This window comes from Hemiscyllium ocellatum, chromosome 21 (assembly GCF_020745735.1).
Source record: "Hemiscyllium ocellatum isolate sHemOce1 chromosome 21, sHemOce1.pat.X.cur, whole genome shotgun sequence".
Classification (NCBI taxonomy): Eukaryota; Metazoa; Chordata; class Chondrichthyes; order Orectolobiformes; family Hemiscylliidae; genus Hemiscyllium; species Hemiscyllium ocellatum.
The window spans coordinates 58,422,909-58,556,391 of NC_083421.1; the positions used below are offsets into that span (position 1 = coordinate 58,422,909).

At 42.9% G+C, this 133,483-nt stretch overlaps 1 protein-coding gene across 1 annotated transcript; it reads left to right on the top strand.

The window, feature by feature from the left end:
- The first annotated feature begins 1,633 nt into the window (after nucleotides 1–1,633).
- LOC132825766 (xenotropic and polytropic retrovirus receptor 1 homolog) lies at nucleotides 1,634–114,851 on the top strand. Its single transcript, XM_060841229.1, has 15 exons — nucleotides 1,634–1,702; nucleotides 11,876–11,927; nucleotides 38,898–38,999; nucleotides 45,295–45,512; nucleotides 47,315–47,464; nucleotides 48,953–49,036; nucleotides 98,176–98,257; nucleotides 99,596–99,783; nucleotides 101,188–101,367; nucleotides 102,584–102,752; nucleotides 104,690–104,922; nucleotides 106,227–106,370; nucleotides 109,403–109,539; nucleotides 110,834–111,043; nucleotides 114,788–114,851. Exons 1-15 carry the CDS (start codon nucleotides 1,634–1,636, stop codon nucleotides 114,849–114,851), a joined length of 2,082 nt encoding a protein of 693 aa, XP_060697212.1.
- The last annotated feature ends 18,632 nt before the right edge of the window (nucleotides 114,852–133,483 follow it).

A 133,483-nucleotide genomic window follows, 5' to 3' on the forward strand; every position in this document is an offset into this window, starting at 1 on the left:
CCACTTACTTGGATCCAATATATTTTGCGAACTAGTCTTTCCATACATCTTGCTACCTTGGGAGATCCACGTGCATTAAAACTCTCCTCTGACTCCAGTATCCTAGGCTTCCCTGCTCCTGTAAACTCTTTGAACTCTTCTCTATTGACCTCTCTGTCAAAATGCATCACCTGATACTTCTCTATACTGTACTAAATTCCATCTGGTATGCTTGCCTATCGATGGGTATTAACACACAGTCAGCCACATCTCTAAGTTGATGTGGCGGTTTTGGACTGAGGTGGACAAAGTTAAAAATCACACAACACCAGATTATAGTCCAATAGGTTTATTTGGAAGCACTAGCTTTCAGAGCGTTATTCCTACCTGATGAAGGAGCAGCACTCCAAAAGCTAGTACTTCCAAATAAACCTATTGGGCTGTAACCTGGTGTTGTGTGATTTCTAAGTCTCTCTACGTTTGATATTGTTGGCAAACTTTGAAGTCTTACACTTAAAATGAAACAGGGAACCATTGTTGTGGGGTGGTATGGTGGCTGAGTGGTTAGCATTGCTACGTCACAGAGCCAGGGACTGGGGTTTGATTCCATCCTCGGTGACTGTGAGGATTTTGCACATTCACCCTGTGTCTGTGTGGGTTTCCTCCCACGGTCCAAAAATGTACAGGTTAGGTGGATTAACCGTGCTCAATTGCCCATAGTGTCCAGGGATGTGCAAGTGGATTAGCCATGGGAAATGCAGGGTCACAGGGTTAGGGTGGGTCTGGATGGGATGTTCTTTGGAGGACCAATGTGCACTCAATGGGCTGAATGACCTGCTTTCACACTGTAGAGATCATCTATGCTGAGAATCTGAAACAAAAACAAATTTCTGGATCTGCTGAGTTTCTCCAGCAATTTCTGTTTTTGAAGTTTTACTCCAGTTTATAAATACTTGCAGAAAAGAGAGGAAATGACTTTCTCACATCTCCCCTTGTCCAGTTTGATATCTGAATCTCATCACATCCCTCGACCCCCTAGAGTTAAAGGAACATGAGCCCAATTAACGAAAGAAAAACAGAAATTGCCGGAGAAACTCAGCGTATCTGAAGAAAGAAAGCAGATTCAACATTCCAGCCCAGTGGCCCTTCCTCAGAATTTATCCAAATCTATGGTGCCTGGTTTTATCATTTCCCTCTATAAGGCCGGACCTACATTGCAATCACTTAATAATCTTCCAAAGGCCCTCTATGGATGCTACTATCATAATGGTAAGTTGCTAACATACTCTGTGAAGCCACGTTGAAAGTAACAGTGAAAGGGGTTGGGTAATAAAGTCGGGTTTTTGTTGCATCTTTGATTCCTGTCCGCTCTGTCCCTCCCTCCCTCCTGCCAGAGGTGCACTCAATTATTTATCGATGGGCGATGATCCTGTTGCGGTTGCCTAGAGGCCAGAGAAAGGTGTCAGTGATCCGCTCGAACTTCTCCCAACAATTAATCCTTGTGGAGAAAATGTAGATATATTCGCTTTTATCCCAGAATCCGTCGATGGATTAAACGCGGAGAGGCTTCAAGGGTTTGACTCTCCCCACTCCCATTCTTGCATCCTGATATGTTTCCTTGGAAAATCTGCAATTCTCGGCGCTTTTCATAACAATGAAATTTGCACAACATTTGTCGGCGCATCTAACGCCGGAATGGAGGAAGCAGTACATCGAATACGAGGTGGGGGGAGTTTTGGTGACTTTTTTATAAACAAAAAAAAGTCTCATGCTTGTTTTGTTGTATCTGGGTATCTCGCCGACCCAATCTATTCCCTTCTCTCTATACTCTCTGGAAACTTACTTTGAGACACTGACTGGGTGGCGGGGAAGATCTTAAAGTTGCGTTGTAACATGTGGAGGGTGTGTGTGTATGTGTGAAAATCAGATCATGCCCTCTTGTCCCGTCTGAATAATCATGTCTAAAACTTTGGTCTGTTTTAATTGTAAGAGTTTCTTACTCTGTGGTTGAGGCAAGATCTGGTATCTTTAACCGTATAGTTCTAAAGAACTAGTATGAGAGATTTTTTTCGTCTTTGTTTTCGTGTGTGGGGCTATTGAATATGATGTACTCACTGAGACTGTCAATCATTCAGGAGAAGTGTTTAAAAAAAAGACAATGAATGCATAAAGATGTCTTGCTGAGATATTAAGCATGTGGAGTCCAAAGATGTGCAGGTTAGTGAATTGGCTTTGCTAAATTGCCCATAGTGTTCAGAGATGTGTAGGTTAGGTGCATGAGGCAGGTGTAAATATAGAGTAGGGGAATGGGTTTGGGTGGGTTACTCTTGGAGGGTCGGTGTGGACTTGTTGGGCCAAAGGGCCTGTTTCCACACTGTAGAGATTCTATGATCTATTCTATGGAGTGTATGTATGTAGATCAGATAGGCTGCAGCTGTTAAAGAGGACAGCTCCAACCGCCTTGGGTGACAAATACCGGGCCCATGTCCTATGAATGAATAAAAGACAGCAGACACTTTGGATCAGAATGCAAGCACGTATTCTCAAGGTAATGCTTGAGTACGGACAGATACTGCCTTCCATGAGATGCTGTGTTTCAGAGATGCTAAATCAAGTTCCCCCTGCCAGGCAGCTTTTAAAGATCCCAAGGGTGTGAAGCAAAAAAGGTCGTGGTGCCCTGGCCAACATTACGACCAAACACCCCTGCCCTCCCCCCCGCCCCCAAGTGACAGCCTCTGAAAACCACTCAGCTAGCCATTCATCTCAAATTTAATCATAAGGATCTCAAGATGTGCAAAATGGCTGCTGTGGTTACCAGCATAACAGCAACTGTGTGGAGGGGGAAGGGAAGGACCAATGGATGCCTGGCAGAGCAAAGGTGCACTGTGCCCATCCACTGAGGTGGAGGTGCCAATTTCTCCCACCTTGGCAGAGGACGAGTGTAGCCAGAGGCTCTGGGACAACAGAGCAGACAGTGCAATTGAGTCCATGAAAACCTGACTCATGCTACCAATGGAAACATCTTTGGGAGGACCCCAACCATATACAAGTCACAGTTTCAGTAGTTCCATCCCTATTATCCCAGGCAGCTAGCTATATATTGAGGAAATGACCTGAGTATTTGCCAGGGACATTAATTCGAAAGGCAACATTTGGACTGTGATAATAAGACCAGCAACTTCAGGCAGTTTAAGCAGCTGCTCGAGAGTTATCTCACTGATCTTCAACCTGCTACACTGCTTTAATGTCCCTGATTTTACTTACTCCATCACGGATAGCATTGCCAAAATGGTCTCTCGGTCTCCTGGCCTCTCTATCTTTCTCGCCTTGTAAAGAAACAGTCTTTAAAACCTACCACTTCGACCAAGCATTTGATCACTGCTTTTAATATCGCCTCATGTGGATCCGTATCAAATTTTGCTGATAATGCTGGTTAGGACAGGGTAATGATTAAACAAGCATTAAACCTGGCTAATGTAGTAATGCTGTACATAATACAAGCAGTAGTTACTTACTTGAATCAATTCTTTGTTCAAGTTGATTTCTGAAATACATTGTCAAATCCAGCGCTGGCAGTTCAGGAATTGATGATCAGACAATATCATTGCACTCTAACTGCTGCTATAACAGAAATTATAGATAGGTATGATAAGACAGAATTTCACATTATGTTAGCAAGTGAGATAGGTCATTCTGAAGCAAGGGTGTTAAATTTGAATAAGGAAAATTATGAAAGCTTGAAGTACAAATTGGGTAAATACTTTGAAAGGAATGACTGTATATAGGCAATTGTTAGTCTTTAAAGAACTACTGCCTGCTTGACAGCAACTATATATTCTTCAAATAAGGTCAGTCAACTGCAGTCAATAAGGAAAGTTTAGGATTGCATAAGATTAAAAGTAAAGTCCTATGAAGTTGCCAGAAATAGTAATTCTGAGGTTTGGGAGGGTTTTAGAATAGAACAGCAGAAGAGCTGGATAGTAAATGTACAGACTTGATTATATGAAAAATAAATTTCGATGTCTGGGTGTAAAGCAATGTAATGTGTGCACAAGAATGGCATGACCAATTGTATAGAGATCCAAATAATTTTATGAATAAAGTATATTTTTGAAATTAAAAAAAATTAGAATAGAACAAAGGTGGATCAGAAAGAAACTGGCAATGAAAGGGAGAATAGAATATGAATGCAATCTAGCAAAAACATAAAAATGGACTGTAAAAGCTTCTGTGCGTACGTAAAAAAGAAACAATTGACTAAAAGTAAGAGTTGCTCCCTCACAGGTAGCATCAGGAGAATTTAAATTGGGGATTGGAGAAATGACAGAGCAGCTAAAGGTTACTTTGCACTTGTTTTCACTGAGGAGGATACTAGAAATATCCCAGAATTAGAGATCCAGACGGAGAATGAGGATTTGAACGAAATTAACATGAGTTTAAAAAACCATACTAGAGGAATTAATGAGGCTGAAAGTTAATAATGAACCTGATGGTCTACTTCCTAAAGTGTCGAAGAATAGTTGATGCATTGGTGATTATCTTCCTAAATCTATAGGTCTTAGAATAAATCCTGCAAACCGGAAGGAGCAAATGTTACCCCAATTTTTCAGAAGGGAATAAAAGAACACAGGGAAGTACAGACCTGTTAGCCTGATATCAGTAGTAGGTAAAATTATAGAATCTATTATAAGGGATATGATAAAACAGACAACTAGTTGTTAATGATTTGATTTGGAATGGTCACCATGGATTTGCAATGGGAATTTGTGTTTAATGAACTTGTTAGAGTCGTGTGAAGATATTGCTAACAAAATTGATAAAGGAGGGTTGATGGATACTTGGATTTTCAGAAGGCTTTTGATGAAGCTCCCCCAGTGGAACTGCATAGAAAGTTTCAAGCATATGTCATGGATTAATAGACAGACACAGAGAGTAGAAATAGCTAGTGGGCTGTGAGGTACTGCAAGGATCAGTACTTGGGTTCATGCTATTCATAATATATGTCAATGATTGTGGGTGGGGATGGAATATAATATTTCCAGATTTGCAAATGATACAAAGCTAAGTGGAAATGTGCTCTGTGAGGAAGCTGTAAAGTGGTTTCAGGAGAATTTGGACAGGCTTAGTGAATGAGAAATAACAAAATTTTTCATTTTTTTATGGAAAATATGAAATCATCCAATTTGTAGGAGAAATGGATGTGCAGAGTATTTCTTAAATGGTAAGGGGTTGTAAAGTGTAGGTGTACAGAGAACATAGGTGTCCTTGTGGATAAGTCATTGTAGGTTAACATGCAGGTGCAGCAACCTATTGGAAGGCCTGTGACATGTTTGGCTTTATTAGAAGAGTATTTGAAAATAGGAATCATCAAGTCTCACATCAATTGTTTGAGAGCTTGGTTAGACTGCACTTGAAGTGCAGTTTGGTCTCCTTACTTCAGGAAAGATATTATTATCATAGAGGAAGCACAACAAATGATCACCAGACTTGTTCCTGGGATGACAGGATTGTCCTGTGAAGTGATATTGGGCAAACTGAACCTATATTCTCTAGAGCTTCGAAGAATGAGAGATGATCTCATTAAAAATTACAAAATATGCATGGGGTAAGAAGGGTAGATGCAGGTCAGGTGCTTTCCTTGCTTATGAAGGAGTCACAATTTAAAAATAGGTTTAAGATGAAGAGAGATTTCTTTCACACAAAGGATTTCAAACCTTTGGAATTCTCTGCCACAGAGAGCTGTGGAGGCTCAGTCTTTCCGTGGGTTTAAGGTAGAGATGGATAGATTCGGATTCCTAGTGGTTTACAATGTTAAAGTGTTCTATCAGCCATGATTGTACTGAATGGGTTGAATGGCCCACTCCTGTTCCCATGTTTCAAAATTAATGATCATTATGACAAAGAAACAGATGCAAACTTAACAAATTGCCAATCCATTTTATTACCTTCATCCATTGCATTTTTATTACATAAAAATGGGTAAAATGTAGAGCACAGAAACAGCCATTTGCCCAATAATCTGTGGCAGTGTTAACGTTTGGCACAAGTCTGCATCCATCCTATTTCATTGAATCCTCCCAACATAATTTTCTATTCCTTTCTGCCTTTTGTCCCTATATCTTCTCTTGTAACAACCATTTATTGCCTGAAAACTGCCTTCACCATTTCCTGACCTGCCGGAACTGAGTTTGATATAAACTTAGGAAAATTCCCATTAATTAATCGAATACCTCAACTACATCATATGCTAGCAGTCTGTCTATTGTCTGAGTAAAGATGTCTCTTCTGAAATTTCTTAAGAGATTTATTAGTGACTACCTAATATTTCAGATCTCTAGTTTCTGATTCCACCATAAGTGGAAAATTTGATTTTAGCCCAGTCTGTTAGACTCCTTTGTAACTCAAAAGACTTTCACTCCATTATTCTCTTTACTCAAGAAGAGGTCCAGTTTCCTGGACACTTATGAGAGCTCTGTTTTGGTAACATTCTTGTGAATCTTTTTCTTGTCCTTTCTCTGGTACCTCTGTATAATGTTTTTATAGTTATGGAGACCAAACTGTGCAGAGGCCGAGGGCAATAAGTTTCACTGCTATCCAACTCTATTAAATTCACTAGCATTTTCTTTGTGATTTCAGTGGGATGAGGAGGCAGCAGGAACTCAACCTGTTTTGGCCAGGGCTGTTCCCTCTTAGAAGATGTTATTGTCGGCTCTTGTGAATGAACTATTCATTGAGTACTTTACGCAACTTTCACTCACATGAATGTGCCTACATTGGCGATTGGAATTGTAGCACATTAAAGAGAGCATGATGGCATAAGAAATAGTCAATGTAGCCCAATTAACAGTGAACACTAAGATGCCTACCAACCATATCTCCAGTTCTGAGACACTTCCGAGTTGGTGATTGTCTTCACTGGAAGAGTAGGTGAAAGTGAGGACTGCAGATGCTGGAGATTAGAGTCAAGAGTGTGGTGCTGGAAAAACACAGCAAGTCAGGCAGTATCCAAGGAGCAGGAGAATCGACATTTTGGGCAAAAGCCCTTCATCAGGAATGAGGCTGGAGACATAAATGGGAGGGGCGAGGGACTGGTGGGAAAGTAGCTGAGAGTGCCATAGGTAGATGGAGGTGGGGTTAATGGTGATAGGTCGGAGAGGAAGGTGGAGTGGATAGGTGGAAAGGAAGATTGACAGATCATGAAGGCGGTGCCGAGTTGGAAGGTTGGAACTGGGATAAGGTGAGGGGAGGGGAAATGAGGAAACTGATGAAATCCACATTGATGCTGTGGGGTTGGAGGCAAAAAATGTCAAAGTAATGTCATACGTGCTCAAAGTAACACTCAGACTGAAAGATCTTTAAAGTGATAATCTCTATATCTTTCTCATCTCAAGATAATTGAAGATCACTTCCTACTCAATTGTTACATTGATACATGGAATTAGATAGAACATAAAAACATAAAGTCTAGCTAGTCCATGCATTGCTTTTGCATAGTGCAGGTTTTCTCCCAGCCCTCTTTGTCTAAGCCAATCAGAACAACCTTTGGTTCCTCTATCTTGCATGCATCTATTTAGTTTTCCTTAAAATAATATGCAATTCACTTCGGTCACTCATGAATTCCATACCATTCATTCAAATATCCACATAAGTTTCTTCTGAATCCTGAGTTGTACTGTTGCCTCCTAGTATCTTAAAGAAGTAGCTACAGAGATAATGCTCATGTTGATTTGTGATTTTTTTCCAAAGCATACTGGGTTCTGGAGAAGTACCAGAAGATTGGAAAGCTGCTCATGTCACACCCCTATTCAAAAAGAGAGAGAGGCAAAACGTGGGTAATTATCAGCTGATTAGCTGAACACATTTTAGATTAGATTCCCTATGGCATGGAAAATTACTGGAATCAATTATTAAGGAAGTAATAGCAGAACACTTGGGAAATATTAGCCTAATCAAGCAGAATCAGCATGGCTTCATGAAAGAGCAATCATGTCTGACTAACATGGAGTCATAGAGATGTAGAGCACAGAAACAGACCCTTCAGTCCAACTCATCCATGCCCACCAGATCTCCCAACTCATCTAGTCCTATCTGCCAGCAGTCGGCCCATGTCCCCCCAAACCCTTCCTATTCATATATCCATCCAAAAGCCTTTTAAATGTTGTAATTGTACTAGCTTCCACCACATCCTCTGACAGCTCATTCCATACAAGTACCACCCTCTGTGTTGCCCCTTGAGGTCTTTTTTATCACCCTAAACCTATGCTCTCTAGTTCTGGACTCCCCCACATCAGGGAAAAGACTTTGTCCATTTATCCTGTCGATGCCCCTCATGATTTTATGAACCTCTATAAGATCACCCCTCAGCCACCAATGCTCCAGGGTAAACAGCCCCAGCCTATTCAACCTCTCCCTACAGCACAAATCCTCCAACCCAGGCAACATCCTTGCAAATCTTTTCTGAACCCTTTCAAGTTTCACAACATCCTTCCAATAGGAAGGACACCAGATTTGCATGCAATATTCCAAAAGTGGCCGAATCAATGTCTTGTACAGCCTCAACATGACCTCTCAACTCCTGTACTCAATACAGGAATTGGGAGATCATGTTGCAGCTGTACAAGACACATATTAGCATTTTTTGGAGAGTTCACAACTCAGAATGGAGAGAGGTGAAGCAGTAGATGAGTTGCATTTGGGTTTACAGAAGGCATTTGACAAGGGTACTTCAAAAAAGGTTAAGTTATAAGATAAAAGCCACAGTGTTGGAGGTGGTATATTGGCGTGGATAGAGAATTGGCTAATAGACAGGAAACAGTGAGTGGGGATAATGGGTTCTTCTTCAGCTTGATGATCCGTGATCAGTGAGGCTCCACAGGGATTGGTGCTGGCATCGCAATTGTTTACAATAGATATTAATGACTTGGAGGAAGGAAGCAAATGTACTGTGGTCAAGGCAGGTTCTGAGTGGATACACACAGTTTACAGAGAGATACTGATAGTTTAAGTAAATGGGCACATGGTGTGGAAAAATGTGAAGTTGTTCGTTTTGCAAGGGAGAACAAAATAACAGGATATTATTTAAAAGGAGAGGAACTGCAGAAAGCTGCAACACCAAAGGGACTTGAGCACAAAACACAGTAAATGAGCAACCAGGTACAGCAACTAAACAGGAAGGCTAATTGAATTTTTGGCCCTTATCTCAAGTGGGTTGGGGTATAACAGCATGGAAGTCTTACTGCAACTGTACAAGGTGCTGATGAGACCACATCTGGAGTCCCATGAGCTGTGAGTTTTTGTTTCCCTTATTTAAGATATCATTTCATTAAGGCGGGTTCAGAGACAGTTCACTCAGATGATCCCTGATATGGAGAGGTTGTCTAATGAGTAAAGGTCAAACAGCTTGGTATTCCAATCAGAATGAGAATGAGAAGAATGAGAAATGATTTCATTGAAGGATATAGGATTCTTAAGGAGCTTGACACGGTAAATGCTGAGGGGATGCTCCCCCTTATGGGACAGTCTTGGACCAAAGGACATCATTTCAGAATAAAGGGGTGCCAATTTAAGATTGAGATGAGGAGGAATTTCTTCTCTCAGAGAGTTGTAAGTCTTCGGAACTCCTTGTGTGTGTACTTATGGCTGAGGTGGATAGATTCTTGGTCAGTCAGGGAATCAAGAGTTACGGAGAAATGGCAGGAAAGTAGGTGTGAGTAAAGTTGGAACAGCCATGACCTTATTGAATGGCAGAGAAGACTTGAGGGGCCAAATAGCCTCCTCCTGTTGCTATGTCTTATGGCCCTATGATCTTATTCATGGCTGTACTGTATTCATGATCACTTGTTCTTTTCTGCTGCACAAGTGGAAGCATCTTCTCTGCATCAACCCTAACAAACCTTTTCATCACTCTTCAGGTTACCCCTCAGCCTTCTCTTTCCTAGAGAATAGAGTCCCAGTGTGTTACTTAGAGATACTTTAATGCCACATGGACATCAATCCCTCACAAATTTATACTTTCACCATTGTTATGAATCTTTGGCAGCAGACTGTGGATTACAAGGATGTAACATATCATTTGAAAGATGTCTCGGTGGCAGCTACATGTATAAAACATGAACAGCATTTCTGCATTGTGTTATCATTGGTCATAATGACCATGTCAGTAAAGACTTATGTTGGATAGTCTGCACATGCTGCGTCCCTAGATACAGTTTTACATGGTCGAGTTGGACCAAAGGGTCTGCTTCTGTGATGGACAACGCTATGACTATAACTCTATGGTAATGAAATGATAAAGGTAGCTTTGCAAGAAAGTAGCTGCAAAGATTACTGCTGATCTAGCTCATAATTTTTCTGGGATTGGACCAACTTGGATGACAAAAATCACAGACTGATTTATTTTGGAGATTCCACAAGATCATCTTCTTTGGATTGGTCTTCTAACCTCGTCCTTTTTGAATACCATAGGCTCCCTGAATGTTCATGTGGACCAGCAAACAGGGTTTCAGTTAATTCTTTCATTCACAGGGAAGTTCCTGAGACACTGCAGGATGTGCCAGCCAACGTCATGCACTGAGATTGAGAGACAATACTGGTTAAACATTGGTTAGATAGAATCCATGCATGTACTTTTCCAGTCAGAGTTTTATTCCAACTCACATCACAACTATTCCTGTTCCACAGTTCCATGTGACCCCAATCATCACTACCAGATCCTACCAATGAGTTTGATCCCTCAGTCCCAATATTACTCTTTCCACACAGACCAAATATGTTCCCTTTTCAAATTTACATCCAATTCTCTTTTGAAAATTACGATTGAATCTGCTTCCTTCACATCTGCTGTGCATTCTTGACTATAACAACGAGCCACTTGAAATACCTTTCTGCCACCTCTTCCCTTCTAGTTCTTTTGTCAATCATCTTAGAATCTGTGATTTAGAGTTATTGATCTCCCTGCCAATGAGAAAATAGTATCCGCTTATTTATTATTATCAGCACCCTTTACAATCTTGAACATCGTGACTAAATCTGCCTTTAACCTTTCCTGATGGAAATTAAACAATCCCAGTATCTCAACATAAATCAATTCCCTCAAAACTTCTTTCACTCCCTCCTAGTTTAATTGGACAGTGCTGTTCTGTTTTCACTCTTATCTTAAATTAATTGGGAAATGAAATTCTGGAATTTCCTTCCAGGCAAGCCCTTCCTGCCCTTTATCTACCCCACAAAGACAGTAGCGGTTCAAGAGTGTGGGTCACCTCCACCTTCTCAAGGGCCATTAGGGATGGGCAACAGTAACACATAAAGCTAAGTTTACGAACTCCAGTGTGTTCTGGTTGTAACATCGGACATTGGCAATGGTGTGGAGTCACAAGTAGATAGTTTTAACCAATGCATTATAACACACCTCTGGAGCAGATGGGATTTGAATTTATGCCTTCTGTCTCAGAGATAGGGACAATACCACTGCACCAGAAAATCCCCATTGGAGCAACACATACCATAATGCACATCATGCTGCTAATTTAGCATTATTAGCTTTCAGCATTTTTCACCCAGAGGTTGGAGGGAACTTGGAACACACTGCCTGTAAGGGTGGAAGAGGCAGAAATCCTCATCATACCAAGAAGTATTTAGATGTGCGCTGGTGATGCCAAAACAGACAAAGATACGGGCCAAGTGCTAAAAAATGGAATTAAAATAGTTAGGTGGTTGCTTATGGGATGCAATGGGCTGAAGGGCCTCTTGCTGTGCTGTGTATTCCCATGATTTTATGAGTTTCTTCCATTAGGAGACATGAAGAACCACATCACTCTTAAGGTGGAAACACACACACACACAGAATCACGGAATTCACTCTTAACTCTTAATCTGTATTTTTCTTTCTTTTTAACAGGGTCTGAAAAAGATGCTGTACATGGCCCAGAATCAAGCCCCATTGCCAGGAGGTAAGACGGGATTGGCCTTGCTATGTTTGGAACCACAGCTGCCTCTATCACAGATACAGCTTCCCTTAACCTGAAAAGAATATCCTGACTCGCATCTGACATTATGCCAGCTCCTCATCACACTCAGTAACCAGGGCATTAATATTTAATGCTGAAATATGATTTAATTTATATATAATGAAAGAGGTTTTAGCTTCAAAAACAAAACAGATGTTAGACTTCAGTATGAATCAGAAGTTCTTTTCCTTCATATAGTTTTGGCATAGAAATGCATACAATTCTCTGAGATGTCTAGGTCCCAAACTCTCACTGAATCCCTCACCTCTCTCCTCTTTGAAAGACACTCCTTAAAACCTAGCTTTTAGACAAAAATGTTGATTACCTATCCTAATTCTTTCACTTGCTGTCAAACATTTGCCTGAATATGAGCCCGTGGACTTTTCTTTGCTCCCATTAATGGTGCTAAATAAATGCCACTTGCTTTGTTCATTTTACTTTGACTTTTAATCGTGGTGATAAAATACAGGTCAGTGATGAATAATTAATCTTCTGAATGTGTCCCCATCAGGCAATGGCGATGCTCGAGGATTTAATTAATAATCACCTTCTACGCTGGTTGAAATATGAAATCATTCTTTCGCATCAATAATTTAACAAGGCAAAATGTTGTTCCACCGTTTGCAATTACAATTTCAGACATCCTGGCACAACTGCAGAAAGGATATTTAAAAGCCGACTGTGCCTTGCTAGATCTGCACTTCTGTAATAGAGTTTGTATTGTAAGGAACATTAATTAAAAGAGTGCTGAAACATTAAAGTTCCGTACAAGACATGAACTTTCAATATGTAAAGAAATTCTAGGAGGAAATACTTCAGAAAAAGAATGAAACTGGGGTTCTGATGCATTGTGACTTTATTCTGTAAAATCTGCTAAATATCTACAAGGGGGGAGATCTTATATATATGACATCGCATTATTTTTCATTCATGTATTTGCAATGAAACTGCAGCATTCGTTAGTATCTGAGACATCTTGTCAAAAGCAAGCCTTTAGATGGCAGCATTAAGCAACCTGAGATGTAATACCAACAGATATCAACACCAGATTGTGTTTTTTCAATAGCCATCTGTTGACTTCACCGCATGTACAGCACTAAAATCACAACCCAAATCGTATGTATCAATCAGTCTTGAAGTAAGTGTGCCATGTAGGGTCCCATACAATCAGCATTCTAAGGGTTGCCATCATAGTGAAAGCATCTCTAGGGAGCAGTGATCATAATATGATTAAATTTCACATACAGTTTCGGGAAGAGAGATTTGGTATAAATTTAAATAAGGCCATGAAAGCAGAGCTAGAATAAGGGAACTGTTAATTTATGTTGAGGGATAGGCAAATAGAAACACAATGGTGGACACATAAGAGAATAACACAGAGAATAGATTCAAGCGAGAAAGAAAATATCCAAAGATTTACTATCTGTGGTTAATTATAAAAATTAAACATAGTATTCAACTTAAAGAACAAATATATAATTACATAATGTGGAAGCAGGCCATCCAGCCCATCAAGTTCACACTGATCCTCTGGGGAACATCCCACACAGACCCACCCCACCCCTATACTTCCCTTGGCTCATCCACCTAGCCTGCCCCCTAAGGGCAATTTAGCATGGCCAATCCATTTAATCTGTACATCTTTGGAAGCCTACAGAGACACAGGGTGAACATGCAAACTCCACACAGAGAGTCACCCAAGGATGGAATTGAACACAAGTCTTCGACACTGTGAGGCAGCAATGCTAACCACTGAGTAACCATGCAACCTATGGAAAGATGGGTGGCAATTCAGAAGTTTGGCCAGAATATAAATAACGGTAAAGAATGACTAAAAGATTAATAAGGATGAAAAAAAATTAAAGTACAAGTGCAAGCTAGCTACAATTATAATTCCAGATATTAAGACTTTCTATAAATACTTTAAAAAGAAGAGTTAACAAGCATTGATCTAATAGGAAATTAGTCTAGGGAATTAATAATGGAAAATAACAAGATGGCAGATGAATTGAACCAATATTTTGTGCTGGACTTCCCTAAAGAGGATTCAAGTAACTACCCAGAAACAGCTGTCAATCAGGAATTGAAAGAAATGAACTCCGGGGAAGTATTAGCACAAGGGAAGAAGTACTTTGCAAATTGTTAGAACTGCTGGTCAATAAATCCCTGTATGCAGATAGCTTTCTCACTCGGATTTTAAAATAAGTGGCTAGTGAAGTTATTGATACATTAGTTTTAATTGTTCAAAATTGCCTAGATTCAGCGAAGGTTCCTTTATGCAATTCCTTTATGTAAGAAGGGAAGGAGACTGAAACAGGAAACTATAGATCAGTTGGTTTAACATCTGTCATCGAGAAAATATTAGATGCTATTATTAAGAATGTCATAACAGGGCACTGTTAATTAATTCAATGCAAGCAGACAGTCAATATAGCTTTGTGAAAGGGAAATCATGTTTAGCCAATTTATTGGAGTTATTTGAAGAAGTAACCTGCACTATGAATAAAGGAAAACCCATGGATGTAATGTAATTAATGTTTTCAGAAGCATTTGATAAGATGACACCTCAAATATTGTTGCAGAAAGTAAAAGCGCTTTATGTAATGGATAACATATTGGCACAGATAGTTGATTGGCTAGCTAACAGCAAACATAAGTTGACATAAATGGTTTATTTTTCAGGTTGGCATGATATAATGAATGGCGTGCCAGACAGCTCAGTGCTGAGACCTCAAGTTTGAAAGTTGAAATGGTGTGGATCAAGGAATGGAAGGCTAAATGTGTTGTTCACACAAAAATAGGCAGGAAAGTTATGAAAAGGCCCATAAGGAGGTATCAGGTTAACTGAGTGGGCAAGATATGGCAACGTGGGAAAATGTGAAATGTTCCAATTTGCGTCGGTGAATAAAGACAAAGCAAATTATCACAGTAGTGAGAGCTTGCAGAGCTCTGAGATATAGCAGGACCAGGGACCAAGTGCATGAAGTGCAACAGGTTAAGACATACATACAGCAATAATTAATGTTTTCATTTTGTGCAAGGGGAATTGAATACAAAAGTAAGGAGGTTATGCTTTTGTTATAGAGTGCATTGATAAGATCTAGAATCTGGAGCACTGTGTACAATGTTGGCCTTTCTGATTAAAGAGGGAGGTAAATACATTGAACATAGTTTCAAAGAAGGTTTACTGGACTAATACCTGGAATGGGTGGGTTGCCACATGAGAACAAGGTAGATTTGTAGCCCATTGAGTTTAGCAGAGTAGTATAGTTCACTTGATTACAACATACAAAATTCTGAACAGACTTGACAGTTTGGATGTTTCCTCAGCTGAGAGAATCTAGAACTGGAGGTGACTTTAAAAATTAGGGGCTGCGATTTTAGACAATATTTTTCTCAGAAGTTTGAGTCTTTGGAATTCTCATCCCCACAAGGCAGTGTTGAGAAAATCTTTGAAAATTCTTAAAGCAAACCTGAATAGATTAATGAGAAGCAAAGGGTTAAACAGTTATCAGGGGCGGCTAGTATTTGAGGTTGAGGTTAAAATCAGATTAGACATGATCTTATTGTTTGTTATATACAGTCACCTTGAGTATTAGCTCAGGAAATCAATTCTCATGATTTCAGTGCTTTTAAAACCACAGTATGAAAGCATCCCATGTGTTCAATATCAAAGAGCACAATGCGAGGGTTGCTGATGAGAAATACTGATGTGTCATGTACTCACCACCAATCATGATGTAATATTGGTAGAGTTTAATCCAGTCTGAGAAAGACTGTAGAAGCAGAAAGTCAAATCACAGTACTGACCGAGAATGAAGCTGGCTAGTAACACAAGGAGTGGCACGGTGGCTCAGTGGTTAACGCTGCTACTTCACAGTGCCAGGGACCCAGGTTCGATTCCAGCCTCAGGTGACTGTCTGTGTGGAGTCTGTACATTCTCCCTGTGTCAGTGTGGGTTTACTCCCATAGTCCAAAGGTGTGTGGGTAAGGTGGATTGCCCATGTACATTGTCCAGGGATGCGCAGGCTAGGTGGATTAGCTCCAAATAATACAGAGTTACTGGGATATGATAGGGAGTTGATGCTCAGTCGTGGTGGGATGCTGGAGAGTTAGTGTGGGCTGGATGGCCTGCTTCCACAATGTAGAGATTCTATGGAAAGGCTGGAGATTGGAACTGGAACCTTTCAAGGTGGATTTCAAATCTCAGATGAAAATTGTGAGGGCAATTCTCCAAATTCTTCTGACTTTGTTTTGTCCTTGTCCAGTTAGCAGTGGTGTAATGAGGCAATTTGTAGGAATAAGTACATAAGGGAGACAGCAAAATAGAATGATATGTAAAATGAAAGGGCATGAGGAGTTTTGTGTAAACATAAACATTAACACACACTAATCGTGTTCCATATGTATTACTTCCTATGTAATTCCACGTAACTATTTCCTGTGGATTCATAAACTTGATCCTAGATTATGAGAATTAAGATTTAATGCTGCAATCAAATGTAGATGAACTTTACTACATAGATTCTTCTGAAATGTCTAAGCTATTATTCTTTAATTTAAAGTATTGAGCCAATTTCTAAATACAGAAACATTGTATTGGTGAAGGCACAAGTCATTTCCTAATCCCTAACCTTGCTGCTTTCAGTGATAGTAGCACCAACACAATGTGTAACTCAGTACAGTGAAAAGGATTCTGAACCTTAAAGAACCAGCTTTGCCTGGTTATGTTAACACGCTCGTTAATTTTCACTTTGTAACACAAGCTTGACATTACTTCCCTGGCAGTGAACCAATTAAAGCCTCACAACATCTTACACTTTGCTCTTGTGTTACTTGATTCTTCGACATCTCATTCTCACAGGTTCAAGACAGTTCCTTCCTACTGCCAGCCATCCAAATAATCCAGCTGTTTGCTGTGTGGAAATGTGCCCTTAACCTCGTACACTTCCTTCTCCCTAAACTGATGAAACTGCATTGGGGCTGTGCTAACTCATTAACACTTGACAGATTACAAAGACTTGAATTTATGTAGCTTTAAGTTTTCAGGATCACATCAAAATGCTTCCCAGCTAAAGAAATATTTTTGAATTGTTCCCATTGTTGTCATATAGGAAGCATAATACTCTCCTCTTGCCCGGATGAGTGCAACTCCAACAACACTCAAGAAACTTGACACCATCCGGGACAAAGCAGCTGCTTGATTGGCGCCACACCCACAAACATCCACTCCCTCTCCCATGACGCTCAGTAGCAACAGTGTGTACTATCTACAAGGTACACTGCAGAAATTCACTAAAGGTCCTCAGCCAGCCCCTTCCAAACCCACGGCCCCTTCCATCTAGAACAATAGGGCAGCAGATAAGTGGGAACACCTTCAAGTTCCCCTCCTAGCCACATATCACCCTGATTTAGAAATATATCGTAGAAAAGCTCTGGACTCAGCCCTGCCACTCTGCCACCATCTTGGAGTTGGCGTTGCGAATTGATTCCTGACTGGTTACGTTTGCTGGCTCACCCCCCGGCTATTTATTTGTCTACACACCTTCACATCCATTTTTAACCTAACTTTCATTCTTGTTATCAATTTGTCATCATCATCCACGATCATTTCGCAGGCTAATTTTAGGTCCAGTCACTTGACTGGTTCTTTTGCTTCTATCTCATAAACCTAGTCCCTTCTTCTGTTTAATTAACACAGATGATAGCACATTAGCCTTGGAGGAATCCTACTGTCCAACAAACTATTGGTATCATCTCTGTCAATCAATTCTTGGACAATCTGCTCCAACATATTATCAATACTTTTACTTTAGGTAAAGATAAAGTCAGTGTTGTCCCACTCTCTTATTAGAGACAGAGAGAGACAAACAGTGGTAACTTTAACCTGAGGGTCACCACATCTCAGGCAAGTAGTGAGGTTGAGAAGGTGGTAACCTCAGTTGATACAGGAGGTGAAGCTATGCTATCAGTATCAGTCTGCATTGCAAACCTACCATCCATTCAACTGAACCACCCAACCAGGAGAAAGTGAGGACTGCAGATGTTAGAGATCAGAGTTGAAAAGTGTGGTGCTGGAAAAGCACAGCAGGTCAGGCAGCATCGAGGAGCAGGAAAATCGACATTTCAGGCATAAATCTGATGAAGCACCAAATTTTTCGACTCTAAATCAACCAACCCCCAACTTGAGGTGTTAAATCCTGCTTGTGGTCCTTTTAGATATTTCAATTGACTACAGCTTAGAGTAAACAGTGACAGTGACTTTAACACATAATATTCTAAGGGGTTTTGACAGGTTAGATATGGAGAGGATATTTCCTTTTCTGGAAGAATTTAGAATAAGGGGTTACTGATTAAACATCAGGGGTCACCCATTTATAACATACATGAGACAAATCTTGTTCTCTAAGAAAATTATGAGTCTTTAAAACTCTCTTCCTTTAAAGGCTCATAGAATTCCTGCAGTGTGGAAACAGGCCATTTGGCCCAACAAATTCATACTGACCCTCCGAAGAGTATCTCACCCAGACCCATTCCCCTACCCTATTGCTCTATATTTCCCCTGACTAATGCACCTAACCTACACATCTCTGAACACTATGGGCAATTTAGAATGGCCAATTCACCTAGCCTGCACATCTCTGGAAGGTGATGAAAGCAGAATATTTTAAAATAATTTTAAGGCTGAGTTGGGTAGATTCTTGTTAAGCAAGGGGGTGAAAGGTTATCAGGGGTTAGACAGGGATGTGAATTTGAAGTTACAATCACATCAGCCATAATCTCTTTAAATGTCAAAGTTAAAAATCACACAACACCAGGATAGAGTCTAACAGGTTTAATTGGAAGCACTAGCTTTTGGAGCACTGCTCCTTGATCAGGTGGTTGATGATCAGATCACCTAATGAAGGAGAAGCGCTCTGAAAGCTAGTGCTTCCAATTAAATCTGTTGGACTATAACATGGTTTTGAGTGATTTTTAACTTTGTACACCCCAGTCCAGCACTAGCATCTCCAAATCATGTTTAAATGTCAAGGAAGCCTCAAGGGTTTAAATGACCTACTCCCTATTCCTTGTTCATACGTTTAATCAGTTCTTCATTTTCTTAATGTAAAACTTTGAAAAGACACTGAATAGATTAAAACTGGGCTTTCTCGAAGTTAAATTTTACTTGTCCTTTTTATTGCCTTGGGATATTTTAAACTCTGCTGTCTGCTGTAAGCTAGAAAATCATTTCTGTACAACATAACTGAAGAACCTCAACTAGAATTCTGAAAATAAAAAAAAATTAAATGATGTCTTCACATTCAACATCACCAAGTTTAGCAACATTTTAATAAATAAATAGTCAAGTAGGCATGAAAATATGATGTTGAATTATTCAAGAATTAATGGTGTAGAGGATTAATCATTTGTTGTTTGATAAACTTTGGAAAGATGGAGGCACTTCCCACAACAGCAGTTTCAGTCTTGCCAAAGAAGCAGTGATTTGGAAGAATGTGATTTGATATAAAATCAAACTTTACTGTGTAATTGAAATTCTGTAAGTCTTCAAATTCCTTTCTCTTAAAAAAAGAACATATTAAATTTAACATGACATAATGATGTGGCTGATACATACTGGTAGAATTAAAATCACAGATATGATTGCCGAGTTGAATACTTGGATTCTGTCAAATATATTTCACCCTAAACTCATGGATTTCCAATTTTCACAAAGTAATTTTCAAAATTTCTCTAATTTTTTACAAATGGAGACTTTCGCTGTTTAGCGATAAAGAACTGGCATCCTTAGCAAATTCAAATCTGATTAAACAAACCCATATTCGTTGGAATAAGAGGGCATTGCTTTGAAATGTACAAAATTCTTCAAGGGCTTGATGGGGTGGATGATGTGAGACTGCCTCCCTTGACTGAAGAGTGTTTTTTAAGGAAGCAAACAAATAAATTGACAAAATAGGACTACCATAAATCGCCAAACTTAAACTGGACTTCACCAGTGTTTTGTGTCAAACTGAGCTTTCTTACATGTTAACTCTATTAACCAGTATTTAACAGCAAATCTCCAGTTACCTTAATTATACTCAATGCTAGCTTCCGACAAAGCTCAAATTATTGATTTCCTGTCATGTGCAATGAAATCAGAAGCATCAAATGAGAGAGGTGCACAAAGTTATCTGCATAACCAGTTTTCTAAATTGACTGTAGTAGATGGTTAGAAAAGAAAATAAAACCTACATTTTTGAGTTATAATTTTCCTAATCTGAAGATGTCTCAAAGCATTTTAATGGCAATATGTACAGACACTGTTGTAATGTAGTTATTGATTAAGTAAACAGAAATACTTGCATTGATATTGTGTCTTTTGTGAGTACAGGCTCTGTCAAACTGCCATCTAGTCAATTAAATATTTCTGGAGAGCAGTCTGTATGCAGGAAGCACAGCAACCAATTTGCGCCCAGCATACTCCCAGAAAAAGCAACATGATAATGAGTTAATAATCCGTTTTTGTGATGATGAATGAAGGAGAAATCCTGGATAAGAACTTTGGAAAATCTCCCTTGCTCTTCTCTGCATATTGTGATGAAATCTTTTGCATTCCCCCACATAGAGTAGATGGAGCCTTAGTACAGCGTCTCATCCAAAAGGTGAAAATATGTTTGCTGGTGGCATCATTCAGGATGTGACAGGAATAGTGGAAGGTGATTCATTGGATGTAGAGGCTACAAAGGCAGAAGATAAGGACAAGGGTTTCTGGGAGGTGGGGAAAGGAATGAGCGTACAATTGTAGGAATCTTCTTTATTATTCACTTCTGGGATGTGAGTGCCAATGGCTAGGCCAGCATTTATTATTTATCCCTAATTACCCATGAGAAGGAGATGATGAACTGTCTTGTTGAACCATTGCAGACCTTAGAATACAGAAACACCCACAATGTTATTAGGGAGGAAATTTCCAAGATTTTGACCCAATGACACTGAAAGAATGGTGATATATTTCCTAGACATGTGGTGCCCCCATATACCTGCTGCCCTTGGCCTTCTCGAGGGCAGAGGTTGCTGGTTTAGGAAGTGCTCTTGATGAAGAAAATGAACTGATAAGGTTCAGGGTCGATGGCTGGGGGTCTCCTAAGTTAGGGAAAAACAAAGATGTATTGGAAGCACTTGTAGGGATGTTGCATCATCCAAATAAAGGCCACACCTGCAGAGAAACTGGAAGAATGGCGTAGAATCCTCACAGGATGCAGGAGTGTGAGGAAGTTTAGTAATGCTAGGTGGGCCTTGACAGTGAGTTTGTGGAATTTTAGTGTGTATCTTTCATTTCTCCTCTGGATAAAGAGTTAAAAATATCCATGTGGAACACTGGTAATGTGCAGCTGTACTATTGATAATGTGTGATGAATGTTGTCATGTAAGACTGTTACCCATCCACTGTTCTATTGATAATATGATAAACATCAGTGTTTTACACTTGTACCCATCAGCTCTCCAATTTATAACATGTTACAAATGTCAGTTGATAGCAGAGGAGCACAGAAACTCTCGTGTTTAATCATTTGAATGAATCTCAGTGTGTATCACATCAAGACTCCTTCTTCTAAAGTGCGATAAATGTCAATGTGTAATACTAGCACTGATTACCTGTCTTAAAAATAGACAGTGATGAATGTTGGGATGTAATAGTTGAAGCCCTGACAATGCGATAAACGTTGATATGTAACAGTGGTACAAATCATCTCTCTTATTTCCAGAATGTCATAAATGTTGTAGTACACAACTAGCATCCATCACCAGTACTATTTATACAGTGTGGGAATACTAATGCATTAATCTGGGACCTTTCAACAATCCGTTTAATATTATGCAAAACTTAAGTATCTAATATTGGTATCTGGAAACTCTCCTAAGTGACTTGTAATCAACAGCAGTACCTCTGCAACACACCAGTTCTACTTTTTATACTTCGGTGAATATCAGTGTGTGACTTTGATACAAAGCCATTTCCTGATTTATATTGTGAATAATGAGAGTGCTTAAAGTTGTACCCATCAAAACATCATAGAATCACTGAGTTGTAAACAGTAAAAAGATAATTCAGCTTGCCCTCCTGACTCTTTGGGGAATCTTTCTCATCAGTCCCACTTCCCTGATTTTTCCTTGTATCCTTTTAGGTATTTCTTTCCTTTTAATATTTAGCCAAGTCACTTTATGAAGCTTCCAAAGCCCTTTCAGGCAGTACATTCCAGATCGGAAATCAGAACCAGACATGTTTTTTATGTCACCTCTGGTCCTGTTGCCAACCATCATAAATCTGCATCTTGTGGTTAGCAAATCTATGCTATTGTTTCTACTTGCCTATTCAATCAAAAACATTTTTAAACACCTCTATCAACTCTCCTCTTCACCATTTCTGCTCTAATGTACAACACCAGCTTCTCTGGTTCCTCCAGGTGTCTGTTACCCCTCCTTCCTGACACCCCTCCAGTTAATCCCCTTCTCTAAGGCCAAACTAAAGCCTAGTATCCAGAATTAAACGCAACATTCCAGCTGAAGATGAAGCAGTTTTATAAAGATTTTGTATAACTTCCTTCCTCTTCCAATCCTTTCATCCATTTAGAAAACCAAGGATTTTGTTTTTATTCTAAACAGCTGCCAACTGGGTTTTGTGTACCCTACTCTCCCAAGTCTTTCTGTGCTTGCACCCCCTTTAGAATTGCACTATTTTGTTCATATTGCCTCCCCATGCTTCCTACCTAAATGTTTCTTTTTCTTTTGTTTAATTTCATTCATGGGATTTATACATTTCTGGCAAGGCACATATTCACAATTTATCTGTCATGTGTCTACTCATCTCACAAGCCTGTAAGTCTAAGTCCTCCTCAAATCCTTTGCTATCTAATGTCACAGTTTACAATATTTCCAAGTTTGGCACCACCTGCAATTTTGAAAGGATAACCCAAGGCCAATATATCAAAACAATCATTTGTCCTAATGTTGATCCCTGAGGAACATGACAGTATACAGCACCTCTGTTTGAAAAACAACTGCTCACCACAATCCTTTACATTCTTCCCTGAACTCATTTCTATTTCTGCTGCCAATATCCTCTTAATTCCATTAATTCTTGTCTGAGATAGATGTCAGTGTGTACTGATCTCCATCAGCTTTCCAGTTTATGTAGTATGATAAAGATATGTGAGAATTTATTTAATTTTACAATACATCCTCATCAAGATTTCTTTTTAGATTAGATTCCCTACCATGTGGAAACAGGCCCTTCGGCCCAACAAGTCCATACCAACCCTCTGAAGACCAACCCACCTAGACCCACCTCCCTCTGACTATTGCACCTAACACTATGGGCAATTTAACATAGCCAATTCGCCTGGCCTGCACATCTTTGGTCTGTGGGAGGAAACTCACACAGACACGGGGAGAATGTGTAAACTCCACATAAACAGTTGCCCAAGGCTGGAATCCTTGTGCTGTGAGACAGCAGTGCTAATCACTGAGCCACCATGCCACCCCAAATTTGATCAATGTAACTACCCTATCAGCTACCTATAATCAAGGAAACGTTTCAATCATCAGTTGTTAATTTTAAATTTGGGATAGATAAGTGCTTGTTGAGCAAAGACATTAAGGGATGTGGGCCAAAGGCAGCTATATGGAGTTAGGCCACGGATCTGTCATGATCTTATTGAATGGTAGTATAGGTTCAAGGGACTGAATGGCCCAATGTTATACAATCATAGAGTCATTCAGCATGGAAACAGATACTATGGTCCAACCAGTCCATGCCAAATACAATCTCAAACTAAATAGTCCAACCTGGCCCACATCCCTCCAACCTTTCCTATTCATGTACTTATTAAGTAACTGTGCGCAGGTCCATCACTTCCTCAAGGAGTTCATTTCACACACAAATCATCCTCTGTGAAAAAAAAATTGCCCTCATGTCTTTTTTAAATCTCTCTCCTCTCACCTTAAAAGTATGCCTGTAGTCTTGACATACTTCACCCAAGGGAAAAGACACCTGCTATTAACTCCATCCAAACCCCTCATGGTTTTATACACGTCCGTAAGATCATCTCTCAATCTCCCATGTTAAAAATCCCAGCCTATCCAGCTTTTCCTTCCAATGTTTCAGAACCATTCCATACTTGTGAAAAGGAGGATATATCCACAAACTTTTTCCACGGAACTTGCTACCAACTGATCAATGTTCTCTTAAAGGTACACATCCATTCATACTGGAAGGTATCTGAATTTGGTTTACTGAATGAACTAAACTGACCAATGCTTTAACTTTTAGTTTTCAGCAGATTAGTGGTCACTGATTTGCAACCAAATCACTTTATACTTTGTTACGTAACAGACCAAACTTAAAGGTTACCATTGGTATAAGATAAAGAGGAATCAATAACAGTGAAATAATGCCAGCCTGAAGGGAAGTCTGATTAACCATATCTTCAAATCCCTCTTTGTATCTTTTAAAGAATTAAAAGCCAACAGTCAAAAAATTCAACAGTATCTTTAATTTAACTGCATCGATTCAGTTGCAAAGGTCCCTATTTCTTGGTGTTAGATAACATCTCTCAAATATATTATGACTTGGTAGAACAGGACTTATTGATGAAAAATTCATATTTTGTTACTGCATTTTTTTGCACTCATCAGGACAATTCATAAGAATACTTTTGTAAAATAGAAACAATGCTCTTAAACAGTGTAAAATGTTATTTCTCCTTTACTTTGGCATTCTGACAAATCTCCTGATGAATGCAAGATAAAAAGTTCCAACAAAATATCATTTTTCAGCAATACTCTATAATGACTATCCTTAGACATTGAATAGTGAATAAAGTTCAAAACTAATTTTAGATTTATAGTCATAGAGTCATACAACATGGAAACAAACAACTAACCTACACTGACCATGTTCCCAAACTAAATTAATCCCACTTACAAGCATTTGGCCCAATTTTACACCATTGACTGTGCGCAGGTTAGATTTTTGCTGCTGAGGTGGGTAGCTCAAGTTGGGAAATGTCCAGATTCAGCCGACCTGCCTCAGATTAAAGGGCTCTATTACACTCAAAATTACTTTGTGGGAGCTGGGCTAGGATAGAACAAAGAACAATACAGCACAGAGACAGGCCCTTCCGTCCTTCAAGCCTGCACCTGCACATTTTGCCCTTCTATACTTACAGGATTTGTATACCGCCATTCCCTTCCTATTCATGCATTTGTCCAAGTGCTTCTTGAACACTGCTATTGTGTCTGCTTCCACCAACTCCTCTGATCGTGCGTTCTAGGCACTCCCCACCCTTTGTGTGAAAAACCGGGCTTGCATATCTTTTTTAAACCCCCCGCATATTGAACCTTTGCCCTGTAGTAATTGACCCCACCAGCCTGGTAAAAGCCTCATATTTTCCACTCTAACCATGCCATTCACAATCTTATAAATTTCTATCAGGTCGCCCTTCAATCTCCAGTCGCTTGGTTGAACAGGACGTTGCAGTTCCAGTGAAAACAAACCCAGTCTATCCAACCTTTCTTCATAGCTAAAATCCCACATACCCAGCAACATCCTGGTAAACCTTTTCTGTACCCTCTCCAAAGCATCCATATCCTTCTGATAGTGTGGTGACCAGAACTATACACAACATGCCGAGTGTGAGCTAACTAAAGTTCTATAAACTTGCAGCATAACCTGCCTATCTTTATACTCAATGCTCCTTTCAATGAAGGCAAGCATGCCATAAGCCTTTTTTCACTGTCTTATTAACCTGCATTGCCACCTTCAGTGATCTGTGGACCTGCACACCCAGATTCCTCTGCATATCAAATAGAGTGAGGTCCACTGTAGGCAGCCATAGTGGAAGACAAGTCATAGAGTCATAGAGATCCACAGCACAGAAAATGGCCCATTGTGTCAGTGTTGGTCTAGTACTTGGCCCACAGTGTAGTGTTGAACTCAGCTGAGCTGGCTAGAAGGTCCATTCTAAATCTCTGGGCCTTCAGTCCAGTTGCATAAAAGGCTGTTATGCACGAGACAAATAATTTTGGAGCTTTTGCAACTCAGCAAAGCATTCCTAATCAGAGCTTTTATAACAATAATCTTCAGGAAATGCCAGCAAAGAATTACATTGAAAAAAAAGTGAAAGAACTGCGGATGCTGTAAATCAGAAACAAGAACAGAAATTGCTGGAAAAGCTCATCTTAGGAGGAGAATCAGAGTTAACATTTCGGATCGAGTGACCCTTCATCAGAACTCGATTAAGGTGGCAGACCAAGACTGTAATAGTTTTTATAATGCACGCCTATCACTTTATAGTTCACAATGCTGCTACTAAGCATCAGTGATGGAGAGAATGAATGTTGAACATGGTGGATGGGGTACCAGTCAAGTAAATTGCTTTGACCTGGATGGTATCATGCCTTTTGAGTGTTGGAGCTGCACACATCCAAGCAAGTGAGGAGTATTCCAGCACACTCCTGACCTGTGCCTTATAGATGGTGGACAGGCTTTGAGAAAGTCCAGAGGTGAGTTATTTACCACTGAATTCAGAGCTTCTAACCTATCATTATTGCACAGTATAATATGACTAGTCCAATTCAGTTTCTGGTCACTGGAAACCTGAAGGATATTGATAGTGGGAGATTCTGTGATGGTAATGCCGTTGAATGTCAAATGGAAATGGTTAGATTCTCGCTTGTTGGAGGTAGTCACTGCCTGGAATTTGTGTTCTGTTACTTGCCACTTATCAACCCAGTCCTGGATATTGTCCAGGTCTTGCTACATATGGACATATACTGCTTTAGTGTCAGAGGAATTGAAAATTGCACACTCATCGGTGAACATCCACACATCTGACCTTATGATGGAGAGAGGGCCATTGATAAAGGAGCTGAAAATGGTTGGACCCAGGACACTACCCTGAAGAGTACCTGGAACTGAAATATCTGACCTCCAACAGCCACACCATCGTCCCTTGTGTCGGGTATGACTCCAAGCAGATGAGAATATTTCCTGATTCCCATTGACTGCAATTTTGCTAAGGCTGAAAAACAAAATTGTTGAAGCTTTTCATTTTACACTCATCAAGACATTTGAAGGGCTTATACCTGAAACGTCAAATCCCCTGTCCCTTGGATGCTGCCTGACCTGCTGCGCTTTCCCAGCAACACATTTTCAGCATTTCACAAGAATACTCATGTAAATGGGAACATTTTACACTGTATGAGCAGAGAGTGCTGATTGGCTAGGAATCACTCTGAATGTTGCCACAGAGATTGCACTGATGGCTGACAGTTAAATTTCAATAAAAAATTGTCTTTAATAAGCAAGTTCTGATAGTCTGCAGTTATTAAGGTGACCTGCACCTGCACAACATCTGGAATGGGAAACATCAGAGTTTGGGGTTAGGGGACACAAATGGAAACCAGCTACATGAGCAGCAATTGAGTTTCCAGCTTGGATCAAGCAATTCTAAATGTAAAGGTATATAAACAGTCCTTGAAGAAGCTATAGTTACCTGGTATACAGATACTGCAATTTGATTTCGTAATCTTTTGATTATACGGATTGGCTCTGGAACATAATATAAAATAGAACTCAATATAAACAAATGATTTTTGGAGAAGATGGTTGCTTCATTAAATCTTGGTATTGATCTCTGACATTTCTTCTATTGGTACAGACTTATAGAAGACATTGTGAAACCTATTAGCTGTCCCCTATACAGAGGTGGCAGCTGGCTGAGAGACTTAGCACTCACATCCCCGAGTAGGAACAATATGGGTTCAGTCCTACTCTAGAGATTTGAGCACCCTGGGCATTTCAGTGCAGCACATGTAGAATAGTGGACTGTCAGAAGTGCTATCTACAATGTCTCCTCGGTGTGTCTCATGCTGCAGGTTTGAAGAGCAAGAAGCCTCACTCTGGTGTCCCAGAGTCAATATCACTAAAACCAAAACAGATTAACTAGTCATTACAGCATTGTTCTTTGTGGTTCCTTGCAGTGTGCAAGATGGCTGCTGCATTACCAACATTCTGTATTACTATTCAGGGCCAGGGAATATCCTTCAGCATCCCCTAAAGGAGCAATGTGTACTGTTCAAGGACCAAGGCTTTTCCTTCTAGCAGTTTGTATAATGTGCTCCTCTCATTTGTCTCTCTACCCTTCAGACACTCTGCCTGTATTCCTGATGAAGGGCTTTTTGCCCGAAACGTCGATTTTCCTGCTCCTCGGATGCTGTCTGAACTGCTGTGCTTTTCCAGCACCACTCTACTCCAGAATCTGGTTTCCAGCATCTGCAGTCATCATTGTTTTACCTAGAAAGGAATAAATGTCCAGTCCAATTTGATCCCCATTTACTTTATGTCAACTGTAATGTGCATCCTGGAAAAATCAATATTTACTCTTTCATTAGGAAATATGGAACAGCTTTCATTTCAGTGCTTAACAGACGCCCATATATCTGAACTTTTCCCCAGCCAAGTGAGGTGTGCAGTTTCTTGCTCCCAGATCCTCTTTTTGCCCAGCAATGACCAGGAACCAAAGTAGTCAAGCAATGCACGAACCTACCTTTCAGTTAGCCCTGTCACCATGATTCCTAGTCACTCGTCCTAATTGTTTGTTCCCCCTCCCCACCACCCCTCTTGTTACTCTGGGCAGTCACCTGCCCTCAAGCTCTTTTGTCACTTTTCCCGATTTCATGAGGATTGCTATGGCGTCTGGCATCTTCCATCCGAGTCAGAGGTTCCTTCTTCAAGTCTTGAACATAAAACTGAAGGGTGACGCCCTAGAGCAGGCAGAGATTAGGGAGCTCTGCATCGTTAGGATGCCATCATTTCGATGAAGTTTTAAATCGAGGCCCCCACACAGAGACATAAAAGAAGAGCTTTCCCTCCAATGACTTAACCCATATTTACTGACCAATAGTAACATTGCTGCTTGTGGGAACTTGCTATGTACAAATTGGCTGCAACATTTCTTACATTACAGGTGGATTATACTGCAAGAAAATGTAATTGGCTGTAAGGACATCTGGGGGCCATGCAAGGTCCTATATATAACTTTTTTGTTACTGGTCCTTTCACTTCCACAAGCCCCTAATGCATTCCTCCCTCCCATTTCCTCTACTGCATAACAGTCTAAACTGATTCTACCATTACCCACCTCATTCCAGTTGTGAAATTATCCCTGCAAGTCTCAGTGTTATAGATAGTTTACTCTCTGATATTCCTATTCCTTATGATGAGATGTTTTTCTATATAGGTGTAGGTGACCCTGTTAATCCTTAACCAACACATCATTCTTCATGTCTGAGCGAATGTTATCCAAACAGTAAGAGATCACACCTGACCCCCAGAGCATGCCTGACCGGCTTTACTGTCAGCTCACTTTCTGGTGGAGTCTGCCTACTGGATGAGGAACCCAGGCTAGTTTTGTTCCTCCCAATGTCACTGACTGTCTCGGGAGGGGACACTGATGGGTGAAATCGCTTCACAGAGGCCGATATCCTGTCACTAAGTCACCCTTTATTTACTCGCACATATTCCTTGACACTGGTCTGGCTTCCTCATGGCCAGCTCTCAAAATGAACAGAGAGTCTGACATTCCTGTTTATTTTTTTTTCTCTTTTCTTATAATTCAACAGAGGCTGTTACCCCATCACCAATTCACCCTTTATTTCCACATGGAAAACCCTGGACACTGATCCAGCTCCCTCAGAGCCAGCTCTCAGAGTGAACAGAATCTCCGACACTCCTGTTTTTTGTTCTTCTTTTTTCTTAATTAACCCCCACACTACCGCCTAACTGCGGTAGTGCTTATTTTCCCCAGCACCCATGGTGCGTGTGTGCAGGTGTGAGACACAATGAGAGACACAAGGTGCACAAATCTCTATTCAATTTCCACCACCAGGAAGATAGGAAAACACCCGAGTGGCCAGTGACAAGCAGTGCCCTTCACATCAAAGGGCAATGCTCACTCCTGCTTATATTTGTCAGCCAGGGCTCCCTGATTGGGCTAGGTTAGCAGCCCCAATTAGGAAACTCATATTCTGTGAGGTCCACTTGGCTGACCTCATTACAATCACTACAAGGATCAAGCAAACCACAAACATTGTCACAGCCAGGTGCACAATGAGAGAACAGATTGGATCCATGATTGAGACTAATGTCATGACATATTTTCCGATTTTGCCCGAATCCTGCCATACGCTCAGACCTCTACAAGATTCTACCCTAAGCCTTCTCTAACATCTACACGAAATCTTCGCTATCCATGGTGGGGATGGATAGGGGCCCGGACTCCCTGGTAACACACAACTCAGCTGCTGCTTCTGGCTACTGGGAGGGACGAGTCAATAAGAGAAACAAAAGATGGAGTCTGGGGCTGAAGCATGGGCAATGAATCAGTGCATAATAAGGAGTGAGTGTATGTTAAATGAATACATCAATGGCTTCCTTATAAAGCTGCACTCTTGTTATGACGAATGACGCTACACACAAAGGAGCCAGTCTGCTCATATGGTGTCATGACAGTAGTCTCAATCATGGATCCAATCTGTTCTGTCAATGTACGCAGTGCTTTTGACAAGCGGGGAGGTGAGTTTCTCACTAGGCAGCGGTGAGTTGTTGATTAAGGTGGATCCTTCCTTACTTAACAACTTAACAACAGCTCGTCTCATTCCTTGTCAGTTGCTCTCCCACAAAATGCTTCAAACAAGAGAAACTTTGACATGGAAACAGAAATTGCTGGAGAAACTCAGTAGGTCTGGCAGCCTCTGTGGAGAGAGAAACAGAGTTACCATTCCGAGTTCAGTGACCTTTCCTCAGAACTGGAACCGAATCATCAGCTCTGTTTCTCTCTCAACAGTTGCTGCCAGACCGTCTGAGTTTCTCCAGCAATGCCTGTGTTTGTTCCAGATCTTCTGTCTCAGCAATGCTTTGTTTCATAAAGATAAACCTTGAGGAATCTTGACTTGGAAATCAGAGTGGATACCTGGCAATGTTTACTCCAAAGGAACTGTGTGTAGCACAGGAATAAACATCATGAAAAGAGCACCATCCACGTGCACCAAGTGTGCACACCCCTTGTCTGTAGATATTGTCACCTAGTATTTGCCTTCCCTGCATGACCATTACGGAACTCCTCTGATACACAATGGCAGCGGTCCCAATCTGTTCCTGCAAGACCCAGGTTTCTCTTCTTCTTGGGGCTGACCACCCTAATATTGGGCACTGTCCACCGGTATGGGCATTCTCTGCCCTAGGAAGAATGGTGACACAGTGGCTCACTGCTGCCTCACAGTGCCAGGGACCCGGGTTCGATCCCAGCCTCGGGTGACTGTCTGTGTAGAGTTTGCATGTTCTCCCTGTGTCTGCATGGGTTTCCTCCGGGTGCTCTGGTTCTCTCCCACAGACCAAAGGGGTGCAGGTCAGGTGAATTGGCCATGCTAAATTGCCCATAGTGTGTAGAAATATACAAGCTAGGTGGATAGGATGGGATGCTCTTCGGAATGTCAGTGCAGACTTGATGGGCTGAGTGGCTTCTTTCTGCACTGTGGGGATTCTATGATGCTAATGTGGAGGTTGCCCTCTCCTCTAATGACAGGGAGGGAGGGAGGAATTGATTGAGATGACACAGCTGTTAGGGCTGGTGCAGCTGGGCAAAGGGTGGTGAGGCGTCCCGCAGTGAGTGACTGGGCAGGGGGTTGCTGGGGTGGGGAGGTTTGGGCTGTGTGAAGATATTGCAGGCAACTGAAAGAGTGGCAGAGTATAAGCCAAAGTGGGCGCAGCAGCAGAGATGCAGTGAGTGTGCAGTAGCAGAGTGAAAGGTGTGGCACTTACCCTGCTGCAGAGGAAATGCTCATTGAGCTTCTTACAGCACCGCTTTCTGGTCCTTTACGCCATGGAGATGGTACCAGTGACCTTGGATCAGGATCTGTTGGAGTGGCCTCCTCCAGAAAGAGGGCTTCTCTCCCTGGACCAGGACCTCCAGCCTCCAATGGAGAATTGTGGTGCTATCTCACCTCTCTCCAACATCTTCCGCAAACCTCTTTGATCGACCTTCGGAATGCCAGTGCTTGTCTGGATGCAGGGTGACCTTTTTTAGATTACTTAGATTAGATTAGATTACTTACAGTGTGGAAACAGGCCCTTCGGCCCAACAAGTCCACACCGACCCGCCGAAGCGCAACCCACCCATACCCCTACATATACCCCCCACCTAACACTACGGGCAATTTAGCATGACCAATTCACCTGACCCGCACATCTTTAAAGATGGCACTGATGAAAGGGATGCTATGCTTTTGGCTGATATCCATTCAGCAAAGAGTTGTTCAGGGAGTAGTGAGGGCTAGGATGGGGCTGAGACCACGTACAATGGGGATAGAGGGGTAGGTTAGGTAGTTAGTGAGGGAAGTTTGGTGAGATATGGCGAGAAAACTAATTAAGTATCATGGTGAAAAACCCTCCAAATAAACTCAAAGCAACTTGCACCCATCCAAAAAAAACTCAGGGTTCAGCTCTTAGTTTGTGAGTAGAGTGTTGTGATAATTATATCACGCATATAAAGTTTCAACAAAGTATGAACGTAGAAAAAGAATTGGCGTCACAAGTAAACTGTGTGCCCCATGCTCCACCATTCAATACAATTACAGCTGATTATTGGCCTCGTTTAACTTCGCTGCTGTTTCTCCAGTTCCCACAATTCCTTGAGGGGCCAAGTCTCTATCTAATCCTTAAATACATCCACAAGACTCTGTGGTGGAGAATTCCAAAGGCTCACCGTGCTCTGAATGAAGACATTTCTCCTCATGTCAGTCATGAATGATCCTGAGACAGTGCCCCTTCTGCTTTCGTAAGCCTCTGAGTATCTACCCTGTCAAGCCCCTTCAGAGTATAAAAACGGCTACACTTCTCTTTCAGGCATTAACTATTAACTTATCGTATTTAATAAAAACAAGAATGCAGACAAATTTATTGTGTTTAGGAGCAAAAATGCAGCAAAATATAGATAGCCTCCATCAATTCTCATTAATTCTCTACTGATAAGTAAAAACACGTGGGACAGGATAATTAGGTTGTCCTTGGGTCCCTTAATCATGACAATCACTTTGTTTCCCAATATCAATACTTTTATCAAACTGTAGATGGCGATGTAATGGTGTAACAGTCCATCTCTTCTCTTCCGTCCCCAGGGTTCCTAACAACACCCATTATGGGCTTGAACAGGTTTTGGTGACCCCCTTTTTATTCTTCACTTCTGTTCTGTTCAGCCAGCTCCATGTAAATCCAACAGCCAGCAGCTGCTACTGGACATGGGTGTTAGCACAGAGTGGCAGCAAGAGTGGAAAATCCTCAGCTGTTTAACTGTCCTGTTCCCCAGTCTATTTACCTTATTACAATGGCAATGCACGCAGTAATCACCGGCAATTGGAGATTTGTTTGCGGGGTTATTCAATAAAGACTTGCCTACATTGTACAGATCAGGATTTGAAGTAAAGCAGTGTAACCTCAGCACTGCCTGGAACGCTGCTGGCTGTGCAGGGATCAGTTCCTTGTTGCATTATTAACAAGGTGAAGGTTTTATTTGTGCTGTCAGTATTTATTTATCATGAAACAAATGGCTGTCTGGTTCGAGACAATGCAGCACTTCATCGGTTTGAACAAAAAGTCTTCTGCTGAACACCTGTCTTTGTAACCAGAGCCTCTGTCTCTTTCCCTTTCCCAGACAGTGACAGTCGTAGTCTCATATAGCACGGAAACAGACCCTTCGGTCCGACCAGTCCCTGCCGACCAGAATCCCAAACTAAACTGGTCTATCACTCCAAACATTTCTTTTAAACATTGTAACTGTACTCCCTTCCACCATTTGCTCTGAAAGTTTATTCCACACTCTGTGTAAAAATGTTGCACCTCATGTCTTTTCAAAATCTTTCTTCTCTCTCCTTAAAAATATGCCGCCTTGTCTTGTAATCCCCTACCCTAGGGAAAGGACACCTGCCATTCACCTTAGGTATACCCCTCATGATTTTATAAACCTCTGTAAGGTCACCCCCCCCAACCTCCTTTCATGAAGATTCGACATTCAACTCCAACCGATTTATAGCCACAACAATAGTAGCAGAGGTACCAGAGGAGGTGGTGGCTTAATGGTAATGTTATTGGTGACGCCAATTCCTGTGCTAAAATTCTGGAGACTAGGGGTTCAAATCCCATCCAGGCCAATAGCAAACTTTAACTTCTGAAAAATCTGTAATAATAAAGGGGGAAAAAAAGGCCAAAATACTAATGACCATGAAATCCTACATTCCCATTAATTCTGTAAAAGCAAGCAGGGCAGGATCAGTAGGTTGTCTATGGGCCCCTTAATCATTACAATCACTTTATTTCCTGATATCGAACAGTAGATGGGCAGTAATGGTTCAAATCCATCTGGTTCACTCGTTCCCTTTAGGGAAAGGAACTGCTGCCATTACCTGGTCTAGTCCACAAGTGACTTTAGATTCTCAGCAATGTGGAAACTGCCCTCGAGGGCAATAAGTGCTGGCCTGGCCTGAAATGCCCATATCCAATGAGCAAATTAAAAAAATTATAGTTTGGGCCTCCTTTTTCATAAAATAATGCCAAAGCTCTTCACTGGAGCGATTCTCAAACAAGATTGACACTGACAAATCTGACATCTGAAATTATTTGTACAGATGACCAAAAGCTTGGTCAAAGTGGTATTTGGAAATGGAAACAGGAAGAGCGAAGGACAGGTTGAGGGAGGGAGGGTCATGGCGGATATGGAACTTGGGAATGGTTGGGAAGGCAACATGGAAAGATTCGAGAGTGTTTGAAGCATCACAGGGCAGGAGAGGGGAGGGAATTGAACATGACAATTAAAATCAAAGGGGCCACTGTGGGGCAGCAACAGTTAACGATTTGATTTATTTATTGTCACGTGTCTTTTGTAACAAAATACGGTGAAAAGTGTTATATAGTGTTGCCACTCTATGGCGCCATCTTAAAACACAGAAAATAAACCAAAACGTAGAATATAAGGGAAGAAAAATAAAGAAATAAAGATCAACTTTACAGTCCTTCTTGACATGTGCTCAGCCATGGGCCTGAAGCAGCCAACTATGAGTCCCCTTACTGGAACAAGATTCTCCACTCTTTGGTGCCATCTTGCCTCCACCAATGCCGCTGGCACCATCAATTGTCACTGGAACTCACCAATACAACTGCCACTGATGCCTCCGGGTCCCACACCAGCCCAAACCCACCTTCGCCGCTGCTGAGAGTCGGCTCTGGGCCCTTCTCACTAATGCAGCCACCACCTTTGCCACCAGGTCTCATACTCACCTCTGCTGCCATCTTGGATGAGTGGACCTTGTGGAGAAACCTTAGTTAAGGTTTCTTCCTGTGCTTTCACGGGATGGGAATGTTGCTAGTTCAGACAGCATTTGTTGTTCACCTCAAATTGAGTCGGAAAGTGTGGTGCTGGAAAAGCACAGCAGACCAGGCAGCATCCGAGGAGCAAGAGAGTTGATATTTTGACATCTGATGAAGGGTTGATGCCTGAAACGTCGACGCTCCTACTCCTCAGATGCTGCCTGACCTGCTGTGCTTTTTCAGTGTCACACCTTTTGACTCTGATTCTCCTGCATCTGCAGTCCTCACTTTCGCATCAAATTGAGTGTCTTATTAGACTATTTCAGAGGGCAATTAAGATTTAACCACAATTTGGTGGATCAGGAGTCACATGTGGGCCAGACTGGGTACAGACAGCAGATTTCCTTCCTTAAAGGAAGGTTAGTAAACCAGATGAGTTCTCACAACAATTAATGAGACCAGCTTTAATTTTAACATTCATTTATTAACTTCAAAGTTTGTTGTGTTGGGATTCAAACTCCGTTTCCAGGAGGTTTCTCAGTTCCTAGTCTGGTGATTTTACCATCACACTGTCAAATGAAGGCATTGATATGGTTACTCAGTTGTATTAAGTTCCAGTGACAGAAAACCAAATGTTCAAGATGTGCCTAATAAGCCAGAAAGAAGGGAGGAGAAGGTTTAGGAATGAATTGGAGTGTGTCAAACAATGTTTATTATTCATTCATGGGATGGGGACATTTCTGTCTGGGTCAGCATTTACTAACCATTCCTAATAGCCCAGGGAGTAGTTACAATCAATCACATTTCTGTGAGTCAAGAGTCACGTGTAGATCAGACCAGGTAAGGATGGCAGTTTCCTTCCCTAAAGGGCATGAGTGAACCAGATGGGTTTTTACAACAATTGACAGCAGTTACATGGTCACCATTGAGCCAAATATTTATTCCAGGTTTTTACTGAACTCATGTTTCATCATCTGCTATTGCAGGATTCAAGCCCAAGTCCCCAGAACTTTAGCCTGGGGTTCAAGATGGGTAGATTGGCCTGATTGCTGAGGGAGTTAGGCCAAACTTTCACAGTTACTGATTAGGTCTCAGCTGGTGTATTATGTCCAGTTCTAGGCATGACATTTCAGGACCTTAGAGAGGAGAGAGTTAACCTATTTACACGCGGGAAGCTGAACTTCAGATGAAGGGGAGACATCCCCTTGGATTGGGATTGGATGCTTGGATTAGGGTTCTGTAGTGTAAGGGCAGATGTGAGTGAAGTTCTGAAGGTGGAAGCAAATGGCCCCAATGATGGCTAGGGTATGAGACTTAGAACTCAACTCAGGAACAGACGTCAGGCAGGCACAATGGAACTCAGCAAAGCAAGGGTAGGCAGTCAGGAAAGCAGGAATGGAATTAAAGTTTAAGGATTACTGGGGTATTCATGGGACTTTGTGAAAGGATGTCTCTGGTCTTGAAAGCAGCATCACTTTAATAGAAACTTGTTCCTTGGCTGGCCCTATGTCCCTCTTAGAGACTGGTTGGCGTGACATTTGGCAAGGGCAGCCCAATGGCCTAATGGCTGGTGTCAGAGCACAATTAGGAGCAAACATGACCAGAAAAGGTGACTTCTTAGCGTCAGAAGATACAATAAAAACACAATAATCACTCACACTGTAGCCTAATAAGAAGATTTGATGCCTGAAAGTGTCACTGTAGTTTTCTTTTATATTCATATAATCCCTACAATGTAGAAACAAGCCATTCAATCCATCATGGGATATGGACACTGCTGAATAGGCCAGCACTTGACGTCCATCCCTAATTGCCTGGAAGGCAGTTCAGAACCAACCATTTTGTTTGGAGTCTGGAGTCACTTGGAGGCCAGACCATGTAAGGTCAGCAAATTTCCATCCTGAAAGGAAATCAATGAACCAGATGGGTTTTTGACAACTGTCACCTTTAGCTCAGCACTTTCTTAATTCCAGATTTTTTATTGAATTCAAATCCCACCATCTGCTTGGAGGTTTCGGGATTGTTAGTCTGACAGTCATTCCTTCTCCTCTCCACCAAAGGATGGCTCTCAGAATGCTTGAAGGCATTGGGTTTACTCAAAATTATTTGCACTCTGCACTTGTAAATAAAAATATCTGAAACATGGAGTGGCGCTGATGGGGTGAGTTCAGGCTCACCAACATTTCCTGAAAAAAATATTATTCAAGATAAAATCAAAACCTCCCCTCTCAGTCAAGCAAAATGACAATCTAGTCTGTTCAGATCATGTCTATCAAATAGATAAGGATATCTTTTGTCTGTGTGCTTCATATCTCCGGACGTGACGAGCACTGATTTCTTTCTGATCCAGTTGCTTCTTTGTCCTGGTCACATAACTTGTGTTTTATCAGCCTGTGTACTCATACAGGGGAGAGACCATGGTAATAAATCAATGGGGACAATCTACAGATGTACTAATTGCAAACAGTAGCTCCTGCTCTCCATTAGCCTGGAGCTATCATTAAGACCTAATAGAGTTTTTTTTGTCACAGTTTACAATCAATTAGCTGTGAAAGGGAATTTTAAAAAACTTTGCCCAGTAAAGAGCAAATTGCAAACAGATTAATCAAGTCAGTTTTCAAACTGTCACAAATAAACACGCAAAACAGTCCAGGCTATAATTAATGCAGCATTCCCAAAGTGTAGATATGGATTCCATTCTTGCATTCACTATAATAAAGAGGACCTGACAGAAGGTCTTTAAGATTATCAGAAAATTTGGCAAGTTTCATAGATGGACAGGAGATGGGCCCCATTTTAATTGTGCAAGTGGATGGGTTTGATGTTAAAATCTCGCCAGATATTTCCAATTTTAAGGCTGGAACTAAGGGTTGGTCTGAAACTTTAACTAGATACATGGGAACACCCAAACCTGCAAATTCCCATCCAAGCCACTCACCATCCTGGAAATATACTGTCATTCCTTCACTGTCTCATGGTACTGTGGGTCAACCACAACAGGCAAACTGCAGCAGTTCAGGAAGGTAGCTCACCCTCACCTTCTAAAGGGGCAACCAGGGACAGGCAATAAATACTGGGTCCAGCCAGTGACACCCACATCCCAGAAGTGTAAAAACAAAGATGATGCCAGATCTGCTGAGTAATTCTGTTGTTGTCCATTTTGTTTTAATTTCAGATTTCACATATCCATAGTCGCCTGCTTTTGACAGTGCTATTCTAAAGTTTCTATTCTAAAGAATGGAGGGGCTTGACTGACTCAGTTGCATGGCTGCTTTGCTGTGATGCCAACAGCATGGGTTCAATTTCCTACATTGGCTCTGGTTCCTTCCCAACCTACTTGCTGTAAAACTCATATTTACTATGTGTCACGCATTTTCTTCTCTTATTCAACATGAGCAATGCAAAAGAGATGTACTTACATAAGATTCACAGAGTGAAGAACAAGAAATGCTCTTGATTTCTTGCTGTTGTAACCAAATCCTTTGATGCATTTTCTGTACTTGTCCCTACAGTGACAGAACCCGCAGCAATTCAGCGATACTATGCATCTTTTGAAGAGCGATTCTTCCAGATAAGCGAAAAGGAACTAACCAAAATAAATACATTCTACGCAGGTAAACCTTGGAATTTTTCTGTCATTATTTACATCTAAGGTTGCCACTAATGATTTTCTTGATCAGGAATACAATCCTTGAAACAAATGATAGTGTCATTTTTAACATTGTTTAAACACCAACAGCTCTCTGGATTAATTTGTTTAGTGAATATCATTTATGAAATTTCAACAATTTTGTGACATATGTAAAAGTCAAAGAGTTTTTTTTTGTTTCTCCTACAGCAATATTGATGTGTATTCCTCTCGGAGTTAGGTTTCTATATATGTAACTGATTTTACTCACAGCACTTTAAAATGGCTACTGTATGGGACAGCTCTGGTATCCAGCTTTACTTTTCTCTGAGTCAACATCCAAATGTGATCAATCAAGCACAGTGGGCGTCAATTGTAAACAGACTCACTTAATCAATCAGCACAATTCCACATTACATTGAAAGAAGCAGACATAATTTATCTTCATGTGAACTGGTGCAATGCCATGAAATACACAGATTCCCTGCGATGCAAATGAGATCAAAGGCAGTGCAGGTCAAACAAAGAGCTACAACATGGTCCAATCTTGAGCCGTCTTGGAATTACACCAGTGCTAACAGTGATGATGAAGCACAAACATTTGCATAGAACCTTCACAACCTTGAGAAGTCCAGCATGCTTTGGGGCCAATTATGTATTTTTTGGAGTAAAGCCACTTTGTAGCTAATTAGTGAGGGTTAGGCCCCACAAACAGTGATGGAATCCAGATGACCTATTTTAGCTACATTGCTAACAGATCAATATTGGACAAGGCAAGTGAACTGAAAGTCTATTTCATCTCAGTTTGTTGCTGAGTGTTTTCGTTTACCTATTTACACACAATTACTTTCCTGTTCATTCAGTGTATGAATAGTTCTAGGTGAAATGCCTTGGGGTATTTGCGTTTCAAGGAGCTGTGTAAATTTCTTGCTTGTTTTACGAAATTCCTGCTCAAATGAAATGTACAGTGACCTGGGATAGCTAGAAGGTACTGTCACAGTCCAGATGTCACATGCATTATCCAGTCCTGAAGGAAGACTTTTCCTGGCAAATGAACATAATATTGTGTGAATAAGACAATCTCCAGTGCTGAGATTAGCAGCATGCAAACCAAGCATCTCACTGACTATAACTCCGAGAGTTCACAGTCACTCCTTTACAGAGTGTAATCAGTCATTGAACTAACAATTCATTTCAACAGGCCTAAGGGAAGCATCATGCTGGTCTCTCCATCCTCACACCTCGGTTTTCACTCTACTCTGCATTATAAGGAGCTAGGCCTTCTGTCCTATCTTGCTGTCTTGGTGTTTATGTCAAAGGCAGGAACTGTGCCAACATTGAAGATTGTGATGTGGAAGTGCTGGTGTTGGACTGGAGTGGACAAAGTTAAAAATCTGGTGTATGATTGAAAATTATGTTAGCTTTGTGGTTGAATGGAAATAGAGTAGTGGAGTTGGGGCACTTGGGATTAGGGTCCCCCTTGCAAAATCTCATGGTCATTCTGTACAAAAGCCTCTGCTCCAAAAAAGGTGGCACAATTGAGATGGAGAATTCAATCAGTTGAAACAAGACAATTGAAATACTTGATCTAAAATAAAAGAATGTCATTCCTAACAATGTAAATTGGGCCATTAAACCTGTTCTGATCAAAGAGCAGAAGCAACTGATTCTATCTTGATCTCTGCTCAATCTGGTTAATTCTCTGGGTGAATCAGTTGGCTGGATGGCTGGTTTGTAATTCACAGTGATACTAACAGTGCAGGTTCAACCGTAGCCAAGGTCACCGTAACAATCCTGCCATCTCATCCTCATCCCTTGACTGAAACATGCTGATCCTCAGGTTACATTCACCTCTCATTGTCTCTCTGTCTAATGAGAGAGTGGATTGTGGCTACTACTATTACTGTTTCTTGGAGAATGGTTTGGCAGCACTACCTTTTCAGCGGTGGCTCAGTGGATCGTGCTTTTGCTTCTATGTTAGACGGTTGTGAGTTCAAGTCTCACTTCAGACACATGACCAAAACAAACCCATTCAAGGCTGGCTCTCCAATGCAGCACTGAGTGCTGCAGTATCAGAGGGCCGGACCTTTCATGTGAGCTCTCAATTAAGGCCCCACCTTTACTTTGAAGTTGCACATAAAAGGTCACATGGCGCTAGTTTGGAAAAGAGCTCAGTAATTCTCCCAAATGTCCTAGTTAATATCTGTCCTGCCATCAACATCACTCAGATAGTTGATTTGGCCATTATCATATTACTCTTTGTGGAGGTTTGCTGTGTGCACACTGGCTCCCACGTTCCCTGCATCACAACAGTTGCACCATTTGAAAGAGAACTCCATTGACTTGACAGTCAATACAGGATGTCCTGAGGTTGTGAATGGTACTACATAAATGCAAGAGTTTCCTTTAACTAAATGAAAGAAATTTTCAGGGCGCTGAACTGACCAAAATTCTTCTCTATCAAGATTTGGAGGTGTCGATGTTGGCTTGGGGTGGACAAAGTTAAAAATCACACAACACCAGGTTATAGTCCAATAGGTTTATTTGGAAGCACTAGCTTTCAGAGTGCTGCTGTTCATCAATGCACTGCAAAGAACCTAGACCAGTCTTTGACTGAATGTGCAAATTGCTTGAGTTAATCAGAGCTTCTATGCCACTGGGTACCAGTGCTCCTTCAAGGTTAATTACATTTCTACCAACACAGAGACCCTGCCAACTTCATTGTAATCATATCTATTGGGTCAAGGGCTCAGGAGTAGCAGATGGAGTTGAATTTGGATAAATGCACGGCATTGCACTTTGGTAACACAACAAGGGCAGGACTTATACAAATAAATGTATATCCTTGGGTAGTGTTGTAGAACAGAGAGACTAGGGATTTAGGTACATAATTCTTTGAAGTTTGTATCACATGTAGACAGGGTGGCTCAGAAGATGTTTAGCACACTTGCCTTCATTGCTCAGGCCTTTGAGTATAGGAGTTGGGATCTCATTAAAGATGAGGTTTCTAAATTCTTGGAAGAGCAGAGTCGGATTAGAACAAGTCAACATGGATTTAGTAAGGGGAGGCCGTGCCTGACAAACCTGTTGGAATTCTTTGAAGAGGTGACAAGTAGGTTAGACCAGGGAAACACAGTGGATGTGGTCTATCTAGACTTCCAAAAGGCCTTTGATAAGGTGCCACACGGGAGGCTGCTGAGCAAGGTGAGGGCCCATGGTGTTCGAGGTGAGCTACTGGTATGGATTGAGGATTGGCTGTCTGACAGAAGGCAGAGAGTTGGGATAAAAGGTTCTTTTTCAGAATGGTAGCCGGTGACAAGCGGTGTCCCGCAGGGTTCAGTGTTGGGGCCACAGCTGTTCATGTTATATATTAATGATCTGGATGAAGGGTCTGGGGGCATTCTAGCGAAGTTTGCAGATGATACAAAGTTAAGTGGACAGGCAGGTAGTACTGAGGAAGTGGGGAGGCTGCAGAAGGATCTAGAAAGTTTGGGAGAGTGGTCCAGGAAATGGCTGATGGAATTCAATGTGAGCAAATGCGAGGTCTTGCACTTTGGAAAAAAGAATACAAGCATAGACTACTTTCTAAACAGTGAGAAAATTCGTAAAGCCAAAGTACAAAGGGATCTGGGTGTGCTAGTCGAGGATTCTCTAAAGGTAAACATGCCGGTTGAGTCCGTGATTAAGAAAGCGAATGCAATGTTGTCATTTATCTCAAGAGGGTTGGAATATAAAAGCACCGTTGTGCAACGGAGACTTTGTAAAGCTCTGGTTAGGCCCATTTGGAGTACTGTGTCCAGTTTTGGTCCCCACACCTCAGGAAGGACATACTGGCACTGGAGTGTGTCCAGCAGAGATTCACACGGATGATCCCTGGATTGGTAGGTCTAACATATGAGGAACGGCTGAGGATCCTAGGATTGTATTCATTGGAGTTTAGAAGATTAAGGGGAGATCTAATAGAAACTTACAAGATAATACATGGCTTGGAAAGGGTGGACGCTAGGAAGTTGTTTCCGTTAGGCGAGGAGACTAGGACCAGTGGACACAGCCTTAGAATTAGAGGGGGTAAATTCAGAACAGAAATGCGGAGACATTTCTTCAGCCAGAGAATGGTGGGCCTGTGGAATTCATTGCCGCAGAGTGCAGTAGAGGCCGGGACGCTAAATGTCTTCAAGGCAGAGATTGAGAAATTCTTGATGTCACAAGGAATTAAGGGATACGGGGAGAATGCGGGTAAGTGGAGTTGAAATGCCCATCAGCCATGATTGAATGGTGGAGTGGATTTGATGGACTGAATGGCCTTACTTCCACTCCTATGTCTTATGGTCTTATGGGATGTCATGTTGAGGTTGTACAGGACATTGGCAAGGGCTCTTATGGAGTACTATGTCCAGTTCTGGTCACCATTTTACAGGAAGTATATTATTAAGCTGGAGAAGGATCAGAAGAGATTTACCAGGATGTCGCCGGGAATGGACGGTTTGAGTTATAAGGATGGATAGACTAGGAGGTTTTTTTTACTGGAGTGTAGGAGATTGATCTTATGGAGGTTTATAAAATCATGAGGGGCATGGATAAAGTGAATGACAAATATCTTTTCCCTTTGGTGGGAATTTTCAAAATGAGGAGGCACATTTTTAAGATGAAGAAGGAGGAAGATTTAAAAAAAAGACATGGGGTGCTATTTCTTTTTCACAGAGAGTGGTTTGTGTGTGGAATGAACTTCCAGAGGAAGTGGTGGATGTGGGTACAGTTACAATATTTAAAAAATATTTGGATAAGTACATGAATAGCAAAGGTTTGGAAGGATATTGGCCAAGTGCAGGCTGGTGAGACTAATTTGGTTTGGGATTATAATCAGCATGGACTGGTCAGGTTGAAGGGCCTAACTGTACGACTCTATGACTCAATGATTGTATGGTTACAAAAACTAACCACTCATAGAATCTTTGCAATATAGAAAAAGGCCTTTCAACTCCCATGTCCAAACTGGTCATAAAAGAGCACCAAGGGGCAACTTTTTCACACAGACGGTGGTATACGTATGGAATGAGCTGCCAGAGGATGTGGTGGAGGCTGGTACAATTGCAACACTAAGAGTCATGTGGAGGGGTATATGAATAGGAAGGATATGGGCCAGGTGCTGGCAGGTGGGACTAGATTGGGTTGGGATATCTGGTCGGCATGGACGGGTTGGACCAAAAGGTCTGTTTCCATGCTGTACATCTCTATGACTCTATTCTAATCCCATTTTCCAGCATTTAGTATGATATTTCAAGTGCTTATCTGAATACTTCATAAATATCTTGATGGTTCTTACCTCTACTATTCTTTTTGGCAGTGGGTGCCAGTTACCCACCACTCTCTGGCTGAAGAGCGTACACCTCAGCTGCCCTCTGATCCTCTCGTTCCTTAACGTAAAAATGTCCTCTCTGGTACTGGACTAAAAGGGAACCACTGCTCCCTGGCTACTATATCTGTACCACTCTGTATGCATCAACTGACTCTGGCCAACACAAACCTTTAATGCACCATTTTAAAATGATTGTAAAGTCATCACTCCACTATCTCAAGATTATTTTTTCCCCCCCCCTGTTTGGCATCCTGTATTTCCTGATCCATATCACACAAGATTATAAAACAGACAATTACATATCTCCTCTTTCCAATCTCAGCATCAAATTTAAATTGACGGTATTAGATTACTTACAGTGTGGAAACAGGCCCTTTGGCCCAACAAGTCCACACCGACCCGCCAAAGCGCAACCCACCCATACCCCTAACCTTACACTACGGGCAATTTAGCATGGCCAATTCACCTGACCCGCACATCTTTGGACTGTGGGAGGAAACCGGAGCACCCGGAGGAAACCCACGCAGAATGTGCAAACTCCACACAGTCAGTCGCCTGAGTCAGGAATTGAACCCAGGTCCCTGGCACTGTGAGGCAGCAGTGCTAACCACTGTGCCACCGTGCCGCCCATGAAATCATGGTGAATGGTTTTAGGTCTAATCCATCACACAAAGCAGTTTTTTAATTAGGTGGTAATTATACTCAGATTATGTGGTAATCTTTCTTAATCTAATTGCTCACATGTGCTTTTGTTTCCTACCAATCACTACTCATTGTCATGGATCATGTACATCTTCTGTTCCATGATTTTGATTGCCAAAGTGAACTATAGTTATTGTGAATTGGAGCACTGTAGATGTCACAATTCCTTAAGAGGCAGCCATTTTCTCAATGAAATAACTGCTTCCTTTCAACCCAATTCTAGAAAAGCTCGCAGAAACCCAGCGACAATTAGCAACACTACAGAACGAACTGGAAGGAGTGCTGGATGCGCAGCGAGAGGATGGTGTGAGGCCATCAAGGCATTGGTGGAGCATCCTTTATCGACCAAACAGACACCGAGCACGACACAAGGCCATATGTGACCTGAAGCTGGCCTTCAGTGAACTCTACCTCAATCTAATTCTACTGCAAAATTACCAGGTATGTGGAAAGCCACTTCCAGCTATGACATCTTTGGGTCCCAGTAGAAAATGATTAAAATGTTTAATAAAAAGAACAGAGAGTGCGGGAGAAACGCAGTTTCTGTGGAGAGAGAAATAGAGTTCACCTTTCAAGTCCAAAGACCCTTTTTTGGAACTGAAAGCGACTGTTAAGTAAAAAATGCATTTTGTCTTGTCAGAAACATAATGCAACATTGGAACTGCATGTGCCTTATCAAGACCAACCCTTTAACAGACTCCAGGTGGTAGTAGAGGGCCATTCTGATGATTCTACGTCACAATAGGGCAATTAATATTCCATGTGAACATAATGTACGTTAGATAGTGGAAATCCAATACAAAAATCAGAAAATGCTGGAAATTCTCAGCAAATGGGGCAGCATTTGTGGAGAGAGAAACAGGTTAGTTTTTCAGTTCTAGGACTTCTTATTATAACCATTTTCTGAATTTGTTTCCCACAGGTTCTGGTACTGAAGTTCACCCAGATTATAATCAAATAGAATTCACCTAGCTGCTGAAAATTTGTCATTTTATTAGGGCCTTGCAGTACAAACTCTCAAGTTATAGCTGAACGTATGAGGTTCAGTTGGATGTTTAACACGTTAATGATTAGGAATGAGAAGCCTCTCTTATATTTGTCAATTTCTTCACTCTCTTGTTAGTGACACGTTGAGTGATCCCTGCACAGATACTGCCAGACCAGCTGAGCTTTTCCAGCAATTTCTGTACTCCACCGTGATTGGCCAATTTTGGTAGGTGATGATATGAGATCACTGCTGCTGGATGCCTGGAGATCACCTTGATCTGGCCACAATGTTTAACTGACAAAGCACTCCCACTGACAATCAAATGTAGGCTTTTGCTGAAATGATGAGTCATTGTTGACCTTAATGTCCAATTTTCCATTTAATAGAAATACAGGGTGTTCCCCTGCAACCTTAGACTATAGAAAATCCCACTATGGAAAGTCATTATGGAAAATTGCGCTGTCGAAGATCACTATAGAAAATTACCATACCTGGAAAATTTGCATTATCCAAACAGAGCCCACAATTTGCCAATCATGTTATGGCCAATTTTTGTTGAAGAAATGCACATCATACCAGAACGACCTGTAATGCATGTTCTCGGAGAGCGGGAGAGTGGGGTTGAGAAACTTGAATGGTTTGAATGGCACAGCAGACTCAGAAGGGCTGAATGGCCCAATTTCTGCTCCTGTGTCTAAATAGCAAGGAAAGTGAGGTGGAAAATTTGTGTGGAGTGGTTAGGCTACAGGTTCAGCAGCTTTGTAACTCACAGTTTACCTCCTTATAATCTCCCAAACTTACAGTTCATGACAACACTGTGCATGTGGTACTACAGTGGCTCAGTGGTTAGCACTGCTACCTCACAATGCTAGGGACCCAGGTTCAATTCCAGCCTGTCTGGGTAGACTTACAGAGTCATAGAGATGTACAGCACAGTTTGCACATTCGCTCAATGTCTGGGTACTCTAATTTCCTCCTATAGTCCAAAGATATGCATGGTTAGGTGGATTGGCTATGCCAAAGTGTCCAGGGATATGCAAAACTATTTGGATTAGCCATAGTAAATCTAGGGTTAAGGGGATGCTCTTCGGTGGGGCGGTACAGACTTGATGGGCCAAACAGCCTGCTTCCTCACTGAAGGGATTCTACACGAGCCTGCTGTTATCTCTACATTTTTGTTCTATGTCTCCTCCCACCTCCAATCCCAGAGAGTAACCTGACTGTAAAGCTCTTCCCAATTCTTTTTCTGTTCCAGAATCTCAACCTCACTGGGTTCAGCAAAATCTTGAAGAAGTACGATAAGATGTTCCACGCCACGAAAGGGGCAAACTGGCAGGCAACTCAGGTGGAGGCCTCCCCGATTTATACCAGTAAAAAAATTGACCAGCTGATCACGGAGGTGGAGGTAAGCAAGGGCCTGACAAGGGGATAGCAGAAGAACACAGTAACTAGGACTGAGAGTAGGCTATGTAATACATAGATTTCAACACAATCACAGACCGCAACACAATCACTGCAAAACATGGCGGCTAGCAGAGGTTCGTTTTATGATGGTTTAATGGATCAGCGCTTCCCAAACCCTTGCCTGTTCATGACCCAGTATTAAGGCTTCGTGTGAGTCGAGGTTGAGGGGTGTGAGATGTTCAGCATGGCTGGGGTAATGAGCTCATTGTTGAGCAGTGGAGAGGCCACTTTTGTTGAGTGAGGACACAAGACTTGATGAAAAGTCTTTCCCAAAAAGAAATGAAGCCATCACCTACCTCTTTACAGACTTGGAGATAGTAAGAGCCACAGATGCAGGAAAGTCAGAGTCAGTAGTTGTGGAGCTGGGAGTTGTTGTGCAGGTCAGACAGTATCCGAGGATCAGGAGAGGGTTTGGTCCAAAACATTGACTTTCCTGCTCCTCTGATGCTGGCTGACTGGCTGTGCTTTCCCAGCTCCACATCTAATGACACCTCATTCCTGATGAAAGGCTTTTGCCTGAAACATTGATTTTCCTGCTCCTCGGATGCTGCCTGACCAGCTGCGCTTTTCCAACACCACTCTAATCGTGACTGTAATCTCCAGCATCTGCAGTACCCGCTTTTGTCTTGTATTGATACCTACCCTGTCACAGTCGTACTCTGCAGCAGAAATCAAAGACAGTGGGCAGTCAATCAGCTTGTGACCCTGACCTTCAAAAAAGAACTTTAATGGCACCGTGCCCAATGTCAGCAATCAGGCAGAGCTCCATACCGGTCACCCCAAGGCCTCATCTGATCCCCAGTGCGGGAGAGATAGAACAATAAATACTCTGGAAAGGATCAGTTATCTTTAAATCCAGGCAATGGATGTCTCTTCAATGTAGTGGTTGGAGGATTACTAAAGATCTCGGAGACAGTGAGAAGTGCAGATGCTGGAGAGTCAGAGTGGATAAAGTGTGGAGCTGGATAAAGCACAGCATCATATGAGAAGTGGTATCGACATTTCCAGGTCGGAACCTTTTACCAGTCCTGATGAATGGTTCCAACCTGAAACATTGACTCCCTTCCTCCTCTGATGCTGTTTGACCTGCTGTGCTCTTTCCGGCTCCACACTTTATCCACTTGAATTATTAAAGGTCAGCTACCCTGCGGACAATGCAACATTGGGACAATATTGGACATGGAGATACTGAGGAGTGGCACGTCTGCTGTGAGACTTATTCTCATCCATTCAAGTGGTCCTCACCATCTCATGTTAAGAAGCATTGCTGCTGTTAGTACTTAGAACTGGTGCAGCCATTGTTGTCCACTGCAGTGATCTAGGCCATAAATCACAATTAGATTCAATTATCACTGGATTGACAATCCATGATCAGGAAAGGGGATGTCATTATCACTTAATTATTAAAAAAGCTCCATGTTCTTCACAGTCACTCTACACCAATCAGCTAGCAGGAGGAGACAGAGCACAGGCGATGAAGAGGCTTCGTGTTCCACCATTAGGATTAACACAGGTCAGTCCCCTCTCAAGCAATTGATTCACTGGAGAGATTGGAGTGTGTACATGTGTGTCTCACATCATTCAGTATTGTGACACCAGAGTGTGTTTGTGTGTATGTTTGACAGAGTGAGGCTGGACTGTGTGTTGCTTTGAGATGGAGGTGCAGGTATAACTCAGGGCAGGACTTATACACTTAATGGTAAAGTCCTAGAGAGTGTTGCCGAACAGGGAGACCTTGGAGTGCAGGTTCATAGCTCCTTGAAAGTTGAATCACAGGTAGGTAGGAAAGTGAAGGAGGTATTTAGTATAATTTCCTTTATTGGTCAGAGCATTGAGTATAGGAGTTGGGAGGTTGTGTTGCTGCTGTACAGGACATTGGTCAGACCACTTTTGGAATACTGCGTGCAATTCACAAGGTCTTTTCCCTGGGTTGGGGAAGTCCAGAACTCGAGGGCATAGGTGGAGGGTGAGAGGAGAAAGATTTAAAAGGGTCTAAGGGACAGCTTTTTCACACAGAGGGTGGTGCGTGTATGGAAGGAGCTGCCAGAGGATGTAGTGGATGCTGGTACAAATACAGCATTGAAAAGGCATGGGATGGGTACATGAATAGGAAGGGTTTACAGGGATATGGGCCAGTTGCTGGCAAATGGGACTTGATTAGGTTAAGCTATCTGGTCGGCATGGACGAGTTGGAGAGAAGGGTCTGTTTCCATGCTGTATATCTCTATGACTCAAAGTGTAACTTTGACACTGTGTGATGGGGGTGAGTTAGTGTGAGATTGGAGTGTGTGTGTGTCAGTTCATGTGGGATTGGAGTGTGTGTGTGTGTTCATGCAGGATTCGAGTGTGTGTGTGTGTGTGTATTAGTGTGAAATTGGAGTGTGTGTGTGTGCATACATGTACGCGTGTTCATGTGGGATTGGAGTGTGTGTGTGTGTGTTCATGCAGGATTCGAGTGTGTGTGTGTGTGTGTGTATTAGTGTGAAATTGGAGTGTGTGTGTGTGCATACATGTACGCGTGTTCATGTGGGATTAGAGTGTGTGTGTGTGTCTTGGTGTGGGATTGGAGTGTGTGTTTATTAGTCTGTGCATTAGTGTGTACATTAACATGGAATTGAAGTGTGTTTGTGTGTGTGTGTGTGTGTGCATGTACGCGTGTTCATGTGGGATTGGTGTGTGTGTCTATTAGTCTGTGCATTAGTGTGTACATTAACATGGAATTGAAGTGTGTGTGTGTGTGCTCAAAGTATGTGACAGTTTGAGATATCTTCACAATCCCAGTTAGTGGTAATATTGGACCTTACAAATCCCAGAGTGAAACTTGGTTTGATAGATCACACTTTTTGCATTTGGTTAATGTAGTGGTTAGTCATTGAAGTTATTCACACAAGGCTGGAATATCGTTTAACCAAAGAACTAAATCTTATGACACAACAAATAAAAATGCGAAGCAATACATATGACAGCTTAGAAAGATAATGATCAATGATGTGTAAAATATATTACCATTTTTGGAATTTGAATTGTTTTATAAGTAGAGACAATATCAGAATGCATTCTGAAACAGTGACCTAAATACATTGGTTCTAAGAAGACTGTAGTCAAGGTTTTGGGAAAATCCCTGAAGTGTGCACAGAATGAAATGTTAATACTTCTGGTTTGATGGAAGGCAATGTAAAGAGATTAAGTCATTTGTTTTATTTTTCAATTTAGTCCAAAGTACACCAGGTTTAGTTGAGAAGACTCAAGATTCGAGTTGAGGAGCAGGTCTTTAGTTTCTTTCCTAGCAGGCTTTTGTTCAGTTCAGTTCAGAGGAAGCCAGGCCCTAAAGCAGCAGTGCAGTCGGGGTCCGTGAAGTGTCCAAACTAGGGAAGTTTGGGATGGAAATCTTCAGGTTGTTAGAATTGAAAAGGTTGAGGGTATTGTTATAGACCAGACCAAACCCCTTCAAAGTATATTAAGAAGATAGCCTAGGCTCTAATGTTTTTTTTAAGGTAATTGTATGCTAATGCATTCCAGATGCCATTTGATTGGTCAAACTGCTTGACTGTCAGCAAAATACACTTTTTTTAACTAAACTTAAATACAGCCAAAACAAAAATAAAATAAAAGAATTGGCATACATATAACTCTATCGAAATGTTTAACTAAATAGTATATATTAACTACTACCTAATTAACTGTTCCAATATAGTAACATCTCATAAACACACCCTTGGCAAAGGCAAAGTCACTAAAACAGATGGTCTTACATGCAATTCTAGCAGCAGCAAGAGGACCTCAGCTTTTAGCTGTAGCAGAGAGAGGAATAGCAGCTTCCACATCCAACTTCAAGACCCCAGCGACCGCAGAAAGCTAAAGTTAAAAATCCTGGTTCTGTGGGAGCTTGACCCCACCCATCCAGGCTGCTTCTATTGTTCCAACTTTTAAAATACCCAAGGCCTGACAAGCTGTTTATTAACTTGGAGCAAACCGCTCTGTACTCTGTCTCTACCTTTCTTCATAAAAAAAGGACAATTTATCTCTCAAGCCACAGTATCGTCACAGTACCAGAATTATTAAATGTTTATGCCATCAGACTCACAGTAATTCTAAAATTATCTCATCATTTTAAAAGAGAAAAAAAAATTAGAAGGAGTAAGTTAAGTAGAAACTTAAGGAGTTGAGATATGTGTATAATTATTTTGGGATTGAGTATATATAATGGGTAGAATTGAGAACCAAGTTAAAACTTTGTTCAGTATGTATGCTAAGGTCTCTCTAATAGTTTTGGTTTGTTTGTTTACTTCCTTTTGTGTAATAATCTTAAATTCTATTGTTAAAAAATCTGCAGTCTTATATGTTTCAGTCATTACCGACTCTGTTAGCTAACCAGAAAGCTAAACATGCAATGTGTCAACAGGTCTGACAGCATCTGTGAGGAGAAAGCAGAGTTAGTGTTTTGGGTCCAGTGACCCTTCCTAAGAACCCAATCCTCAGAAACATCAGATTTCTCTCCACAAACCATCTGTGCTTTTCTAGCAACTTCTGTTTTTGTTTCAGATTTATAGCATTTGTAGCTTTTTTGGTTTTTGTGCAATTTGTCAACCAAGATTTCATTCTGAGATCTCAGTATGACCATTAGTTGTGATCCCAACAAATATAGGTTCTTTGCAGGATTGAAATTCATTGTATTTAAGAAGGATTGTGTCTCTTTCAAAGAGATGGATAAATGGAGATACTAGACATAAAATAGTAGTATAATGGTGCATGGGTTGGACTACCTGAAATCCAAAACTGAGATGTCATCTGACGAAGGAGCAGTGCTCTGAAAGCTAATGATGTTAAATAAACCTGTTGATGTCATGTGATTTCTGACTTTGTCCATCCTAGTCCAACACTGGCACTTCCACATCATGGCTACAAAAACTGTTATAGACATATTCGCTAGCTGAAAATGTGTTGCTGGAAAAGCACAGCAGGTCAGACAGCATCCAAGGAGCAGGAGTTTCGATGTTTCGGGCATAAGCCCTTCTTCAGGCCCTTCTTCTTGATTCCTGAAGAAGGGCTCATGCCCGAAACGTCGATTCTCCTGCTCCTTGGATGCTGCCTGACCGGCTGCGCTTTTCCTGCAACACATTTTCAGCTCTGATCTCCAGCCTCTGCAGACCTCACTTTCTCCTCGAAAATATCATTCGCTATACATGATGTTAATTTAGGGCATTCATTTCTTATAAAACAATTTCCTTACAGACTTATTGCAGAACAGTTAGCTCATGTAAGAGGAAAGATTCTGTTCAGGACCAACAATGACATTATTGACCTGAGTCATAGAACATAGGACATTTCAGTGCAGTATAGGCTCTTTGGACCTTGATGAATCATAGTTGTTGGGGTTTCCCTATTGTGACGGTGTTCAAACTGGATGGGACATAAAGATTCTGCGCTGATTATCACAAAGCCAACATGGTAACAAAATTGGACCCACACCCAATTTCATAGCATAATGACAGCATTAAAAGAAATGGACACGTACAATTTACCACTAAAAGTCAATTGATAAACAGGAAAATAACAAGCTCTGTTGACTGAAAGACAAGAAGTATCAGCAATTGCAATGCCAGATGAACCATATCAATGTAAAATAATTTAAGTTATTGAAAGTTGATGTGACTGCATTGTCTACGTTGATGACTTGGTTGTGTCCAGCTAAGCCTAGGAAGAACATTCACACCTTGGGTGGAACACTTTGATCTGCTACCAAGAGACAGCTTGGTCACAAATCTACCTCAAGGTACCTTTACCAAAATGAAGGTGACTTATTTAAACCACACCATGAGGCAAGGTCAAGTAGCACCCAGAGAAATGAAACTAAGGACTATCACAAATTTCTCCATGCTGAAGATGAAATATGAAAACCTGGGATATTGTTGCCTGAGTTGATTTTATTGGACATTCGCTCTAAATTTCAGCACTGGAGTGGCTTCTTTGATAAACTTATTGAAAAATTGCAAGATATGTGAGTGGACAAATGAACGTCAGTGATTTTGAAAGTTTGAAAGCAGTGCTGGCAATTGCACTAACTTAAGCACCACAGATTATGAGACACCATTCAGACTGGCCTTTGATGGCAGTAACATCAGTATGCAGTTATTTTATTACAAGAAGATGAAAATTAACTTAAATAGCCAGTCAATTATTTTTCAAAAATCTTGTATATATGTCAACAGAAATATCCAACAGTGGAAAAAGAGACATTGAGTCTTATGTTGTACTGACATCAGTTTGCAATTTCCTTCTCTTGAACTACAATGCTTTAGTTATTCTGGAGAAATTCCATGACAGAAATCCAAGACTGTTCCATTGGAGTTTAACATTTCAGCCATACAATTTAAAATTTACTTTCAAGGCTGGTAAGAGCAACATTATAGTGGAATATTTTGACAAAAGCACATAGAAAGGAAATCAAATGCCATCATCAAAATGGACTTATGTAAAATATGTTTGATATGAAACTCATTATGTGCTATGTGAATATTTTACAACTGTTAATGTTACATTGAAGTAGTGTTAAAAAGAACTTACTGACAAAAAATGCAAATGACTCATGGTTACCTTCTCATTTTGGTTGTGGAGGTGTGATGAAACGTGTGGAAAATATATCATCATTTACGAAATTTGAAATGTTTTAAAAGGGAGGCATGTGGATGTAGGTTAGTGCTGTGATTTCTTTTAAAAAGGGTTAGAAAGTTATTTTTGAGCAGTTACATAAATACAGCAGTTCTCAGAATACATTATGGCTGCAGTCAAGGATTTGGGAAAAAACCCTGGAATATTGACAGAGTCCGCTTTTTATATGTTTGGGTTTATGACAGCAGTGCAAACACTTTCAGACATTTGATTTATTTTCAGTTCAGTTCTCAGTTGTTTTTATTGAGAAGAATCAAGAACATTTTTAGTTTCTCTATCAGTAGGATTCAGTTCAGTTCAGAACAAAACCAATCTCTGCAACAGTAATGTTTTTCTTAATCGGGTTTGTGAAGTTTTCAAAGGCTGGGGTTTTGGGACAGAAATCTTCAGGCTTTTGGAATTGAACTCATTTCGGCCATCAGAATTGTGAAAGCTTCATACCTTCAGGCTCAGACAGCTCAGATTCTCATCTAGCAGTTAGATCCTTGGGTACTAAACAGTACTACTTTTCTCTTTGATACAGGGAATATTAATTTTTCAATCTTACTGTATTTTCCGAACTGTCTCACATCATTGAGAATGTGAGAAAATACAGCCAAATGCTCACTGTTCTAACTGTCATTCAGATAACATGAAGTCAATGTGGATGTGTCAGATGAGTATGTGTCTATATGATTGGGTTCTGTGTGTCTATAAATGCATGTGTGAGAGATTGGATTGTTTGTGTTTGTGAGACAGTGTGAGATTAAATTGTCTTTGTGTAAGTGAGTTTGGATTGGTGTGTGAGAGAGAGAGATTGGATTGTGTGTGTTTGTGTGAGAGAGATTGTGGTGTGTGTGTGTGTGTGAGAGAGAGATAGAGATTGGAGTGTGTGTGAGAGAGAGATAGAGATTGGATTGTGTGTGTGTGAGAGATAGAGATTGGATTGTGTGTGTGTGTGTGTGAGAGAGAGAGATAGAGATTGGATTTGTGTGTGTGTGAGAGATAGAGATTGTATTTTGTGTATGTGTGTGAGAGATTTAGAGATTGGATTTTGTGTGTGTGAGAGAGAGAGAGATAGAGTTGTTGTGGTTCTGTTTGCCGAGCTAGGAGTTTTGTTGCAAACGTTTTGTCCCTTTTCTAAGTGACATCTTCAGTGCTTGGGAGCCTCCTGTGAAGAGCTTCTGTGCTGATTCCTCCGGCATTTATAATGGTTTGAATCTGCCGCTTCCGGTTGTGAGTTGCTGTCCGCTGCAGTGGCCGAAATATAGGGTCTAGGTCGATGTGTCTGTTAGAATTTGTGGATGAGTGCCATGCCTCTAGGAATTCCCTGGCTGTTCTCTGTTTGGCCTGCCCTATAATGATGGTGTTGTCCCAATCGAATTCGTGTTGTTTGTCATCTGAGTGTATGGCTACTAGGGATAGCTGGTCGTGTCGTTTCGTGGCTAGTTGGTGTTCATGGATGCGGGTTGTTAGCTGTCTTCCTGTTTTTCCTATGTAGTGTTTTGTGCAGTCCTTGCATGGGATTTTGTACACTACGTTGGTTTTGCTCATGCTGGGTATCGGGTCCTTTGTCCTGGTGAGTTGTTGTCAGAGAGTGGCTGTTGGTTTGTGTGTTGTTATGAGTCCTAGTGGTCACAGCAGTCTGGCTGTCAGTTCAGAAATGCTCCTGATGTATGGGAGTGTGGCCAGTCCTTTGGGTTGTGGCATGTCCTCATTTCGTTGCCTTTCCCTAAGGCATCTGTTGATGAAATTGCGCAGGTATCCGTTCTTGGTGAATACCTTGTATAGGTGTTCTTCTTCCTCTTTTTGTGGTTCTGGTGTGCTGCAGTGTGTTGTGGCCCTTTTGAATAATGTCCTGATGCAACTTTGTTTGTGTGTGTTGGGGTGGTTGCTTTCATAGTTCAGGACTTGGTCTGTGTGTGTGGCTTTTCTGTATACCTTCATGGTGAATTCTCCGTTCGGTGTTCTCTGTATCATCATGTCTAGGAATGGGAGCTGGTTGTCCTTTTCTTCCTCTCTCGTGAATTGGATTTCTGAGTGTGGGGCGTTGATGATCCGGTGTGTGTTCTCCATTTCTGTGTTTTTAATGATTACAAAGGTGTCGTCCACGTATCTGACCCAGAGTTTGGGTTGTAATTGCGTTTAAAACTGTTTTTTTCTAACCTTTGCATTACTGCTGTGAGCTGTCTGTGGGAGAGGTTATTAACCCAGGTGTGTGTTGTGGTGTCCTTTTCGTTGTGTGTTAGTTTGGGCATTTTTGTGTGTGTGTGTGTGTGTGTGTGTGTGTGTAAAGATTGGAGTGTGTGTGTGTGTGTGTGTGAGAGAGAGAGCGATTGGATTGTGTGTGTGAGAGAGAGAGCGATTGGATTGTGTGTGTGCGAGAGAGGGAGAGATTGGATTGTGTGTGTGTGTGTGTGTGTGTAAAGATTGGATTGTGTGTGTGTGTGTAAAGATTGGATTGTGTGTGTGTGTGTGAGAGAGAGCGATTGGATTGTGTGTGTGCGAGAGAGGGAGATTGGATTGTGTGTGTGTCTGTGTGAGAGAGAGAGATTGGATTGTGTGTGTGTGTGTGTATGTGAGAGAGATAGTGATTAGATTGTGTGTGTGAGAGAGAGATAGAGATTGGATTGTGTGTGTGTGTGAGAGAGAGATAGAGATTGGATTGTGTGTGTGTGTGAGAGAGAGGGAGATTGGATTGTGTGTGTGTCTGTGTGAGAGAGAGAGAGAGATTGGATTGTGTGTGTGTGTGTGTATGTGAGAGAGATAGTGATTAGATTGTGTGTGTGAGAGAGAGATAGAGATTGGATTGTGTGTGTGTGTGAGAGAGAGGGAGATTGGATTGTGTGTGAGAGAGAGGGAGATTGGATTGTGTGTGTGTGTGAGAGAGAGGGAGATTGGATTGTGTGTGTGTGTGAGAGAGAGGGAGATTGGATTGTGTGTGTGTGTGAGAGAGAGGGAGATTGGATTGTGTGTGTGTGAGAGAGAGGGAGATTGGATTGTGTGTGTGTGTGAGAGAGAGGGAGATTGGATTGTGTGTGTGTGTGAGAGAGAGGGAGATTGGATTGTGTGTGTGTGTGAGAGAGAGGGAGATTGGATTGTGTGTGTGTGTGAGAGAGAGGGAGATTGGATTGTGTGTGTGTGTGAGAGAGAGGGAGATTGGATTGTGTGTGTGTGTGAGAGAGAGGGAGATTGGATTGTGTGTGTGTGTGAGAGAGAGGGAGATTGGATTGTGTGTGTGTGTGAGAGAGAGGGAGATTGGATTGTGTGTGTGTGTGAGAGAGAGGGAGATTGGATTGTGTGTGTGTGTGAGAGAGAGGGAGATTGGATTGTGTGTGTGTGTGAGAGAGAGGGAGATTGGATTGTGTGTGTGTGTGAGAGAGAGGGAGATTGGATTGTGTGTGTGTGTGAGAGAGAGGGAGATTGGATTGTGTGTGTGTGTGAGAGAGAGGGAGATTGGATTGTGTGTGTGTGTGAGAGAGAGGGAGATTGGATTGTGTGTGTGTGTGAGAGAGAGGGGGAGATTGGATTGTGTGTGTGTGTGAGAGAGAGGGGGAGATTGGATTGTGTGTGTGTGTGAGAGAGAGGGAGATTGGATTGTGTGTGTGAGAGAGACAGAGAGATAGAGATTGGATTGTGTGTGTGTGTGTGTATGTGAGAGAGATAGTGATTAGATTGTCTGTGTGAGAGATAGAGATTGGATTGTGTGTGTGTGAGAGAGAGGGAGATTGGATTGTGTGTGTGTGTGAGAGAGAGGGAGATTGGATTGTGTGTGTGTGTGAGAGAGAGGGAGATTGGATTGTGTGTGTGTGTGAGAGAGAGGGAGATTGGATTGTGTGTGTGTGTGAGAGAGAGGGAGATTGGATTGTGTGTGTGTGTGAGAGAGAGGGAGATTGGATTGTGTGTGTGTGTGAGAGAGAGGGAGATTGGATTGTGTGTGTGTGTGAGAGAGAGGGAGATTGGATTGTGTGTGTGTGTGAGAGAGAGGGAGATTGGATTGTGTGTGTGTGTGTGAGAGAGAGGGAGATTGGATTGTGTGTGTGTGTGAGAGAGAGGGGGAGATTGGATTGTGTGTGTGTGTGAGAGAGAGGGGGAGATTGGATTGTGTGTGTGTGTGAGAGAGAGGGAGATTGGATTGTGTGTGTGAGAGAGACAGAGAGATAGAGATTGGATTGTGTGTGTGTGTGTGTATGTGAGAGAGATAGTGATTAGATTGTCTGTGTGAGAGATAGAGATTGGATTGTGTGTGTGTGAGAGAGAGGGAGATTGGATTGTGTGTGTGTGTGAGAGAGAGGGAGATTGGATTGTGTGTGTGTGTGTGAGAGAGAGGGAGATTGGATTGTGTGTGTGTGTGAGAGAGAGGGGGAGATTGGATTGTGTGTGTGTGTGAGAGAGAGGGGGAGATTGGATTGTGTGTGTGTGTGAGAGAGAGGGAGATTGGATTGTGTGTGTGAGAGAGACAGAGAGATAGAGATTGGATTGTGTGTGTGTGTGTGTATGTGAGAGAGATAGTGATTAGATTGTCTGTGTGAGAGATAGAGATTGGATTGTGTGTGTGTGAGAGAGAGGGAGATTGGATTGTGTGTGTGTGTGAGAGAGAGGGAGATTGGATTGTGTGTGTGTGTGAGAGAGAGGGAGATTGGATTGTGTGTGTGTGTGAGAGAGAGGGAGATTGGATTGTGTGTGTGTGTGAGAGAGAGGGAGATTGGATTGTGTGTGTGTGTGAGAGAGAGGGAGATTGGATTGTGTGTGTGTGTGAGAGAGAGGGAGATTGGATTGTGTGTGTGTGTGAGAGAGAGGGAGATTGGATTGTGTGTGTGTGTGAGAGAGAGGGAGATTGGATTGTGTGTGTGTGTGAGAGAGAGGGAGATTGGATTGTGTGTGTGTGAGAGAGGGATAGTGATTAGATTGTCTGTGTGAGAGAGAGATAGTGATTAGATTGTCTGTGTGAGAGAGAGATAGAGATTGGATTGTGTGTGTGAGAGAGATAGAGATTGGATTGTGTGTGTGTGTGTGTGTGAGAGAGAGATAGAGATTGGATTGTGTGTGTGTGTGTGTGTGAGAGAGAGGGAGATTGGATTGTGTGTGTGTGTGTGAGAGAGAGGGAGATTGGATTGTGTGTGTGTGTGTGTGTGAGAGAGAGGGAGATTGGATTGTGTGTGTGTGTGAGAGAGAGGGAGATTGGATTGTGTGTGTGTGTGTGTGAGAGAGAGATAGAGATTGGATTGTGTGTGTGTGTGTGTGTGAGAGAGAGAGAGATTGGATTGTGTGTGTGTGTGTGTGTGAGAGAGAGAGGGAGGTTGGATTGTGTGTGTGTGTGTGAGAGAGAGAGGGAGGTTGGATTGTGTGTGTGTGTGTGTGAGAGAGAGGGAGATTGGATTGTGTGTGTGAGAGAGAGAGAGAGAGAGATTGGATTGTGTGTGTGTGTGTGTGAGAGAGAGATAGAGATTGGATTGTGTGTGTGTGTGTGAGAGAGAGGGAGATTGGATTGTGTGTGTGTGTGTGTGTGAGAGAGAGAGGGAGGTTGGATTGTGTGTGTGTGTGTGAGAGAGAGAGGGAGGTTGGATTGTGTGTGTGTGTGTGAGAGAGAGAGGGAGATTGGATTGTGTGTGTGTGTGAGAGAGAGGGAGATTGGATTGTGTGTGTGTGTGTGTGTGAGAGAGAGATAGAGATTGGATTGTGTGTGTGTGTGTGTGAGAGAGAGGGAGATTGGATTGTGTGTGTGAGAGAGAGAGAGAGAGGGAGATTGGATTGTGTGTGTGTGTGTGTGAGAGAGAGATAGAGATTGGATTGTGTGTGTGTGTGTGAGAGAGAGGGAGATTGGATTGTGTGTGTGTGTGTGTGAGAGAGAGAGGGAGGTTGGATTGTGTGTGTGTGTGTGAGAGAGAGAGGGAGGTTGGATTGTGTGTGTGTGTGTGTGTGTGTGTGTGAGAGAGAGAGAGAGGGAGATTGGATTGTGTGTGTGTGTGTGTGAGAGAGAGGGAGATTGGATTGTGTGTGTGAGAGAGAGAGAGAGAGGGAGATTGGATTGTGTGTGTGAGAGAGAGAGAGAGAGGGAGATTGGATTGTGTGTGTGTGTGTGTGAGAGAGAGATAGAGATTGGATTGTGTGTGTGTGTGTGTGAGAGAGAGATAGAGATTGGATTGTGTGTGTGAGAGAGAGGGAGATTGGATTGTGTGATTGTGTGTGTGTGAGAGAGAGGGAGATTGGATTGTGTGTGTGAGAGAGAGGGAGATTGGATTGTGTGTGTGTGTGTGTGAGAGAGAGGGAGATTGGATTGTGTGTGTGTGTGTGTGAGAGAGAGGGAGATTGGATTGTGTGATTGTGTGTGTGTGTGTGTGAGAGAGAGAGAGAGAGGGAGATTGGATTGTGTGTGTGTGTGTGAGAGAGAGATAGAGATTGGATTGTGTGTGTGTGTGTGAGAGAGAGATAGAGATTGGATTGTGTGTGTGTGTGTGTGAGAGAGAGGGAGATTGGATTGTGTGTGTGTGTGTGTGAGAGAGAGGGAGATTGGATTGTGTGTGTGTGTGTGTGAGAGAGAGGGAGATTGGATTGTGTGATTGTGTGTGTGTGTGTGTGAGAGAGAGGGAGATTGGAGTGTGTGTGTGTGTGTGTGAGAGAGAGGGAGATTGGATTGTGTGTGTGTGTGTGTGCGTGTGTGTGTGAGAGAGAGGGAGATTGGATTGTGTGTGTGTGTGTGTGAGAGAGAGGGAGATTGGATTGTGTGATTGTGTGTGTGTGTGAGAGAGAGGGAGATTGGAGTGTGTGTGTGTGTGAGAGAGAGGGAGATTGGATTGTGTGTGTGTGTGTGTGTGTGTGTGAGAGAGAGGGAGATTGGATTGTGTGTGTGTGTGTGTGAGAGAGAGGGAGATTGGATTGTGTGATTGTGTGTGTGTGTGAGAGAGAGGGAGATTGGAGTGTGTGTGTGTGTGTGTGAGAGAGAGGGAGATTGGATTGTGTGTGTGTGTGTGTGTGGGAGAGAGATAGAGATTGGATTGTGTGTGTGAGAGTGATAGAGATAGAGATTGGATTGTGTGTGTGTGAGAGAGAGGTAAGAGATTGGATTTGGTTTTTTTGTGAGTGGGATAGGGATTGGATTGTGTGTGTTTGTGTGTGAGAGAGAGAGATAGAGATTGGATTGTGTGTGTGTGAGAGAGATACAGATTGGTGTGTGTGTGTGTGTGTGTGTGTGTGTAAGAGAGAGGAAGATTGGATTGTGCATGTGTGTGAATGAGAGGGAGATTGGATTGTGCCTGTGTGTCAGAGAGAGAAAGGGATTGGATATTGTGTGTGTGAGAGAGATAGAGATTGAATTGTGTGTGTGAGAGAGAGATAGAGATTGGATTGACTGTATGTGTGAAAGATAGAGATTGGATTGTGTGTGTGTGTGAGAGAGAGAGAGGTAGAGATTGGATTGTGTGTGTGTGTGTGAGAGAGAGGTAGAGATTGGATTGTGTGTGTGAGAGAGAGGTAGAGATTGGATTGTGTGTGTGTGTGTGTGAGAGAGATAGAGATTGGATTGTGTGTGTGTGTGAGAGAGACAGAGATTGGATTGTGTGTGTGTGAGAGAGAGACAGAGATAGTGATTGGATTGTGTGTGTGTGTGAGAGAGAGACAGTGATTGGATTGTGTGTGTGTGTGTGTGAGAGAGACAGAGATTGGATTGTGTGTGTGTGAGAGAGAGACAGAGATAGTGATTGGATTGTGTGTGTGTGTGTGAGACAGATTGAGATTGGATTGTGTGTGTGAGAGAGACAGAGATTGTGTGTGTGTGTGTGTGTGTGTGTGTGTGTGTGTGTGAGAGAGAGAGAGAGAGAGATTGAATTGTGTGTGTGTGAGAGAGAGAGATTGAATTGTGTGTGTATATGGCTGTGTGTGTGAGAGAGAGATTGGATTGTGCCTGTGTGTCAGAGAGAGAAAGGGATTGGACATTGTGTGTGTCAGAGATAGAGATTGGATTGTGTGTGTGTGTGTGTGTGAGAGAGAGAGATAGAGATTGGATTGTGTGTGTGTCTGAGAGAGAGATAGAGATTGGATTGTGTGTGTATGTGTTAGAAAGATAGAGATAGAGATTGGATTATGTGTGTGAGAGAGAGAGAGAGTGATTGAATTGTGTGTGTTTGTGAGAGAGATAGAGATTGAATTGTGTGTGTGTGAGAGAGAGGAAGATTGGATCGTGCATGTCTGAGTGGGAGATTGGATTGTGCATGTGTGTGAATGAGAGGGAGATTGGATTGTGCCTGTGTGTCAGAGAGAGAAAGGGATTGGATATTGTGTGTGTGTGAGAAAGAGATAGAGATTGGATTGAGTGTACGTGTGAGAGATAGAGATTGGATTTTGTTTTTGTGTGAGAGGGATAGAGATTGGATTGTGTGTGTGTGTGTGTGAGAGAGAGATAGAGATTGGATTGTGTGTGTGTGAGAGAGATGGAGATTGGATTGTGTGTGTGTGTGAGAGAGAGAGGGAGATTGGATTGTGTGTGTGTGTGAGAGAGATAGAGAGATTGGATTGTGTGTGTGTGTGAGAGAGAGAGGGAGATTGGATTGTGTGTGTGTGTGAGAGAGATAGAGAGATTGGATTGTGTGTGTGTGTGAGAGAGATAGAGAGATTGGATTGTGTGTGTGTGTGAGAGAGATAGAGAGATTGGATTGTGTGTGTGTGTGAGAGAGGGAGAGATTGGATTGTGTGTGTGTGTGTGAGAGAGGGAGATTGGATTGTGTGTGTGTGTGTGAGAGAGGGAGATTGGATTGTGTGTGTGTGTGTGTGAGAGAGGGAGATTGGATTGTGTGTGTGTGTGAGAGAGATAGGGAGATTGGATTGTGTGTGTGTGAGAGAGAGGGAGATTGGATTGTGTGTGTGTGAGAGAGAGGGAGATTGGATTGTGTGTGTGTGAGAGAGAGGGAGATTGGATTGTGTGTGTGTGAGAGAGAGGGAGATTGGATTGTGTGTGTGTGAGAGAGAGGGAGATTGGATTGTGTGTGTGTGAGAGAGAGGGAGATTGGATTGTGTGTGTGTGAGAGAGAGGGAGATTGGATTGTGTGTGTGTGAGAGAGAGGGAGATTGGATTGTGTGTGTGTGAGAGAGAGGGAGATTGGATTGTGTGTGTGTGAGAGAGAGGGAGATTGGATTGTGTGTGTGTGAGAGAGAGGGAGATTGGATTGTGTGTGTGTGAGAGAGAGGGAGATTGGATTGTGTGTGTGTGAGAGAGAGGGAGATTGGATTGTGTGTGTGTGAGAGAGAGGGAGATTGGATTGTGTGTGTGTGAGAGAGAGGGAGATTGGATTGTGTGTGAGAGAGAGGGAGATTGGATTGTGTGTGTGTGAGAGAGAGGGAGATTGGATTGTGTGTGTGTGTATGTGAGAGAGATAGTGATTAGATTGTCTGTGTGAGAGAGAGATAGAGATTGGATTGTGTGTGTGAGAGTGATAGAGATAGAGATTGGATTGTGTGTGTGTGAGAGAGATAGAAATTGGTGTGTGTGTGTGTGTGAGAGAGAGAGGTAAGAGATTGGATTTGGTTTTTTTGTGAGTGGGATAGGGATTGGATTGTGTGTGTTTGTGTGTGAGAGAGAGATAGAGATTGGATTGTGTGTGTGTGAGAGAGATACAGATTGGTGTGTGTGTGTGTGTGTGTGTGTGTGTGTGTGTGTAAGAGAGAGGAAGATTGGATTGTGCATGTGTGTGAATGAGAGGGAGATTGGATTGTGCCTGTGTGTCAGAGAGAGAAAGGGATTGGATATTGTGTGTGTGTGAGAAAGAGATAGAGATTGGATTGAGTGTACGTGTGAGAGATAGAGATTGGATTTTGTTTTTGTGTGAGAGGGATAGAGATTGGATTGTGTGTGTGTGTGTGAGAGAGAGATAGAGATTGGATTGTGTGTGTGAGAGAGAGATAGAGATTGGATTGTGTGTGTGAGAGAGAGATAGAGATTGGATTGTGTGTGTGAGAGAGAGATAGAGATTGGATTGTGTGTGTGAGAGAGAGATAGAGATTGGATTGTGTGTGTGAGAGAGAGATAGAGATTGGATTGTGTGTGTGAGAGAGAGATAGAGATTGGATTGTGTGTGTGAGAGAGAGATAGAGATTGGATTGTGTGTGTGAGAGAGAGATAGAGATTGGATTGTGTGTGTGAGAGAGAGATAGAGATTGGATTGTGTGTGTGAGAGAGAGATAGAGATTGGATTGTGTGTGTGAGAGAGAGATAGAGATTGGATTGAGTGTACGTGTGAGAGATAGAGATTGGATTGAGTGTATGTGTGAGAGGGATAGAGATTGTGATTGGATTGTATTGTGTGTGCGTGTGAGGGAGAGAGATTGGGATTGTATTGTGTGTGCGTGTGAGGGAGAGAGATTGGGATTGTATTGTGTGTGCGTGAGAGGGAGAGAGATTGGGATTGTATTGTGTGTGCGTGAGAGGGAGAGAGATAGTGATTGGATTGTGTGTGTGTGTGTGTGAGAGATAGAAATTGGATTGTGTGTGTGTGTGTGTGTGTGTGTGAGAGAGAGAGACAGAGATTGGATAGTGTTCTTGTGAGAGAGGGAGAGAGATAGTGATTGGATTGTGTGTGTGTGAGAGATTTAGAGATTTGGATTTTGTGTGTGTGTGTGTGTGTGTGTGTGTGTGTGTGTGTGTGTGAGTGAGAGAGAGTTGTTGTGGTTCTGTTTGCCGAGCTAGGAGTTTTGTTGCAAACGTTTCGTCCCCTTTCTAAGTGACATCTTCAGTGCTTGAGAGCCTCCTGTGAAGTGCTTCTGTGCTGATTCCTCCGGCATTTATACTGGTTTGAATCTGCCGCTTCCGGTTGTCAGTTGCTGTCCGCTGTAGTGGCCGAAATATAGGGTCTATGTTGATGTGTCTGTTAGAATTTGTGGATGAGTGCCATGCCTCTAGGAATTCCCTGGCTGTTCTCTGTTTGGCCTGCCCTATAATGATGGTGTTGTCCCAATCGAATTCGTGTTGTTTGTCATCTGAGTGTATGGCTACTAGGGATAGCTGGTCGTGTCGTTTCGTGGCTCGTTGGTGTTCATGGATGCGGGTTGTTAGCTGTCTTCCTGTTTGTCCTATGTAGTGTTTTGTGCAGTCCTTGCATGGGATTTTGTACACTACGTTGGTTTTGCTCATGCTGGGTATCGGGTCCTTTGTCCTGGTGAGTTGTTGTCAGAGAGTGACTGTTGGTTTGTGTGCTGTTATGAGTCCTAGTGGTCACAGCAGTCTGGCTGTCAGTTCAGAAATGCTCCTGATGTATGGGAGTGTGGCCAGTCCTTTGGGTTGTGGCATGTCCTCATTTCATTGTCTTTCCCTAAGGCATCTGTTGATGAAATTGCGCAGGTATCCGTTTTTGGTGAATACCTTGTATAGGTGTTCTTCTTCCTCTTTTTGTGGTTCTGGTGTGCTGCAGTGTGTTGTGGCCCTTTTGAATAATGTCCTGATGCAACTTCGTTTGTGTGTGTTGGGGTGGTTGCTTTCATAGTTCAGAACTTGGTCTGTGTGTGTGGCTTTTCTGTATACCTTCGTGGTGAATTCTCCGTGGGAGCTGGTTGTCCTTTTCTTCCTCTCTCGTGAATCGGATTCTTGAGAGTGTGGCGTTGATGATCCGGTGTGTGTTCTCTATTTCTGTGTTTTTAATGATTACAAAGGTGTCGTCCATGTATCTGACCCAGAGTTTGGGTTGTAATTGCGTTTAAAACTGTTTTTTTCTAACCTTTGCATTACTGCTGTGAGCTGTCTGTGAGAGAAGTTTTTAACCCAGGTGTGTGTTGTGGTGTCCTTTTCGTTGTGTGTTAGTTTGGCCATTTTTGTGTGTGTGTGTGTGTGTGTGTGTGTGTGTGTGTGTGTGAGAGAGATAAGGATTGGATTGTGTGTGTGTGTGTGTGTGTGTGTGTGTGTGTGTGAGAGAGAGAGAGATTGGAGTGTGTGTGTGAGAGAGAGAGATTGGAGTGTGTGTGTGAGAGAGAGAGATTGGAGTGTGTGTGTGAGAGAGAGAGATTGGAGTGTGTGTGTGAGAGAGAGAGATTGGAGTGTGTGTGTGTGAGAGAGAGAGATTGGAGTGTGTGTGTGTGAGAGAGAGAGATTGGAGTGTGTGTGTGTGAGAGAGAGAGATTGGAGTGTGTGTGTGTGAGAGAGAGATTGGAGTGTGTGTGTGAGAGAGAGAGATTGGAGTGTGTGTGAGAGAGAGAGAGATTGGAGTGTGTGTGAGAGAGAGAGAGATTGGAGTGTGTGTGTGAGAGAGAGAGATTGGAGTGTGTGTGTGAGAGAGAGAGATTGGAGTGTGTGTGTGAGAGAGAGAGATTGGAGTGTGTGTGTGAGAGAGAGAGATTGGAGTGTGTGTGTGAGAGAGAGAGATTGGAGTGTGTGTGTGAGAGAGAGAGATTGGAGTGTGTGTGTGAGAGAGAGAGATTGGAGTGTGTGTGTGAGAGAGAGAGATTGGAGTGTGTGTGTGTGTGAGAGAGAGAGATTGGAGTGTGTGTGTGTGTGAGAGAGAGAGATTGGAGTGTGTGTGTGTGTGAGAGAGAGAGATTGGAGTGTGTGTGTGTGTGAGAGAGAGAGATTGGAGTGTGTGTGTGTGTGAGAGAGAGAGATTGGAGTGTGTGTGTGTGTGAGAGAGAGAGATTGGAGTGTGTGTGTGTGTGAGAGAGAGAGATTGGAGTGTGTGTGTGTGTGAGAGAGAGAGATTGGAGTGTGTGTGTGTGTGAGAGAGAGAGATTGGAGTGTGTGTGTGTGTGAGAGAGAGAGATTGGAGTGTGTGTGTGTGTGAGAGAGAGAGATTGGAGTGTGTGTGTGAGAGAGAGAGATTGGAGTGTGTGTGTGAGAGAGAGAGATTGGAGTGTGTGTGTGAGAGAGAGAGATTGGAGTGTGTGTGTGAGAGAGAGAGATTGGAGTGTGTGTGTGTGTGTGAGAGAGAGATTGGAGTGTGTGTGTGTGTGAGAGAGAGAGATTGGAGTGTGTGTGTGTGTGAGAGAGAGAGATTGGAGTGTGTGTGTGTGTGGAGAGAGAGAGATTGGAGTGTGTGTGTGTGTGTGAGAGAGAGATTGGAGTGTGTGTGTGTGTGAGAGAGAGAGATTGGAGTGTGTGTGTGTGTGAGAGAGAGAGATTGGAGTGTGTGTGTGTGTGAGAGAGAGAGAGTGTGTGTGTGTGTGAGAGAGAGAGATTGGAGTGTGTGTGTGTGTGAGAGAGAGATGTGGAGTGTGTGTGTGTGTGAGAGAGAGAGATGGAGTGTGTGTGTGTGAGAGAGAGAGATTGGAGTGTGTGTGTGTGTGAGAGAGAGAGATTGGAGTGTGTGTGTGTGTGAGAGAGAGAGATTGGAGTGTGTGTGTGTGTGAGAGAGAGAGATGGAGTGTGTGTGTGTGTGAGAGAGAGAGATTGGAGTGTGTGTGTGTGTGAGAGAGAGAGATTGGAGTGTGTGTGTGTGTGAGAGAGAGAGATTGGAGTGTGTGTGTGTGTGTGAGAGAGAGAGATTGGAGTGTGTGTGAGAGAGAGAGATTGGAGTGTGTGTGTGTGTGTGAGAGAGAGAGATTGGAGTGTGTGTGTGTGTGAGAGAGAGAGATTGGAGTGAGAGATTGGAGTGTGTGTGTGTGAGAGAGAGAGATTGGAGTGTGTGTGTGTGTGAGAGAGAGAGAGATTGGAGTGTGTGTGTGTGTGAGAGATTGAGAGATTGGAGTGTGTGTGTGTGTGAGAGATTGAGAGATTGGAGTGTGTGTGTGTGTGAGAGATTGAGAGATTGGAGTGTGTGTGTGTGTGAGAGATTGAGAGATTGGAGTGTGTGTGTGTGTGAGAGATTGAGAGATTGGAGTGTGTGTGTGTGTGAGAGATTGAGAGATTGGAGTGTGTGTGTGTGTGAGAGATTGAGAGATTGGAGTGTGTGTGTGTGTGAGAGATTGAGAGATTGGAGTGTGTGTGTGTGTGAGAGATTGAGAGATTGGAGTGTGTGTGTGTGTGAGAGATTGGAGTGTGTGTGTGTGTGAGAGATTGGAGTGTGTGTGTGTGTGAGAGATTGAGAGATTGGAGTGTGTGTGTGTGTGAGAGATTGAGAGATTGGAGTGTGTGTGTGTGTGAGAGATTGAGAGATTGGAGTGTGTGTGTGTGTGAGAGATTGGGAGATTGGAGTGTGTGTGTGTGTGAGAGATTGGGAGATTGGAGTGTGTGTGTGTGAGAGATTGGGAGATTGGAGTGTGTGTGTGTGTGAGAGATTGGGAGATTGGAGTGTGTGTGTGTGTGAGAGATTGGGAGATTGGAGTGTGTGTGTGTGTGAGAGATTGGGAGATTGGAGTGTGTGTGTGTGTGAGAGATTGGGAGATTGGAGTGTGTGTGTGTGTGAGAGATTGGGAGATTGGAGTGTGTGTGTGTGTGAGAGATTGGGAGATTGGAGTGTGTGTGTGTGTGAGAGATTGGAGTGTGTGTGTGAGAGATTTAGTGATTGGAGTGTGTGTGTGTATATGTGAGAGGGAGATTGGATTGTGTGTTTGTGTGAGAGAGAGAGAGAGATTGGAGTGTGTGTGTGAGAGAGAGAGATTGGAGTGTGTTTGTGAGAGAGAGAGATAGAGAGATAGAGATTGGATTGTTTGTGTGTGTGTGAGAGATTTAGTGATTGGATTGTGTGTGTATATGTGAGAGGGAGATTGGATTGTGTGTTTGTGTGAGAGAGAGAGAGAGATTGGAGTGTGTGTTTGTGTGAGAGAGAGAGAGAGATTGGAGTGTGTGTGTGAGAGAGAGAGATTGGAGTGTGTGTGTGAGAGAGAGAGATAGAGAGATAGAGATTGGATTGTTTGTGTGTGTGTGAGAGATTTAGTGATTGGATTGTGTGTGTATATGTGAGAGGGAGATTGGATTGTGTGTTTGTGTGAGAGAGAGAGAGAGATTGGAGTGTGTGTGTGTGAGAGAGAGAGATTGGAGTGTGTGTGTGAGAGAGAGAGATTGGAGTGTGTGTGTGAGAGAGAGAGATAGAGAGATAGAGATTGGATTGTTTGTGTGTGTGTGAGAGATTTAGTGATTGGATTGTGTGTGTATATGTGAGAGGGAGATTGGATTGTGTGTTTGTCTGTGTGAGAGAGAGAGAGAGATTGGATTGTGTGTGTGTGCGAGAGAGAGATTGGAGTGTGTGTGTGAGAGAGAGAGATTGGGTTTCGTGTGTGTGTGTGAGATTTAGTGATTGGATTGTGTGTGTGTATGTGTGAGAGAGAGGTAAGAGGTTGGATTTGGTTTTTGTGTGAGAGGGATAGAGATTGGATTGTTTGTGTGTGTGTGTGAGTGTGAGAGGGAGATTGGATTGTGTGTTTGTCTGTGAGAGAGGGAGAGATTGTCGTGTTTGTGTGTGAGAGAGAGAGATTGTCGTGTTTGTGTGTGTGTATGTGAGAGAGAGAGAAAGAGAGATAGAGATTGGATTGTTTGTGTGTGAGAGATAGAGATTGGGTTTCGTGTGTGTGTGAGAGATTTAGTGATTGGATTGTGTGTGTGTGTGTGTGTGAGAGAGGTAAGAGATTGGATTTGGTTTTTGTGTGAGAGGGATAGAGATTGGATTGTGTGTGTATATGTGAGTGTGAGAGGGAGATTGGATTGTGTGTTTGTCTGTGTGAGAGAGAGAGAGAGATTGGATTGTGTGTGTGTGAGAGAGAGAGAGAGATTGTGTGTGTGTGTGTGTGTGTGTGTGTGAGAGAGATAGAGATTGGATTATTTGTGTGTGTGTGTGAGAGATATAGAGATTGGATTGTGTGTGTGAGTGTGAGAGGGAGATTGGATTGTGTGTTTGTCTGTGAGAGAGAGAGAGAGATTGGATTGTGTGTGTGCGTGTATTTGAGAGAGGGAGAGATTGTAGTGTGTGTATTTGAGAGAGAGAGAGATTGTAGTGTGTGTATTTGAGAGAGAGAGAGATTGTAGTGTTTGTGTGTGAGAGAGAGAGATTGTAGTGTTTGTGTGTGAGAGAGAGAGATTGTAGTGTTTGTGTGTGAGAGAGAGAGATTGTAGTGTTTGTGTGTGAGAGAGAGAGATTGTAGTGTTTGTGTGTGAGAGAGAGAGATTGGAGTGTGTGTGTGTGAGAGAGATAGAGATTGGATTGTTTGTGTGTGTGTGAGAGAGAGATAGAGATTGGGTTTCGTGTGTGTGTGTGAGATTTAGTGATTGGATTGTGTGTGTGTATGTGTGAGAGAGAGGTAAGAGGTTGGATTTGGTTTTTGTGTGAGAGGGATAGAGATTGGATTGTGTGAGTGAGAGAGATAGAGATTGGATTGTGTGTGTGTGTGTGTGTGTGAGAGGGAGAGATTGTAGTGTGTGTGTGTGTGTGAGAGGGAGAGATTGTAGTGTGTGTCTGTGAGAGAGAGGGAGAGATTGTAGTGTGTGTGTGTGAGAGGGAGAGATTGTAGTGTGTGTGTGTGAGAGAGAGAGATTGGAGTGTGTGTGTGTGTGAGAGAGAGAGATTGGAGTGTGTGTGTGTGTGAGAGAGAGAGATTGGAGTGTGTGTGTGTGTGAGAGAGAGAGAGAAAGAGAGATAGAGATTGGATTGTGTGTTTGTCTGTGAGAGAGAGAGATTGGATTGTGTGTGTGTATGTGAGTGTGAGAGGGAGATTGGATTGTGTGTTTCTCTGTGAGATAGAGAGATTGGATTGTGTGAGAGAGATAGAGATTGGATTGTGTGTGACTGTGAGAGGGAGAGATTGTAGTGTGTGTCTGAGAGAGAGGGAGAGATTGTAGTGTGTGTGTGTGTGTGTGTGAGAGAGAGAGATTGTGGAGTGTGTGTGTGTGTGAGAGAGAGAGAGAGAAAGAGAGATAGAGATTGGATTGTGTGTTTGTCTGTGAGAGAGAGAGATTGGATTGTGTGTGTGTGTGTGTGTGAGAGAGATAGAGATTGGATTGTGTGTGTGTGTGTGTGTGAGAGAGAGAGGGAGAGATTGTAGTGTGTGTGTGTGAGAGAGAGAGGGAGAGATTGTAGTGTGTGTGTGTATGAGAGAGGGAGAGATTGTAGTGTGTGTGTGTGTGTGTGAGAGAGAGAGAGAGATTGGAGTGTGTGTGTGTGAGAGAGATAGAGATTGGATTGTTTGTGTGTGTGTGTGAGAGAGAGATAGAGATTGGGTTTCGTGTGTGTGTGTGAGATTTAGTGATTGGATTGTGTGTGTGTATGTGTGAGAGAGAGGTAAGAGGTTGGATTTGGTTTTTGTGTGAGAGGGATAGAGATTGGATTGTGTGTGTGTGAGAGAGATAGAGATTGGATTGTGTGTGTGTGTGAGAGAGATAGAGATTGGATTGTGTGTGTGTGTGAGAGAGATAGAGATTGGATTGTGTGTGTCTGTGAGAGAGAGGGAGAGATTGTAGTGTGTGTGAGAGAGAGAGAGAGATTGTAGTGTGTGTGAGAGAGAGAGAGAGATTGTTGTGTGTGTGTGTGAGAGAGAGAGATTGTTGTGTGTGTGTGTGAGAGAGAGAGATTGGAGTGTGTGTGTGTGTGTGTGAGAGAGAGAGAGAGAGATTGTAGTGTTTGTCTGTGAGAGAGATTGTAGTGTGTGTGTGAGTGTGAGAGAGAGAGATTGGATTGTGTGAGTGTGAGAGAGATAGAGATTGGATTGTGTGAGTGTGAGAGAGATAGAGATTGGATTGTGTGTGACTGTGAGAGGGAGAGATTGTAGTGTGTGTCTGTGAGAGAGAGATTGTAGTGTGTGTCTGTGAGAGAGAGATTGTAGTGTGTGTCTGTGAGAGAGAGATTGTAGTGTGTGTCTGTGAGAGAGAGATTGTAGTGTGTGTGTGTGAGAGAGATTGTGTGTGTGTGTGTGTGTGAGAGAGATTGTAGTGTGTGTGTGAGAGAGAGAGATTGGAGTGTGTGTGTGTGAGAGAGAGAGAAAGAGAGATAGAGATTGGATTGTGTGTTTGTCTGTGAGAGAGATAGAGATTGTAGTGTGTGTGTGTGTATGAGAGAGGGAGAGATTGTAGTGTGTGTGTGTGTGTGTGAGAGAGAGAGAGATTGGATTGTTTGTGTGTGTGTGAGAGAGAGATAGAGATTGGGTTTCGTGTGTGTGTGTGAGATTTAGTGATTGGATTGTGTGTGTGTATGTGTGAGAGAGAGGTAAGAGGTTGGATTTGGTTTTTGTGTGAGAGGGATAGAGATTGGATTGTGTGTGTGTGTGTGAGAGATAGAGATTGGATTGTGTGTGTGTGAGAGAGATAGAGATTGTAGTGTGTGTGTGTGAGAGAGAGAGAGAGAGATTGGAGTGTGTGTATGTGTGTGAGAGAGAGATTGGAGTGTGTGTGTGTGTATGTGAAAGAGAGATTTCAGTGTGTGTGTGTGAGATTTCAGTGTGTGTGTGAGAGAGATTGGAGTGTGCGTGGGTGTGTGTGCGAGAGAGAGAGAGAGATTGGAGTGTGTGTGTGTGTGTGAGAGAGATAGAGATGTGAGTGTGTGAGAGAGATTGGAGTGTGTGTGTGTGAGAGAGATGGAGATTGGAATTTGTGCATGTGTGTGTGAGAGAGATTTAGTGATTGGATTGTGTGTGTGCGAGAGAGAGGTAAGAGATTGGATTTGGTTTTTGTGTGAGAGGGATAGAGATTGGATTGTGTGTTTGTGTGAGAGAGATAGCGATTAGGTTGTGTGTGTGTGTGTGTGTGTGTGAGAGAGAGAGAGAGATAATGATTGGATTGTGTGTGTGAGAGAGAGATAGAGATTGGATTGTGTGTGTATATGTGAGTGTGAGAGGGAGATTGGATTGTGTGTTTGTCTGTGAGAGAGAGAGATTGGATTGTGTGTGAGAGAGAGAGATAGAGATTGGATTGTGTGTTTGTGTGAGAGGGATAGAGATTGGATTGTGTGTGTGTGTGAGAGAGATTTAGTGATTGGATTGTGTGTGTGTATGTGTGTGAGAGAGAGGTATGAGATTGGATTTGGTTTTTGTGTGAGTGGGATAGAGATTTGATTGTGTGTGTGTGTGTGTGAGAGAGAGATATAGATTGGATTGTGTGTGTGTGAGAGAGAGAGATAGAGATTGGACTGTGTGTGTGTGAGACGGATAGAGATTGGATTGTGTGTGTGTGAGAGAGATAGAGATTGGGTTTCGTGTGTGTGTGAGTGTGTGAGAGAGAGATAGAGATTGGATTGTGTGTGTATATGTGAGTGTGAGAGGGAGATTGGATTGTGTGTTTGTCTGTGAGAGAGAGAGATTGGATTGTGTGAGTGTGAGAGAGGGAGAGATTGGATTGTGTGTGTGTGTGAGAGGGAGAGATTGTTGTGTGTGTGTGTGTGAGAGAGAGAGAGAGATTGTAGTGTGTGTGTGAGAGAGAGAGAGAAAGAGAGATAGAGATTGGATTGTGTGTTTGTCTGTGAGAGAGAGAGATTGGATTGTGTGTGTGTGTGTGTGTGAGAGAGAGAGGGAGAGATTGTAGTGTGTGTGTATGAGAGAGGGAGAGATTGTAGTGTGTGTGTGTGAGAGAGAGAGATAGAGAGAGATTGGAGTGTGTGTGTGTGAGAGAGAGAGATTGGAGTGTGTGTGTGTGTGAGAGAGAGATTGGAGTGTGTGTGTGTGTGAGAGAGAGAGATTGGAGTGTGTGTGTGAGAGAGAGAGATTGGAGTGTGTGTGTGAGAGAGAGAGATTGGAGTGTGTGTGTGTGAGAGAGATAGAGATTGGATTGTTTGTGTGTGTGTGAGAGAGATAGAGATTGGGTTTCGTGTGTGTGTGTGAGATTTAGTGATTGGATTGTGTGTGTGTATGTGTGAGAGAGAGGTAAGAGGTTGGATTTGGTTTTTGTGTGAGAGGGATAGAGATAGAGATTGGATTGTGTGTGTGTGAGAGAGATAGAGATTGGATTGTGTGTGTGTGAGAGAGAGAGATTGTAGTGTGTGTGTGTGAGAGAGAGAGAGAGATTGGAGTGTGTGTATGTGTGTGAGAGAGAGATTGGAGTGTGTGTGTGTGTATGTGAAAGAGAGATTTCAGTGTGTGTGTGTGTGTGTGAGATTTCAGTGTGTGTGTGAGAGAGATTGGAGTGTGTGTGTGAGAGAGATTGGAGTGTGTGTGTGAGAGAGATTGGAGTGTGCGTGGGTGTGTGTGCGAGAGAGAGAGCGAGATTGGAGTGTGTGTGTGTGTGAGAGAGATAGAGATGTGAGTGTGTGAGAGAGATTGGAGTGTGTGTGTGTGTGTGAGAGAGATGGAGATTGGAATTTGTGCATGTGTGTGTGAGAGAGATTTAGTGATTGGATTGTGTGTGTGCGAGAGAGAGGTAAGAGATTGGATTTGGTTTTTGTGTGAGAGGGATAGAGATTGGATTGTGTGTGTGTGAGAGAGATAGAGATTGGATTGTTTGTGTGTGTGTGAGAGAGATAGAGATTGGGTTTCGTGTGTGTGTGTGAGATTTAGTGATTGGATTGTGTGTGTGTATGTGTGAGAGAGAGGTAAGAGGTTGGATTTGGTTTTTGTGTGAGAGGGATAGAGATAGAGATTGGATTGTGTGTGTGTGAGAGAGATAGAGATTGGATTGTGTGTGTGTGAGAGAGAGAGATTGTAGTGTGTGTGTGTGAGAGAGAGAGAGAGATTGGAGTGTGTGTATGTGTGTGAGAGAGAGATTGGAGTGTGTGTGTGTGTATGTGAAAGAGAGATTTCAGTGTGTGTGTGTGTGTGTGAGATTTCAGTGTGTGTGTGAGAGAGATTGGAGTGTGTGTGTGAGAGAGATTGGAGTGTGTGTGTGAGAGAGATTGGAGTGTGCGTGGGTGTGTGTGCGAGAGAGAGAGCGAGATTGGAGTGTGTGTGTGTGTGAGAGAGATAGAGATGTGAGTGTGTGAGAGAGATTGGAGTGTGTGTGTGTGTGTGTGAGAGAGATGGAGATTGGAATTTGTGCATGTGTGTGTGAGAGAGATTTAGTGATTGGATTGTGTGTGTGCGAGAGAGAGGTAAGAGATTGGATTTGGTTTTTGTGTGAGAGGGATAGAGATTGGATTGTGTGTGTGTGAGAGAGATAGAGATTGGATTGAGTGTGTGTGTGTGTGAGAGAGAGAGACAATGATTGGATTGTGTGTGTATATGTGAGTGAGAGGGAGATTGGATTGTGTGTTTGTCTGTGAGAGAGAGAGAGAGATTGGATTGTGTGTATGTGAGAGAGATAGAGATTGGATTGTGTGTGAGAGAGATAGAGATTGGATTGTGTGTTTGTGTGAGAGGGATAGAGATTGGATTGTGTGTGTGTGAGAGAGATTTAGTGATTGGATTGTGTGTGTGTATGTGTGTGAGAGAGAGGTATGAGATTGGATTTGGTTTTTGTGTGAGTGGGATAGAGATTTGATTGTGTGTGTGTGTGTGTGAGAGAGAGATAGAGATTGGATTGTGTGTGTATATGTGAGTGTGAGAGGGAGATTAGATTGTGTGTTTGTCTGTGTGTGTGAGAGAGAGAGATTGGATTGTGTGTGTGTGAGAGAGATAGAGATTGGGTTTCGTGTGTGTGTGTGTGAGAGAGATTTAGTGATTGGATTTTGTGTGTGTGTGTGTGTGTGTGTGTGTGTGAGAGAGATAGAGATTGGATCGTGTGTGAGAGAGAGAGATAGAGATTGGATTGTGTGTGTGTGAGAGAGAGAGATAGAGATTGGATTATGCATGTGTGTGAATTAGAGGGTGATTGGATTGTGCCTGTGTGTCAGAGAGAGAAAGGGATTGGATATTGTGTGTGTGTGTGTGTGTGTGTGTGTGAGAGAGAGATAGCGATTGGATTGTGTGTGTGTGAGTGAGATTGGGATTGGTTTGTGTGTGTGTGTGAGAGAGGGAGAGAGATAGTGATTGGATTGAGTGTGTGTGAGAGAGAGAGAGATAATGATTGGATTGTGGGTGAGAGAGAGAGATAGAGATTGAATTGTGTGTGTGTGTGAGAAATTGAGATTGGATTGTGTGTGTGTGTGTGAGAGAGAGATAGCGATTGGATTGTGTGTATAAGAGAGATAGAGATAGGATTGTGTGTGTGTGTGTGTGTGAGTGTGAGAGAGAGATAGAGATTGGATTGTGTGTGTGTGTGTGAGGGTGATTGGATTGTGAACGTATATGAGAGGGAGATTGGATTGTGCATATGTATCAAAGAGAGATAGAGATTGGATTGTGTGTGAGAGAGAGTGAGAGATAATGATTGGATTGTGTGTGTATATGAGAGTGTGAGAGGAAGATTGGATTGTGTGTGTGTCTGTGAGAGAGAGAGATTGGATTTTGTGTGTGTGTGTGAGAGAGAGGTAGAGATTGGATTTGGTTTTTGTGTGAGAGAGATAGAGATTGGATTGTGTGTGAGTGAGATAGAGATTGGATTGTGTGTGTGTGTGTGTGTGTGTGTGAGAGGGAGATTGGATTTTGTGTAAGAGAGATAGAGATTGGATTGTGTGTGAGAGAGTGAGACAGAGTTTGAATTGTGTGTGTGTGAGAGAGGTAGAGATTGGATTGTGTGTGTGTGAGAGAGAGATAGAGATAGAGATTGGATTGTGTGTGTGTGTGTGTGTGAGTGGGAGATTGGATTGTGCCTGTGTGTCAGAGAGAGAAAGGGATTGGATATTGTGTGTGAGAGAGAGAGATAGAGATTGAATTGTGTGTTTGAGAGAGATAGAGATTGGATTGAGTGTATGTGTGAGAAATTGAGATTGGATTGTGTGTGTGTGCGTGTTTGAGAGATAGAGATTGGATTTTGTGTATGTGTGTGAGAGAGATAGCGATTGGATTGTGTTTGTGTGCGTGTGTGATAGAGATTGGATTGTGTGTATGAGAGAGATAGGATTTTGTGTGTCTGTGTGTGTGTGTGTGTGTGTGTGAGAGAGAGAGAGAGAGAGAGAGATTGAATTGTGTGTGTGTGTGAGAGAGAGAGATTGAATTGTGTGTGTATATGGCTGTGTGTGTGAGAGAGAGATTGGATTGTGCCTGTGTGTCAGAGAGAGAAAGGGATTGGACATTGTGTGTGTCAGAGATAGAGATTGGATTGTGTGTGTGTGTGTGTGTGTGTGTGTGTGAGAGAGAGAGAGATAGAGATTGGATTGTGTGTGTGTCTGAGAGAGAGATAGAGATTGGATTGTGTGTGTATGTGTTAGAAAGATAGAGATAGAGATTGGATTATGTGTGTGAGAGAGAGAGAGAGTGATTGAATTGTGTGTGTGTGTGAGAGAGTTGGAGATTGGATTGTGTGTATTTGAGAGAGATAGAGATTGGATTTTGTGTGTGGGGGAGATTGGATTGTGCATATGTGTCAAAGAGAGAAAGAGATTGGATTTTGTGTACATATGTGAGAGGGAGATTGGATTGTGCATATGTGTCAAAGAGAGAAAGAGATTGGATTTTGTGTATGTGACAGCAAGATTGGATTGTGCATGTGTGCGTGAGAGGGAGATTGGATTGTGTGTGTGTGTGTGTTTGAGAGATAGAAATTGGATTTTGTGTGTGTGTGTGACAGATTGAGATTGGATTGTGTGTGTGAGAGAGAGGTAGAGATTGGGTTTCGTGTGTGTGTGTGAGAGAGATTTAGTGATTGGATTGTGTGTGTGCGAGAGAGAGGTAAGAGATTGGATTCAGTTTTTGTGTGAGAGGGATAGAGATTGGATTGTGTGTTTGTGTGAGAGAGATAGTGATTAGGTTGTGTGTGTGTGTGTGAGAGAGAGAGATAGAGATTGGATTGAGTGTGTGTGTGTGAGTGGGAGATTGGATTGTGTGTGTATGTGAGAGAGAGAGATAATGATTGGATTGTGTGTGTGTAAGAGAGATAGAGATTGGATTGTGTGTGTGAGAGAGAGATAGAGATTGGATTGCGTGTGTGTGTGTGAGAGAGAAAGAGATTGGATTGCGTGTGTGTGTGTGAGAGAGAAAGAGATTGGATTGTGTGTGTGAGAGAGAGGTAGAGATTGGGTTTCGTGTGTGTGTGTGAGAGAGATTTAGTGATTGGATTGTGTGTGTGTGCGAGAGAGAGGTAAGAGATTGGATTCAGTTTTTGTGTGAGAGGGATAGAGATTGGATTGTGTGTTTGTGTGAGAGAGAAAGAGATTGGATTGCGTGTGTGTGTGTGTGAGAGAGAAAGAGATTGGATTGTGTGTGTGTGAGAGAGAAAGAGATTGGATTGCGTGTGTGTGAGAGAGAAAGAGATTGGATTGCGTGTGTGTGAGAGAGAAAGAGATTGGATTGCGTGTGTGTGTGTGTGAGAGAGAAAGAGATTGGATTGCGTGTGTGTGAGAGAGAGATAGAGATTGGATTGTGTGTGTGAGAGAGAGATAGAGATTGGATTGTGTGTGTGAGAGAGATTGAGATTGGATTGTGTGTGTGTGTGTGAGAGAGATTGAGATTGGATTGTGTGTGTGTGTGTGAGAGAGATTGAGATTGGATTGTGTGTGTGTGAGAGAGAGGGAGAGAGATAGTGATTGGATTGTTTGTGCGTGAGTGAGATAGAGACTGGTTGTGTGTGTTAGAGAGAGATAGAGATTGGATTGTGTGTGTGAGAAAGAGATTGGATTGAGTGTGTGTGAGAGAGAGAGAGAGATAATGATTTGGATTGTGTGTGTGTGAGAGAGAGAGATAGAGATTGGATTGTCTGTATGTGTGAGAGAGAGATAGAGATTGGATTGTGTGTGTGTGTGAGAGAGATTGGGATTGGATTGTGTGTGTGTGAGAGAGAGGGAGAGAGATAGTGATTGGATTGTTTGTGCGTGAGTGAGATAGAGACTGGTTGTGTGTGTTAGAGAGAGATAGAGATTGGATTGTGTGTATAAGAGAGATAGAGATTGGATTTCGTGTGTGTGTGAGAGATTTAGTGATTGGATTGTCTGTGTGTAAGAGAGAGGGAGATTGGTTTGTTTGTGTGTGTGTGTGAGGGTGATTGGATTGTGAACGTATATGAGAGGGAGATTGGATTGTGCATATGTATCAAAGAAAGATAGAGATTGGATTGTGTGTGTGAGAGATAGAGATTGGATTTCGTGTGTGTGTGTGTGAGAGAGAGAGAGAGTTAGTGATTGGATTGTGTGTGTGTGTGTGTGAGAGAGAGAGAGACAGAGATTGGATTGTGTGTGTGTGTGAGAGATAGAGATTGTGTGTGGTGTGTGTGTGTGTGTGTGTGTGTGAGAGAGATAGAGATTGTGTGTGAGAGAGAGATAGAGATTGGATTGTGTGTGTGTGTGAGAGAGATAGAGATTGGATTGTGTGTGTGTGAGAGAGATAGAGATTGGATTGTGTGTGTGTGTGTGAGAGAGAGATTGAGATTGCATTTTGTGTGTGTGTGTGTGTGAGAGAGAGGGAGATTGGATTGTGCGTGTGAGAGAGAGAGATTGGATTGTGTGTGTGAGAGAAAGAGAGAGAGAGAGATTGGATTGAGTGTGTGTGCAAGAGAGGTAGAGATTGGATTTGGTTTTTGTGTGAGAGAGAGATAGAGATTGGATTGTGTGTGTGTGAGAGAGAGAGAGAGATAGAAATTGGATTGTGTGTGTGTGTGTGTGTGTGTGTGTGTGTGTGTGGGAGATTGGATTGTGCCTGTGTGTCAGAGAGAGAAAGGGATTGGATATTGTGTGTGTGTGTGAGAGAGAGAGATAGAGATTGAATTGTGTGTGTGTGTGTGTGTGAGAGAGAGATAGAGATTGGATTGTGTGTATAAGAGAGATAGAGATAGGATTGTGTGTGTGTGTGAGAGAGATAGAGATTGAATTTCGTGTGTGTGTGAGAGATTTAGTGATTGGATTGTCTGTGTGTAAGAGAGAGGGAGATTGGATTGTGTGTGTGTGTGTGTGAGGGTGATTGGATTGTGAACGTATATGAGAGGGAGATTGGATTGTGCATATGTATCAAAGAAAGATAGAGATTGGATTGTGTGTGAGAGAGATAGAGATTGGATTTCGTGTGTGTGTGTGTGTGAGAGAGAGAGAGAGTTAGTGATTGGATTGTGTGTGTGTGTGTGAGAGAGAGATAGAGATTGGATTGTGTGTGTGTGTGTGAGAGATAGAGATTGAATTGTGTGTGTATATGGCTGTGTGTGTGAGAGTGAGATTGGATCGTGCATGTGCGTGTGTGAGGGAGATTGGATTGTGCCTGTGTGTCAGAGAGAGAAAGGGATTGGACATTGTGTGTGTCAGAGAAAGAGATAGAGATTGGATTGTGTGTGTGTGTGTGTTTCTGAGAGAGAGATAGAGATTGGATTGTGTGTGTGTGTGAGAGATAGAGATTGGATTGTGTGTGTGTGTGTGAGAGAGAGATAGAGATTGGATTGTGTGTATGTGAGGGAGATTAGATTGTGTATGTATGTGAGAGGGAGATTGGATTGTGCATATGTGTCAAAGAGAGAAAGAGATTAGATTTTGTGTGTGTGTGAGAGAGACAGAGATTGGATTGTGTGTGAGAGAGAGATAATGGTTGGATTTTGTTTTTGTGTGAAAGGGATAGAGATTGGATTGTGTGTGAGAGGCAGATTGGATTGTGTGTGTGTGTGTGTGTGTGTGTGTGTGAGAGAGAGATTGGATTGTGTGTGTGAGAGAGAGAGAGAGAGATTGGATTGTGTGTGTGTGAGAGAGAGAGAGATTGGATTGTGTGTGTGTGAGAGAGAGAGAGATTGGATTGTGTGTGTGTGAGAGAGAGAGAGATTGGATTGTGTGTGTGTGAGAGAGAGAGATTGGATTGTGTGTGTGTGAGAGAGAGAGAGATTGGATTGTGTGTGTGTGAGAGAGAGAGAGATTGGATTGTGTGTGTGTGAGAGAGAGAGAGATTGGATTGTGTGTGTGTGAGAGAGAGAGAGATTGGATTGTGTGTGTGTGAGAGAGAGAGAGATTGGATTGTGTGTGTGTGAGAGAGAGAGAGATTGGATTGTGTGTGTGTGAGAGAGAGAGAGATTGGATTGTGTGTGTGTGAGAGAGAGAGAGATTGGATTGTGTGTGTGTGAGAGAGAGAGAGATTGGATCGTGTGTGTGTGAGAGAGAGAGAGATTGGATCGTGTGTGTGTGAGAGAGAGAGAGATTGGATCGTGTGTGTGTGAGAGAGAGAGAGATTGGATCGTGTGTGTGTGAGAGAGAGAGAGATTGGATCGTGTGTGTGTGAGAGAGAGAGAGATTGGATCGTGTGTGTGTGAGAGAGAGAGAGATTGGATCGTGTGTGTGTGAGAGAGAGAGAGATTGGATTGTGTGTGTGTGAGAGAGAGAGAGATTGGATCGTGTGTGTGTGAGAGAGAGAGAGATTGGATCGTGTGTGTGTGAGAGAGAGAGAGATTGGATCGTGTGTGTGTGAGAGAGAGAGAGATTGGATCGTGTGTGTGTGAGAGAGAGAGAGATTGGATCGTGTGTGTGTGAGAGAGAGAGAGATTGGATCGTGTGTGTGTGAGAGAGAGAGAGATTGGATCGTGTGTGTGTGAGAGAGAGAGAGATTGGATCGTGTGTGTGTGAGAGAGAGAGAGATTGGATCGTGTGTGTGTGAGAGAGAGAGAGATTGGATCGTGTGTGTGTGAGAGAGAGAGAGATTGGATCGTGTGTGTGTGAGAGAGAGAGAGATTGGATCGTGTGTGTGTGAGAGAGAGAGAGATTGGATCGTGTGTGTGTGAGAGAGAGAGAGATTGGATCGTGTGTGTGTGAGAGAGAGAGAGAGAGAGATAGAGATTGGGTTGTGTGTATGTGAGGGAGATTAGATTGTGTATATGTGTCAAAGAGAGAAAGAGATTAGATTTTGTGTGTGTGACAGCGAGATTGGATTGTGCATGTGTGCGTGTGAGGGACATTGGATTGTGTGTGTGTGCGTGTTTAAGAGAGAGAGATTGGATTTTGTGAGTGTGTGTGAGAGAGACCGAGATTGGATTGTGTGTATGTGAGAGACAGATTGAGATTGGATTGTGTGTGTGAGAGAGAGAGAGATATTGATTAGATTGTGTGTGTGTGTGTGTGTGTGTGTGTGTGTGAGGGAGATTGGATTGTGCATATGTGTCAAAGAGAGAAAGAGATTATATTTTGTGTATGTGACAGTGAGATTGGATTGTGCATGTGTGTGTGAGGGAGATTGGATTGTATGTGTGTGTGTGTTTGAGAGATAGAGTTTGGATTTTGTGTGTGTGAGAGAGAGACAGATTGGATTGTGTGAGTGTGAGAGAGATATAGAGATTGGATTGTGTTTTTGTGTGAGAGGGATAGAGATTGGATTGTGTGTGTGTGTGTGTGAGCGAGAGAGGGAGATTGGATTGTGTACATATGTGAGAGGGAGATTGGATTGTGCATATGTGCCAAAGAGATTGGATTTTGTGTGTGTGTGAGATAGAGATAGAGATTGGATTTTGTGTGTGTGTGAGAGCGAGATTGGATTGTGTGTGTGTCCGTGTTTGAGAGATAGAAATTGGATTTTGTGTGTGATAGAGAGAGAGACAGAGATTGGATTGTGTGTGTGTGAAAGAGAGATTGAGATTGGATTGTGTGTGTGAGAGAGAGAGAGACAGAGATAGGATTGTGCACATGTGTCAAAGAGAGAAAGAGATTGGATTTTCTGTGTGTGTGTGATTGAGATAGTGATTAGATTTTCTGTGTGTGAGAGCGAGATTGGATTGTGCATGTGTGCGTGAGAGGGAGATTGGATTGTGTGTGTGTGTGTGAGAGAGATAGAGATTGGATTGTGTGTGTGAGAGAGAGAGACAGAGATTGGATTGTGTGTGTGTGTGAGAGAGAGAGAGTTAGTGATTGGATTGTGTGTGTGTGTGTGTGCGAGAGAGAGACCGAGATTGGATTGTGTGTGTGTGAGACAGATTGAGATTGGATTGTGTGTGTGTGTGAGAGAGAGACAGAGATTGAATTGTGCGTGTGTGTGAATGAGAGGGAGATTGGATTGTGCCTGTGTGTCAGAGAGAGAAAGGGATTGGATATTGTGTGTGTGAGAGAGATAGAGATTGAATTGTGTGTGTGAGAGAGAGATAGAGATTGGATTGTGTGTGTGAGAGAGAGAGGTAGAGATTGGATTGACTGTATGTGTGAAAGATAGAGATTGGATTGTGTGTGTGTGAGAGAGATAGAGATTGGATTGTGTGTGTGTGAGAGAGATAGAGATTGGATTGTGTGTGTGTGTGTGTGTGTGAGAGAGAGAGAGGTAGAGATTGGATTGTGTGTGTGAGAGAGAGGTAGAGATTGGATTGTGTGTGTGTGTGAGAGAGAGGTAGAGATTGGATTGTGTGTGTGTGAGAGAGAGGTAGAGATTGGATTGTGTGTGTGTGAGAGAGAGGTAGAGATTGGATTGTGTGTGTGTGTGAGAGAGAGGTAGAGATTGGATTGTGTGTGTGTGTGTGTGAGAGAGGTAGAGATTGGATTGTGTGTGTGTGTGAGAGAGAGACAGAGATTGGATATTGTGTGTGTGAGAGAGATAGAGATTGAATTGTGTGTGTGAGAGAGAGATAGAGATTGGATTGACTGTATGTGTGAAAGATAGAGATTGGATTGTGTGTGTGTGAGAGAGACAGAGATTGGATTGTGTGTGTGTGTGAGAGAGAGACAGAGATTGGATTGTGTGTGTGTGTGAGAGAGAGAGAGTTAGTGATTGGATTGTGTGTGTGTGTGTGTGTGAGAGAGAGACAGAGATTGAATTGTGCGTGTGTGTGAATGAGAGGGAGATTGGATTGTGCCTGTGTGTCAGAGAGAGAAAGGGATTGAATTGTGTGTGTGTGAGAGAGATAGAGATTGAATTGTGTGTGTGAGAGAGAGATAGAGATTGGATTGTGTGTGTGAGAGAGAGATAGAGATTGGATTGACTGTATGTGTGAAAGATAGAGATTGGATTGTGTGTGTGTGAGAGAGATAGAGATTGGATTGTGTGTGTGTGAGAGAGATAGAGATTGGATTGTGTGTGTGTGAGAGAGATAGAGATTGGATTGTGTGTGTGTGTGTGTGTGTGTGTGTGAGAGAGAGAGGTAGAGATTGGATTGTGTGTGTGAGAGAGAGGTAGAGATTGGATTGTGTGTGTGAGAGAGAGGTAGAGATTGGATTGTGTGTGTGTGTGAGAGAGAGGTAGAGATTGGATTGTGTGTGTGTGAGAGAGAGGTAGAGATTGGATTGTGTGTGTGTGTGAGAGAGAGGTAGAGATTGGATTGTGTGTGTGTGTGAGAGAGACAGAGATTGGATTGTGTGCGTGTGAGAGAGAGAGATAGAGATAGTGATTGGATTGTGTGTGTGTGAGAGAGAGAGATAGAGATTGGATTGTGTGTGTGTGTGTGAGAGAGACAGAGATTGGATTGTGTGTGTGTGAGAGAGAGACAGAGACAGAGATTGGATTGTGTGTGTGTGAGAGACAGAGATTGTGTGTGTGTGTGTATGTGTGTGTGTGTGAGAGAGAGAGAGAGAGAGATAGAGATTGGATTGTGTGTGTGTGTGTGAGAGAGACAGAGATTGGATTGTGTGTGTGTGAGAGAGAGACAGAGATAGTGATTGGATTGTGTGTGTGTGTGTGAGACAGATTGAGATTGGATTGTGTGTGTGAGAGAGACAGAGATTGTGTGTGTGTGTGTGAGAGAGAGAGAGAGAGACAGAGATTGGATTTTGTGTGTGAGAGAGAGAGTTAGTGATTGTATTGTGTGAGGGAGACAGAGATTGGATTATGTGTATCAGAGAGATAGAGATTGGATTGTGTGTGTATATGTGTGTGCGTGTGAGAGGGAGATAGAGATTGGTTTGTGTGTATGTGTGAGAGATGAAGGGCTTATGCTCGAAACGTCGAATTCTCTATTCCTGAGATGCGGCCTGGCCTGCTGTGCTTTGACCAGCAACACATTTGCAGCTGTGATCTCCAGCATCTGCAGACCTCATATTTGACTGAGAGAGAGGGAGATTGAGTGTGTGTATGTGAGAGAGAGAGAGAGAGAGATTAAATTGTGTGCGTGTGTGAGAGAGATTGAGATTGGATTGTGTGTGTGTGTTAGAGACATTGAGATTGGATTGTGTGTGTGAGAGAGAGAGATAATGATTGGATTGTGTGTGTGTGAGAGAGAGAGATAGAGATTGGATGGTGTGTGTGTGAGAGGGATAGAGATTGGATTGTGCATATGTGTCAAAGAGAGAAAGAGATTGGATTTTGTGTGTGTGTGAGAGAGAGAGAGAGTTAGTGATTGGAATTCGTGTGTGTGTGAGAGAGAGAGAGACAGAGATTGAATTGTGTGTGTGTGTGTGATAGAGATAGAGATTGGATTTTGTGTGTGTGACAGCGAGATTGGATTGTGCATTTGTGCGTGAGAGGGAGATTGGATTGTGTGTGTGCGTGTTTGAGAGATAGAGATTGGATTTTGTGTGTGTGTGTGAGAGAGAGACAGAGATTGGATTGTGTGTATGAGAGAGAGAGATAGTGATTGGATTGTGTGTGTGTGTGAGACAGATTGAGATTGGATTGTGTGTGTGTGTGAGAGAGATAGAGATTGGATTGTTTGCGTGTGTGAGAGAGATAGAGATTGGATTGTGCATATGTGTCAAAGAGAGAAAGAGATTGGATTTTCTGTGTGTGTGAGATAGAGATAGAGATTGGATTTTGTGTGTGTGACAGCGAGATTGGATTGTGCATTTGTGCGTGAGAGGGAGATTGGATTGTGTGTGTGCGTGTTTGAGAGATAGAGATTGGATTGTGTGTGTGTGTGTGAGAGAGAGGTAGAGATTGGATTGTGTGTGTGAGTGGGAGACTGGATTGTGCATGTGTGTCAGAGAGAGAAAGGGATTGGATATTGTGTGTGTGTGTGTGTGAGAGAGAGAGATAGAGATTGAATTGTGTGTGAATATGGCTGTGTGTGTGAGAGTGAGATTGGATCGTGCATGTGTGCGTGAGAGGGAGATTGGATTGTGTGTGTGCGTGTTTGAGAGATAGAGATTGGATTTTGTGTGTGTGTGAGAGAGAGACAGAGATTGGATTGTGTGTGTGTGTGTGAGAGAGATAGAGATTGGATTGTGTGTGTGTGAGAGAGATAGAGATTGGATTGTGTGTGTGTGTGTGAGAGAGAGGTAGAGATTGGATTGTGTGTGTGAGTGGGAGACTGGATTGTGCATGTGTGTCAGAGAGAGAAAGGGATTGGATATTGTGTGTGTGTGTGTGAGAGAGAGAGATAGAGATTGAATTGTGTGTGAATATGGCTGTGTGTGTGAGAGTGAGATTGGATCGTGCATGTGTGTGTGTGAGGGAGATTGGATTGTGCCTGTGTGTCAGAGAGAGAAAGGGATTGGACATTGTGTGTGTGTCAGAGAAAGAGATAGAGATTGGATTGTGTGTGTGTGTGTGAGAGAGAGAGAGAGATAGAGATTGGATTGTGTGTGTATGTGTTAGAAAGATAGAGATTGGATTGTGTGTGTGTGTGTGAGAGAGAGATCGAGATTGGATTGTGTGTATGTGAGGGAGATTCGATTGTGTATGTATGTGAGAGGGAGATTGGATTGTGCATGTGTCAAAGAGAGAAAGAGAATAGATTTTGTGTGTGTGTGTGTGTGTGAGAGAGACAGATTGGATTGTGTGTATGTGTGAGAGAGAGAGACAGAGATTGGATTGTGTGTGAGAGGCAGATCTGATTTTGTGTGTGTGTGAGAGACAGAGATTGGGTTGTGTGTATGTGAGGGAGATTAGATTGTGTATATATGTGAGAGGGAGATTGGATTGTGCATATGTGTCAAAGAGAGAAAGAGATTAGATTTTGTGTGTGTGACAGCGAGATTTTATTGTGCATGTGTGCGTGTGAGGGAGATTGGATTGTGTGTGTGTGCGTGTTTAAGAGATAGAGATTGGATTTTGTGTGTGTGTGTGAGAGAGACAGAGATTGGATTGTGTGTGTGTGAGAGAGAGAGATATTGATTAGATTGTGTGTGTGTGAGAGAGAGAGAGAGACAGAGATTGGATTGTGTGTGTGTGTGTGAGAGAGAGAGATATTGATTAGATTGTGTGTGTGTGTGTGTGTGTGTGTGTGTGTGTGAGAGAGAGTTAGTGATTGGATTGTGTTTTTGTGTGAGAGAGATAGAGATTGGATTGTGTGTGTGAGAGAGGGATAGAGATTGGATTGTGTGTGTGTGAGACAGAGTTAGTGATTGGATTTTGTGAGTGTGTGTGTGTGAGAGAGAGATCGAGATTGGATTTTGTGTGTGTGTGTGTGTGTGTGTGTGAGAGGGAGATTGGATTGTGTACATATGTGCCAAAGAGAGAAAGAGATTGTATTTTGTGTATGTGACAGCGAGATTGGATTGTGCATGTGTGCGTGAGAGGGAGATTGGATTGTATGTGTGTGCGTGTTTGAGAGATAGTTTGGATTTTGTGTGTGTGTGAGACAGATTGAGATTGGATTGTGTGAGTGTGAGAGAGAGATATAGAGATTGGATTGTGCATGTGTGCGTGTGAGGGAGATTGGATTGTGTGTGCGTGTTTAAGAGATAGAGATTGGATTTTGTGTGTGTATGTGAGAGAGAGATTGGATTGTGTGTGTGTGAGAGAGAGAGATATTGAGGGAGATTGGATTGTATGTGTGTGTGTGTTTGAGAGATAGTTTGGATTTTGTGTGTGTGTGAGACAGATTGAGATTGGATTGTGTGTGTGTGAGAGAGAGAGATATTGATTAGATTGTGTGTGTGTGTGTGTGTGTGTGTGTGTGTGTGTGTGTGAGAGAGAGAGAGAGAGAGTTAGTGATTGGATTTTGTGTGTGTGAGAGAGAGAGAGATCGAGATTGGATTTTGTGTGTGTGTGTGTGTGTGAGAGGGAGATTGGATTGTGCATGTGTGCGTGAGAGGGAGATTGGATTGTATGTGTGTGCGTGTTTGAGAGAGAGTTTGGATTTTGTGTGTGTGTGTGAGACAGATTGAGATTGGATTGTGTGAGTGTGAGAGAGAGAGATATTGATTAGATTGTGTGTGTGTGTGTGTGTGTGTGTGTGTGTGTGTGTGAGAGAGAGAGAGAGAGAGAGTTAGTGATTGGATTTTGTGTGTGTGAGAGAGAGAGAGATCGAGATTGGATTTTGTGTGTGTGTGTGTGTGTGTGTGTGTGTGTGAGAGAGAGAGAGAGAGAGTTAGTGATTGGATTTTGTGTGTGTGAGAGAGAGAGAGATCGAGATTGGATTTTGTGTGTGTGTGTGTGTGTGTGAGAGGGAGATTGGATTGTGCATATGTGTCAAAGAGAGAAAGAGATTATATTTTGTGTATGTGACAGTGAGATTGGATTGTGCATGTGTGTGTGTGAGAGAGAGAGAGAGAGAGAGAGACAGAGATTGGATTGTGTGTGTGTGTGAGAGAGAGAGAGATATTGATTAAATTGTGTGTGTGTGTGAGAGAGAGAGAGATATTGATTAAATTGTGTGTGTGTGTGAGAGAGAGAGTTAGTGATTGGATTGTGTGTGTGTGAGAGAGAGAGATAATGGTTGGATTGTGTTTTTGTGTGAGAGGGATAGAGATTGGATTGTGTGTGTGTGAGAGAGAGAGAGATTGGATTGTGTGAGAGGGATAGAGATTGGATTGTTTGCGTGTGTGAGAGAGATTGAGATTGGATTGTATGTGTGTGAGAGAGGGATAGAGATTGGATTGTGCGTGTTTGAGAGAGCGAGATATAGAGATTGGATTGTGTGTGTGTGTGAGACAGAGTTAGTGATTGGATTTTGTGTGTGTGTGTGAGAGGGAGATTGGATTGTGTACATATGTGAGAGGGAGATTGGATTGTGCATATGTGCCAAAGAGAGAAAGAGATTGTATTTTGTGTATGTGACAGCGAGATTGGATTGTGCATGTGTGCGTGAGAGGGAGATTGGATTGTATGTGTGTGCGTGTTTGAGAGAGAGTTTGGATTTTGTGTGTGTGTGTGAGACAGATTGAGATTGGATTGTGTGAGTGTGAGAGAGAGATATAGAGATTGGATTGTGCATGTGTGCATGTGAGGGAGATTGGATTGTGTGTGTGTGTGTGAGAGAGACAGAGATTGGATTGTGTGTATGTGAGAGAGAGAGATAGTGATTGGATTGTGTGTGTGTGTGAGACAGATTGAGATTGGATTGTGTGTGTGAGAGAGAGAGAGATATTGATTAGATTGTGTGTGTGTGTGTGTGTGTGTGTGTGAGAGAGAGAGATCGAGATTGGATTTTGTGTGTGTGTGTGTGTGAGAGGGAGATTGGATTGTGCATATGTGTCAAAGAGAGAAAGAGATTATATTTTGTGTATGTGACAGTGAGATTGGATTGTGCATGTGTGTGATTGAGAGAGAGTGAGAGAGAGAGACAGAGATTGGATTGTGTGTGTGTGTGAGAGAGAGAGAGAGTTAGTGATTGGATTGTGTGTGTGTGCGCGAGAGAGAGACCGAGATTGGATTGTGTGTGTGTGAGACAGATTGAGATTGGATTGTGTGTGTGTGAGAGAGACAGAGATTGAATTGTGTGTGTGTGTGTGTGTGAGAGAGAGATAGAAATTGGATTGTGTGTGTGAGTGGGAGACTGGATTGTGCATGTGTGTCAGAGAGAGAAAGGGATTGGATATTGTGTGTGTGTGAGAGAGAGATAGAGATTGAATTGTGTGTGAATATGGCTGTGTGTGTGAGAGTGAGATTGGATCGTGCATGTGTGTGTGTGAGGGAGATTGGATTGTGCCTGTGTGTCAGAGAGAGAGAGAGGGATTGGACATTGTGTGTGTGTCAGAGAAAGAGATAGAGATTGGATTGTGTGTGTGTGTGTTAGAAAGATAGAGATTGGATTGTGTGTGTGTGTGAGAGAGAGAGATCGAGATTGGATTTTGTGTGTTTGTGTGTGAGAGAGAGATAGAGATTGGGTTGTGTGTATGTGAGGGAGATTAGATTGTGTATATATGTGAGAGGGAGATTGGATTGTGCATATGTGTCAAAGAGAGAAAGAGATTAGATTTTGTGTGTGTGACAGCGAGATTGGATTGTGCATGTGTGCGTGTGAGGGAGATTGGATTGTGTGTGTGTGTGCGTGTTTAAGAGATAGATTGGATTTTGTGTGTGTGTGTGAGAGAGACAGAGATTGGATTGTGTGTGTGTGAGAGAGACAGAGATTGGATTGTGTGTGTGCGTGTGTGTGTGAGAGAGAGAGAGATATTGATTAGATTGTGTGTGTGTGTGTGTGTGTGTGTGTGTGAGAGAGAGAGATAGAGATTGGATTGTGTGTGTGAGAGAGGGATAGAGATTGGATTGTGTGTGTTTGAGAGAGAGAGATATAGAGATTGTCTCACACACACACAATCCAGAGTTAGTGATTGGATTTTGTGTGTGTGAGAGAGAGATCGAGATTGGATTGTGTACATATGTGAGAGGGAGATTGGATTGTGCATATGTGCCAAAGAGAGAAAGAGATTGTATTTTGTGTATGTGACAGCGAGATTGGATTGTGCATGTGTGCGTGAGAGGGAGATTGGATTGTATGTGTGTGCGGGTTTGAGAGATAGTTTGGATTTTGTGAGTGTGAGAGAGAGATATAGAGATTGGATTGTGCATGTGTGCGTGTGAGGGAGATTGGATTGTGTGTGTGTGCGTGTTTAAGAGATAGAGATTGGATTTTGTGTGTGTGTGTGAGAGAGACAGAGATTGGATTGTGTGTGTGAGAGAGAGAGAGATATTGATTAGATTGTGTGTGTGTGTGTGTGTGTGAGAGGGAGATTGGATTGTGCATATGTGTCAAAGAGAAAGAGATTATATTTTGTGTATGTGACAGTGAGATTGGATTGTGCGTGTATGTGTGTGTGTGTGTGAGAGAGAGAGAGACAGAGATTGGATTGTGTGTGTGTGTGAGAGAGAGAGAGATATTGATTAGATTGTGTGTGTGTGTGTGTGAGACAGATTGAGATTGGATTGTGTTTGTGTGAGAGAGACAAAGAGAGACAGAGATTGAATTGTGTGTGTGTGAGAGAGAGAGAGAGAGACAGAGATTGGATTGTGTGTGTGTGTGAGAGAGAGAGAGACCGAGATTGGATTGTGTGTGTGTGTGTGTGAGACCGATTGAGATTGGATTGTGTGTGTGTGAGAGAGAGACAGAGATTGAATTGTGCGTGTGTGTGAATGAGAGGGAGATTGGATTGTGCCTGTGTGTCAGAGAGAGAAAGGGATTGGATATTGTGTGTGTGAGAGAGATAGAGATTGAATTGTGTGTGTGAGAGAGAGATAGAGATTGGATTGACTGTATGTGTGAAAGATAGAGATTGGATTGTGTGTGTGTGCCTGTCTGTGAGTGGGAGATTGGATTGTGCATGTGTGTCAGAGAGAGAAAGGGATTGGATATTGTGTGTGTGTGTGAGAGAGAGATAGAGATTGGATTTCGTGTGTGTGTGAGAGAGAGGTAGAGATTGGATTTGATTTTTGTGTGAGAGGGATAGAGATTGGATTGTGTGTGTGTGAGAGAGATAGAGATTGGATTGTGTGTGTGAGAGAGATAGAGATTGGATTGTGTGTGTGTGTGTGAGAGAGAGAGGTAGAGATTGGATTGTGTGTGTGTGTGAGAGAGAGGTAGAGATTGGATTGTGTGTGTGTGTGAGAGAGAGGTAGAGATTGGATTGTGTGTGTGTGTGTGAGAGAGATAGAGATTGGATTGTGTGTGTGTGAGACAGAGTTAGTGATTGGATTTTGTGTGTGTATGTGTGAGAGAGAGATCGAGATTGGATTTTGTGTGTGTGTTTGTGTGTGTGTGTGTGTGTGTGTGAGAGGGAGATTGGATTGTGTACATATGTGAGAGGGAGATTGGATTGTGCATATGTGCCAAAGAGAGAAAGAGATTGTATTTTGTGTATGTGACAGCGAGATTGGATTGTGCATGTGTGCGTGAGAGGCAGATTGGATTGTATGTGTGTGCGTGTTTGAGAGATAGATTGAGATTGGATTGTGTGTGTGTGAGAGAGAGAGAGAGACAGATTGGATTGTGTGTGTGTGTGTGTGTGTGTGTGTGAGAGAGAGAGAGAGATATTGATTAGTGTGTGTGTGTGTGTGTGAGTGAGAGAGAGTTAGTGATTGGATTGTGTGTGTGTGAGAGAGAGTTAATGGTTGGATTGTGTTTTTGTGTGAGAGAGATAGAGATTGGATTGTTTGCGTGTGTGAGAGAGGGATAGAGATTGGATTGTGTGTGTTTGAGAGAGAGTTAGTGATTGGATTTTGTGTGTGTGTGTGAGAGAGAGATCGAGATTGGATTTTGTGTGTGTGTGTGTGTGTGTGTGTGTGTGTGTGTGAGAGGGAGATTGGATTGTGTACATATGTGCCAAAGAGAGAAAGAGATTGTATTTTGTGTATGTGACAGCGAGATTGGATTGTGCATGTGTGCGTGAGAGGGAGATTGGATTGTATGTGTGTGTGTGTTTGAGAGAGAGTTTGGATTTTGTGTGTGAGACAGATTGAGATTGGATTGTGAGTGTGAGAGAGAGATATAGAGATTGGATTGTGCATGTGTGCGTGTGAGGGAGATTGGATTGTGTGTGTGTGTGCGTGTTTAAGAGATAGAGATTGGATTTTGTGTGTGTATGTGAGAGAGAGATTGGATTGTGTGTGTGTGAGAGAGAGAGATATTGAGGGAGAGAGGGAGATTGGATTGTATGTGTGTGTGTGTGTATGAGACAGATTGAGATTGGATTGTGTGTGAGAGAGAGAGAGAGACAGAGATTGGATTGTGTGTGTGTGTGAGAGAGAGAGAGATATTGATTAGATTGTGTGTGTGTGTGTGTGTGTGTGTGTGTGTGAGAGAGAGAGAGAGTTAGTGATTGGATTGTGTGTGTGTGAGAGAGAGATAATGGTTGGATTGTGTTTTTGTGTGAGAGGGATAGAGATTGGATTGTGTGTGTGAAAGAGAGATAGAGATTAGATTGTGTGTGTGTGAGAGAGAGAGAGATTGGATTGTGTGAGAGAGAGAGAGATTGGATTGTGTGAGAGGGATAGAGATTGGATTGTTTGCGTGTGTGAGAGAGAGAGATATAGAGATTGGATTGTGTGTGTGTATGTGAGAGAGAGATTGGATTGTGTGTGTGTGAGAGAGAGAGATATTGAGGGAGAGAGGGAGATTGGATTGTATGTGTGTGTGTGTGTATGAGACAGATTGAGATTGGATTGTGTGTGAGAGAGAGAGAGAGACAGAGATTGGATTGTGTGTGTGTGTGAGAGAGAGAGAGATATTGATTAGATTGTGTGTGTGTGTGTGTGTGTGTGTGAGAGAGAGAGAGAGTTAGTGATTGGATTGTGTGTGTGTGAGAGAGAGATAATGGTTGGATTGTGTTTTTGTGTGAGAGGGATAGAGATTGGATTGTGTGTGTGAAAGAGAGATAGAGATTGGATTGTGTGTGTGTGAGAGAGAGAGAGATATTGATTAGATTGTGTGTGTGTGTGTGTGTGTGTGTGAGAGAGAGAGAGAGTTAGTGATTGGATTGTGTGTGTGTGAGAGAGAGATAATGGTTGGATTGTGTTTTTGTGTGAGAGGGATAGAGATTGGATTGTGTGTGTGAAAGAGAGATAGAGATTGGATTGTGTGTGTGTGAGAGAGAGAGAGATTGGATTGTGTGAGAGAGAGAGAGATTGGATTGTGTGAGAGGGATAGAGATTGGATTGTTTGCGTGTGTGAGAGAGAGAGATATAGAGATTGGATTGTGTGTGTGTGTGAGACAGAGTTAGTGATTGGATTTTGTGTGTGTGTGTGTGAGAGGGAGATTGGATTGTGTACATATGTGAGAGGGAGATTGGATTGTGCATATGTGTCAAAGAGAGAAAGAGATTGTATTTTGTGTGTGTGACAGGGAGATTGGATTGTATGTGTGTGTGTGTTTGAGAGATAGTTTGGATTTTGTGTGTGAGAGAGAGACAGATTGGATTGTGTGTGTGTGTGTGTGAAACAGATTGAGATTGGATTGTGTGAGTGTGAGAGAGAGATATAGAGATTGGATTGTGTTTTTGTGTGAGAGGGATAGAGATTGGATTGTGTGTGTGTGTGTGAGAGAGAGAGAGAGGGAGATTGGATTGTGTGTGTGTGAGAGAGAGAGACAGTTAGTGATTGGATTGTGTGTGTGTGTGTGTGTGTGTGTGAGAGAGAGAGAGATAGTGATTGGATTGTGTGTATGTGTGAGAGAGGAAGATTAGTTTGTGTATGTATGTGAGAGGGAGATTGGATTGTGCATATGTGTCAAAGAGAGAAAGAGATTGGATTTTGTGTGCATGTGAGAGAGAGATGGAGATTGGATTGTGTTTTTGTGTGAGAGGGATAGAGATTGGATTGTGTTTCTGCGTGAGAGGGATAGAGATTGGATTGTGTGTATGTGAGAGAGAGAGAGATTGGATTGTGTGTGTGTGAGACAGATTGAGATTGGATTGTGTGTGTGTGAGAGAGAGATTGAGATTGGATTGTGTGTGTGAGAGAGAGAGAGACAGAGATTGGATTGTGCACATGTGTCAAAGAGAGAAAGAGATTGGATTTTCTGTGTGTGTGTGATAGAGATAGTGATTGGATTTTGTGTGTGTGAGAGCGAGATTGGATTGTGCATGTGTGCGTGAGAGGGAGATTGGATTGTGTGTGTGTGTGCGTGTTTGAGAGATAGAGATTGGATTTTGTGTGTGTGTGTGAGAGAGACAGTGATTGGATTGTGTGTACGTGAGAGAGAGAGATAGTGATTGGATTGTATGTGTGTGAGAGAGACAGAGATTGGATTGTGTGTGTGTGATAGAGATAGAGATTGGATTTTGTGTGTGTGAGAGCGAGATTGGATTGTGCATGTGTGCGTGAGAGGGAGATTGGATTGTGTGTGTGTGTGCGTGTTTGAGAGATAGAGATTGGATTTTGTGTGTGTGTGAGAGACAGAGATTGGATTGTGTGAATGAGAGAGAGAGATAGTGATTGGATTGTGTGTGTGTGTGAGACAGATAGAGATTGAATTGTGTGTGTGTGTGAGAGGGAGATAGAGATTGGTTTGTGTGTGTGTGAGAGAGAGAGAGAGAGGGAGATTGGATTGTGTGTGTATGTGTTAGAGAGATAGAGATTGAATGTGTGTGTTTATGTGAGAGAGAGAGAGATTAAATTGTGTGCGTGTGTGAGAGAGATTGAGATTGGATTGTGTGTGTGTGTGTGTGAGAGAGAGATAATGATTGGATTGTATGTGTGAGAGACAGATAGAGATTGGATTGTGTTTTTGTGTAAGAGGGATAGAGATTGGATTGTGTGTGTGTGTGTGAGAGAGAGGGAGATTGGATTGTGTACATATGTGAGAGGGAGATTGGATTGTGCATATGTGTCAAAGAGAGAAAGAGATTGGATTTTCTGTGTGTGTGAGATAGAGATAGAGATTGGATTTTGTGTGTGTGACAGCGGGATTGGATTGTGCATGTGTGTCCGTGTTTGAGAGATAGAAATTGGATTTTGTGTGTGTGAGAGAGAGACAGATTGGTTTGTGTGTGTGTGAGAGAAAGAGAGAGATAGTGATTGGATTGTGTGTGTGTGTGTGTGTGAGACAGATTGAGATTGAATTGTGTGTGTGTGTGAGAGAGAGATAGAGATTGGATTGTGTGTGTGTGTGTGAGAGAGAGAGGGATAGAGATTGGATTGTGTGTGTGTGAGAGAGGGATAGAGATTGGATTGTGTGTGTGTGAGAGAGGGATAGAGATTGGATTGTGTGTGTGAGAGAGAGGGATAGAGATTGGATTGTGTGCATGTAAGAGAGAGATAGAGATTGGATTGTGTATGTGTGTGTGAGAGGGATAGAGATTGGATTGTGTGTGAGTCTGTGTAAGAGAGAGAGATAGAGATTGGATTGTGTGTGTGTGAGAGAGGGCGATTGGATTGTGTGTGTGTGTGTGAGAGGGAGATTGAATTGTGTGTGTGTGTGTGTGCGCGTGTGTGTGAGTGTGAGGAGAGAGAGAGATAGAGATTGGATTGTGTGTGTGAGAGAGAGATAGACATTGGGTTTCGTGTGTGTATGTGAGAGAGATTTAGTGATTGGACTGTGTGTGTATGTGAGAGAGGTAAGAGATTGGATTTGGTTTTTGTGTGAGAGGGATAGAGATTGGATTGTGTGTGTGTGAGAGAGACAGAGATTGGATTGTGTGTGAGGGAGAGGTTGAGGTTGGGTTGTGTGTGTGTGTGTGTGTGTGTGTGAGAGAGAGAGATAGAGATTGGATTGTGTGTGTGTGTGAGAGAGAGAGACAGACATTGTGTGTGTGTGTTTGTGTGTGTATGTGAGAGAGAGAGAGAGACAGAGATTGTGTGTGTGTGTGAGAGAGAGAGAGATTGGATTGTGTGTGTGGGTGTGAGTGTGTGTGTGTGAGAGATAGAGATTGGATTGTGTGTGTGAGAGAGAGACAGAGATTGGATTGTGTCTGTGTGAGAGAGAGACAGAGATTGAATTGTGTGTGTGTGTGAGAGGGATAGAGATTGAATTGTGTGTGTGTGTGTGTGTGTGAGAGAGAGAGAGAGAGATAGAGATAGAGATTGGATTGTGTGTGAGAGAGAGGTTGAGATTGGATTGTGTGTGTGAGAGAGCGACAGAGATTGGATTGTGTGTGTGTGTGTGAGAGAGACAAAGATTGGATTGTGTATGTATGAGAGAGAGATAGAGATTGGATTGTGTGTGTGTGTTAGAGAGAGACAGAGATTGGATTGTGTATGTATGAGAGAGAGAGAGAGATAGAGATTGGATTGTGTGTGTGTGTGTGAGAGAGATAGAGATTGGATTGTGTGTATGTGAGAGATAGAGATTGGATTGTGTGAGAGAGATAGAGATTGGATTGTGTGAGAGAGATAGAGATTGGATTGTGTGTGTGTGAGTGTGAGAGATATAGAGATTGGATTGTGTGCGTGAGAAAGAGAGATAGTGATTGGATTGTGTGTGTGAGAGAGATAAAGATTGGATTGTGTGTGTGTTTGAGAGAGATAGAGATTGGATTGTGAGAGTGTGAGAGAGAGATAGAGATTGGATTGAGTGTGAGTGTGAGAGATATAGAGATTGGATTTTGTTTTTGTGAGAGGGATAGAGATTGGATTGTGTGCGTGAGAGAGAGATTGGATTGTGTATGTGTGTGAGAGAGAGAGAGATTAGATTGTGTGTGTGAGAGAGAGAGATAGAGATTGGATTGTGTGTGTGTGTGTGTGTGAGAGAGACAGACAGATTGAATTGTGTGTGTGTGAGAGAGATAGAGATTGAATTGTGTGTGTGTGTGTGTGAGAGAGAGAGAGAGATAGAGATTGGATTGTGTGTGTGGGTGTGAGTGTGTGTGTGTGAGAGATAGAGATTGGATTGTGTGTGAGAGAGAGGTTGAGGTTGGATTGTGTGTGTGTGTGTGTGTGTGAGAGAGGGATAGAGATTGGATTGTGTGTCTGAGAGAGATTGAGGTTGGATTGTGTGTGTGTGAGAAATAGAGATTGGATTGTGTGGGTGTGAGAGAGAGATAGAGATTGGATTGTGTGTGTGTGTGTGAGAGAGAGAGAGATAGAGATTGGATTGTGTGTGTGTGTGTGAGAGATTGGATTGTGTATGTCAGTGTGTGAGAGGGATAGCGATTGGATTGTGTGTGTGTGTGAGAGAGATTGGATTGTGTGTGTGTGAGAGAGAGATAGAGATAGAGATTGGATTGTGTATGTGTGTGTGTGTGTGTGTGTGAGAGAGAGGGATAGCGATTGGATTGTGTGTGTGAGAGAGAGAGATAGAGATTGGATTGTGTGTGTGTGAGAGAGAGAGCAGAGATTGGATTGTGTGTGTGAGAGAGAGAGTTATAGATTGGATTTCGTGTGTGTGTGAGAGGGATAGAGATTGGATTGTGTGTGTGTGTGTGGGAGATTTAGTGATTGGATTGTGTGTGTGTGTGTGTGAGAGAGAGGTAAGAGATTGGATTTGGTTTTGTGTGAGAGGGATAGAGATTGGATTGTGTGTGTGTGTGTGCGTGCGCACGTCAGAGAGATTGGATTGTGTGAGTGTGTGTTAGACAGATTGGTTTGTGTGTGTGAGAGAGATTGAATTGTGTGTGTATGTGAGAGAGACAGTGGATCGTGTGTGTGTGAGAGAGAGACAGAAAAGGATTAGAGTGTCTGAGTGTCAGTGATTGGCTGGTGTATGTTTCTTGGAGATGTTTTGGAGGTATGCTTGCTGGGCTTGAGGTTTTATTAGAACACCTGCTGAAATCCTAAAGTGCGACCTTACAGTGCTATGCTCTCTACCCCCTCAGACTCCTCCAGTGTGGATAACATTCCGCGTGGGTCTGCAGTGTGGAATCATGATGGTCCTCATGGTGCTGATCATTATCAAAGGTAAGCTTTTGGCGCCAGACAACCAACAAAGAAGCCAAAGTCTCATTATGTATTCTCAGGTTATTTGTAAACAACACTACTGACAGGTTGATATGAATAATTCAGTGACGTATGCAGATCAAGTGACTACAGCAGACAGTCATCTCCGGTTAAAACAGATCAATACGGCATTGACTGTCAAAGGGGGCTCATGAGTAGAGTGCGGCCTAGCTCACAGGCTGCACAGTGAGAGTCTGGCAAACCCGTGGTACGGCCTTCATGTGCCACTCCACACTCCCAGGACCTACAGGCCCAGGGCATGGATGGTGTTACTTGCTGCAACTCAACATGAATAGTTTAGAAACAAAGGATGTTTAGTTTTTACCTTTCCCTGGTGCTCTCTCAAGTAACACTTCCACAAAACTAAAGATTCACGGGTGAGGTGGTCTGGAATGTCTTACATTCTTCGCAGGGTTTGCGTTTTCTCTTCTTACGCTTTCTTCAGATGAAGATTGTGAGGAAGCAGGAAGCAGATGAAATGTCAGCTCAGTTGTGTAGATATCTGGAGGCTTCGCAAGGATTTCTGCCTCAAATCACCTGACCCAGTCGGACCCCACCTTCCACAGCCGATCAGTATCGAATTGGTTCTCCACTATCCAACGGAATAAGGAAAAAAAGGAAAAATTGTGTCTATTCAACTAATGTGTCAATGATATGAGCAAAAGGAGGAGAGTGGTACTGAGCTCTGATGCCCATTGGATAGCAAGTGTAGACACGATGGGCTGAATCCTTCTTTGGGATGATCTGGGTAAAATATAGTCTCCAGCCCATCATGATTACACTTGCTATCCAATGAGCGTCAGAGCTCAGCACCATTCTCCTGCCTTTTGCTCATATCATTGACACATTAGTTGAATAGACACAATTATCCAATGCCCTCGGTTGACTCAGCCTCTACCAGAATAGGTTTTCCTTTTCCTGGAGAAAGCCCATTTGTTCAGCCATTCCTTGTGGGTAGAACCGCTCAGTTCCACTCTCGTACCTGTGAATCTTTTTATTTGGCCATTTCAGAAATGCCAACCCCACCATCCTGTAACTTGGGAGAGAGAATGTTTAAAGATCGGGAGATTTGTCCATGAATCATTGGTTACTGTTTTTTTTTCAACCATAGTCTCAGCCTGCTTTTGGGGCAGTTCATCTGGGATCAAGGCCCACCTTCTCCAAAGTGTGATGTAACATGGCTGTGAAGGTTGACTTTATAAAGAAAAATCTGACATCAGTGTTTGGTTTCATGACAACCCTGTTGTCTCACATTCACAGGCATTGATCCTTGCTGGATTTAATTTCTTTTTTCCCCAGGTGTCTATGTATCCCAGCAAGCCAGCATGTGGCCCCTACTTAGGGCTTATAGAGGAGGTTTCATCATGATTGAGTTTGTCTTCCTGTTGGGCATTAACACCTATGGCTGGAGAAAGGCGGGAGTGAACCACACTCTAATCTTTGAACTTGACCCTAGGAACCATCTCTCCCACCAACAATTCTTTGAGGTGAGTCTGATGATATCTTTCCTGAAGGTCGATCATGGAAGCTGCTGTTTTGCCAAGATTGGAGCTGGTTAGCTCAGTTGGTTAGATGGCTGGTCCACCGTCCTGCACCAGCTGAGGTTACCATGAAGGACTCTCCTTCTCAACCTCTCCCCTCGCCTGAGGCATGGTGACCCTCAGGTTAAACTACCACCTCCCCCGAATGAGAGAGCAGCCCAATGAGCTGCTAGGATTATGATCACTTACTTTAACCATGTCAAGGCCAAAGTAATGGGCTTAGTCTTTGTCTATTCTCTATCTGTAGGTGAGCTGTTGGGAATTATCTGCCAACCCACAGCAAAGTGCCATGGTGTTATAATGGGGAAAGGGCAGGAAGGTGGAGTTGCGAATGATTAGATCATATTGAATGGTGTGCAGACTTGATGGGCTGAATGGCCTACTTCCACTTCTATGGGCAAGGTGTGGCTCCAACACTGCCCCCACTGAATAAGGATGGTGGTGTTAATCTGATTCACACCCTTGATGTTCAGCCAATTGAGCTAACTGGCTAATTGGAGGAGGTGGGGGTTAAAGGACATCAATGTAACCTGATACTTTATGTTGAGCTGTTGTACCAACTGCTGGCCTGGTTTGATTCAAGTTCCAGGGTAGGAATTGGTGCAACGTTCTACATTCAGGTGAAGCCTGTGTTACCGATCTGGGGTATTACGAGGAGATGGGTTCAAATCCCACGGGGGCAGGTTGAGAATGTCAAAGCTGAGGAAAGTGAGAAGTTGATATCAGAAAACGTGACCAGGATGTTGTTCGATTGTCATGAGAAAATCCGCCAACCTTCCTTGGCGTATTTGTGAGGTGAGAACTTTAGCTCGTCTGAAATAGCCGAACAAGTTTGCATCCAGCCCAGTTCAGCATCGCCAACTTGGGATGGACAATAAACAATGCCCTATTTTTAATGATTTAATATCAAAGGGATGGGCATTTTTTTAAAAACCAATATTCATTCACAGGCCAATGAGATCACTGGCTGGGCCAGCATTTATTACCCATCCCTAATTGCCTAGGGGCCAGTTAAGAGTCAACCCCATTGCTATGGGTCTGGAGTCACATGTAGACCAGCCCAAGCAAGGATGGCAGTTTCCTTCCCTAGTGAACCAGATGGGATTTTCCGACAATGGGTTCGTGGTCATCATTAGATCCTTAACTCTGGATTTTTCTTGAATTCAAATTCCACCATTTGCCTATGGTGGATTCAAACCCAAGTCCCCGGGGCATTACCTGTGTCTCTGCATTAGCAGACTAGCAATAATACAGCTGGGCCATCACCTCCCCACAAATTGTCTCAGTGCAACCTATATGTCGGATAGGCCAATCTATTGAGAGTTCCTCATGTGTATTTTCTGTTGCCAGCTGGCAGGTTTCCTTGGGGTCCTGTGGTGTGTCAGCCTGCTGGCCTGCCTATTCAGTACTTACATCCACACTCCGATGTCAGTCAATCCTCTGCTCCTGTACGGATTCATGCTGCTGCTGCTTTTGAACCCGACCAAAACCTTCTACTACAAGTCCCGAGTTTGGTTATTGAAAGTCCTGGTAAGTGTATCTGTGGTGGGAAAGTGAAAGGCAGAACCTGCAATTTATATACTGCACTTCATGGCCTCAGATTGTAATCAATGACATCTTGCCAAAGTATATTCCTTGCTGCAGTGTAGGGGAAACATCACCTGTTTGGGAAGGAAGTATCCATTTACTTCGACTCTCAGCTGCATTATTGTGTTGGCAGCATTGCACCCAAGATATTCATAATCCCTTTGTGCTTTTGGAGAGGGCCAAGTGTTAAGGTTACACTCCCCGCTATCCCACTGGAGGGTGGGAAACCCCTGCCTACATCCACCATCGCTAGTACCCTCAGCAGCTGGTAGAGGGTTGGTAACCAGGTACCAAGGGGATGGCAGAGCAGCAGAGGACAGAATAGATGCCCCGCCATGATGTCATTAACAGAAGACTTCCAGTAATTAGCTGACTCATAAAGGGAAGGGGCAGTCAGAATTGGGAGCTTCAGTGTTCAGCTTTATCATCCTTGCTGCTTGTGGAGGGATCATATTGACTCCAAATGGGCAAATGCACCTAATATGAGATTTTAATTGTGACCATGCTATTTCCCTGCACCAACCCCATACACTTTAATATCAAGAAAACTATCAATCTCTCTCCTGAATGCACTCAGTGACCGAGCTGCCAGCAATGTACTTGGAAAATACACATTTATTATACGTTGCCAACGTTTCAAGGAGAATCAAAAATACGTTTGCTGTTCTGATCTGGAAGGCACTGCCGAAAGGGTGGTGAGACCAGATTCAACAGGAGTTTTTAATGGGGAGCTAGATAAATACTCGAAGGGGGAGTCATTGGGCTATGGAAATGGGACATCAGGCATTTGGAGGTGGGAGATGTGATGGATAAAGTCTTTTAAAAGCCAGCACAGGGAACTAAGGCTGAAGGGCCTGTTGCTGAGTCACAAGATTGCACAATTCAGCTGATCGGTGACAAGGTGAAAGGGCGGACTGCAGATGCTGGAGATCAGAGACAAGATGAGAGTGGTGCTGGAAAAGCACAGCAGGTCAGGCAGCATCCGAGGAGCAGGAAAAATCGACATTTTGGGCAGGTTGCCCTTCATCAGGAACTGATTTTCCTGCTCCTCGGATGCTGCCTGACTTGCTGTGCTTTTCCAGCACCATTCTAATCTTGTCTCTGATCGGTGACAGAGCCCAGACTTTAATCGTTGCCATGTCCAATTCCTTCCACACAGAGTCGCTCAGTAACAGCTCCATTCCATAAGGTCAGCTTCGCCGAGTTCTGGCTCGCAGACCAACTCAACAGCATGGGAATGGTCTTCCTGGATCTCTGGTCCTTGATCTGCTTCTACACCTTTGAAGTGAACTGGGAAAACAACCAGGGCCTCCTGAGCCCCCCAGCAGGTGAAACACAATTTTCCAAATAACAGCAAGCACCATCCATGTGGTAATTGTGCATAATGCAAGGGGTAACACCACCTGTCCTCACTGGAGATTTAAAACTTGTAGCTTTGGAAAAGACTTATGTGACTAATGGATTTCAGTCTGTACAGTTTTTCTCTGAGTGGACAAAACTGGTAGCTGAAGCCCATTCCTAATGTCCTCGAAAAGATGGTGGTGGGGAACTATCGTCTCCAGCCCTCGATAGGGATTGGTTCCCATTTTACTTCTGAATTTATGAGCCAATGGTAATATAATGAGCAGCTGATATAGGTCCAAGTCAAGGTGGGGTGTGAATTTGGACGTCGGGCCTCCATGGTCTGAGTACGCATTAGAAGGTCCAGTTCCCAGCACCAGCACATGGTGGTGTGGGGATTGGAGACCGAGTCTGGTAGGAGCACTCATCAAGCAGAACACTATGCCCTGATAAGATTTGAGTGCTGCCACAGCTGCTGCTATCCAGGGGGATGGAGAAAGTGCCTCCATTGAGGGTCTCAACCTGAGCCTTTTCCACAATGGAGAGGCTGTGATTGGCTGCGAATGAGCCAGATACATGACTTCTATCCCACCATTGCAACCACAGTGTTGGTGTGGCTGATTTGATTTGTTTTACTTGTTTATTTATTGATCGGAGAGCAGTTAAATGTCAACCACGTTACTGCATCTCTAGATTCACAGCATGCCCATTTCTTTCCCAAAAGTGCATTAGTGAAGCAGATGGGTTTTTCCCCTGGCAGTGGTCATGGTCATCATTAGATTCTTACTTCCAAATATTTTATTGAGTTCAAATTCAAACTCACACTGAACACAGGTCTCCAAAATAGTACCAAGGGCTATGGATTTAAGAGTCAAGTGATTATCTCACTTCTGTCCTAATTATGGTAGGGTCTCCAGAATAGTAGCCCTGTTGAAGATTGGGGTAAAAATGATTGGGTCTCCTCCTGTTGGAAATGGTCATTTTTCTGGCAGTTATGGGGCACAAAGATCATCCATTACTGAAGGTTGGCTGATGGTTTCAAGATCAGATGCTGGGAGACACTGAGGACTGAGGTTTTTTGGGGAGATTTAGAATCCCAAAATCAGGGCGAGATGTGAGACCAAAACCCTATGTCAAAACAGTGTCGTAATTACCTGGAATTATCTTGTCATTATCTCTATGCCTATAAATTCTGTGCCTGTTCACTTCCCTCCACCTTACCCTGATGAAGGAGCAGCGCTCCGAAAGCTTGTGATTTCAAATAAACTCATTGGACTACAACCTGGTGTCATGTGACTACTGACCTTGTCCTCTCCAATCCAACATTGACACCTCCACATTATTAAGTTCAAGGCCGATCTGTTTGTGGTCCTAATATTACACTCCTGCCTGCACCCTCGTAACTCTGTTGTTAATCAAAATCTGTCTAACTCGGCATTTCATTTAAAAGGCATTTGGATGGGTATATGAATAGGAAGGGTTTGGAGGGATACGGGCCAGGTGCTGGCAGGTGGGACTAGATTGGGTTGGGATGTCTGGTCGGCATGGACAAGTGGGACCGAAGGGTCTGTTTCTGTGCTGTACATCCCTATGACCCTAAATACATCCGACATTGGAGCAGTCTCGATCTCTGCGGTCGGAAATTGTGAGGATTCACAACTGTTTTGAATGAAGATATTTGTCCTCATCTCAGCCCCTTATCCAGTGACTGTGTCTTAGGTTCCTCAACCTCAGAAAGTTCACACAATTAATCATGAAGCAACAACCATTATGAAAGGCCACTCCATCAACTTCTAATCATCGCACATGAGCTTTGAATATTTTCCTCATTAATAGAATGTACCAGGTCTTTGAATTTTTCTTACAAATACTCTTTGACATTCAGCTCATTTTATTGTAACATTCTGCCTTCTGTCTGCCACAGAAAAGTTTGGGGGTAATGGTTACTCCTATGGAGTGGCGTGTATCATCCAGTGTATCCCACCATGGATCCGATTTGCTCAGTGTCTCCGTCGGTACAGGGACAGCAGGGATGCATTCCCACATTTAGCAAACGCTGGAAAATATTCCACGGTTTTCATCATGGTCACCTTTGCAGCTCTCTACACAACTGAGAAAGGCAAGTTACATCTTGAATCTACTTCCCCAGATTGGCCAGTAACAGGGAAGGCTTCCTGTTGCACTATATCAGAGGTTTGCTGATGGGATTAATAATCAGGTAATCAGAGAGGGTGTCAGTCAACTCTGCAATCACACAACTCATGCAAAGTTTTGTTCACAAGTCTGTAAGGCATAGCAGGAGAAGTAGGCCATTCAGCCCATCGAGTCTGCTCCAACATTCAGTGAGATCATAGCTGATCTGATAATCCCCAACTGTACATTTGTGCCTTTTGCCCATAGCCTCGATTCTCTCATTGATTTAAAAACAAAATCTCCCTGAGCCTTGAGTCCACTCAATGACTCAGCCTCTGGAAACCTCTGTGGTAAACACAGGTTCACTAACCTTGGACAGAAAAAAATCCTCCCCATCTCTGCCTTAAACAGGTGACCCTTTACTCCGACACCAGAGTTTTTGCATCTAATTCTTAAAGCTGAAACCACTCGCATATGCTTGTCAAATTGACAATGTTGTCTAAATCGTCCATGTCCTGCAGCTGAGCTCAGTGCAGCATAGCTGTCTCATTGCTGAGGCCAGGTTCTGATTGATGTCAGTGGACTCTACTGAGAGGGAAGCCGATATGGAATCAAATAATCCACAGTTTACTGGAGTGGAATGTTTGTAGCATTGAACAAATAGGGCATTTCCTCACTGTCTCCTGTTTCTCATTAGTAAACCGTTTCACAAAAGGTGGGCCTGGGACTGAGGTTAATATGCACAAAAGCACTGAATGGCTTCGAATGGAGAAGCACTCGACAGAAATTTCAAAACTTGCGCATCCCGACTTTCAATCACGCCTATACCTTCACTGTTATGGAGTTGCCTCCCTCAATCACTTCCTCTAAATCTCTTTTTTTTTCTCTCTCTCTCTCTCTCTCTCTCTCTCTCTCTCTCTCTCTTTTACAATACACCTTCAAACCTACCCAACTGTCGGTCACCCTGCATGTAAGTCTGTATGCCTCTCACTGTCTGTGTGGAGTTTGCACATTCTCCCCGTGTATGCATGAATTTCCTCTGGGTGCTCTGGTTTCCTTCCATAGTCCAAAGATGTGCAGGTCAGGTGGATTGGCCATGCTAAATTACCCCATAGTGTCCATGTGCAGGCTGGGTGGTTAGCCTTGGGAAATGAGAGGTTACAAGGATAGGGAAGGGGCCTGGGTTTGAGTGGGATGTTCTTTGGGAGAGTCATTGCAGACTCAAGGGGCTGAATGGCCTCTTTTCTCACTGTAGGGGTTTTACAATGTGCTCTTTCTCTCTCCCTCTCATTGCCTCAGAACGTCCCCAGCTGACGATCGGTGTGAAGGTTTATTTTTATCTGTGGGCCGTGACTACCTGCGTCAGTACCATTTTCACTATCGGCTGGGACCTGCGAATGGACTGGGGCCTGTTAGACAAAAACACCAAGGAAAACAAATACCTGAGGGAGGAGACAGTATATCAAAATAAAGTAAGTGCATGTCTTAACTTAAAGTACATTCGCAATAATCAAGTAACTGTGCAGCCCTTTGAGAACGCTGAAGGTTAAATCTTGTGGAACCTTCGTGACTGTGTGGAGTTTGCACATTCTCCCTGTGTCTGCGTGGGTTTCCTCCGGGTGCTCCGGTTTCCTCCCACAGTCCAAAGATGTGCGGGTCAGGTGAATTGGCCATGCTAAATTGCCCGTAGTGTTAGGTAAGGGGTATGGGTGGGTTGCGCTTCGGCGGGTCGGTGTGGACTTGTTGGGCCGAAGGACCTGTTTCCACACTGTAAGTAATCTAATCTAAAAGTAATCTAATCTAATCTTCCTGCATCTATAACATATTAAATATTTCACATCAGGCACACCATCAGACTACAAAACCTTATTCAGTATGTTGTATTTTTACCACCATTTCAGCTTATTCCATCATAAGTTCATCTGCCTGTCATTTACAATGCAAATAGCCTATGTAAACATGTTTGTAGTTGCAAACAATTGCCATTGGAGAGATTGGAGCCACAGGTTTTTGCGTCTGTCAGTTCCTCAATTGGCATTGCAGAGAAACCATTGGTTTCTGCTCAGTAGCAGCAGTGTGTACCATCTACAAGATTCACTACAGAAGTTCACCAAAGTTACTCAGACAGCACCTTCCAACCCCACAACCACTTCCATCTGGAAGGACAAGGACAGCAGATACATGGGAACACCACCATCTGAAGGTTCCCCTCCAGGCCACTCACCATTCTGACTTGGAAATACCTTGCCATTCCTTCATGTCACTGGGTCAAAATCCTGGAACTCCCTCCCTAACTTCCAGCACGTGGAGTGTAGCGGGTCAAAAAGGCACCTCCCATGGTAAGGGAACAGCAAGGTATTTCCAAGTCCGATGGTGAGTGACCTGGAGGGGAACTTTCAGATGATGGTGTTCCCATGGATCTGCTGTCGTTGGATTGTTTTCACTTGAGCATCAGAGACTGAGTGATGACCTTTATATAAAATTGTGAGAGGCATGGTTAAGGGGTATAGTCCGAGTCTTTATTCCCAGGGTGGAAATGTTAAATACCAGGGAACGCAGGGTGAGAGGGGGAATATTTAAAGGAGATGTGTGAGGCAGATTTTTTGACACAGAGGGTGGTAGGTCCCTGGAACATTCTGCCAGGAGAGGAGGTCAAAACAGATCCGATAAAGCAACGTGTAAGAGGCATTTAGTCAGCCACATGAACAGGCAGCAGACCAGGGATACAGACCAGGCACAAGCAGATGGGATTAGTTTAGAGTGGCATCATGGTCAGCACAGACATTATTTAAATACCATAGATATAAGGGCAGGCAATGTGAGTGTAAAATGGAGGCTGCCCTGTGTTACTCTCTTAATGCTACTTCACTTGAAGACCCAGCCCATGTCTTGCCCTGGGAAGTTATACAGTAATATGCAAAGGAAACAGACCCTTCGGTCCAGCTCATCCGTACTGACCAGCCATCCCAATCGGACCTAGTCCCATTTACCATCATTTGGCCCATATCCCTCTAAACCCTTCCTATTCATATACCAATCCAGCTACATTTGCAATGTTGTAATTATACCAGCCTCCTCCACTCCTTATGGCAGTTCATTCCATACACACACCACCCTGCACATGACCCCTCTGATCCTTTTTAAATCTTTCCCCTCTCACCTTAAACCTATTCCCCCTAGCTTTAGACTCCCCTACCCTGGGGTAAAAAAAACCTTTACAATTCCTCTTATCCATGTCCCTTCTGATTTTATAAATTTATGTAAGGTCACCCCTCCGCCTCTGATGCTCCAGGGAAATTAGCCCCAGCCTATTCAGCCTCTCCCCATAGCTCAAACCCTCCAACCCTCCTTGTAAATCTTTTCTGCTCCCTCTCAAATTTAACAGTTGACTGATAGAGTTGACAAATGTTCATTCTTTCAGGTTTTAGAATTAGATTCGATTCCCTACAGTGTGGAAACAGGCCTTTTGGCCCAACAAGTCCACACCGACCCTCCAAAGAGTAACCCCACCCAGATCCTTTTCATTCTGACTAATGTACCTAACACCTATGGGCAATTTAGCATGATCAATTCACCTGACCTGCACATCTTTGGATTGTGAGAGGAAACCGGAGCACCCGGAGGAATGTTTAGGTTCACTTTGTGGTTGTCTTTGAGAGCAATGGTAGCCCCAAACCCAGTGTCTTCCTGCTCATTTCTTCAGGTGGGTGGCACAGTTCCATCAAGAGAGCAACCCACATGTTTACCGAGGGAGTGGTTACAACATGGAGGTCACGACCATGTGATAGAAAGTGAAGCAAATGGCATTGAGCTTTAAGTTCGCTAATGGGACGTGGGTGCCACTGATAGGGTGAAGTCACCTGACAAAGGAGCAGTGTTCCAAAAGCTTTTTGTGGTTTCAAATAAACCTGTTTGACCATAACCTGGTGTCGAGTGACTTCTGACTTTGTTACTGGTAACGCCAGCACTTATTACCCAGCCCTAATGGTGGTGAGGCAATTTCTTAACAACTGAATGTCATGGTTAAGCCTTTTCAGAGAACAGTCTACCACTTTCGGGTGGAGCTGGAGATATATGTAGGCCAGATCCGATAAGGATAATAGATTTTCTTCCCTAAAGGATATAGATGAATTTTTAGACGTCATTTCATGGTCTCCATCATCTTTGTTTCCAGAATGTTTAATTTAAGTTCCCCAGCTGGATTTGAGCTCAGTCCAGGCCTGTGGATTGCCAATGTGGTGGCACAACCACGATGCCACCAAACCAGGCCAGCAGATGCGGATGACAGGAACAACATGATGAGACATGGTTCTCATGGGAGCACAGGCACCAGCATGGGGCTGAATGGCCTGTGCTGCCATGAACACAATGCAGAAAGATTGACATTCTGGCGGGGAGGGGGGAAGGGGGATATCAAATGGGCACACGTTTTTTTAACCCCTGCTGTTACCTCTCATTTCCTCACTGAGAATAGCTTCTGACTCAAGCTCTGTCTACCCTGCAGGTCTACTATTACTGTGCCATGGTTCAGGATGTGATACTGCGCGTCGCCTGGGCCCTCAATATCTTGTTTGTTCAGAATAAGAATTCGGTTATGGCAGAAATCATCTCAACCACCTTGGCTCCTCTGGAGGTCTTCAGGTGAGAGACAGGATCGAGGAGGCCCCACTGACTTGTTTTGTTTCCCACGGGAAGAGACCTGGGAGAGGTTCCCAGGGTCGTTGTGCAGGGCAGTGTCAAGTGGGAGAGGATGGAAGGGTATTGACATTATAATGAAAAGGCCACATCAAACCTGGGTTCTGAAAGGGCTGAGGGTGGTCTTAAAGTCAATGAAGGGAATTAGGGTGAGGAGTAGGAGATTGTACATGACCTCAGCATGGAGCTGGTACAGGAGGACAGCAAGGTGTAGTTGGGTTCGGCTTATATCATCCATGATTCAATGGCAATACCTTCACCTCTGAGTCAAAATGTCACAAGTTCAAAATTTTCAGAAACTATTGGCCAAATTTCTAGGCTGCTGTTGCAGTGCAGCCCCGAGGGAGCACCACACCAAGGCTCCAGTGCAGCCCCGAGGGAGCCCCACACTGCTGCTCCAGTGCAGCCCCGAGGGAGCACCACACTGCTGCTCCAGTGCAGCCCCGAGGGAGCACCACACTGCTGCTCCAGTGCAGCCCCGAGGGAGCCCCATACTGAGGCTCCAGTGCAGCCCCGAGGGAGCACCATACTGAGGCTCCAGTGCAGCCCTGAGGGAGCACCACACTGATGCTCCAGTGCAACCCTGAGGGAGCCCCATACTGAGGCTCCAGTGCAGTCCTGAGGGAGCACCACACTGAGGCTCCAGTGCAGCCCTGAAGGAGCACTGTACACTGCTCCAATGCAGTCCTGAGGCTGCACTGCAGCACTATGCTGTTGAGAGAGGCAATGGGCAATTGCACCAGCTCTCTGTTTTACCTCAACACAGAGTTTCATGCAACTGCTGTCATCCACTGAGTGAGGAGAGGGATCCAGTAAACTCAGCCTGAAGGGGGAGTGCACAAAACCACCACCAGAGGGCAGATTGACAGTTTATACAAAAGAAATTAAAATCCTGCAGATCCTGGAAATCTGAAATGAAAGTCCAAAATCACTCTTCCTTGGAGCAATTTAATGACATGAATGGCCTCGGGCATAATTGACAAGGGAATGGATTCAATGATCTCCGCTCTGACTGGGAATAATGGTGGTACATTAGCAGGCTCAAAAGATCGGATGGATTACTATCCTTATTGTCCTCTATTAAGTAAATAGCAATGATGTGGAGGGAAGGGGCAAGAACTTTGGAGTACCTCAGCTTCTTTCAATGCAGATATTTAACTTCATTGTGGCTCACATGCCCTGCAGCAGTGTTTTGCACTGATCTTGAGTTTTGTCCGATATTATGTCTCTGTATCCACAGGCGTTTTGTCTGGAACTTTTTCCGACTGGAGAATGAGCACCTCAACAACTGCGGAGAGTTCCGGGCGGTCAGGGATATCTCCATCCTGCCCGCGACTGGGGTCAACCAAGCGGCTCTGCTGCTGCTGATGGACCAGCAGGAAGGGGTCAGGAACCGAGGAAAGGTCAAGGGGGCAAAGCGGAAAACCAACTTCTCCTTCAGGCGGTCAAGGTCAGTTTTCAGAACGGGCCGAAGCAACGCCCAGGGACGTTATCAAACTGAGTAAGTGGATCCCAGGACAGGGAGCCAAAAGTTTGATCATAACCATACGAACATCTTAAAGGATGGGCACAGTTGGCAGCATAGCTGCCAGTGTTTGGGGGGCAGTGGTTAAAATTGGATTCTCAAGAGGCCTCAGATAATAATACACCAATATGAGGGCAGCATGGTGGCTCAGTGGTTAGCACTGCTGCCTCACAGGGACCCAGGTTCGATTCCAGCCTCGGGCGATTATCTGGATGGAGTCCGCACATTCTCCCTGTGTCTGATTGGGCTTCCTCCCACTGTCCAAAGATGCGCAGGTTAGAGTGGTTTGGCCATAGCTAAGATTGGAGTGGTGCTGGAAATGCACAGCAGGTCAGGCAGCATCCGAGAAGCAGGAAAATCGACGTTTCAGGCAAAAGCTCTTCATCAGGCTTTCTGATGAAGGGCTTTTGCCCAGAACGTTGATCTTCCTGCTCCTCGGATGCTGCCTGACCTGCTGTGCTTTTCCAACACCATTCCAACCTTGACTCTAATCTCCAGCATCTGCAGTACCCACCTCCGCCGAGGTGAAATTCCCCATAGTGTCCAGAGATGTGCAGGCTAGGTGGGTTAGCTGTGGGAAATGCAGGGTTACAAGGATTGGATGGGATGCCCTTTAGAGGGTCAGTGTGGAGTCAATGGGCTGAATGGCCTGCTTTCACAGTGTAGGGATTCTATGGCAAAGAGAGAGACAGTCACGATGTTCTTCTTGAGAAAGTGGGAACAAACAGATGTTTTATTTTTATATAAGATCCATAAAATGATTATTGGGTTCGGTGTTGCCTTGTAACAGAGTGTTCAGCCTGCTTCCTAGTGTGTACTGGAATCTTCACAAACAAGTTCATCGAGAACTGTGTACATGGCTAAGAGATAAGTGGGAGGGAACGTTTGTAGTGCAGTGGTAGCCTGGGTTCGAGTCTGCTCCAGAGCGGTGTTATAACAATCTAATTTGAAAATACCGAGAGAGAAGGGAGGAACATCTGCCCCCGGTCCCCTTCCCTATTAGCAATTCCTGGAGCCAATGGAGAACAGGATAATGACCCACTGCAGTAAGTGCATCTCCCCCACCCCTTCCATTCCAACACTCTTTGTGGCGGCATGGTGGCACAGTGGTTAGCACTGCTGCCTCACAGCGCCAGGGACCTGGGTTCAATTCCTGCCTCAGGCGACTGACTGTGTGGAGTTTGCACGTTCTCCCCGTGTCTGCGGGGGTTTCCTCCGGGTGCTCCGGTTTCTTCCCACGGTCCAAAGATGTGCAGGTCAGGTGAATTGGCCATGCTAAATTGCCCGTAGTGTTAGGTAAGGCGTATATGTAGGGGTATGGGTCGGTTACGCTTTGACGGGTCAGTGTGGACTTGTTGGGCCGAAGGGCCTGTTTCCACACTGTAAGTAATCTAATCTAATCTTGTGATTAAATTCGCCAAAGACAACCATGGGCATCAAAACTCAGATCAAATCCTATCTTCATTCCGTGCCAGGAGCAGAGGTGAAGGGATTTGAAATTTCGAGTAAACGGATGTATTGGCAAACTGAGAGTCTACTGATTTCCAGGGTTTTGTTTGTGGTCTGTAGATGGTGTTGCTGCTCTTTGTAAATTGCCTATCGAGTGTTAGAATTGTAACACAGCATCACCTGGTGCCAGAAAGCCAGATTGCAACCTTCCACAATTTGCATTTTGGAAATTCAAGGGGGGTAAATTGAAATACTGCAGTAAATCCACACACACAACATTCATCTGGCTAATGCTTTTGTATCAATATTTTAAAGCATCTTCTCCGTTTTTCCTAAAGTTTGCTTTTACTGAACAACCCCAGTCGTAGTTGCAACCATTCCCCACCATCCCCATCTAAATTAGAATGCTTACATGATTAACGTTAAATGTTCAGTCTGTTACAATCAACACTTTCAAGTGGGATTTGAATAAGTGCCCAAGGAGAGGGCTGCAGGATACAGAGAAAGCGCAGGGATGGGAAACAAGCCAAATTGCTCTGACAATGAGCTGGCACAGGTGACAAGGGCCAAATAGCCTCCTGTGCTGTAAACTAAGATTCTGAAGCAGATGTTTAATGTCCTATGCTTCCAGCAGGTGCCCCCATGTGAACAGCCAAGTCTTTCTGCAGTACACAAAAACTGCTCCAGCTAGGGAGCTAAATAAACAAGCACAATCTCAAAGGCAATCACTCCTGAATTGCTATGCTACTAAAGAAAAGTTACAATACAGAAGGAGGCCATTCAGCCCATCGTGCGTGCGCAAGCTGAATAAACAAGCCCACTTTTCCAGCCCCATGAACTGCGCACTCGCAATTTCCAGCCCTTCGGATCTAGCTTCCTTGTAAATGAGTTGAGGGTTCCTGCCTCTCCCATCAAACTGGGCAGTGAGTTCCAGACACCACCAGACTCCACAAAAACATTTTGAAGGTGATTTCTCTCCATGTGTCTTCTGATGCTTCTATCAATTGCGCCTAATTGTGACCTCTCCAATAAGGGAAACTGGTCTTCCCTGTCTCCACTCCATCCAAATATCACAATATTTTGTAAACCTCAATTCAGCTTCCTCTGTTTTGAGGAATACATCCTGAGCCTATCCAATCAATTTTCCACCATTCTTGTAAATCGCTGTACTCCCTCTCAACTAATTTTGTCCTTCCTTTAATGTGATGACCAGAATTGTGAGCAAACGTCCAGCTGTGGCCCTAACCAGTGTCGTTTATATTCCCCCCAGCACATCCCTATTCTTGAACTCAGTACCTCACCCAATGAAGGAAACCTTTCCCACCCTATCTCCCTGTCCTGCCACCTTCAGAGGTCTGTGGGCATGCATTGCAAAGTCTCTCACCCCCCCCCCTACTCCTCTTAATACCCTCCTGTTTATTGTGCAGTCTCTTGTTTTGTTTGCCCTCTCCAAATGCACATGACTTGACCCATGAGCCGATTAAGTCAATAAGAACTGTTCAGCTGAAGGGTTGTTGTGGGAGAAATCGATTTCAATCCATGGGCCACTGGGGTAAACAGGAGCAGTAGTGTGTCAAGATCAAGATACGCTCGAGGTTAAAATGAAAAGGAATATTGTCACTCAGAGGGTAATACATTTTTGGAAATCTAGAGAGCTATGGAGGCTTGGTCTTTGAGTATGTTCAAGCCAGAGGTCAAAAGATTTCCAGGTATTAAAAATATCATGGGATATTGGGATAGTACAAAGAGATGGCAGAGCTGCCAAGATCCGGTAGGAATAGCAGGATCAGGCTCAGGGGCTGAGTGGCCTATTCCTACTTCCTGTGTTCTTTGGATTACCCCGGGTAAGAGATTGGAGAATTAAATTCCTAAATCATTCTACCTCAAGCATTCACTCCCTTCATTTATTGACACACTGGGCAGCTGCACGTACCTCTTCTAAGATACACTGCAGCAACTGACGAAGGCTCCTTCGACAGCACATTTCAAACGTACCACCTCTACCCATTTGAGGTACCAGGACAGCAAATACACAGGATCCCAAACCCTGTTTTCTCTTCCAATACACACTCACTCCATCCTGACTTGGAGATATATCACTGTTCCTTCACTGACATTGGGTCAAACCCCTGAAACATCCTTCCTACTAGCACCGAGGGTATTCCGAAATCCCAGGAAAGAATGAATCACAAAAACAATTGTTTTCTTTTTCCCTCCCAGAGCCAAGAACTTGGAAACGAAGGTAGACGTTGAAGAGTCAGAGGGTGATGGTATGAAGAGCTGAACACTGGCTCCTTTTAAGAGCCGAAAGTAAACATGGTGTGGATTCATACACTCCAAGGCTGATCCAGCCAAAGTGAGAACTTTTCAAATGATGTAAAGGCTCTGAAGCCAGCGACTTCAGAAAACTTTCGGACTTTGGTAAAACAAAGTACATTTTTTTCAAAAAAAAAGGTAGTTCTTTTCAAATGTTCCTGCATTTGCAAAAGGTTTTCTTGCTTTCTGTTGGTCTTCCTGGTTCAAATGTCTGCTCCCAGACTCCAATAACAAGACAATTGCTCTCTTGCTCAGGGTTTCAACCCTTATCTGGGTCAGCCCTCTGATTGTGCTTCACTGTTGAATGAGTACTTGGTCTCAGTTCACACCACCACACCCCCACTTTCACCCCTTACTTCCCTACCACCTCTCCACCCATTCATTTTCCACACCTTCCCCCACCCCACTCATCAACTTTGACAGCACAGGTGAGACTTATGTGGGTATGAATTGTGGGCGAATCTTTATCCAATCATATTATGGAGCACAGACATCACCCTCGTGCATCTAAATTGCTAAACTTCAAACAGTTAAAGTCAATGGCATTAAATGGTGCTGATTGATAATTACTCAACTGTGCAAAACAACTTCAGTGATAGAACCTCCAATTCTGATAGCCAGACTTCAAAGTATACAGTTAAGGACAATGTTAGAGATTTGTAGAAACAGACCAAAATGCTGCATAAAAGCAAATTTTAGAGACAGAGGGTTCAACATCTTTTCAAACAGACTGGTAGACAATACTAGAGTATGCAGTTCAAGAAAAAATACTGCTAGCCATCTGGGTAGACAGGCGCTTTTAGTGAAATTCATGACTAGAGTAGGCAGGAAAACAAGGAGAATCTGAAATCATTCAGGAGGAAGAGAAATGTTTGAAATATTTCTGGCTGTATGTCTGATGGTTAAATGAACCAGTTCTGCTCAAGACGAGCATCTCATACTCAAAAGAAAATAAACAAGTGGTTAAAATCCCAGTGTGGCATTATTTAATATTGGAAACCCCAAGCATGCATATGCTTATTGGGGTTCAGTCTTGCTTTTATAGTTCAACAACTTGACTGCCAGGTCAAGCAGAGAGAGTTAGCTGCTGCCCTGTAGTGTTAGTTGTGTGTGTTGGGGGCAGTTAGCCATAAAGTGGGTCCTTTTGTATGTCCTAACTCTCTAGGTAGGCTGACACTACAAAGTTGTGCTTTTAAACATAGAATCAGTGGTTTTAAGATATTTGTAATGGGCGGTTTGGAAAACCCAATCAACTCGCTCTGCCCCCGCATTGTGTAGATTGCCCTGCATGGAGCAACTTGAACTGCATCAGTCAATCAAGGTCACCAATCAGACCACAGAGATGAATGGAAAGCATGAGATTTGTGTTCAAATGTTGATAGCACCCATTAGGGCAAATGCGAGCAGGTCAATTAAACATCATGTGGGCTATAATACTGCTGGCAGGAGAGTCAAAGTTGCCTCACTGCACACAAAATACAGGCAGACAAAGCAGGAGATGGAACAACATGTAAATAATTTGGGTGTATATAATCAAAGTATTTTACAGTTTTAAATCTTGTACATAGTCTTCCAGTAAAAAATGATGTTTTATAATAGATGCTAAAAGAATGTGTAGCTGATCTTGTTCCCTACTCTCCTGTATATAAAGCACGTTCGTGCTTTGCTTTGACTGCTTGGAATAACATGAAATTTCTTAAAAATAAACTGTTGAGTGTACGGAGTGATTATTCTGTACAGGAGATTCACTGGAAGTAAAACAGGCTCTGTGTTCACTTGCAAAAGTGATCTAGTGTAAAACTTTACTGCTTGATTCTCCGGCCGCTCTTCGCAGTCCAACTTGTGCACATAGCGCTGAGCTGATTCATGATGCAGCAAAGGCGAGGAGCTATCGAAGACCTCAATGGAAAGCAGGAACATCAGCTCATTTCCTCAACTAAGATGATCAAAAGATTGAGAACGAAACAGAGAGACAATGAAGAAAGGAGAATGTCTCTTTTAGACACAATCTCTGTTCCTCAGCAAGATGAGGAAAAGGAAAAAGACAACAGAAAAAAATCATTTCCACTTGGACATTATTAAAATCAAACCTGTAGGAATGAGGTTTTAATCATTTAAGTAGATTATTTTTAATCAGCCTGTTTAGATGGGTTATGGCACACTGCTGGAGCAGTTGGGACTTGACCTGGACCTCCTGGATCAGAGGTAGGATATTACCACTGCATCTTAAAGGTACCTTAATGTGGCTGTTAAATATTTTCTAATCACCCTGTTCAGAGATATTATAACACACCTCAGCCGCAGTTGGTACAGGAACCTGACCTCCTTTTTCAGAGGTAGGAACATTGCCATTTTGTCACATGACCCCTCAGCATAGCTCCTAATCTTGGTCAGAGAGGTCGATTTGCAATGCATTAATAATTATTGCATTGCTTCCAAACCAAGTTGCCAGGCTCAACTTCCTGTGATCAGTTCAACATGCAATTAATATGCAAGCCCAGGTGTTAAAACTAACGGGATGCTGAATGGGCGATTTATGTATTGTCATTCAACCAGTAGGTTCCAGAGATCCATATCTTCATTTGTATCTCTTAATTTTTGTAATTCACTGATTGGTTTGTATATTAATAATAGCACATAGCATATTGATGCTGATATTTCCAACAAGTACTGGCCCATTATATTAAAATTATTAGGCCAGTAATTAAAAAATTTAATATCACAAACATGAACTTTCCCCTCTATACATAGATTATACTACTTACTGGTTTTAGGCCTTAGCTATGGCTCAGTTAGTAACACACTCACCTGTGTGTTAGAACAGGGGGCTCAAATCGTAAGCAAAAACATTAGGCTGAGGGAATGCAGCAAGGTCAGTGTCATCATCTTCCCTCTTTGGATGTGCACAATTGTGTACTGGAGCTGGGAAGCCCTACTGTATCTTTCAACCCACTGCATTGCCATTTGTCTTCAAAGTGGCTGCCTTATGCCCTTAATTAAAGCAAGACCTAAACTTCTGCAAGTCCTTCATTGCATGCTGAGTGTTTTGAAGAGTGCTGAGGTTGCAAAATGTGATACAAAGGCAAGTACATTCTTTTCATTAGCTCAACACTGGGTTGACTGGCTATAGGAGTTAGCATGTACTAGCTTGATCCAGTTTCCAAAGAAACACTATTGGCACCAATAAAGCCTTCAGGATAGCCAATGTGCAAGATAGATCAACATATCACAATAACACTGCAATGAAGAAAAGCAACTGCCAAATCTTAATCAGGATTAAGCTATAGAGGGGGAAGAGAGAAAAAACACAAGTATTTTTAGGACAGAAAAAAAAATTGGATAACTGCTTCAGTGTGGGAAAAGCAGCTCAGGATAATATTGGGGGCAGGTGTGAAGTGATGGTTTTCACAGTAACAGAACATTTCATTCAGTGTGCACTAACAGAGTCATCAAAAGCCAGCAGCGCCTGGCAAAGCAGCATCGATAAAAATATCTGTAACTGGCACTCAGAGCTGGTGAGAATCCCACAGTTTAGGAACATGATAATTAACTATAAAAGGGAAATAAAAACAGCACTTTTTACTGTCAGGTATTGAGCAGCATGCAGCAATGCATGTGACCCACCATCATCCAGGAGTTGACACCGGTGGAAGAGTTTAGTAAACTGACCTATTGATTGCAGTGATTAGCCTTCTCATCTTCCAGTCAGAAGACTGTAGGGTTCAAGAACCCACCCCAAAGACTACAGCATACAATTGAGGTTTGCACTCCCAGTCGCTGTACTGAGGGAGTGCAACACAGTTGGAGACCCTATATTTCAGAAGAGAAGCGAAACCTTGTGACAGCTACATTTCCAGAAGTTCTCCCAAGTAACCTGGCCAATAGTTATTCCCAATCAATAACACCAATCCAAATTGTCTAATCGTTATCACGTTGCTGTTTCAATGGCTTGCTGTGCACAAATTGGTTGCCACCTTTCCTACATTACAATCCCGATTGCCCTTTAGAACTTTGACTAGAGATGGTACAGGGAGGAACAGAGAGCGGGCGCAGCTTAATACGTGGCTGTGCAGCTGGTGTAGGAGGGAGGGCTTCAGATATGTAGATAATTGGGATGCCTTCTGGGAAGCTGTACAAGAAGGACGGGTTGCATCTGAAGTGGAAGGGGACCAATGTCCTGGGTGGAAGATCTGCTCGAGTAGTTCGAGAGGGTTTAAACTAGTATGGCAGGGGATGGGAACCTGAGCTGTATACTGGAGGTGAGAGTTGATGCAGATGAGGCAATAGCAAGAAGTAGACCAGCTATTGGAAAGGATTTTCCTGGCAAGGAACCAAGGTATCAATTAAAGTGTGCTTGCTTTAACGCAAGGAGTATCAGGAATAAAAGTGATGAACTTAGAGCATGGATCAGTACCTGGTGCTATGATGTTGTGGCCATAACAGAGACATGGGTTTCTCAGGGGTAGGAATGGTTGCTGGATGTGCCAGGGTTTAGAGCATTTAAAAAGAATAGGGAGGGGGGAAACAAGAGGAGGGGGTGTAGCACTCCTAATCAGAGAGGGTATCACAGCTACAGAAGCTTCCATTGTCGAGGAAGATCTGCCTACTGAGTCAGTATGGGTGGAAATTAGGAACAGCAAGGGAGCAGTCACCTCTTAAGGGGTTTACTACAGGCCCCCCAATAGCAGCAGGGAGATGGAAGAAAGCATAGGTTGGCAGATTTTGGAAAAGTGGGGACGTAGTAGGGTTGTTATAATGGGTGACTAACTTTCCCAATATTGATTAGAACCTCCTTCAAGCAGAAGATTTGAATGGAGCTGTTTTTGTAAGGTGTGTTCAGGAGGGTTTCCTAACTCAGTACGTTGACAGGCCGATGAGGGGAGAGGCCATTCTAGACTTGGTGCTCGGAAACAAGCCAGGACACGTATCAGATCTTGTGGTGGGAGAGCATTTTGGTGATAGTGACCACAACTGCCTCACATTCTACATAGCTATGGAGAAGGAGAGGATTGGGCAAAATGGGAGGATATTTAATTGGGGAAGAGGAAACTATGATGCGATTAGACATGAGTTAGGAAGCATGGACTGGGAGCAATTGTTCCAAGGTAAAGGCACTATAGACATGTGGAGACTGTTTAAGGAACAGTTGTTGCAAGTGATGAATAAATATGTCCCTCTGAAACAGGCAAGAAGGGGTAAGCTAAAGGAACCTTGGATGACGAGAGCGGTGGAGCTCCCCGTCAAAAGGAAAAAGGTAGCTTACATAAAGGTGGAGGAAGCTAGGGTCAAGCTCAGCTCTACAGGCAGGCAAGGAAGGAGCTTAAAAATGATCTGAGGAGAGCCAGGAGGGGGCAAGAGAAAGGCTTGGCAGAACGGATTAGGGAGAACACAAAGGCATTTTACACTTATGAGAATGGTCAAAGAAAGAGTAGGGCCGATCAGGGATAGCATAGGGAACTTGTGTGTGGAGTCTGAGGTGGTAGGGGAAGTCCTAAATGAGTTTTTTTGCTTCTGTCTTTACAAAAGAAATAAACTTTGTAGTGAATGAAACTTTTGAAGAGCAGGTGTGTATGCTGAAATGGATAGAGATAGAGGAAGCTGAAAATTTGGTCAAACATTAAGATTTGACACAAGTCGCCAGGCCTGGACCAGATTTGTCCTTGGCTGCTTTGGGAAACCATTTGCGAAGATCTTTTCATCCTCGCTCTCCACTGGAGCCGTACCGGAGTAATGGAAAGAGGCAAATGTAATTCCTCTCTTCAAGAAAGGAAATAGGGAAATCCCCGGCAATTACAGACCAGTCAGTCTCACGTCTGTCATCTGCAAGGTGTTAGAAAGGATTCTGAGGGATAGGATTTATGACCATCTGGAAGAGCATGGCTTGATTAAATGCAGTCAACACAGATTTGAGAGGGGCAGGTCATGCCTCACAAACCTTATTGAGTTCTTTGAGGATGTGACTAGAAAAGTTGATGAGGGTCAAGCTGTGGATGTGGCGTATATGAACTTCAGCAAGGCATTTGATAAGGCTCCCCATGGTAGGCTCATTCAGGAGGTCAGGAGGAATGGGATACAGAGGAACTTAGCTGTCTGGTTACAGAATTGGCTGGTCAACAGAAGACAGCGAGTGGTAGTAGACGGAAAATATTCTGCCTGGAAGTCAGTGGTGAGTGGTGTTCCACAGGGCTCTGTCCTTGGGCCTCTACTGTTTGTAACTTTTATTAATGACTTGGTTGAGGGGATTGAAGGATGGGTCAGCAAGTTTACAGATGACACAAAGGTTGAGATATCGTTGACAGTATAGAGGGCTGTTGTAGGCTGTAGTGGGACATCGACAGGATGCAGAGATGGTCTGAGAGCTGGCAGATGGAGTTCAACCTGGATAAATGCGAGGTTTACCAGGATGCTGCCTGGACTGGAGGGCTTATCTTATGAAGAGAGGTTGACTGAGCTCGAACTTTTTTCATTGGAGAAAAGGATGAGGAGAGGGGACCTAATTGAGGTATACAAGATAATGAGAGGCATAGAGTCCATAGCCAGAGACTATTTCCCAGGGCAGAAATGCCTAACACGAGGGGTCATAGTTTTAAGCTGGTTGGAGGAAAGTATAGAGGGGATGTCAGAGGTGGGTTCTTTACACAGAGAGTGGAGAGAGCATGGAATGTGTTGCCAGCAGCAGTTGTGGAAGCGAGGTCATTAGGGACATTTAAGAGACTACTGGACATGCATATGGTCATAGAAATCTGAGGGTGCATATATGAGGATCAGTGGTCGGTACAACATGGTGGGCTGAAGGGCCTGTTCTGTGCTGTACTGTTCTATGGTAAAATGCAATCAGATATCCCGAAATTGTCAAACACACTCTGTAAATGCAAGTCTTTTTTTTAATGCCACAAGGAAAAGTCATTGCAGCACTGGCTGATAATGAAGTTATTGATTTGACGCATGCTGTTTGGCGAGTTGAGTGATCAAAAGGACATAGTTCTTAGGTTCAGAAGCATGTTACAGAGCATACCTCAGTAGGAGCTTGCTTGCAGTCCAATCTATTGTCTTGCACCACTGGCTGGTTAGCACATGCATATTCCAATGCCAAGGAAAGACAGGCTTGGTCTGATCATGTACCCTCACCACCCTCTCCAAGGGAAAATAGGTTGTCAATACAAACATTCATCAGTGCAGAGCAATTAGTCAGCCAGCCTCCTGAAAGTGTCATCCTAGGACAGAATGTTTAGCTTGGGGGTTTACAGGTAGATGCTAAAGTTGTGACTGATTTCATGGCATCAGCCAGAGACAAACAGGTGGGGGCCTGAATTTGTCCAGTTTATTACCCACGACCACAGCAGCACTTCGTGACATCGGCACAGGTCACATACAAACATCTTCAGTTTCACTTCAATAAAGTCCTCATGTTGAACGCAAGTCTGTAGGGTACACTCAAAATGTAGATCAAAAGCAGTGAATGCCCAGAACTGAAATAAACAGCACAGCTGCAGAGCAGAGAGCTGCCATTAAAAAGAAAAAACAACCCGTGAAAATGCTGCTCAAGAGAAAATGACTTCAGCTTTCTCCCAACCAGCTCCTGTTTAAATTACTACAGATACTGGGAACTCTTCCACAAACAATGACTGAGTTATGCAATAGCTATAGATTTGTTGAGCAACTCAGAACAAGTACAAGTTGCTACATTTTATTGCTGCTGGGAAGAGAATGTTTCAAAATGTATTCCAACTCAAATCTCACTGATAACCAGTAAAAACGGTGGCACAAATTTTAAAAGTTTAAAAGCATGATTCCAGCTCAAGTGAATGTTACATATGAATTGTACGTATTCAGTACTGGAGAATAAAGTGAGAAAGAGTCTCATGATGAGCCTGTAACATTAACTCAGCCACGAGTTGGACCGAAGGGTCTGTCTCTGTGCTGTACATCTCTATGACCATGACAGAAATCCATAAATGCGTGCAATTAGAGAGTACATGAAGTAGGGAATGGATTATGTTAGAATAAATGGATCCAAGTGACAGCATGGCTAATGAGAGACGTAAAATTATACTCAGGAGAGCAAGTTAATCTGTGGAGAAGCTTGTGAACCAAATGATAGAGTGCATAAATAGCAGAACAGACCAGGTCTTGCATAGTATTGACTGATACTCCAGGAACACAGGGCAGAACAATCACAGACAAAAGGGCAAGATGCAAATACTGCAGAAGCTGTCATGCCAAAAGGCACATTTAGTGCAGGGAAAGCAGTGTTCTCTCTATACAAAAAAGGAATCATTTTGCATAAGAGTCTGGCAAGGAAGCATAGGAAGCAGATTCAGATGGCCACAGGAGATACTGACAAGTCACACTACATCACACAACAGGGTTAATTCAGTCAAGTCAAGAGACAAGATGTGGTTAGAGACTGAGGACTGCAGAAGGAGAACACCAGGTCAACATAAAATGTCAGGTGGACTCTGGTGTAACATACAGCATCATGACCTTCTGACTTGTGCAACATATCCATCCAAACATGAAGCCCTTAGAAAAAGGTTAAGCCTACATGGTGATTCCACTCCTGTCCCAAGAGGACAGAGTATTCCAAGTGCCCACTACAACAATATTTTGTATTATTTTATTCACAGAATGAGGGGGTCACTAGTTAGGGCAGCATTTATTGCCCATCCCTAATTGCCCAGAGGGTAATTAAGAGTCAATCCCATTGCTGTGGGTCTGGAGTCACATGTAGGCCAGACCAGGTAAAGATGGCAGTTTCTGTCCTTAAAAGGGCATTGGTGAACCAGATGGGCTTTAACAAACAAACAGTTCAGTCATCATTAGACTTTTAACTTTAGATTTTTATTGAATTAAAATTCCATCTATTCCCTGGGTGGAATGCTAACTCGGTTCCCCAGACCATTATCTGGCCTCTGGATGAAATGTTTAGTGATAACGGCACTGGGTCAATCCTTCTCCTTGTTTAGGAATGAGGATCTACAGATCCAGATCATCAATGGCAAAGAAATTAAACTAAAATGTTCAGGACAAAGCAACCCGCTCAATTGGCACCACATCCACAAGCATCCACTCAGAACGCATGGCTCCTACTGAGCGTCAGTGGTCGACTATCTACAAGATGCGTTACAGAAATTCACCAAAGATACTCAGTAAACGTCTTCCAAATCCATGACCACCTCCATCTAAAAAGAGGAGGGCAGCAGATGGGAACACCCACCCCTGCAAGTACCCCTCCAAGCCACTCATCCTTCCTGGAAATACACTGCCATTCCTTTTCCTTCACTGTTGTTGGGTCAATACCCTGGAATTTCTTCTGTAATGGCATTGAGTGTTAACCCACAGCAGGTGGACTGCAGCAGTTCAACAAAATAGCTCACCCCCACCTTCTCAAGGGAAAGTAGGGATAGACAATAAATGCTGGCCAGTCAGCAGCACCCACATCCCAGTAATGATTTAAAAAAAACTCACCCAGTTCAAGTCTAAAATTTGGACTGATAACCTTTAATGTGTCTAGAGAGATTTGCAATGTGTCACAAACACACGAAATCATTGTACTCCTCTCGGATGTATTTGATTGTCAACGTGTTTCCAAGGTTACAATGCCTTTCAGGAGAATAGGATTTCAAAATAAGAGTGCGAGATCAATTTAGCATCTGCCGAGGCAAGTTCCAGCTGCCCTTGAGATCAGTCACAGATTAAAGTTGGAAAATGGAGGAATTGAGAAAATAACAACTCCTCGCACAGCCTGGATTAGGAGCACGGTCACAGTGAAACAGCCAGGAAAGGCGGTCACTCCAGATAACAGACAAACACTTTGCTCAAATCGAGTAAACCCTCCAACCAGATGCAAGTCTCCAGTTGCAAGGAGGAGTGATAAGAGGACAGCCAGAGAGCATCAAGGACAAACCTGTTGCTACAAGATCATATTGGGCATATAGAGATGCATTAACAGCCCAAGATAGGATATTGAGATTAGATTAGATTACTTAGTGTGGAAACAAGCCCTTCGGCCCAACAAGTCCACACCGACCCGCCGAAGCACAACCCACCCATACCCCTACATTTATCCCTTACCTAACACTACAGGCAATTTAGCATGGCCAATTCACCTGACCCGCACATCTTTGGACTGTGGGAGGAAACCCACGCAGACACGGGGAGAACGTGCAAACTCCACACAGTCAGTCGCCTGAGTCGGGAATTGAACCCGGGTCTCAGGCGCTTTGAGGCAGCAGTGCTAACCGCTGTGCCACCCACAAATATAGAATGGTATTGATTTTTACACTGAATGAGAACTATTAGCCACAGTGCATTACATAAATAACACAACACACCCAATATTATGCAAAATATTTACACACTACACCAGGGTTACATGACTTGGGGAACAGGAGATAAGATCACAGTGCAATCAGATCTTGTAGTCCTTTCAACATTGACGTGTATTTTCCAATGTACTTCAATGGGTAGCAACCCAAGAGCCGAATCCCATACTAGCATTTTGCTTAGCCCAATGATAACTGTAACCCCAACCTCTGCTAGCCCTTTATTGCTTGCTTTCACTGAAATGAGACCCCTCAATAAAGTGTGGGTTAAACTCTGATGTAGATTCATTTCGTGTTTAACCCAACCTAACAAGAGGTTTCAAATCATTCTGATGGACGTGCATAAAGATGAACAAAATTACTCTATGTTTGATTACTGCTTACAATACATTTACCCCCAAAATATTCAATATCCAAATTATTGGCAAAATACCTTTTTCAGAAAGGCCAACTCTATGTATATCCCACCATCTGCCTGCAAAGACAGGACCCTTGCTGAGATATCTTTGTATTTCACTAGTGATGGCACTGGCATTGCAAACATTTGCTCATCATTGGTGCAGTACTGAGGGGGTACTGCACTGTTGGAGGCACTACCGTTAAGATATGTTAAATTAAGCCCTACCACCCCTCTCAGGTGGATGTGAAAGAGTCCATTGTACAAGTTTGGAGATGAGCGAAGAATTATCCTGGTATCCCAGTCAATATTCATTCTTTGAATCACCATCACACAAATACACCATTTGGCGTTGCTTTGTTTTTACGGTGGGCTGTTGCTGTGTACAAATAGGTTGCCATGTTTCCCAAATTAGAATAGTGACTACATTTCAGAAGTACTTAATTGGCTTAAAGTGCTTTGGAACAACCAGAGGCTGAAAAATGTGCCAACGAAATCCAAGTATTGTTCTTTAAGTGCTTTCTTCAATTTAACAGCAGCTGCCTTTTGTGCTAATTATGGAGTTTCACAGGCATGCTTGGTAGTTGGCTTTATATAGTGGATACCAACAGGGTTGGAATACCTCTAATCCAATCTGATCTTCACCAGTGTACAGATTTCCCAACAAGGATGGAAACTAATTTTCATTCACGGTGTCACTCACAGGACCACAATTTATTACCCATTCTGAATTCCCTTGTGAGAAACAACGCTCACTCACTGCAATAATTTCAGTCCGAGACAAGATCGGAATCAGTAGTGCCCTTTATTTCACACTTGCAAGTGGGTGTGATGTCCACAAGGTAGGGACAAAACACACTGAATTCAACAAATACTCGATATTTACATAATTTGGTTCCTACATTTTTTTGTCTTATTTCATTGTTTCCCCCCCTGTTTACATCCTCCACTTCCCTAAGACCAGTACCCATTACTCCTGTTTATCTTGTGTCTTATCCGGTCTTGTCTGTGACAAAAATGCTTATTCCTGTTCTCTGAAGGCCATTTGCCCTCCTTCTGCTGTGGGCACATCCTTGCCTTACCATTATTTACTCCCTCCATCTGTGCTGCCCCTCACAGCATCTTATCACTAAGCCCTTTTAATTGGGGTTTGTTCCTGTGTTTCTGTAAAAGTGGGAAACAGATGTTTACACCTATTGTTTATACAGGCGTATTGAGTTTAACTGCCTCTCTTCACAGCACCTTACCATTGTTTTACAGTCCCGTTTCTTTCTTGCATACATTTTTAGCTAATACAAAAACAATCATGCATCTCCTCCACACAGCCCCCAGCCAAAATAACCCCACACCGATGTGAGTTCATTCACCTTGTATCAGAAATAATTGCACCAATCCACCTATATCCCACACCCTCCATTGTATTTAACAAGCCATCCCACAGGGTAGATAAGAGTAACCCACATTGCTGACAGTTTGGAGACACATGTAGGCCTAGCTGGATAAGGACTAGTTTAGTTTGGGATTATGGTCAGTATCCACTGGTTAGACTGAAGAGTCTGTTCTCTATACTCTGACAGCAATTACCTTCCCATAGTACATTAATGGAGCAGATGGATTTTAGAACAATCCAGCTATTCACTGGTCACCATTATTGATGCTGCCTTTTTGAAAAAAAAAGCTGATTTACTGTAAATTCCCCTAATGTCATGGTGGAACTTCAGCTTACCTTGCTAGATTGTTAGACTAATGTCTCTTCTCAGCTTGTAACATAACCACAATGATAGTGTGCCCCTATTTTAACATGGCTACTCTATGCCCTGATGTTCACTTTTACTGCAGCAGAACAACTTGACAAAAAACCAAGAACTGAAGGTGGGATCTACCTGGTTTATATATTTCATTATTACACTACACAATTAAATGTCCTGACTCACCAAATTCAACAGTTGCAGATCAGCTTTATATTCTGCAGTAAGACAAACATTTACATGTTTTCGTTGCATTACAACCCACGTTCATTTACTGAATATGCTACTAACACTCCAGTGTGGTTTCAAAGGACTGATTAAGCACTTAGAACATCAAAGCTGAGAGAGGAAGAACCAACTAGATATTAATCTAATGCTCCAACACCACCAAACTGACTTTACAGTTTATACAGTTATTAAATCAGGACTTAATTTTTAAAAACCCTCTGATCTAAATTGTCTACCCACATGAGATTTTTAAAAAAATTAACCAGCTGTAAAGTACAAATTCCAAATGTTAAAATGGGCTGGAAACAACTAATTTTAATGCTAAATTTGCTATGCCATTGTTCTTCAAAATGTCACTTATGCAAATAAGACATCATACCTAGTTCATACCACATTTACATGATACATAGTCTTATCCAGAGCTATAATTTTAGTGCAGCTCAATTTTGATGAGAGCTCATTTCCTTCTGCCCAACAGTCCATTGATAACCTTGGCCCCTTCTAACATTTACTTACAAACTAATTTGAGACTGCCTAACAAACTAATGTAAGAGTATACTTCAGCAAATTTTCTTTAGACTACTGTGATGAGACAAGTTGCATTTTAACAATTTGGTCTGGCTAGGCTCGAAAATTCCAGTAACTTGCTCTTTGCACGTAACAGGAAATGTACAACTCAGTATAAGGAAGCATTGATTCAGGGTTTAGTTGCTGCCACTCTGAAATGTCACACGCAAATCGTTGCTCTGGCACGTCGTTTTCGGGTGCAGCTCGTTTTGTATCGTCAGCTTTCACCGTTTTTATTTCACAAATTTAAAGTTTGCATGTTATCTTTAAAGTTTAGTTTGCATTTTCCATCACAGCCCTTTCCCTCATTGCCTTAAATGAAAGCAAACATTAAAAGAGACTTCCACTGCATTGTTGCCATTTTCTTCAGCTTTGCACAGGACTGCAGGCACACAGAACTCAGTGTCAAACCTGCTAACTGGTAGCTACAAAACTCCGAAAGTCACAAAACTATACAAGGCATTTATCAAACAAGCAGCATCTCTTCATCCAAAGCAGATTTTGAACTCTTCCCAAAGAGCAGAGTCTTTCCTTTTCCCACAAAGAACTGTAGTTTGAGTGACATTTGTAGTCTGTGAATTGCAGTTTGCCTACAGAGACTGCCCACTGGACACTCTTGGTGCAGGCAGAGGAGTGTGCGCCTGGTCATCCATATCAATATAGGCACTTTCAGCCAAAGCTGCTATTGTTGAAGGAAATCTAAACCCTTGAATTCTAGAATCAGGTTGAGATTCCCCACAGTCTTGTACACAATTATCTTGTTGGAACAGTTTTCTTACTTACCATCTAAAATGAAGGCATAGCTTGAGACGAAATGAAGGAGGTTGCATCTCAGCAGTCACTACACACATTAATCCATTTGAAAATAATTTTATGATTGCAATGTCATTTAATTAGCAGAGTTCCAACTTCAGCCAGATTATTTAATTGGATACTTCATGCAGGCAAATAGATGTGACATTGCTATCAATATGGAACTGCTTATGTGGGATCCTGGTACTCAGCAATTTATGACATAAGTTGTCATTCAGACAATCATGTCCACGCCATCCCTCAGCAGAGCAATCCAGTGAGTCCCACTCCTCTGATCAACTCCCACTCTCTTATGAGTTTATTTCCAAGTGCCCCGTCTTTTTCTTTCATGGTCATACTACCCTCTTCCGGTAGATAAGTGAAGTAATGGAAGAATGTACAGATTCATTACAGTCTAACATGCCAAGAGGGTAATCAAGGTCACAATGAACCAAACTGATAAGTTTTAAACTTCAGAATGTATTTAGCATTGTAAATGTACAAACATCAAATTTCCAGACATTATCAAAATAGGTGGGAAGGCAGGTAGTGAGGATTGTCCAAGCAGTCTTCAGAGGAATATGGAAAAGTCAAGTCAATGGGCAAAACTTAGTGGATGGAATGTAATGTGGAAGAATGCGAGGTTGTGCGCTTTGGTAGTAAGAATAGAGGGGCTGAATATTGTTTATATGGAGAAAGACTACAAAATTCTTCAACTCAGTGGGGTTTGGGAGGTCTAGTACAGTAAGCTCAAAGTTAACATTTAAGTTCGGTAGGCAAGAGGGAAGGACAATTAGAATCTTAGTCTTTATTTCAAAGGGAATGAAGTATCAAAAAAGGGAGATTTTGCTAAAACTATACAAGGCATGAGTCAGACCACAGCTGGATACTGTGAACAGTTTTGGTTCCCTTTTCTAAGAGAAAGGCATACTGGCGTTGGAAGCACTCCAAAGAAGATTCACTAGGTCAGGGTACGGAAGAGAGGTTTCTGAAGGGGCAAGAGTCTAGGACCAGTAGGAATAATCTCAGAATGAGGAGTCACACATGAAGACAGAAAGGAGGTGGATTTTTCTGAGATGGAGAAATCGTTGAATTTCCCCTCACCGGAGCTGGCTGTTCAGCTGGGTCATTACATATAATCAAAGCTGAAATCAGACTGATCTTTAATTAGTAAGGGAATGAAGGGTCATAGGATTAAGACTGGAAAGTGGAGTTGAGGTTTACCAAATAAGCTAGTGAATGATGAAACAGACTTGATGGGTCAAATGGCCCACTTCTGCTCCTACTTCTTATGGACACCAAGTTTCAAGAAATGATAGCACAGCACAGTGATGACTCATTAACTGTAAAACAGTTGTTGCTCAAATTGCAACTAAATTACTTCATCCTCTGGGAGAGAAGTAGTTTGTTCACTTTCTGTTGCTTTAGGTGTTTGCAAATAAGACAGGATATTTCACATTGCCTGATAGCTTACCTGTGAGATCATTGTTCAATGGAGAACCATCTAAGACGCTGGCCTGTACTGGGCATTTAGGAAAGACGAGCAGTTACTTACAGGGAGTTCTAAGATGCAATGAGGCTTAGGGAGTCGTGTGGCCAACAATGATCAGAGAAACGGAATTGTATTACACACCCAAGGTGTCAACCCTGCCACCTTTATGCCATGAGTAACATGGGTTTCCTCTTATGCTGCTGTTGAAGAGCAATCCCAGGTAGCCAATACTTTGCTAGGTCTGCCCCAAGGATACCAGTCTATTGCAGGATATCTGGACAGTGATGAGTTCTTCTAGCTATAGCAAGTGGCAGAACCCAACTGGTTTCAGATGAGAAGGGCACCAAGAGGAGGTTAATGAGGTGAGTCAAGATTAGAGCGGTGCTGGAAACGCACAGCAGGTCAGGCAGCATCAGAGGAGCAGGAAAATCAACGGTTCGGGCAGGAGCACTTCTTCAGGAATGTTATTGAGGTGAGTTGAGTGAAACCTCAAAAGAAAATTCACCAAGCCTCAGGAGAGAGGAAACTTCATGACATTTGATGAAAATGACAAGTGTTACAAGACACAAGTTTGTCATTCTAACTGGCTTGCATCCTGACCTAGGAGGTGGTCAGGAATCTCCATTCTGATTTGAAGCTATCAGGCAAGGACAGGACAAAACTCATCTCTGCTGTACACATTAGCTGAATATCCTATTAAAATTTGTCATCTAGTCTCAGGAACAATTAACCCCTTATATGTTTAAATACACATACGTTTTTTTAAAAAAATCCAATACTTACCAAACTAACAGTGACCTTCAAATTTGGAAAAGAGAACATTCCCAGTTTACACAGACTCTTTCTTATTCCAGGTCTGCTGTTGGTATCTTAATTAGCACCAAGTTTCAGTTGTTTGTCACATGTTTGCTGACCCATACTGACTCCCAGTCTGAGCACATCTATTTCAAAATTATCACCCTCATTTTCAAATCTCTCCATGAACTCACACCTCCCTTGCTGAAACCTCTTTCCACCTTACAACCCACCAAGATCATTGCATCTCTCCAAATCTGGCCTACTGGATGTCCCTAAACCATTGGTCATTAGCTGCCTAGGGTCAAGCAAACAAACTCTCTCCCTGTCTTGCCTTGCCATTAAGAGGGTTCTTCAGACCTTCTTCATAACGAGTGTTCTGTCACTTGTCTTAATATTTCTACACATGGCTGAGTGTTAAATATGGCTTATTAACATTGCATTTATGTAGTTATTTTTTAAACAAAATGTTATTGTCCGAGTAAGCATCAGTTATGACCAAATTTTGAATCAACATCAAACTTCTCTTTAGAAGTTATTTCTATATTGTGCAGTTGTATACCTCTGTCAAATCACTGGTAAATTAAAGTAGCACTTGTAAACATAAAAATGAGCTATAACAGGGGAATGGTATCCCTGCATTAGAATATCAGATGCAACTGCTTCCACGGCCAGTATAATACAAACTTAAGATTTAGAGGAGGAACCAATACCACACATCAAATGTCTACTCAAGAATCAGTACCTATGTACCTTTGCACACAAGATAGTGCCATAAGTGGCAACTTGTAAACATTTCACTGTACTCATTTGGATACATATGAAAATAAAGCTAATTCTAAGAGTCTAATTTTAAATTCAAGGGAACAGAGCATTAAAATGTATTTTGCAAGATGAAGCAGGAATTTTTCAAAAAACTCAAAGCAGAAATAGAATATTCTAGGAGATCCACAACAAGTCAGTTAGCTTTTGAAAGTGATCGATGCATCAACATTTGAGAAGGACTGAAGTTCCACATAAAGCAATCTTTTAATACAGACTTACTGACCTATTTCCAGTACTGCTTTTCCTTTAAAGCTTTTTCCATTTATCCAGTAAACAAACCAGGCCAGAAAGGAAAATCTCCTATTGGTTGGGAAGGTGGCAGGAATATTGTAATGGGCTTTAGCATTTTAGACAACGGACAGAAATTCTCAATTGTAATACGGTTTATTTCCAAACACAAGAGGGGAAAAGAACATGCCGACAAGAATGATAGGGGCAGAAAGCCTAACAGCATTTTAGTATATTTCAGATAAAAGCAAGATACTGCTAATGCTGTAGATCAGAAATAAAAACCGGGAGCACTGGAGAAACTCAGCAGGTCAAGCTGCACGGTAGAGAACCAGAATGATGCTGGGACCTAGAGGATTTGAGAAGTCAACTTTCAGGCTATAAAATCATGAGAGGTATGGATCCATGCTGTATGGCTCCATATTTCAGTGTGCATTTGTGATGCCAAGGAATTCAAGGGTTTGGGTCCAAGGTGCTGGAAAATTGTATTAGAATCATTAGGTGTTTTTGACTGGCGTGGAGTCGATTGGCTGAAGGCCTTTTTTTGTGTGCTGTAGACCTCAATGATTGTAACATTCGATTTCTTTCGTGACCTCAGGACATTCTACTTCATGGTTAATGAAGTCATTATTGTCATTCATCTGCTTTTATGCCTCAGTAACAATGGTTAGCCAATTCACTGGTAGCGTCATGAAATGTTTAACTACACGATGGTTATAATATTGATTACAGAATCATAGAATTTTACAGAAGAGTGAAAGCCATTCAGTCCATTGCTGTCTGTACTGGCTCCTAAGAGTTACCCAATTAGCCCAACCTCCGTTGCCCTCAATTACTTTAAAATTGATATCCAAATCTCTTTTGAAACCTATGAAATCCACCTCCACCACTCTCCCAGGCAGCACATTTCAAATCGTAACAACTCTGAATAAAGAAATTTTTGTCATCCCACCCCTAGGTCTCATGCTGACAATCTTGAAATGGTGATCCCCGAGTGACATACCAACTAGTGGAAACAGGATATCTTTCTTTCACTATCAAAATTATTCATAATTTTGAACACCTTAGAAAGATCATCTTAACCTTCTCTCCAAGGAGAATAAGCACCATTTATAATTTTTCCTTATATCTAAAATCCTTCATTCCCAGTATCATTCTGGTAAATAGTCTTTGAACTCTGTCCAGGCACATTACCATCCTTCC

Coding starts and splice junctions, on each gene's coding strand:
- LOC132825766 (XM_060841229.1), top strand. CDS start 1,634: ATGAAATTTGCACAACATTTGTCGGCGCATCTAACGCCGGAATGGAGG. Junction 39,000..45,294: donor AATAAATACATTCTACGCAG/GTAAACCTTGGA, acceptor ACCCAATTCTAG/AAAAGCTCGCAGAAACCCAG. Junction 49,037..98,175: donor CACCATTAGGATTAACACAG/GTCAGTCCCCTC, acceptor CTACCCCCTCAG/ACTCCTCCAGTGTGGATAAC.